The sequence below is a fragment of the Amblyraja radiata genome, chromosome 1 (genome assembly GCF_010909765.2).
Source record: "Amblyraja radiata isolate CabotCenter1 chromosome 1, sAmbRad1.1.pri, whole genome shotgun sequence".
In the NCBI taxonomy this organism is placed as follows: Eukaryota; Metazoa; Chordata; class Chondrichthyes; order Rajiformes; family Rajidae; genus Amblyraja; species Amblyraja radiata.
This window is the reverse complement of record NC_045956.1, coordinates 48,378,029-48,522,207: the sequence shown is the minus strand read 5'-3', so window position 1 is coordinate 48,522,207 and position 144,179 is coordinate 48,378,029. Positions and strand designations below refer to the sequence as shown.

At 42.3% G+C, this 144,179-nt stretch overlaps 4 protein-coding genes across 5 annotated transcripts; 3 read left to right on the top strand and 1 right to left on the bottom strand.

The window, feature by feature from the left end:
* Window positions 1-31,348: 31,348 nt before the first annotated feature.
* Window positions 31,349-59,117, top strand: igfbp7 (insulin like growth factor binding protein 7). Its single transcript, XM_033021429.1, has 5 exons — window positions 31,349-31,932; window positions 49,661-49,770; window positions 53,394-53,510; window positions 55,906-56,014; window positions 58,468-59,117. Exons 1-5 carry the CDS (start codon window positions 31,491-31,493, stop codon window positions 58,476-58,478), a joined length of 789 nt encoding a protein of 262 aa, XP_032877320.1. The 5' UTR covers window positions 31,349-31,490; the 3' UTR covers window positions 58,479-59,117.
* polr2b (RNA polymerase II subunit B) lies at window positions 58,758-119,238 on the bottom strand. Its single transcript, XM_033021374.1, has 25 exons — window positions 119,059-119,238; window positions 111,439-111,511; window positions 98,821-98,971; window positions 98,624-98,736; window positions 97,952-98,171; window positions 96,560-96,718; window positions 96,221-96,385; window positions 91,515-91,711; window positions 90,175-90,294; window positions 88,911-89,097; window positions 88,033-88,176; window positions 82,568-82,707; window positions 82,199-82,310; window positions 81,842-81,996; window positions 79,330-79,528; window positions 76,462-76,630; window positions 75,926-76,022; window positions 75,729-75,823; window positions 74,425-74,675; window positions 71,711-71,800; window positions 66,058-66,165; window positions 65,864-65,977; window positions 64,440-64,600; window positions 60,457-60,652; window positions 58,758-59,086 (listed from the first exon to the last, which is right to left on the bottom strand). The coding sequence occupies exons 1-25, from the start codon at window positions 119,081-119,083 to the stop codon at window positions 58,997-58,999; spliced, it is 3,531 nt and encodes a 1,176-aa protein (XP_032877265.1). The 5' UTR covers window positions 119,084-119,238; the 3' UTR covers window positions 58,758-58,996.
* A 4,830-nt stretch (window positions 119,239-124,068) lies between these two features.
* On the top strand, window positions 124,069-131,269 carry thap1 (THAP domain containing 1). 2 transcript variants are annotated; one of them, XM_033021459.1, is made up of 3 exons: window positions 124,069-124,206; window positions 127,099-127,300; window positions 130,825-131,269. In XM_033021459.1, exons 1-3 carry the CDS (start codon window positions 124,136-124,138, stop codon window positions 131,158-131,160), a joined length of 609 nt encoding a protein of 202 aa, XP_032877350.1. In that variant the 5' UTR covers window positions 124,069-124,135; the 3' UTR covers window positions 131,161-131,269. The 2 variants fall into 2 exon arrangements, with proteins under 2 accessions (XP_032877350.1, XP_032877360.1); XM_033021469.1 differs by having other exon boundaries at window positions 124,071-124,173.
* An 8,350-nt stretch (window positions 131,270-139,619) lies between these two features.
* Window positions 139,620-143,613, top strand: LOC116973400 (transcription factor AP-1-like). Its single transcript, XM_033021415.1, has 3 exons — window positions 139,620-139,913; window positions 140,615-140,668; window positions 141,420-143,613. Exons 1-3 carry the CDS (start codon window positions 139,703-139,705, stop codon window positions 142,031-142,033), a joined length of 879 nt encoding a protein of 292 aa, XP_032877306.1. The 5' UTR covers window positions 139,620-139,702; the 3' UTR covers window positions 142,034-143,613.
* The last annotated feature ends 566 nt before the right edge of the window (window positions 143,614-144,179 follow it).

Here is a 144,179-nt window from a genome sequence, read left to right as displayed (position 1 = left end):
GCTGGAAGTTGACACGGCTAATCCTTGAAATTCTATTTCAAGCAGGGTATAAGGCCACCAAGTTCAAGTGCAGTTTCTTACCACTTCTAGCAGGGTGCAAGGCCACCAAATTCAAGTGCAGTTTCATACCATTTGAAGTAGGGTGCAAAGCCACTAAAGACAGCGAGTCGTGACCTCTCCGTCTTCCATCTTGCAGAGACTGAGCCACACCCACATTTCCGGGTTTTATAACCCCTCCCCCCCCACCGGAAAAGGTGTGGCTTTCATGGAGTGATTGACAGGAGAGAGATTCTCAACATTTAAAAAAAAACTAATAACACTTTTATTTTTCATTGATGGGAAGAATTCTCTGCATCTGCTCAGCGGAGGGGGACTGAGTAAGATGGCCAAAAATCACAGCCGTAAGTGGTAGCGTTTTATCTAAAATCAATATACAGTGCAAACAGGAAGTAAGTGCATTTACGGTAGTGCCTTTTAACTTCAAGCCAAAGCACCCAAGCCACCATTTGCAGTAAGTAGTGCCTTTCAACTTCAAGCCAAAGCAACCAAGCCACCATTTGCAGTAAGTAGTGCCTTTCAACTTCAAGCCAAAGCTCCCAAGCCTCCATTTGCAGTAAGAAGTGCCTTTCAACTTCAAGTCAAAGCTCCCACGCCACCATTTGCAGTAAGTAGTGCCTTTCAACTTCATGCCACCATTTGTAGTAAGTGATGTCTTTCAACTTCAAGCCATTGCACCCGCCACACCCAAGCCATCATTTGCAGTAAGTAGTGCCTTTCAACTTCAAAGCTCCCAAGCCACCATTTGCAGTGATGTATTTCAACTTCAAGCCACACCCAAGCCACCATTTGCAGTAAGTGCTGTCTTTCAACTTCAAACCACACCCAAGCCACCATTAGCAGTAAGAGGCGCCTTTCAACTTCAAGCCAATGCACCCAAGCCACCATTTGCAGTAAGAAATGCCTTTTCTACTTCAAGCCAAAGCAACCAAGCCACCATTTGCAGTCAGTAGTGCCTTTCAACTTCAAGCCAAAGCAACCAAGCCACCATTTGCAGTAAGTAGTGCCTTTCAACTTCAAGTCAATGCTCCCAAGCCACCATTTGCAGTAAGTAGTGCCTTTCAACTTCAAGCCAATGCTCCCAAGCCAATGCTCCCAAGCCACCACTTGCAGTAAGTAGTGCCTTTCAACTTAAAGCCAAAGCTCCCACGCCCCCATGTGTAGTAAGTAATGCATTTTAACTTCAAGCCATTGCACCCAAGCCACCATCTGCAGTAAGTAGTGCCTTTCAACTTCAAGCCAAAGCTCCCACGCCCCCATTTGTAGTAAGTAATGCATTTTAACTTCAAGCCATTGCACCCAAGCCACTATTCGCAGTAATAGTGCCTTTCAACTTCAAGCTAAAGCTCCCAAGCCTCCATCTGCAGCAAGTAGTGCCTTTCAACTTTGTCAAAGCTCCCAAGCTACCATTTGCAGTAAGTAGTGCCTTTCAACTTCAAGCCACACCCAAGCCATCATTTGCAGTAAGTAGTGCCTTTCAACTTCAAAGCTCCCAAGCCACCATTTGCAGTAAGTGGTGTCTTTCAACTTCAAGCCAAAGCAACCAAGCCACCATTCGCAGTAATAGTGCCTTTCAACTTCAAGTCAAAGCAACCAATCCACCATTTGCAGTAACTAGTGCCATTCACCTTCATGCCACCATTTGCAGTAAATGGTGTCTTTCAACTTCAAGCCACACCCAAGCCACCATTGCGGGCTTTCTGGAGTGCTAGTATGAACCATTTTAGAACAAATACTTTTTTTTGCAAGCTTTAGAACCAATAGACTTTTTTTTTGCAAGCTTTAGAACCAATAGACATTTTTTGCAAGCTATAGAACCAATAGACATTTTTTGCAAGCTTTAGAATCAATAGACATTTTTTGCACGCTTTAGAACCAATAGACTTTTTTTGCAAGCTTTAGAACCAATAGACATTTTTTGCATGCTTTAGAACCAATAGACATTTTTTGGCAAGCATTTTAGAAGCAATAGACATTTTTTGGCAAGCTTTAGAACCAATAGACTTTTTTGTTGTTGCAAGCTTTAGAACCAATAGTCATTTTTTTGCAAGCTTTAGAACCAATAGACATTTTTTGCAAGCTTTAGAACCAATAGACATTTTTTTTGGCAAGCTTTAGAACCAATAGACATTTTTTTTGCAAGCTTTAGAACCAATAGTCATTTCTTTTGCCAGCTTTAGAACCAATAGACATTTTTTTGCCAGCTTTAGAACCTATAGACATTTTTTTGCCAGCTTTAGAACCTATAGACATTTTTTTGCAAGCTTTAGAACCAATAGACATATTTTTGCAAGCTTTAGAACCAATAGACATATTTTTGCAAGCTTTAGAACAAATAGACATATTTTTGCAAGCTTTAGAACCAATAGAGACATATTTTTGCAAGCTTTAGAACCAATAGACATATTTTTGCAAGCTTTAGAACCAATAGACATATTTTTACAAGCTTAGAACCAATAGAGACATTTGTTTTGCAAGCTTTAGAACCAATAGAGACACTTTTTGCAAGCTTTAGAACCAATAGAGACACTTTTTGCAAATTTTAGAACCAATAGAGACACTTTTTGCAAGCTTTAGAACCAATAGAGACACTTTTTGCAAGCTTTAGAACCAATGGACATTTTCTTGCAAGCTTTAGAAACAATGGACTTTTTTTGCAAGCTTTAGAACCAATAGACACTTTTTTTGCAAGATTTAGAACCAATAGACACATTCTGGAAGCATTTTAGAACCACTAAGGGCACTTACATTTGAGTAGATATGTGTTCGGTGTTATTCACAGCTCAGAGAGACGTGACCCTCTGCCTTCCTCCATCTTGAAGAGAATGTGTGGTGTAAAAGGACTTGCTCGACACACAAAGTCTTTTACTAAGTATCTTTATTAAAGGCACTACACACATTATGCCCTAGCTGTCCGTGGTCATCACTGGAACTAGAGAGCGAGCTGGAGGTGGGGAAGCTACAATTATACAGGAGACAATGGGGAGTGGTTAGTAGTGGTGAGGTCACTATGTTAAAGGAGCATGCACTGATCTACATCCTTCCTCTTGGAAACAAAAGCGACCATGGCTCATACGCTAGAATCAGACCATAAGCAGGGAACAGTTAGACAAACATGATACAGACTACTCGCACACTCCGTACCGGACAAGCGGCTTGACCAACCGCCCAGAGCGGGTGCGCAACCCGCCTTCCCCTTCAACCGCAGGAGCTGCAGGTACGGGAGCAGGAACAGAGATGGGAGATCCGGGTGAAGAGCGCCCAGGGGAAGGAGGAGAAGGGGGGGGCGAAACAGGTACACCTGCAGGTGAGGCAGGAGAAGGAGGCTGGTGTGTGCGGGGCACAGAGAGCTGAGAGGGCAGTGTCCGGGGCATGCGAGGAGTGACAGGGGCAGGAGGAGTTTCGGGCAGTGGGGAAGAGATCGGCGGCGAAAACGGGTCTGCGGGGGACGGAGCAGGCTCGTTGACAAGCAGCAGGTGCTGGCGTGTCCGACGGTACACGGTGCCCTCGTAATCAACCAGGTATGACCGGGGAGAGTCAGCATTGCCAACGACAACGGCCAGCCGGTGATGACCGGAGGTGGACTTCATCCGGACAACCTGGCCTGGGAACAGACGGGGAAGGAGATGGGATGATTTGTCAAAGGAGCGCTTCTGGATGACCTGCTTCTCGATGATGCGCTCCGTGACAGCGGCAGGGCTGCGGACCGCGGGCTTTAGGGATTGTTGAGAGACCGGGAGAGGGGGTCGAGTGGTGCGGGGCATGAGGCGCTGGGCAGGCGAACCGCGTGCGGGGTCCCGGGAAATGTTGCGGAGGTTGAGGAGGGCAAGGTAGAAGTCCGAATGAGCAAGTCGACAATGTTCCAGCAGCTCCTTGGCGCTGCGGACAGCGCGCTCTGCAAGGCCATTGCTTTGCGGGTACTCGGGGCTGCTGGTGATGTGGCGAAAGTTCCATTGGGTGGCGAAGGCGCCGAACTCCGCACTGGTAAACTGGCTGCCGTTGTCGGATTGGAGAGTCACCGGGGAACCAAAGGTCGAAAAGTGGCGGCGAAGCTTCCCGATGATGGCAGCAGACGTGAGGGACGGCAGCTGGTCCACCTCGAACCAGCTGGAGTAGGAGTCCACCAGGACCAGGAAGTGTTTGCCACGCCATTCGAATATGTCAGTGGCGACAGCCATCCACGGCAACTCGGGAGCCGGCTGCTGCATGAGAGGTTGGCGCTGTTGATGGGGCCGGAGACTGTTGCAGGCAGCACAGGCGGAGACCCTGTCCCGGATGTCCTGAACCATGCCAGGCCAGTAAAACTGGGCTTGGGCCTGGGACAAAGTGGCTTCCACGCCGGGGTGGCCGTTGTGGGCGGTTTGAAAGTAATGATCCCGCAGCGCGGCCGGCACCACGACCTTGTGACCCTTCACCTCCACGCCGTTGTGCAGCACCAATTCGTCCCGAACCAGGAAGTAGGGCACGGCACCAGCCGGTAGGGAAGATCGTCGGTCAGGCCAGCCACGGCGGATGACGCCCTCAAGCTGTTGCAGGGCAGGATCAGCGGCAGTGTGTTTGACCAGGGACTGCATCTGCCAAGAGGGAACAATGTTAACGTTCAGTACCATCAGGTCAGACGATTCGTATGGATGGCGGGCAACGGAAGGGAGCGGCGCACGGGACAATGAGTCGGCCACGAACATTTCCTTGCCCTTGCGGTACACAATTTCGAACGTGAAACGTTGGAGCTGCAGCATCATTCGCTGCAAACGTGAAGAGGCCGCGTGGATAGGCTTGTTCAAGATAGAGACCAGCGGCTGGTGGTCAGTTTCAATGGTGAAGGAGTTGCCCAGAATGTAGTCCTTGAATTTGGAGCATGCGAGCACCACGGCAAGGAGCTCCTTCTCGATCTGAGCGTAGCGCTGCTCAGCAGGGGTCATGGTGCGAAAGGCGTAGGAAACAGGCAGCTGCCGATTGTCATAGAGCTGCAGGCAGGCGGCACCGAGGCCGAACCGAGATGCATCGCAGGTGAGGACGATTGGCCTGTTCAGTTCAAAGTACTTTAAAGTCGGGGTGCGTGCGAGCTTGGACTTCAGGGCCACGAAGGCCGACTGGTGGTGCGGGAGCCAGACCCAGGCATTGTCCTTCTTGGTCAGCTCCCTCAGGGGGGCACTCAGTTCGCTGAGGTCGGGTATGAACTTCCCCAGGTAGTTGACCATGCCCAGAAAGCGCTGCAGGCCGGGCACGTCGGTGGTAGCGGGCATTTCGGTGACCGCTGCCGTCTTCTGGGGGTCTGGCTTTAGTCCCCCGGCCGTGAAAACGTGACCTACGTAAGTGACTTCCTGAACGCGGAACCGACACTTCTTCGGGTTAAGTTTGAGATTGATCTCACGAGCCCTGTCCAGGACTTTGCGGAGGTGCAGGTCGTGCTCAGCGACGTCCCTCCCGTACACCAGGATGTCATCCACAATGATAGCGCACGGCAACCCGGCAAACAGCTGTTCCATGGTCCGCTGGAAAACCTCGCTTGCTGAGTTGATCCCAAAGGGCATGCGGAGAAAACGGAACCTGCCAAAAGGTGTGCTAAAGGTAGTCAGGAAGGAGGAACGTTCATCCAGAGGGATCTGCCAAAAGGAGCTCTTGGCATCTAGGACCGAGAAGACTGTGGCCGGACCGACCTGTGCAGCGACGTCCTCCACCGTCCGCATGGGGTAGTGCGGGCGTTGGATAGCAAAGTTCAGGTCTTTTGGGTTGATGCAGATCCTGATCTCGCTCGCATCCTTCTTGGCAGCGACGACCATGGTGGAGACCCACAGGGTGGGTGCGCTCACCTCCTTGAGGATGCCTGTGGCCACCATGTCACGCAGTGTGGACACCACGCGGCCCTTCATGGCAAAAGACACCCGGTGGGCCGGTCTAACTACCGGGTTGACCCCCGGGTCAACAACGATTTTGTAGGCACAGGGCAGTTTGCCCAGAACGTCATCAAAACGGTTGGGATACTCGTTCAAGGGGTCCATGGGAGCCTGCACCAGGTGGATGTCGCGGTGGAAAGAGACCAAACCAAAGTCCTGGCATGCACGGGCGCCCAGCAGGGTGACGTTTTCAGATTCCAGCAGGAGAAAAGTGAGGGGCCGAGAGGTCTCGAGAACTGTACAGATAACCGTGGCCTTCCCCACGGCGACCAGAATACCTCCCCCATAGGCATGAAGGCGGGAGTCATCGGGAGTCACCCTCTCCCCCGAGCTTATCTGCTTGAAGAGGCTAACAGACATAACATTGGCAAAAGCACCAGTATCGACCTTCGCATGGAAGGAGTGTCCATTGACAGTAACATGCACGGAAGGATCTGTTATCAATGCAGGTGCACCCAAAAACGAAAACACAGTTGAATCACCATGGGAGGAACTCGTATCAGAATCAGGGAGTTCAAGCTGGTACTGGGAACCAGGCGCGCTATCACAGTCCGCAAGGTTGTTTAGACTCCTTCTAGGAGCAGGGACAGGTTTCCCACGCGATCGACAAGCTGCAGAAAAATGGTTCAGCTTCCCGCAGGAATTACAAGTTTTACCCTGCGCTGGGCAAACGTTGAACTGGTGTGAAGAGAAATTACAATTGGGGCAACGACGAGGGGTGACCTTAGCGGGTGCAGAGGGGGTGAACCGGCGTGGCGGGCTATTGATCCGCCGGCGGCCAGCGGTACCGGTGAAATTGATGTCCTGGGACACCGGTTGAGATACGGAGCCAACAGCAGAGGCCATGCGAGCGGAATGCATGGCATCCTTTAGCGATAAATCAGGCTTCATCAGGAGCTCTGATCATTTCGTCCGGTGTAATCGCTTCAAGGCGGCACCGCCGAGCCATATGTCGCAAAGAGGCAATGAAAGCGTCAATGTGCTCACCTGGAACCTGACGCCTTGTGAAGAACTTGAAACGCTCAATGATGTTATTGGTGGGTATATCGCATAGGGCAGTGAATTTGGCTATGAGACATACCGGGTCGTAGCGGTCTTCCGGAGGGGCGAACTCGAACGATGCATAATGTTCCATTGCCTCCGGACCAGCCAGGTTGAGGAGTAGGTGAGCCTGTACCGCAGGAGTGGCACCAGGATGAGCGATCGCGATGTAGTGTTCATAGTCGCGCTGGAAGACAGTCCAGCGGTGCACGATGTCCGCGTCAAAAACGAGCTTGTCGGGACGACGACACGAGTTAGCCATAGTAAAATGTTGAGGTGGGGACACAACTGGGATAAATAAATAATAAAATAAAGCCGATTAACAGGAGACGCAAGTCTACCGCGCTGACACCATGTAAAAGGTCTTGCTCGACACACAAAGTCTTTTACTAAGTATCTTTATTAAAGGCACTACACACATTATGCCCTAGCTGTCCGTGGTCATCACTGGAACTAGAGAGCGAGCTGGAGGTGGGGAAGCTACAATTATACAGGAGACAATGGGGAGTGGTTAGTAGTGGTGAGGTCACTATGTTAAAGGAGCATGCACTGATCTACATGTGGCACACCACTTCCTGGTGTTATAGTCCCTCTTCCCTGCCGCCAGCGGGGGCAGCAGAGAGAATGGAGAATTTTGTAAAAACAATAATATCTCTGTCATTTTTAATCGACGGGAAAAATCCTCGGCACACATGCGGTGGAGGGGGGCTCTGAGCGAGGTGGCCAAAAATGACGGCCGTAGGTGGCGGCGTTCTCTCGAAAATCGCAAGATGGCCAAAACCGGTCAAGAACAGACTTTTAGTAATATAGATGATAAAATGTGTTAAAAAAACAGTAAATTTCATATGATATTAAGCTAAAAAATTGGTAACAGTAGTGGGCATTATCTGTATTTTTCATTTAATGAAATTTGAAAATTATTTTAAAAAACAAAATGGCTGCTATGAGTTGGAATGTTAGATACATGTAATTTTCTGTTATTTATATTTGGTTACAGTAATGTGTATATTTTTTGCCTTTGTGTCTAAAGGTTTTTCACCTGATAAAGACCAAAACTGGTAAAGACTAAAACTGCTAAAAAACTGCTAAAGACTAATCTGCCAAAATAAAAGGAGGAGAAAATAAAAAAGGTGGAAAAGAAGTGTTTGGTCTGAGTGAATCCAGTTCATCATTTCGGGGTAGATAAATCAAATCCCTTTCAAGCGGGGAATCTGCAAAAACATTAGAAGACTTGACAGTGAAAAACCGTTGTGACCAGGAGATCTGGAAACCTGGAAAAGAGACAGATAAGTCAAGATAAATCATGGCTGATGAAGTTACTGGAAAGTCAGCTGAGCAGCTCAAGGTGGAGAGGACAACAGCAAAACGGGCATTCTCTCGCCTTGTTAACAGCATCATTAGGAACCATAAAGTAAACTCTGAAGAGGAGCTCAGGAACAATTTCAACAAACTCATGCAGGAGGCCGAAAAAGTCATGGAAGCCAATGCCGATGTGGAGGCTGGACTCATTGCAGAGCTGGAGGCGGAGCTGGACGCAGATGAGGAAACTGTGTTAACTGAACAGCAAAAAGCCGACCTGGCAAAGACTGCAAAGGAGTGTGAGTCGAAACTAAAAGAGGTCAAAGGGCTCATCCAGGACACTCTATGGGCAAACTTTGGAAATGTTGAATTATCCACCTCACTACAGACAGCAGATGGTGCATGTGAACTTGCTGCTGCCACCGCACCATCAAATAGCAACCAAGAAGCATATGAATTCATGCTTAACCACCTGCAGGAACTGGTAGAGACTGCAAAGGAGACGTACAGTCGGTGGCAACGTTGGGTCCCTCTGGATGAGCAAGAGAGCTTCCAGAAACACCTAAGAACACTCGAGCTTCTCGTTCCCAAGCTGGTTTCCAGGAAGGCTGACTTCATAGAGGCAAGAATAAAGAAGGACGCTGAAGGATTAGCACAAGCGGCGAATGCTTTCAATTATCCTTCACCAGCCATCAGACTGAGGCCCACAGCCCTTCCTAAGTTTACTGGAAACAAGCGTGACTTTTATAGATGGAGGAAGGATTGGGAAGCACTGCAAAAGCAAGGTGAACCCACTGGATCAAATGAGGTGAAGAAGGTTCAATTGCTGGACAGTCTGGAGGACAAAATTACAAGAGACCTCCGCCTCACAAGTTATAATACTGCAGATGATATCTTTCGTGTCCTTGAGAACCGGTTTGGAAATCAAACAGCTATTGCTATTGAGATAGTGGAGGAGCTTCAGAGAATCCCACCTGTCAGAGGACATCAGCCACGTAAAATAGTGGAATTAATTCAAGCTGTGGAAAAGGCGCTTAAGGACTTGAGCGATCTCGGAGACACAGGCGCTATTAAAAATCCACTGATGACAAAATCAATTGAAACCAAGCTTCCAGAAACTCTCAAGAAGGAATGGCTGGTTTATGTAGCTGACAAGAGGAATGCTGTGGCACCAGAGAAACGGTTTGACAGTCTCTTGTCATTTCTCAAAGAGCAGGAGAGCATATACGAACAGCTCGAGCAACTGAGGGACGAGGAGCCGAGTAGAAAGGAAACTCGGACTGAACCAAGACATGCCAGAACCAATTCTACCAAGTCAGGAAATGACCACACAAGTTGTGTAGTCTGTGGTGACGTAAAGCATAAAAGAAAGCTGTACTTCTGCAAGCAGTTTCGAGGGCTAAAGCTGACCGAGAAAAGAGCTGCAGTAAAGAAGTTGGGAGCATGCAAAAAGTGTCTTGAAGTTCATGATGATGGTTCATACTGCAAACCTGCATATCTGTGTAAAAATCAAATCTGCAAGGATGAACAGACTCCTGAGCATCATTTTTTATCTGTGCCCCAATTATGAGATGAGGAAAAGCAGTGTGGATCAGAGAAGGAGTAAATTTGGTCCAGAGGAAGATAAAGGCAAGAAGAAATATACAGTGGACCAAGAGGAGTTTTTCAGCAAACTTCCACCAGAGTTGGCAAAACAATGCCGAGATGTGTTCTCCAACACTGCATCAAGAGCCTTCAACACTGCAAAGCATCAGCCAAGCCTCCTAAAGGAAGGTGGACTGCAAGAGCATCCAGTGATTATGATGCTTCTGGAGGTCATAGCAAATGCTGGACAAAAGGTTGGGACATTGACTTGGCTTCAGATACCAACTACATAACTCACAAGGCTGCGAGTAGACTGAACCTTAGGAGTGAAGACATCACGCTTATCGTCCATGGAGTTGGGGGGATGAAGGTCCACGTAGAGACAATGCGCTACCTTCTAAAGATCCGAGTGAAGACTCCCAAGGGCACACTCAAGTTAGTTTGTTATGGATTGGACAGCATTGCAGATGTTCACAAACATGTGACACCACAGCTGCTGCAAAAGTTCTTTCCAGACGTCCCACTTGAGGAACTTGTGAGACCAAAAGAGATACATTTGCTCATAAGCCATAGATCAGGTCAGCTAGCGCCTCAGAGGATTAGAACTGTGGGAGATCTCATTCTGTGGGATGGACCACTGGGAAAGACTGTTGGAGGTTGTCATCCTGAGCTGTTTGAGAAGTTTACCATGTCAGCCCACATGTCCAAAACACACTTCGCAAGATCAATGAGAGCAGCTGCTTTAAAGTATGAGGAGCTCACTGCCCCAGTCCCTGAGGAACTTTCACCAAACGGACAGGTCGCCGTCAAAGTCCAGAAGTCACGTACATCAACCGCCAATCGGGACTTCTTGGATTGGTGGAAGTGGGATAGCATTGGAGCAGCATGCGAGCCAAAGTGCGGGGGTTGCCGCTGTGGAAACTGCCAGCCAAGCGGAAAAGAAATGACTCTTGCTGAAGAGAGAGAGTTCGAAGTGGTAAGGGAAGGCCTCACCTACGTAACAGGAGACCGTCACAGTAAAGACCCACATTGGCATGCTAGCTATCCTTGGTTTGAAGACCCAGCTTCTCTACCAAATAATAAAAGGACAGTGGAAGCCACATTTCTCAGGACGGAGAGGCAGCTATCCAGAGAACCTGAATGGAAAAGTGCCTACACAGCTCAGGTGCACGACATGGTAGACCGAAAGGCTACAATCAAATTGTCCGAAGACATGATTGCAAACTGGAAGGGACCAGTGTGGTATGTGAGTCACCTTATTGCTCCAAACCCCCACTCTGTCACAACCCCAGTGAGACTAGTGTGGAACAGCAGCCAAAAGTGCAATGGTGTCAGCTTAAATGATTTGCTGATGAAAGGTCCAGACGTCCTCAACCAAATTCGCGCCGTCCTCCTCAGATTCAGAGGCGGAATCTATGCTGCTCTGGGAGACATAAAGAAGATGTTTAACTCAGTCTGGTTGGAGGACCGTGAAGTACACTTACACAGATTCCTCTGGCGAGATTCCGAGGACGAGGAGCTGGGAGAGTATGCTATCACAAGAGTGAACATCGGAGACAAACCTGCGGGGTGCATTGCACAGTTGGCAATGCGTGAGACTGCTAATCTTCCTTCTTTTACCCACCTCAAGGATGAGCAGCAAGTACTCCAGAATGACAGCTATGTTGACGACATCCTCACATCTCACAACAGCCTCGAACAGTTGATAATCATCACAGCAAATGTGGAACAAATCCTAAAAGCTGGTGGGTTTGAGCTCAAGCCTTGGGTTCTGTCTGGCCAAAGTGGGAGCAAGGAGGACAGTGATGCTTTAAAGAAAAGCAAAACAAAGACCATGATCCTACCAAACCAAATGCATGATGATGATAACAAGGCACTTGGTCTGGGCTACATTGTTGAAGAGGACATGCTCCACGTTATGGTGGGAATCAATTTCTCCAAGAGAAAGAAAAAGATGCGGTTTGGTCAAGGCCTTCTACAAGAGCAAATCAAAACTCAGACGCCAAATCCCCTAACAAGAAGAGAGCTTCTCTGCCAGATAGCAGGGCTATATGACCCCATCGGCATAGTGGCCCCTGTTAAGCAAAAGGGAGCGATTCTAGTACGCAGAGCTTTCCAAGAAGCAAAAGAGGGAAGCTGTTCGGTCAGAGACACATGGGACATAGCACTCTCAGATGGACTCAGGGAGGATGCAATTAAGCTCTTTGAAGCGTACGTACAACTTGGAAAAGTCAAGTTCGTCAGGGCACTGACTCCCTCTTGCTCCGCAACTGAACCCTTGGGAATCACCTTTTCTGATGGAAGTGAGCACACCTACGGGGCGGTGATGTACCTGAGATGGGATTCAGACCATGGCCCAATTGTCAGACTTGTGGAATCCAAGGCCAAGTTAACTCCCTTGGACCACAGAGGAGACGCTGTTAAAGCAGAGATGTGCGGAGCAGTGTTCGCCTCACGCTTAAAGAGGTATTTTGAGCTACACAGTCAAATTCAAGTGGAGAAGTGGTATCATCTTGTGGATAGCCAAACAATCCTTGGTGCAATACAGCGAGAAAGCTAGGGATTTCAGACATTCTTCGCCAATCGGATTGGAGAGATTCAAACAAGCACCAACATTCAGGACTGGCGGTGGATTCCTGGCCCACAAAACATCGCTGATGTGATCACCAGAGGTGCCAGCCCTCAAGACCTTGATCAGTATTCGGAGTGGCAAAATGGACCGAAGTTCCTGGTGTTGCCTATGAGTGAGTGGCCAATAAAATCAGCTAAAGAACTGGCTGCCACTGCCAGAGAGAACATCAACAAGTTACAGAAGAAAGCTTTTGTTGCAGCACTATCAAGAGCCAAAGTAGAGAACCAAGAACCGGAACCAACAAGCCCAAAGAGACCACCTGCAGGGTCAGCTATTCAGAACCTTGTTGATCTCAAGCGGTTCAGCATTCTAACACGACTGATCAAGACAGTCGCATGGATTTGGAGAGCAGCGAAGAGGTTTCTTGGCAAGAACAAAGCCCTAAACAATCCAAATTGGGAGGCCATCTCTTTGACAGGAGTCATTACAATAAGAGAACAAGAAAATGCTCTAAAAGACATTTTTTGTGCTGCGCAATTGGGCACAACTTTCCCAAGCACCACAACAGTTCGACTGGTAGCCTATAAAGACCAAGTTCAAACCTAGACTTCAAAGTTTGACTTTAAAGCGTCGATCTCCCAAGTGGTTCCATTGGAAGATCGAGTGGGAGGTGTCAAGTCAAACTGAAATGAAAGAACAGGTGCAGAGAAATGCTACATTGAAATCACGAGACAGTGATTAAAGTGGGCGGAAACCCAGCCTGCCGAGTTCTGCCCGGGGATCAAAAGGGCACACAGCACCAGAAGCCAGGGAAGAAGACAGAAGAGACTTGCGGGCGGCAAAACTTGAACAGTAAATCAAAAGGACTGTCTGAAAAGACTGTCGCGATAGCCAGAACAGGCAAGCAGGACTGATTTTCTACAGACCCGATTGGCAGCCGGTAAGGACTGAACTCTAAATGAACTGAGCCAAAGACTACAGCCCCAGAGACTCTGTTTAACCCTTTAATATCTGAGAAACTTGTCTGGCTAACGTGTTGATTGAGAAAGTTTGAAATATTGGTGGTGTTTGTTAACCAAGATGACAGGGTGATGATAGTGTTTGTTGTCTATGTAAAGTGCATCCTGCTTCATTGTGGGGTTAAGGGCTAATGTGAGCTAATTTCTAATGCTTATATGCTATGTGTGGTGTTAGTTTAAATAATTGCATTTTAAAAAATATGATAAAATGTGTTAAAAAACAGTAAAGATTCATATGATATTAAGCTAAAAAATTGGTAACAGTAGTGGGCATTATCTGTATTTTTCATTTAATGAAATGTGAAAATTATTTTTAAAAACAAAATGGCTGCTATGAGTTGGAATGTTAGATACATGTAATTTTCTGTTATTTATATTTGGTTACAGTAATGTGTATATTTTTTGCCTTTGTGTCTAAAGGTTTTTCACCTGATAAAGACCAAAACTGGTAAAGACTAAAACTGCTAAAAACTGCTAAAGACTAATCTGCCAAAATAAAAGGAGGAGAAAATAAAAAAGGTGGAAAAGAAGTGTTTGGTCTGAGTGAATCCAGTTCATCATTTCGGGGTAGATAAATCAAATCCCTTTCAAGCGGGTAATCTGCAAAAACATTAGAAGACTTGACATGCATCTTGGAGGCCGAAGGTTAGGTTGTTAGCCAAGAAAGATAGACTTTGTTATCCCTCAGTACAGCAACATCAAGAATGATGTTGTTGTACTGAGGGATAGCCAAGTCTATCCCTCATTGCTAGCAGCTGATGGGAAGCGGCTGTAAAGTGGGAAGCGGCAGTAAAAGGACAGCGCTGGTGGGTGGGGGGGGGGGGGTTCCCTTGGGGTGGGGGGGTCCCTTGATCCCTTGTTCGCGCTGAAACAGAAGTAAGCTCCACCGCCCGCTGTGATGTTATCCATCACCCGCTGACTCACTCCGCTCTATGATCTTTGCTCTTGAGCTGGTCCCCTCACTGTTCAGATGGAGAGCACTGCCAGAGGTGAGCGGGCCGGCAGAAGGCGCTGAGATGGCAGTCGGTCCCGCTGTTCGGTGATGGCGGCCACTCAAAGCCATGCGAGCTGCTTCCCTCCCCGGCCACAATGCGGTGGCTCCGCGCCCGGAGCGCCGCGGCATCGGTGAGTGAGTGTTACTGGCATGAACCCCGACCCTCTCCTTCTCAACGCTCCTGCCCTCCCTGGCTAGACTCCCCACACGCTGTGAAAGGAACTCTCCCACCAATTGGACCCTTGAACTAGTTTTGTCATTCAATAAGATGACAACTGATTCATGTTGTTCCGTCGCGCTCCCATTTTTCCCACCATCTTTCCACCTGCCGTCACCCTCCACCCCCCACCCATTCAGTAATTCAAAAAGAAGGAGATTTGGAAGCCTTGGGCAAATTGAATTGTTACTTTATTTATTTTTACGGAGAGAACAATCTGCGCATGCGCGGTTTAAGATTTTTTTTAAAGTCGACTGACTGTCATATTACTCACGACTCGTGACTCATTTATAATTATTTATTTATATTTCTATGAAAATTGTTCCCAATTGGGCCCAGCACCTCCTAAGGCCGGCCCTGTCTCCTCCAGTCAGAATGAGGCTAAATGCAAATTGGAGGAACAGCATTTCATATTTCGCTTGGGCAGCTTACAGCCCAGTGGTATGAATATTGATTTCCCTCATTTCAAGTAACCCCGGCATTCCCTCTCTGTCTATCCCTCCTCCACCCACGTCACACCAGCTGCTCGTTTTCACCCAACGAACAGCGAACAATGGTCTGTTTCCTTTATCATCGTATTTTTGCATTCATTGTTCTTTATCTCTCTACAATACATCATCATCTATATCTTTCATTTCCCTTACCAGTCTGTCGGAGAGTCTCGACCCGAAACATCACCCATTTCTTCTCTCCAGAGACGCTGAGTTACTCCAGCTTTTTGTGTCTATCGTCGCCCTTCTTCAGACTGATCCGGTGTATTGACCGAAAACGAACGATGTGACAGTACCGGCGACTTAATGAATGAAATGGAGACATGCGGAATTAAATGGACTTGCAATAACTGGGGAGGTGGGGTTTTATCGAAAAGTGACCACATGAAATCGGTGGAAGGAAACGGGCAGGCGAGGTTTCGGGTCAGGCACCTTCTTCAGACTCCATGACCTGCTGAGTTCTTCCAGCTGTCAAATGGAGACATGGGGGACCACAGATGCTGAGCGAAACACAAAGTGTTGGAGCAACTCGATGGGCCGAATGGCCTAATTCTGCCCCTATGACATGAACTCTCGAAGTGTCGAAGTAAGCCAGCGGTTCAGGCAGCATCTGCGGAGGGAATGGATAGGCAACGTTTCGGATCGGGTCCCTTCTTTTCGTGCCAAATCAACGTCTGTCCATTCCCTCTGCTGATGCTGCCTGAGTTACTCCAGCGCTGTGCGAGTTCCTCCAACACTGTGTGTGAGTTTTATGATCATGATTCCAGCATCTGCAGTTTCTTGTCTCTACATAAACTAGGCCTCAGCAACTCTGAGTGTACTAACTGGGAGATTATGTTGCTGCTGCCAAAACAACAGTTGGCAATGTATGCTGGGTAGATGTCACATTGCGTGGGAAACGAGGTCTCCAGGAAGACAGACGCAAAGTGCTGGAGTAACTCCGCGGGACAGGCAGCATCTCTGGACATTTATAAAGTATTACATTTTGGAACACAAGGAACTACAGAAGCTGGTTTAGGAAAAAAAAACAAAGTGCTGGAGTAACTCAACGTGTCAGGCAGTATCTGTGGAGAACATGGACAAGTGACGTTTCGGGTGAAAGAAGGGTCTAAAATTTGAAGAAGGGTCCCGACCCGAAACGTCACCTATCCAAGTTCTCCGGAGATGACTAATCTTCAACATTTCACTTCTGGCACTCAAGCCAAACCCACGGTAGACTCACGAGTCACTACGGTAAACTCACGGGCTACTACGTTCTTACAATGAGTTTAAAAGTTCAATATTTTCACTTCAAGAGTAAATTTGACTTATGGAAATCTTTCATCATGTTGAAAAATTTTCACGAGTTAACAAGTTTCCCGTGTACCTGCCGTTAGCGTTACGAGTCGCTAAGTTACGTCCACGAGTTCCGACGTTCCCGCTACGTTAATTCTACATGATTACCACGAGTTTGATTTGTTTTAAACTCGGGATCACTCGTGGGTGGACTCGCACCGTGAGACAGGGGTTTTACTGCAGCTTTTTGTGTCTACCTCATGGAGACCTTTGAACTATCTTTAATAGGACTTTATTGGACTTAAGCTTGCACTAAATTATATACCCTTTACCTGTATCTGTACTCGGTGGACGCTTGATTGTAATCATTTATATTATTTTCGTTAACTGGATAGCATGCTACAAAAAAAACTTTTCACTGTACCTTGGTACATGTGACAATAATAAACTAAACTAAACTAAGGTTCAGTAGACTTATCAGTCAGAGTATTGAGTGTAGAAGTTGGAAGGTCACGTTACAGTTGTATAAGACATTGGAAGGGCTGCATTTAGAGTATTGCGTTCAGTTCTGGGAACCATGTTATAGAAAAGATGTTGTTAAGCTGGAAAGGGTACAGAAAGGATACAACGAGGATGTTGCCAGGGCTAGAGTGTCTGAGCTATAGAGAGAGCTTGAGTAGACTGTAGACGCTATTCCTTGGAGCGCAGAAGGATGAGGGGTGATTTTATTAAGGTGTATAAAATCATGAGAGGAATAGATCAGGTAGATGCGCAATCTCTGCGCCCAGAGTAAGTGAATCAAGGACCAGAGGACATAGGTTTAGAAACATAGAAACATAGAAAACAGGTGCAGGATTAGGCCATTTGGCCCTTCGAGCCAGCACCACCATTCATTGTTATCATGGCTGATCATCCATGATCAGTAACCTGTGCCTGCCTTCGCCCCAAGAGCTCTATCTAACTCTCTTTTAAATTCATCCAGTGAATTGGCCTCTACCACCTTCTGTGGCAGAGAATGCCACAAATTCACACCTCTCTGCGTGAAAACTTTTTTTTCATCTAAGTTTTAAATGTCCTCCCATTTATTCTTAGACTGTGGCCCCTGGTTCTGGACTCCCCCAACATTGGGAACATTTTTCCTGCATCTAGCTTGTCCAGTCTTTTTATAATTTTATATGTTTCTATAAGATGCCCTCTCATCCTTCTAAGGTCCAGTGAATACAAGCCCAGTCTTTCCAATCTTTACTCATATGACAGTCTCGCCATCCTGGGGATTAACCTCGCAAACCTACACTGCACTGCCTCAATAATAAGGATTTCCTTCCTCAAGTTAGGAGACCAAAACTGCACACAATATTCCAGATGTGGTCTCACCAGGGCCCTAGACAACTGCAGAGGACCTCTTTACTCCTATACTGAAATCCTCTCATTATGAAGGCCAACATGCCATTAGCTTTCTTCACTTAAGGTGAAGGGGAACGGGAAAAGATTTAATTGGAATCTGAGGGGTAACTTTTTCACACAAACGGTAGTGGGTGTATGGAACAAGCTGCTGGAGGAGGTAGTTGAGGCAGGGACTATCTCAACATTTAAGACACAGTTAGACAGGTACATGGATAGGACACGTTTGTTGGGGCCAAATCCAGGCAGGTGAGACTAGTGTAGCTGGGATATGTTGGCCTGTGTGGGCAATTTGGGTTGAAGGGCCTGTTTCCACATTGTATCATTCTCGGCTCTATTTTTATTTATTTTTTTGAAAATATTTTTTATTGGAGATAGGTACATAACCTATTTACATCATTACAGTCTTACATTTTTAAATTGATAATATTGTCAATTATTATTACATTGTCTCCAATACTTTTTGCCTTTTTTTTTTTTTTTAAACTAGATAGAACTAAAGAGATAGATGAAGTAAAGAAAGAAAAGAAAGAGAAGAAAAACAAAAAAAAAAAAAAAAAGGAAAAAGGTAGTTAAAGAAGAATGGAAACATTTATTAAAATAAAAAAGACTTCATTCGAGATATATTCGTACATTTCAGAGTATAGTATTTCATCCATTCTTTAGCCCGCGTGCTAGTCAGGTTCCTGTGCTGAACTATTCTGACCCTTTAAGTAATCAATAAAAGGAGACCATGTTCCAACGAATAATTCCTGTTTGTCCAACAGGGAAAATCTGATTCTTTCCACGTTTAAGGTCTCCGTCATTTCTATAATCCACATTTTGATTGTGGGGGCCGTAGGGCCTTTCCAAAATTTTAGAATTAATTTTTTTCCTGTTATTAAACTATAATCAATAAAGTTTCTTTGTGTTGTTCTAAGTGTTTGATTTAATTCTAATATTCCGAGTATTATTAATTTTGGATCTGGGTCCAATTGTGTGCTGGTTACTTTAGATATTATACTAAAAATATTTACCCAGAATTTTTTAATTTTTATACAGTTTGCAAACATATGAGATAATGTAGCTTCTAAATGTTGACATTTATCACATATAGGTGAGATATGTTGAAAAATTTTATGTAGTTTTGTTTTTGAATAATGTAACCTATGTATTACTTTAAATTGTATTAGAGAATGTCTGGCGTTTAGTGAACACTGATGTATGTGTTGCAAACTTTCTTCCCAAGTATCTTTCGTTATTACTTGATTTAATTATTTTTCCCATGTTTGTCTGTGTAAGTCCGTCGAAGGAATGTCACTGTCTAATAAGATATTATATATATAAGATATTAATTTTTCTGTATTAGGATGTTTGTTCCAACATTCATCAAGAATTTCTGAATTTCTAATTCGAAAATTTTGGGAGTTCGATTTTACATAATCTCTAAGTTGAAGATATCTGAAATAATCATTTCCTCGAAGTCCATAAGTCTGTTGCAACTCCTGAAATGTCAGAAAAGTGCCTTCCTTGTAAAGTTGTCCCATATTTTTAATTCCATAATTCTTCCATTGTGTAAAACCCCCGTCCAACCATGAAGGCTTAAACAAAGGATTATTCACAATTGGAAGAAAAAGTGATAAATTATCTAATTTTAATGTCTTTTTTAATTGTTTCCAAATTCGTATAGCACTAAATATTATAGGGTTTTCCCTATAAATTTTTTTGTTTAATTTAGATGTAGCAAATAATATCGAACCGATATCAAAAGGTAAACAATCTTCCTTTTCCATTTTTAACCAGTCTGGTTGATGATCTATTTCTTCCAACCAGAAATTCATATTTTTAATATTAACTGCCCAGAAATAAAACAAAAAATTGGGTAAAACCAGGCCTCCATTTATTTTTGATTTACACAAGTGTCTTTTGTTTATCCTATGATTCTTATAATCCCAGATAAAATCATTAACAATAGAGTCCAATTTTTTTTTAAAGTTTTTTGCCAGATATATCGGAATTGTCTGAAAAAGGTATAATATTTGCGGTAAAAAAATCATTTTTATGGCATTGATTTTGCCAACCATTGAGATAGGAAGTGTTTTCCAGTATTGAATATTCTTATGTAGTTTGTTCAGTAATGGGGGAAAATTTGCTTTAAATAATGATGTATATATCTTAGTTACATAAATACCTAGATATTTAAATTTTTCATTTACTATTTTAAATGGAAATTGTTGTATTATCTGTTTGTTATGTTCCCTTATTGGCATAATTTCACTTTTATTCCAATTTATTCTGTATCCTGAAAGTGAACCAAATTGGGTTATTAGCTTTAATAAGTTTGGAATACTAATTTCTGGTTTTGTAATGTGAATTAATACATCATCTGCGTATAGAGAAATTTTATTCACTGTGTCCTTTGTGTTATACCCATGTATTTCCGGTTGCCCCCTAACTCTTTCTGCCAGTGGCTCAATAGCAAGCGCAAATAATAATGGAGATAATGGGCATCCTTGTCTACAACCTCTAGATAGGCTAAATTTAGATGACAACCTTTGGTTTGTAAATATTCTAGCCGTGGGATTTGTATATAACAGTTTTATCCATGTACAGAATTTCTCCCCTAGCTGCATATTTTCCATCACCGAAAATAAATAAGGCCATTCGACCTGATCAAATGCTTTTTCAGCGTCAAGTGAAATTATTGCTAGATCTTCATTAATAATTCTCTTGGAATATATAATATTAAATAATCTTCTTAGATTATAATATGAGTACCGTTTCTGAATAAAGCCTGTTTGGTCAGGGTGTATTAATTTATTCATCACTGTACTTAATCTATGCGCTAGTATTTTAGTTAAAATTTTCTGATCTGTATTTAAAAGTGCAATTGCTCTGTATGATCCCGGGTCTTCCGGATCTTTATCAGCTTTAGGAATAAGTGTTATTATAGATTCATTTAAAGTGTCTGGAAGTTTCTGTTGAGTATATATATACTCATACAGTCTTTGTAAACGTGGGCTAAGCAAATCATAAATTTTTTTATAAAATTCGGAGCCTAAACCATCTGGTCCTACTGCTTTACCATTTTTTAAAGAGCCAATAGACTCCTCAATATCCTTTATCGTAATCTCCCTTTCTAATAATTCTCTATCGTTTGAATCTAAACCTTTTAAATTACATTTTATTAAAAAATCTGCTATTCCTTCTGATTGTGCTACGGTTTTAGTTGAATAAAGGTTATGATAGTATTGGAGAAATCTATCATTTATGTCCTTGGGCATTTTTAATAATTCTCCTGTCTCTGTTCTAATTTTATGAATTGTTTTTTCCACTTCCATTTTTCGTAACTGACATGCTAATAATTTTTGTGGTTTGTTTCCAAATTCAAAATGTAATTGTTTGGTTTTTTGATAAAGTTTTATTACTTGTTCTGAATACATTTTATTTAATTTATATTTCAATACAGCAATTTTATTATGTTTTAACGTAGATGGCATTCTCGCATTTTCTATATCTAGTTGCTTGATTTCACTTTCCAATGTTTGTTGCTTAATCCTGTTCTCTTTATTATAAAATGCTTGAGCAGAAATTAATGTACCTCGAACATACGCTTTAAACGTTTCCCACATAAGAGAAGTAGGTGTGTCAGGGTTGTCATTTACCTCAAAAAATATTTGAATCTGTTTAATAATATATTCCTGGCATGATCTTTCGTTCAAAATTTGTGGGTTAAATCTCCAATATGCTTGTTTCTCGGACATTCCATTTAATTTAATCATGAATGTTACAGGTGCGTGATCTGAGATTATAATGTTATGGTATTTTGAATTATAAATAAATGGGATAAACGTAGAGTCAACTAAAAAATAATCTATTCTTGAGTATGTTTTGTGTACTGGTGAGTAAAATGAATATTCCCGTCCAGTTGGGTTTTCTATTCTCCAGACATCCTTAATATTAGTGGTATTAATAAATGAATTTAGAAATACACTTGATTGAGATTTTACTTTTTTTTGCCTTGATGATCTATCTAAGTATGAATCTAATGTACAATTGAAGTCTCCTCCAATTATTAATTTATATTGTGTAAATTCAGGAATTTTATTAAATGTTTTATTAAAACTTGGGGTTATCAAAATTAGGCCCATAAACATTAAGAAGAATCACTTTTTCTCCATTTAACTCTCCAACTAATATAATATATCTACCATCAATATCCACTATTGTTGAAGAGTTCTTAAAAGGTATTCCTTTACGAATTAGTATTGCAACTCCTCTGGACTTATGGGAAAAGGAGGAATGATATGATTCAGCGATCCACTTAGCTTTAAGTCTATGTTGAGATTCCTTTTTAAGGTGTGTTTCTTGAAGAAATATTATATCTGTTTTGATTAAATTTAGATGTGCCAAAACTTTACCTCTCTTAATTGGTTCATTGATTCCCTTGACATTCCAACTACAAAATGTTATTCCCTGACCCCCTCTTGTCATATTAACATCTTGCATATTGTTTCTAAGGTGGCCTATAACCGAGCAGAAGGTACAACACATAGAACCTGACCCTGCTCCCGAACCTCAAATAGATGAATTTAAAATCATATACATCGCTCTTCCGAACACATCTCCTTGTATTAGTCTTATTTTTCCATTCAAACATTAAGTTATAAAAATATTTAAAGTGAAAAAAGTGATAGAGTTGGTTAGTATAGGGTGAAAGAAAAAGAACTACATCTACAATTAGTGTAGTTAGTGATAGCCACACTAACGTGGCTAGAATTCTAAAGACTTCCGTAGCCTTTGTAAAAAAAAAAACTTTTTCACACAAACGGTAGTGGGTGTATGGAACAAGCTGCTGGAGGAGGTAGTTGAGGCAGGGACTATCTCAACATTTAAGACACAGTTAGACAGGTACATGGATAGGACACGTTTGTTGGGGCCAAATCCAGGCAGGTGAGACTAGTGTAGCTGGGACATGTTGGCCTGTGTGGGCAATTTGGGTTGAAGGGCCTGTTTCCACATTGTATCATTCTCGGCTCTATGACTAATACCAGGATGGGGCAGATTGTATTATTAGGAAAGGCTGGACAGGCTGTGTGTGTATCTACTAGGGTTTAGAAGAACGGGAGGTGATTGAATGAAACGTATATGATCCTGAAGAGTCGTGACAGGGTAAATGTGGAGGATTGGTCCTTTGTGGAACAATCTCGAATTAAGTGTTACATGTTTAAAAATAAGTGTCAACCACAGACAAAAGATAGAACATAGAACAGTACAGCACAGGAATCTAGCTAGACACAAATAGCTGGAGTAACTCAGCGGGTCAGGCAGCATCTCGGGAGAAAAGGAATTTAGAAGGATGAGAGGATATCTTCTAGAAACATATAAAATTCTTAAAGGATTGGACAGGCTAGATGCAGGAAAAATGTTTCCGATGTTGGGGGAGTCCAGAACCAGGGGTCACAGTTTAAGAATAAGGGGTAGGCCATTTAAGACTGAGATGAGGAGAAACTTCTTCACCCAGAGAGTTGTGAATCTGTGGAATTCTCTGCTAGAGAAGGCAGTGGAGGCCAATTCACAGGATGTTTACAAGAGAGAGTTAGATTTAGCTCTTAGGGGTACGAAATCAAGGGATATGGGGGGAAAAGCAGGAACGGGTTATTGATTTTAGATGATCAGCCATCATATTGAATGGCGGTGCTGACTTGAAGGGCCGAATGGCCAACTCCTGCACCTATGTTTCTATGTTTTGGGCCAAAACACTTCTTCAAACTGAGAATCGGGGAGAGGGAAAAGAGAGATAAGAAAAGGAACATAGAACAAATGAATGCAATGCATGTAAAAGGCTAAATCAAAGCCAAATAAAGAAAAGGCAGAGCCCACAATGGTCCATTGTTGGCTGTGGAGAAGGTGATAACGTGTGATACAATCAGTGAAATGCAGGCAGTGAAACTAGTAAGACAACTAGGATGGAGGAGGGGCGGAGAGAGAGGGGAAGCCAGGATTACTTGAAGTTAGAGAAATCAATATTCATGCAGCAGGGTTGTAAGCTGTCTGAGCGAAATACGAGGTGCTGTTCCTCCAAACACAAATTGGAGCAACAGCAGCTCATATTTTGCCTTTGTTGCCTTATGGCAAAGCTTTGTAAGAAAACCACAGGACTCACTTAAGCTTTTTAGGGCGCTGCTGTGGGTTCAAGAAAATTGAACTGATGTGCGAGGGTTAAAAATATTCCTCCTCCACCATCAAAAAGGTGACCCTGTCCTCCCCATTCCAAATCTGATCAATCTAGAGCAATATAAAGGGAGATTCTAGGTTTCTTCGCTAGCTATGTTTTTCCCCTTACAACCAGGGAACTGTCGGCATATCACAGCTAGTGGAGGGAACAACAGCTGTGTCATTGTGTCCAGTTTTGGGCTGATTATTTTAGGAAGGAAACTAATGCCATAAATAGATAATTGAAGAGATTTTCTAAATCTATCCCACGGATAAAAGCGTTGTATGAGAAAGTCCCCCCAGGCCCCCCTTTCATCATATGAGATAAGTGGAATATTAACTCCTCCCTCACCAACACCAGCACCCACCCATGTAGAATATTAACTCCACCCTCACCCCACCCCATAGTCCATGAAGCCTTGTCTGAAGAAGGGTCCCGACCCAAAACGTCATCTATCCACGTTCCCCAGAGATGCTGCCTGACCTGCTGAGTTACTCCAGCACTTTGTGTCCTTTTTGTGTAAACAAGCACCTGCAGTTCCTTGCTTCTACATGAAGCCTTGGCTGCAGATGCTTAATTATCCCTATTTCGCATGACACATGATAGACACAGCCTCCCCTAGATGTGCACAGTCCTGTGGTTTCTTCAGTTGCGTGCAATGCAAATGCTGGTTATTTGCCAAGTCCAAACTCTTTTGAAGGAATGAGAAGGCTACCAGTGTGCTCTTTGGAAATAAATCATGTTGTTTGAGTGTACTTGCTCTGATTGCCTTTCAGTTAATAATCTTCCTTCCCCCGCTTCACTCTGTGCCAAGAGGTTGGACATTCCATCGCAGTTCAGTCTGCTTGTCTGAACATCGAATAGGCCATTCAAACATGCAGTCATTATTGCTGGAGCTATGCTTCTGTTCAAACAGAAGAGATTCCAGTATTAGTAGTACCAAACCACTCCCTGTCAGCTTACAGCAATTCTGCTATCCGTTTAGCTAATGTAAGAAACTGCAGATGCTGGTTTCTAGCGAGGATAGACACAAAATGCAAGAGTAACTCAGCGGGTCAGGCAGCATCTGTGGAAGAAAAGGATGAGTGACGTTTCGGGTAGTGACCGTCTGAAGAAGGGCCCTGACCTATAATGTCATCCATCCTTTTTCTTCAGAGATACAGCCTGACCCACTGAGTTACTCCAGTATTTTGTGTCTACCTTATGGAGACCTTTGAACTATCTCTAATCAGACTTTCTGTCTATCATCACTTTAATTTAGAGATACAGCATGGAAACAGGCCCTTCGGCCCACCGAGTCCGTGCCGACCAATATCACCCATACATTAGTTCTATCCTACACTCGATGGGCAATTACAGAAGCCAATTAACCTGCAAACCTACAGGTCTTTCGAATGTGGGAGGAAATCGGACCACCCAGAGAAAACCCATGCAGTCACAGGAAGAACCTGCTAACTCCATACAGACAGCACCCATAGTCAGGATTGAATCTGGTGCTGTAACGTAAGGCAGCATCTCTACTGCTGCATCACTGTGCTGCCCGAAGTTGTCCCCCATTATTCTCTTAATGTTCATCAAATCATGGGTTCATTGGCAATGCGTTGTTAGGAATCTTAAACTGACGAGTTTAAACAATTTGGAATAAAAATATATACCATCAGTAAAGATGGCCACTACATCACCAGTTCGTACCACCTGACACACTAAGAAAGGACATTTGTCATCTTTACCTGGTTTGGCATGTAAGTGACTCTGAAACCATGTCATAGTGATGTAATCTTAGATGCCCATTTGAAATGGTCCAGCAAGAATCTTAGTTAAAGGAGTGGGTGCTAACTGTGGATTTGTGGGTGCTAACTGTGGATTAGTGGGTGCTAACTGTGGATTAGTGGGTGCTAACTGTGGATTAGTGGGTGCTAACTGTGGATTAGTGGGTGCTAACTGTGGATTAGTGGGTGCTAACTGTGGATTTGTGGGTGCTAACTGTGGATTAGTGGGTGCTAACTGTGGATTAGTGGGTGCGAACTGTGGATTTGCCACGACAGTCACATCCCGTGAACGAATTAGAAAATTAAAGAGCAAAATAATGCAGGTAGTGCTTCTGGGGGCATAAGAGTAACACTATGTCCTTGTGGGCAGTTTTAGAGATGTGCGTACCATTTCAACAATACCTATGGCAGCAGTCCAACATGACAGTCAATGGGCCTCACCCACTTTCAACTTCAGGCTACATTTGTTGCTGAACTGCAAAGCTAAAAGTTGCATATACAGTAAACCCTCGCAACAACGGACCTCGAAACAACGGATTTTAGTTATAGCGGAAATCCTTTGCACCACCTCCCCATTTCTGCCAGTTACTTAATGAGCTGACACGACATGACAAACTTCCGGATGTGGGAGCGGGGAGAGTGAGCAACATGAAAGTGGCGTGGATACCGGACCCGTCCCTGGAGCACCGCATGTGGGGTCGGGGGCTCTGCGGTACCCCAGCCTGCAAATTCCCACTTATTTAACCCCCCCTCACCCCCAACATGGAGTTTCTTCCCACCTGGCCTTGGGTTAAACTTTACCCCCTCTCACTCGGTTATTGCAGGCAACAAGCCATCCCTCCATGGTCTGTTATTGAGAGGGTTTACTATACATTAGTTCAGGTCTTTTTTTGTAACTTTCACCCAAGTGCCAGCGGGATAGTATTTAGGGAATTGGTATGCTCCTCCTGCTGGTATGTAATGTCAGGAAAACTTCCAGTGATCCTGTGGACCCCACCTGTGGAAAATGCCCTCATCTGCAGCTCCTGATGGATCGCCTCAGGAGCATTTGGGAAATGGGCGGCTTCACAGATAGGAGTTATAATGAGGTGGTCGCACGTAAGGTGGAGGCAGAAAGTAGATGGGTGATCACCAGGAAAAGGAAAGGGAGTAAGCAGAGAGTGCAGGAATGTTCTATGGCCATTCCCCTCAAGAACAAATGTACCCTTTTGGATACAATTGGGATGACCATTCAGAGGCCATTAGCAGCAGCAGTCAGGTCTATGGCACCAGGCTAACTTTGAGGTACAGCAGGGAAGGGCCCCGGTGATAGGAGACTCAATAGGAGGGGGGGGGGCAGACAGGAGATTCTGTGGCTGCAAACACTACTCCAGGATGATGTGTTGACACCTTGGTGACATGGTATAGGATAGCTCTGAGCAGTTGCAGAGGGTGAGGGTGAGGGTGAGCAGCCAGATGTCATTGTCCACATTAGCACAAATGACAATGTTGCCTGGGTTTCAACAACTAAGTTACAGAGATAGGTTGAATAAGTTAGGTCTTTATTCTCTGGAGCGCAGAAGGTTAAGGGGGGACTTGATAGAGGTCTTTAAAATGATGAGAGGGATAGACAGAGTTGATGTGATCAAGCTTTTCCCTTTGAGAATAGGGAAGATTCAAACAAGAGGACATGACTTCAGAATTAAGGGACAGAAGTTTAGGGGTAACATGAGGGGGAACTTCTTTACTCAGAGAGTGGTAGCGGTGTGGAATGAGCTTCCAGTGGAAGTGGTGGCGGCAGGTTCGTTGGTATCATTTTAAAATAAATTGGATAGGCATATGGTTGAGAAGGGAATGAAGGGTTATGGTATGAGTGCAGGCAGGTGGGACTAAGGGAAAAAAGTTGTTTGGCATGGACTTGTAGGTCCGAGATGGCCTGTTTCCGTGCTGTAATTGTTGTATGGTTGTTGTTGTTGTAGGTAAGAAAAGGGACGAGGTCCTGCAGAGGGAATGTACGACGTTAGGTAAAAGGTTAAAAAGCAGGACCTCAAGGGTGGTAATCTCAGGATTACTCCCAGAGCCAAGTGGTAGCACTAGGGGGATAGGACAGATGCATTTGTGGCTGACTAGTTGGTACAGGATGCAAAGAGTCAGATTTTTGGACCACTGTTATTTCTTCAGGTGACATGCACAAGATGGAAGGGTTGCACCTGAACTGGAGGGGACCAATGTCCCGAAAGGCAGATTTGCAAGTGCTACTCAGCAGGATTTAAACATAATCCAATGCAGTAGTCAGGCAGGTGAGAGATTGGAAGTTAATACAGCAGGTAATGACAACAAGTTCCGTAGATAGGCCAGGCAGTGCAGGCAGGACTTAGACAGGGTGCAATATGTCAAGTGTATTCAAGAAAGTTGCCTCAGGCAATACGCAGAGGATCCTACAAGGGAGAGGCCAAAGCATGACCTCATCTTAGGGAATTGGATAGAGCAAGTGACTGAAGCATCAGTAGATGAACACTTTAGGACTAGAAACCACAATTATAGAGTCATAGAGTCAGTGTGAAAGCAGGCCCAATGGCCCAACTTGCCCACGCTGACCAACATGCACATTATACACCAGTCCCACCTGGCTGCATTTTGTCCAGATCCCTCTAAACCTATCCTATCTATATGTACCTGTCTAAATGTTTCTTAAACATTATGATAGTACCTGCCTCATCTACCTCCTCCGGCAGCTCATTTCATAACCTACCACCCTTGGTGTAAAAAAGTTGCCCTTCAGGTTCCCATTAAATCTTTCCCCTCTCACCTTAAACCTATGTCCTCTGGTTCTCGATTCCCCTTGTCTGGGTGAAACACTGTGTGCATCTACACTATCAATTCTTCTCCTGATCTTCTACATCTCTATAAGACTATTTGCTTTTAAATAGTTATGGATAGGGATGGGGCTGGTCCACAAGTAAAAATTCTAAAAAGGAGCAAGGCCAACTTTGATGGTATTAGACATGAATTTTCAAAAGTTGATTGTTTGTGGGAAAAGGAACATCCGGAAAGTGGAATTATTTTAAAATTCTGATAGTGAGATTTCAAGGTGTGCATTTTTGTGTTGGAGTGAAGGGCGAGGCATGTAAAAGTAAGGAACTCTGAATGACATAGCAAAAGGATTTGAGTATAGGAGCAGGGAGGTTCTACTGCAGTTGTACAGGGTCTTGGTGAGACCACACCTGGAGTATTGCGTACAGTTTTGGTCTCCTAATCTGAGGAAAGACATTCTTGCCATAAAGGGAGTACAGAGAAGGTTCACCAGACTGATTACTGGGATGTCAGGACTTTCATATGAAGAAAGGCTGGATAGACTCGGCTTGTACTCGCTAGAATTTAGAAGATTGAAGGGGGACCTTATAGAAACTTACAAAATTCTTAAGGGGTTGGACAGGCTAGATGCAGGAAGATTGTTCCCAATGTTGGGGAAGTCCAGAACAAGGAGTCACAGTTTAAGGATAAGGGGGAAATCTTTTAGGACCGAGATGAGAAAAACATTTTTCACACAGAGTGGTGAATCTGTGGAATTCTCTGCCACAGAAGGTAGTTGAGGCCAGTTCATTGGCTATATTTAAGAGGGAGTTAGATGTGGCCCTTGTGGCTAAAGGGATCAGGGGGTATGGAGAAAAGGCAGGTACAGGATACTGAGTTGGATAATCAGCCATGATCATATTGAATGGCGGTGCAGGCTCGAAGGGCCGAATGGCCTACTCCTGCACCTATTTTCTATGGTTCTATGAGAGAAATTGAAGCTCCAGTCAGAAAGAAAACGTGATTAATAGGAACCTGAGGGGCAACATTTGACAGAAAGGGTGGTGGGTATATGGAACAAACTGCCACAGGTAGTTATTGAGACCGCTACAATAACAATATTTAAAATACAATTTGACAGGTGAATGGATAGGAACGACAAGCAAATGGGACTCGTTTTATTAAGGCATATTGGTCGGCATGACTTAGGATGACTTAGGCCGAAGGGACTGTTTCCATTCTGCATGAGTCTATATTTCTATCCCATTGAACTTGTTTCATCTCCCAAAATCCTATGGTAATTTCCTACAGTGACCAGTAACCAGGATCTGTTGGGGGGTGGGGGTGATGGGGGTGGGCAAGGGGAGGGGGAATGGGTGAGAGGTATAATGGGCAAGGGGAGGAGGGGGGGTGGGGGGGAAAGAGGTAGAGTGGCAGAAAATTCCAAGTGTGTGGGAGTGCGGACCAGAAAATGGATGAAAACCTTTAGTGGACCCATCCCATTCAGTTCTCCGAAACCCACAAAAAGAACCCTACTTACTGGGAGAAGTTTCCAGCACCTCCGTTAAGAACCATACGTTAGGTCTCCAAACTGGCATGTCCCAACAGAAAGCAACAAGTAAAGGGCCTTGAAATGAACACATAAACAAGTTAATAGGGAAGTTAAAAAGATGCCTTCCCAGAGGAATAAAGTAGACGAGTTATACAAAAGTTGTACTGAACTTTGGTTAGACCACATGGACTAATGTTGTTAATAATTCCATTCATCGTGTGTTAAAAGGCATAGAGAGTCATGGAGTCAAAAGTATGGAAACAGACCCTTCGGCCCAACTTGCCCATGTTGACCAAGAAGCCTCATCTATACTAGTCCCACCTGCCCACATTTGGCCCATATACCTCTAAGCCTTTCCTATCCATATACATGTCCAGATGTCTTTAAAATGTTGTTATAGTATCTCCCTCAACTACCTCCTCTGGCAACTCATTCCATATACCCACCACCCTGGTGAGAAAACTGCCCCAAGGGGGTCCTACTAAATTTTTCTCCTCTCACCTTTGACCTATGTCTTCTGATTCTTGATTCCCCCACTCTGAGTTTTAAAAATTCAATGTATCTACCCTTTCTATTCCCCTCATGATCTTATACACCTCTATAGGATCGCCCTTCATCCTCCTGCACTCCAAGGAATAAAGTCCCAGCTTGCTCAACCTCTCCTTGTAGATCAGGTCCTCAAGTCCTGGCCGCATCCTCATGAATCTTCTCTGCACTCTTTCCAGCTGAACAACATAGTTTCTATATCAGGGTGACCAAAACAACACAATACTCCAAATGTGTCCTCAGCAAATGTGCTGGAGTAACGCAGCGGGTCAGGCAGCGTCTCTGGAGAAAAAGGACGGGTGACCTTTCGGGTCGGAACCGCTTTGGGTTTGAAGAAGGATTCCGATCCGACAGGTCACCCGTCCTTTATCCCCAGAGATGCTGCCTGACCCGCTGAGTTACTCCAGTGCTTTGTGTCTAAATTGCAATTTAGCATTTGTGAGATGCTCTCAATTGTATTTTGATTTGGTTCAGCTTGTATTAAACACAGTTTAGACTGCATGGGAGTTCAGTTATTTATAATTTGGCTTCCAGTTCATGTTCAGTTTTTATGAACAATTTATTTTTTGTGACGTAGTTTATTTTGATATATCTTGTGTTAGCATGAGTTCAGATTTGTGATTTATTTCCTAGTCTCTGCGAATTGTTTTGTTTCTGTTAGTTCTGGTTCAGCTTCATTTAGCTTGTGCTAGCGTGAGGAGGTTATCTTTTTTTTTTAGTGGGGACTTGAGTTTGAGATGGTTATGCTGGGTGGAGCCTGCGTTGCTGTATAAGGGGGCACGGGTCTCACAGGCTCAAGTTATTCGCGATGCTTCGTGCGATGATGGGCGTCCAGTTACTGGGTGGGTTTCTCCTGCTGTGCCTCTCGGCCAGCGCCGAGCAGAAGGCGGGTTCGGCTCAGTGTCCTCCCTGCGTGTTGTCCGAATGCCCGGCTCTGCCGCCCGGGGGCTGCCCGCTGGGTGAAGCGCCCAGTCAGTGCCGCTGCTGCACCGTGTGCGCCGCCGGCCAGGGAGAGCGTTGCGGCGGCCGCGACTACCAGTACGGTCGCTGCGCCCAGGGCTATGAGTGCGACCGCTCAGGCAGCAAGCGGAGGGGCCGGGGGCGATGCGTCTGCAAATCCCCCGAGCAGGTGTGCGGCAGCGACGGCATCACCTACAGCAACGGCTGCGAGCTGAAAGCCGCGGCTCGGCGAGCGGAGGAGCAGGGAGGCAGCCCGCTGACCAGGGGCCACAAAGGAGCTTGCGAGAGAGGTGAGGGGCGCGGTACTAGGGTGGAATGGGAGAGGGAGGGAATGGGAAAGGGGGGGAGGGAATGACAGTGGGAGGGAAGGAGGGGATGGGAGAGGGAAGGAATGGGAAAGGGGATGGGGAGAGGATGTGGGATGGAGGAGGGAGAGGATAGCAGAGGGAAATTCTATGCATCTACCCTTTCTATTCCCCTCGATCTTATCCACCTCTATAAGATTACCCTTCGTCCTCCTTTCACTCCAAGGAATAAAGTCCCAGCTTGCTCAACCTCTGCGTTTTGATCAGGTCCTCAAGTCCTAACAACATCTTCGTAAATCTTCTCTGCACTCTTTCCAGCTGAACATCTTTTCTATATCAGGGTGACCAAAACTGAACAGGGTTGGATGATCAGCCATGATCATATTGAATGAGGGTGCAGGCTCGAAGGGCCGAATGGCCTACTCCTGCACCTATTTTCTATGTTTCTAACACAATACTCAAATGTGTCCTCACCAATGTTTTGAACAGCTGTCAACTTCTAGACTCGATATCCTGACTGATGAAGGCCAATGTGCCGAAAGCCTTATTGACCACCCTATCTACATGTGATGACACTCCAATCCACCTGCTCTGCAACTCTCTATGCTTATTCTGATGAACTAAGGATTAGTACTTGTTATTGAAATTTCACTTTACCTCTGGTTACCAGAGTTCAGTTTTACCATTACCACAGTGAGTTCAATTTATCTGTATTAATTCTAGTTCAATTTGTCAAAATTGCCACATGTGTCGGAAGGAACTGCAGATGTTGGGATAGGATAGAGAGGGAATGGAAGTAGGGGAGGGAAATGGGGGAGAAAGGGAATGTGGGAGGGAGAAAGGGAATGGGAGATGGAGAAAAAGAATAGGTGACATTTCGGGTTGGAACCTTCAGAACCGAAATCACCTATTCCTTTTCAACAGAAACGCTGCCTGACCCGTTGAGTTACCCTAGCATTTTGTGTCTGTCTTTGGTCTAAACCAGCATCTGCAGTTCTTTCCAACATCCATTGATTCCTTCTTATCTACCCTGCAACCTGAAATGCTGTGGTATGTGAAATCGTGTATTTTAAGTGCCTGTCCCACTTTGCAATTTTTTTGGCGACTGCGGAGTGTCAGTGACTGACGCCCATAAAACCGTCAAGTTGCACAACATACACGCTGACTTCTGCTGCCCTGCGGGTGACGCCCAGTTAGGGATTTGTTAAGGTTAGGGTTTGGGCTAGGGTTATGGCTGGGGTTAGCGTTACGGCTAGGGTTAGGGTTAGGAACCACAGATGGGCTGTAAAATATTCTTCCTTCAATGCATGGATTTTCAATGTTAATATATTAAAATTAATACAATAAAATAAATTGTGCAAGTGAAAAGATGTCTGAGACGTTCAGTTTTATTCACAGATGTATTGGTCCGCTTCCAGATCCAATCACCGTCTCTAACTTTTCACAGGGATGGATTCAGTAGGGGTAGACTGAACTCCCCTCTCTCCTCACCCCTTCTTCCCCCCTCCCGCCCCCATCCCTCCTTCTCCACCCTCCCTTACCCTTCTCCCCTCCCCTTCTTCCCTCCCCCTCTCTTTCACTTCTCCCCGCTCCACTCTTCCCCACCTTCTCCACTCTCCCCCCCCCCCCCTTACATCCCCCTCTCCCTCCCTTCTCCCATTCTCCAACCCCCCCCCCCCCCACTACTTTCCCTGACGCCCCCCCCCATTTGTGGACCCAGCCTGCGACCTGCGATCCCCCCGCACACTATCCCACACACGCTAGGTGCAGACTCGGTGGGCCAAAGGGCACTGTATCTCTGAACTAAATGTGACATGGGCCCCAGGGCTTGGACTCGAACCCCCGATGTTTTGCATGGAAACTAAACTGTTGGCCACGAATTGTCCCAGAGGCCGATCTCTCTTCCAATGGTCTCTACAAACCCCCAGAGGCAGCGGGCTTTTCAACTGGGTACAGGCAATGCTGTCAATGTACCAGTGCCACCCACCTGCTCCGGCCACTGAGTCTAAATACCCACCACCCATTTTGAAGCAAGGTGAAGGGGGGGGGGGGGGGGGGGGGGTTGTTCCCAAAGTCGGCATTTATCCCATACTAAATGTTGCTAAAACAGATGATGTGACCTTTGTGCAGTACTAGTAGTGGGATCTAGTTGTCACAGGCTGGGTCCACAAATGGGGGGCGTCGATGGAAGTGGCGGTGGGAGAAGGGGGTGTGAGGGGAGGGGAGGGGAGGGAGAAGAGTGGAGCGGGGAGAAGGGAGGAAGAGGAGGAACGGAAGAAGGGGAGAGGGGCAGGGAGAAGGGTAGGGTGGGGAGTGGAGAAGGAGGGATGGGGGTGGGAGGGGGGGATGGATTCACTCACTGAATCCATCCCTGTTAATAGTTAGAGATGGTGATTGGATCTGGAAGCAGACCAATACATCTGTAAATAAAACTGAACGACTCGGACATCTTTTCATTTGCACAATTGATTTTATTGTATTAATTTCAATATATTAATGTTTGAAAACCATGCATTGAAGGAAGAATATCTTACAACCATCTGTGGTCCCTAACCCTAACTGGGTGCCACCCGCAGGACAGCATACGTCAGCGTGTGACACGGCGCACAACATGATGAGACACCCAGATGTTGCCCCAGGATTTTGAACATTCCAAAATCCTGGGGTGGCAGGGAGACACCGTGCGTCACCCACGAGTCACTACATGCGTCACCACACGTCACGACCCGACCACGACGCGACAACCTCTTTTCAGGCTGTCGCCTAAAATGTCGCCCAAGTGGGACAGGGTCTTTAGTGCATAGAATAATTACTCCCTAAATTAAAGTATTTCCAATGAGATGGACTAACAGAGAGACGTAAGAAAGCAAACTCAAGTTCATTGTTATAAGCGTAGTGAGCTGTAGAATAAGGCAGTGTCATTTTATTTATTGAAGCATTTAATATAAAATCACCAAATTATTGTTATATTTACAGAAGACAAATAGAATCAGAATTTTTGTAATATTAAGCATACATTTTCGAAAAGATATTTAAACTTAGGAAACAGAACAAATATTTACTGGAATTATATCAGGTTTGACAGACATAGTTGTGCATGAAAATCAGCGGTTGTAGTTTCAGCCTTCATTATAGAGATGCCAATAATAAACAGATATCAATGCACAGTCATGGTAAATGGAAGAGACATCATAAACTGTTGAGGATAAAGTTCCCAAAGTATAATTTGAGGAACAGAAAATCATCTTATTTAACATTCTTTTTTCAGCTAAAATAAATTGTTAGTCCATCATTCATCCCACACATTGCCTACTAGTTATGTTCAGCTACATAATCACGACATCACTTACAAAGTAATCTATTATGGTAGAACAGTGGCACGGAGCTGCTGCCTCACAGTGCCAGGTACCCAGGTTTCCGACGTCCGATTTAGTTGAATTTATTTAGTTTAGAGAGACAGCATGGAAACAGGCCCTTTGGCCCACCGCGTCTGTGCCAACCAAAGATCACCCGAACACTAGTTCTATCCTATACATTAGGGACAATTTACAGAAGCCAATTGACCTACCAACCTGTGTGTCTTTGGAATATGGGAGGAAAGCGATGCACCCAGAGAAAACCCACACGGTCACAGGGAGAATGTACAAACTCCATTCAGACAGCACCCGTTCACCCAGGCTCGCAGCAGGGTCTCTGGTGTTGTAGGGCAGCAACTCTACTTCTGAACCACTATGCTGCCAGGCTGTCTGTGTGTAGTTTGCACATTCTCTCTGTGACCATTTGAGTTTCCGCCTGGCACTCCTGTTTCCTCCTGCATCATACAGATGTGGCTTAGAACAAGAAGGTTTTCGGCCAGAAACGTTGCCTATTTCCTTCGCTCCATAGATGCTGCTGCACCTGCTGAGTTTCTCCAGCATTTTTGTGTACCGTGGCTTAGAACACTATTTGGCCACCCTAAACTGCCCCTAGTTTGTGGATGAGAGGTAGAATCTGTATGGCAGTGAAGCGAATAGAGGGAGAAATTGGGATTACTAGCATTAATATAAATGGATGTTTGATGGTTGGCATGGAGTCGATGGGTCAAAGCGCCTGTTTACGTGACAAATGGCTCCAGGTGTAAAGCCTTTCAAAGTTGTGATAATTGGCTTGGTTATGTGCATTTGTTTGTTTTTACAGTTAATTAAAAAAAATTTTTTTAATGGTTGTAAACCAGTAATTGTAATTTGTGAAAGACTGTTTCCATTGAAAGGATAAATTGTTGACAAAAGGGAAGTTATTCAGTATTATCTCCAAATGATTGAAGCCTGAGATTAGGGCCGTTTGCTCACATAAAGAGAATAGTTTTTTTCCCCCACACAGGTGGCTTTCAAAACAGAGGTTGTTTAAAAGGGATTCAATAGAATATTTTAAAAGGAAGAAGATGAAATTGTATGGTAACAAGATAATGGCAATGGATGGATAACTTTAAAGTGCAAGTACTAACTCAGGACAATGGGCAACATTTCTCTGTTGAATTTTGTGCTATGAATTCTACATCTGCTAGAATAACAGCTGAGACACATTGTGCACTTAAAGAACTTTTCCACATACTTGACATAATTCAGTTAGTTTGTACATGTTCAGAACAGTATATGCAGGATCTATTTTTGAATGTCATACATTGCATCCAAATGAATTATGGTCAGTGCATCAATCATCTGATTTCCATAAATTGCGAATCTTTTGGAAAGGGATTTATAAATCCAAAAGAAGAACTATATTGGTAATCATTGATTACACAAGACTCACTTTACCACTGGTATATTGACAGAAAAATGTAACAATCCTGGCCAAAGTAGTACCGATGTTGATGGCAACACAAAGAACATTGCTCATAATGAAACTGTATATTATCTTTCATTCTTTAGTTTCTGCTCCACATCTCTCAGCCCATGTTTAATTTAAATGATACTGTAATGGTTCTTAGCACTAACATGGTATCTTCCAGACTGTGCAAGAGTTTTATAGCTGGATGTAGAACTCTTGGGATGAGATTTTCATCAGCTCAAACTTATATTCCAAACAGCTTGCTGGTATACAGAGCCAACCTTGGAATGTGTTAAATCTCTAGAATTCTACCCCAGAGGCCATGCAGGCTTGATCAATGGATGTATTTAATGAGCTTGATACATTTTTGAAAGGAATTTTGTAGCATTGAGTGCAATAGGGAACTAGCACAGAACATTAAAGAATGAAGTGCTGGAGGAACTCTCACAGTGAACGCTCAGTCTATTTCCCCGCGTAGAGGATTCAAAGACTAAAGGGCATATGTGAGGTAAGATATCAAAGAGGGGCCCCGGGGGCAACATTTTCACATGGAGGGTAATTCCTATCTGAATGAGATGCCAGAGGAAACAAAGAAATTTAGAAAAATAGGTGCAGGAGTAGGCCATTTGGTCCTTCAAACCAGCACTGCCATTCGATATAATCATAGTTGATCATCTAAAATCAGTACCCCATTCCTGCTTTTTTTCCCATATCCCTTGATTCTGTAAACCCTAAGAGCTAAATCTAACTCTCTCTTGAAAACATCCAGCGAATTGGCCTCCACTGCCTTCTGTGGTAGATAATTCCACAGATTCACAACTCTCTGAGTGAAAAAATGTTTCCTCATCCTAAATGGCCTACCCCTTATTCTTAAACTGTGACCCCTGGTTCTGGACTCCCCCAACAGCGGGAACATTTTTTCTGCATCTAGCCTGTCCAATCCTCTAAGAATTTTATGTTTCTATCAGATCCCTCTCATCCTTCTAAATTCCAGTGAATACAAGCCCAGTCGACCCATTCTTTCATCATATGTCAGTCTCATCATTCCGGGGTATAGCAATAATGTCCTTCCTCAAATTCAGAGACCAAAATCACCGTTCTCATTAAATGTCACATCTCCAAGTTTGTAGATGACACAAAGCTGCGTGGCAGTGTGAGCTGCGATGAGGATGCAATGAGGCTGCAGGGTGACTTGGCTAGGTCGGGTGAGTGGGCAGATGCAAGGCAGATGCAGTATAATGTGGATAAATGTGAGGTTATCCATTTTGGTGGCAAGAACAAGAAGGCAGATTATTGTCTGAATGGTGTCAGATTAGGAAAAGGGGAGGTGCAACGAGACTTGGCTGTGCTTGTATGTCAGTCACTGAAAGTAAGCATGCAGGTACAGCAGGCAGTGAAGAAAGCTAATGGCATGTTGGCCTTCATTTCGATTGGATTTGAGTTTAGGAGCAAGGAGGTCCTACTGCAGTTGTACAGGGCCCTGGTGGGAGTGCATCTGGAGTATTGTGTGCAATTTTGGTTTCCTGATTTGAGGAAGGACATTATTGCTATTGAGGGAGTGCAGTGTAGATTCCCGGGATGGCGGGGCTGACATACGATGAAAGAATGGGTCAACTGGGCTTGTATTCACTGGAATTTAGAAGGATGCGAGGGATTCTTATAGAAACATATAAAATTCTTAAAGATTGGACAGGCTAGATGCAGGAAAAATGTTCCTGATGTTGGGGAGTCCAGAACCAGGGGTTACAGTTTAAGAATAAGGGGTAGGCCATTTAGGACTGAGATGAGGAAAAACCTCTTCATCCAGAGAGGTGTGAATCTGTGGAATTCTCTGCCACAGAAGGCAGTGGAGGCAAATTCGCTGGATGTTTTCAAGAGAGAGTTAGATTTATCTCTTGGGGATAAAGGAATCGAGGGATATGGGGGGAAAAGCAGGAACGGGGTACTGATTTTAGATGATCAGCCATGATCATATTGAATGGCGGTGCCAGCTCAAAGGGCCGAATGGCCTGCTAATCCTGCACCTATGTTTCTATGTTTTAGGTTGAGACCCTTCTTTAGACTGGCTCCTACTGACATTGATTGAAGGACAAATATTGATTAGTCCACATCGAGGCCTCAATTTTTTTTCTTCTTCAAGTGCGCTACCCTTGAAATGGACGAAAAGGCCTGAGTTTCATAACTTGTGCAATGGACAGTATCCCCTGGGAGTGCAAAGCACCTTCAACAAAACACAAAATTAGTTTAGTGAACCCAAGAAAGAAATTATTCTGAAGAAGGGTCTCGACCCGAAACGTCATCCATTCCTTCTCTCCAGAGATGCAGCCTGTCCCACTGAGTTACTCCAGCATTTTGTGTCTATTTCTGGTTTAAGCCAGCATCTGCAGTTCCTTCCTACCCAAAATTAGTTTAGTTTATTGTCACATGTACTGAAGTACAGTGAAAAGCTTTTTGTTTGGTCAGCGGAAAGACTATACATGATTACAATCAAGGCATCCCCAGTATACAGAAACAGGATAAAGGGAATAACATTTATTGTTCGATAAAGTCCAATTAAAGATAGTCAGAGGATCTCCAATGAGGTAGATAGTAACTCAGGGCCGCTCTCTGGTTGGTGATAGGATGGCTCAGTTGCCTAATAACAGCTGGGAAGAAACTATCCGTGAATCTGGAAATATTAGCTAATCAATGAAAGGGGACATGAAGCAACAACTTTCTGACCCAGAGACAAGAGCAGAGGCCCTTAGAGATCCAAGCATGACACCTGCAAGTATTTTTATGGACTGGGCTCCAACTGAGAAGGAGAATCAATTCCACAATCTAAAACTTGTGACCTCCCATAGAGATGATGGGTGGATATTATTCCTTACCTAGGGGCTAATGGAGGAGAGATGCTATCTTTTTAATGACAATAGATCAATTTTGATTGCAGGCAACTGTTCCAAAGTGATTCTTGATTGATTTTCATTCTAAGGGTAGGTCATTTGATCGCCATCAAATGGAAATTTGCAATTTGCAAACGGGTTCTGTCTGTGCTATTATTTTACCTTGTGAATTTTAAAGTTTTGCTGAGATCCCCAAGCAAACCAGGTGACATTTCATTCACAGTCACTATTTCTACAAGAGCCCAAGGGATGGAAAATCTGTAGCATTCCATTCTCCTTCAGTCATTAATGTGACAGCAAGAAGACAGCGCTTGTGAATTATGTCGAGGGAGCTTCTGTGGGGCATTGTGAAGTGCAGAGCAGAGATGCCCCACATGATAGGGAGAGTAGCAAGGGTATTAGACCTCAGTATCAAGAGGAACTAAATATGCCAGCATATCTTCACAGCAAAAGGGGAGCCTTGATGACAGTCTGAAAATGAGTAAATTAGAAATAATTTTCAATCCCATGATTGAACTGTACAGGGGTAGTTATGGATCTTTGGCATTGAAGGAGGTGACTTGGGTTAACCCCTGATATGTGGTGGGAAGACGACTATATTGCAATACAAGCAAAGGCAGCTGGTGTTTTTGAATCTTTTGCTTTAAAAAAAAAAAAATGTACATAAACAGTTAATGGAAGATTTTTGTTGGACTAAACAATTCAGGTCTGTTCTTGTTTGCAATAAGATTAACATTCCAAATTCAAGCACATTTTGTCCCATTCTAGATGAAGAAAAGCTTAGATATGCGTTGTTTTTCATAGCCAGTGAAGTAAGTTAAAGGGCAGCCACTGTTGCAAGAAGTGCATCAATGAACTTGTGCTCAACAAGTTCTCAGACTGCGAGAAATAATAGTTCAGTGATGTTGAATCGGGAATAAATGTTGGTTTATTCTGCTTTCATGCTTCAAGTTAGTTCTGCTGTTCTTCAAGTTAGTGCAATTAAACTTTTAATGTATACTCGAGGAGAATGTTTTGGGCGCAGATTAATATCTCAACAAAAGTTTGTACTTCTTAAAATGCAGCATGCTCTTGTACTGTGCTGGAGTGCCAGACTAAACTGTGTTCACGTCTCTGGAGTGGAATTTGAACTCACAATTTTCTGATTTGAGAAAAAAGAATGCTGAGATGTAGCTAATCCAAATTAAAACTCACTCCTGTTGCTAATCTGCATGTCCAATTATGCAGTAAAGAAAGGCTTTGTTTATTTTAAGTATTTTCCTTTACGCAGTCTAACATTCAGAAATTAAGTACCACAGACTTTAGAATTCCTGAAACACGTGCCAAATACTGAAAATACTCAGCTGGTCTTGACCCGAAATGTCGCCTATTCCTTCGCTCCATGGATGCTGCCTCACCTGCTGTGATTCTCCAGCATTTTTGTCTACCTTAGAATAGGAAAAGGTCCCTTGGCTTCTCATGTCTCTGTCATTAATTGAGATCGTGTTGATCTGTGACTTGCGTACCTGTTATATCTTTGGTAAGCTAAAATCAGTCTCAGATTTAACATTTACACTTGCCTTAGAATCATTTGGCATTCACGGGTAGGAGTACTTCTGCATGCTCTGCATTTTGAAGCACTTTCCAGCTTCACTCTTGAAAGATCTGGTCTTAACGCATAAGTTACGTACCGTGGTATCAAGAGTTTCCAGCTAATGCATGTTTTTCACTGCCATGAATGCCATTTCATCTGCTCTCACTGGAGTGTTACTAAGGACAGGACATTGCTTTTTAAGACAATGCCTAAGAAACTAGAGCTGTGTAGTGAAACCTAAGAGATTTAATAAAATTCTAAAAACACTCAGTAGTTTCATAAATTTATGTTATAGGAGCAGAATGAAGCCATTCAGCCCATGAAGTTTACTCCACCATTCAATCATTTTGATCGATCTTTTTCTCCCATCCCCATTCTCCTGCCTTCTCCTCATAACCCCCGACACCTGTATTAATAAAGAATCTGTCATTCTCCGCCGTACAAATATCCATTGACTTGGTTTCCACGGCTGCCTGTGGCAATGAATTCCACAGATTCACCACCCTCTGACTAAAGAAATTCCTCCTCATCTCCTTTCTAACGATACGTCATTTTATTCTGAGGCTATGGCCTCTGGTGTCAGACTCTCCCACTAGTGGAAACATCACTCTGCAGTTCATAATGGTCAGGCAGCATCTGTAAAAATAGACCATTTCAAATGGACCCACTACCACCATCTCGGGACATCCATGAGTAATCATTAAAATCCCTCCATAGCTAAAGAACGAATAAGTTGAGGATAGGGTTGCCAACTGTCCCGTATTAGCCGGGACATCCCGTATATTGGGCTAAATTGGTTTGTCCCATATGGGACCGTATTTGACCGCTACTACTCGGGTTGAGGGGACTGTTGGGTCAGAGCGCCGTGTCCAGCCCCACCTCACCCATCCCGACATAGTGCAGCCCATGGAGTGCAGCAGCAGCACCTCGACAGTTGGTCGACAGCCCAGCCAGCTGTCCGACCTTCGGACCTTCGGACCGTCACTTACCGCCGACACTATCACCCCCTCCTTCTCATGGCCAATCATCGGTTCATGAGTTGGATAGGGTGCCGGACTTTGGCAGCCGTCAGGGCCAAAACTCCTCAGCTGGCCCTTTGTGTGCATTGTGTGTAGTCCAACACCTGGGCCAATTCATCATTCACCCAGCCACGGCCGAGCCTGTCAACGAATTGCCGTCGGGAATTTGTCCCTTATTTTGACCTTTTGTCCCTTATTTGAGAGTGAGAAAGTTGGTAACTCTAGCCACAACCAACTCTCTCATGAATACATCCAGCGAATTGGCCACCACTGCCTTCATACTTCAGACTGAGAATGTACAAACTCCACACAGACAGCATCCATACTCAGGATCGAACCTGGGTCTCTGGCATTTTAAGGCAGCAGCTCTACTGCTACGCCACTATGCTGCCCTGCTCTGGTCTCGACTTTGATCTCTGATCACACATGACAAACAGGAGAGCACAACAGTCGGCACCAGCAGCCATATATGGCTTGTGTAAACAATTATTTTACATTAGATGTTTAAGCCAGAGAACTGTATTAGCTGTTGTAGAGGATCACTACAATAGCAACTTCTTGTTTATGAGTTATTACATGGTCTGAAGTTACATGCTCCTAATGGCCCAGTTGCATGTTGGAAAAGGTTCTATTTCCCAATGAGTATTAACAGTCTGTGTGGACACGGTTCAGAGTTGTTCATAGCCAATGTTTAGAGACAGGACAATTGTCCAACCAAGTACACGCCGACTGTTGATCACCCGTTCACATTAGTTCTATGTTAACCTACTTTCTCATCCACTCCTAACATATTAGAGTCAATTTACAGAGGCCAGTTAACATACTAACCTGCACTACTTTGGGATGTGGGGGGGAAACGGGGCACCTAGAGTAATATAGCATGGAAACAGACCCTTATTTCCAACTTGCCCATGCCAACCATACCCATCTACACTAGTCCCACCTACCCCTGTTTGGCCCATATCCATCTAAACTTTTCCTATCCATATGACTGTTCAAATGTATTTTAAATGTTATTAGAGTACGTGCCTCTGTCAACTCGTACCTATCCCAACTACATCCTCAGATAACTTGTTCCATATACCCACCCATGTATTGTGTGAAAATGTTGCTCCTCGGGTTCCTATTAAATCTTTCCCCTCTCACCTTAAACCCATGTCTTTTGGTTCTTGATTCCCCTACTCTGGGTTAAAATACTCTGTGCATTCACCCTATCTATTCCCCTCATGATTTTATACACTTGGAGGAAATCCAAACAGTCTTAGTAAGAATTTATAATCTCGGGTGCTGTCTGTGTTTACACAGACAGCACCCGAGTTCAGGATCGAATCTGGGTCTCTGGCATTGTGAGGTAGCTACTCTACCAGCTGCGCCACTGTGCTGCCCAAATGCTGTTCCAAGATGGGGAACCTGGGTCTTGGAATGAACGTTTGTTTGTGGGTTCCAGTTATGGTCAACTTCTTGCAGCTCACTAAGCCAAGCGAGAAATCATGATGAACAACATCAACTTGGTGACCAGACCAACTTCTAGTCAGCGATCCACTATTTCCCATTCCAGACAACAATGGCTTGAACTACCAAGTATTGGCCACTTGTAAGATCGGAGAGAATGGGAGAGATGGTAAAATACCCCCTCTGTGGAAAAGGGCAGGAAACGGCATGAATATGTTTTAAAATACTCCCCAATAGCATTCATATTTCATGTGGTGAATCTGTGGCAAAATTTGTTATTTAATGAAAAGCAGGAAACATTCCTAGTCACAACATCATTGTGCCCCTAGCAAATGTTTGCTTAACCAATGTAGCTTGTTTAGCCCATCGACTTGACAAATAATTATTTTAATTTAAAATTTCATAAGTACGATCATGCACTTACATGTGCAGAATGTACTATGGCAGGATTCCTGAGTTGAATTCCAGACATGAAGTGACACTAACTGCTGTTCACGTCAAAGCACGGTTCAACTGAGTGGGGAGCTGCGGTAAAATTGGAAATAAATGTAGAATAAGGAGAACATTTTGATTGCACCTTTTCACTCCGAGAGAGGTGGGTGTGTGGCATGAGCTGCCAGAGGAGGTAGTTGAGGCAAGTACAATAACAATATTTAAAATAGAAGGATATGGGCCAAATACTGGTAAATGGGACTATCTTAGATAGGGCATCATGGTCAGCATGGATGAGTTGGGCCAAAGGGCCTATTTCCATACTCTCTTGATTCTACGCAAGAATATGGTTGTGATTGGTGAAGTGTAATCCACCTGCAGTCCACATTAGTTCTAAAACCAGTATCCCAGCCATAATCAGCTACTCATCAGAAGGTAAGATTCAGAGCTCTTCGCTGGCATTGTTGTTTGCAATTCCTTGGATAAAGCAGCAGTCGGTGCCTGAACACAGAACTTCAGCATCCAGGTTTGGGTTAATGTGGCAGGAAACATCTATGCCACAAAAGTACTTGAAAATTACATTAGAAAGGAGATGAGGAGCAATTTATTTGGTCGGAACGTGGTGAATTTGTGAAATTCATCGCCACAGAAGGCTGTGGAGGCCAAGTCAATGAATATTTTTAAGGCTGAGACTGATAGATTCTTGATTGGTACGGGTGTCGGGGAAGGCAGGAGAATCGATTTGAGACAGAAACATAGATCAGCCATGATTGAATGGCAGATTAGACTTGATAGGCCAAATGGCCTAATTCTGCTAAATTAAGAAACTTATGAACCCTCCATTGTTAATGCCTTGAAGGCCAACAGTGATCATAGAATCAGTCACATTAAATACTGTCGGAATGAGAGCAAATCATAGAACAAAGTAGTTCACCTCCTTACACTCAAATTTCCAAGGTGCCACAGAGTCCACTTGAGTAACAGCCCACCCACCACCCTTGATCAGTCAGAGGATAGCAGGCACAATGTAACATCACCTAATGCAAATACCTCCCTCCCCTCCCCAACTCCCAATGTCACATATTATCTTAATGTCAACGCATATTCCTTCGTTATTGCTGGATTGAAATCAGACAACTCATCATAAACTAGCAATATTGTGGAAGGGTCTAGATGAAGTAAAATTGTTCAGTGAAGTAACATTGTTCAAGAAGAAGTAACATGAAGTTAATATGAAGTAACTGTTCAAGAAGATGGTCTAACGTCTACTTTTGAAGAGAGTCGACGCCTCGAAAAAAAATTACAACTTTTTTTTTTTCAGGCAATTCTGATATTTGAACTTCCACGGTAAAGATTATTGGTCTTATAATTGCATGGTCACTTTCATTAAATGTTATAAATTCTACCAAAGTGGTTTATAATTAAAACATGAACATAATACTGGTCACTTTTAAATGTGTGACCAGTATTATGTTCATGTTTTAACTTTTAAAAGACTATATTATTCAAAAACTAAAATAAATAAACTCTTCCCTAATGTCTCACCCATCTGTGATAAATGTCTGTGTCAAGAAGCTACCATAGCGCATTCTTTTGTTTTTTGTACAAAAATACAAAAATTCTGGAATGAAATATTTGACATCTTTACAAAATTAATTAAAATAAAACTGGTACCAAAACCAGAATGGATTATTTTTGGAATATCGGATGGTAACCCTGAACTAAACGTGTTTCAGAAGAATTTACTCAATTACGGGCTAATAATGGGAAAAAAGCTCACACTTAAATTCTGGAAAAATGCGCCTACACCAACAATAAAAATGTGGATATCAAATATGTTTGAAACACTACATCTGGAAGAGATGAGATTCCTCTTAGCAGGCAAAGCAGGCCACTTCCAAAAGACGTGATATACGTTTTTGGAACTATTACAAGCATAAGGTGCAATAGCAATCTAAAAAATTAATAAATAAATAAATAAAATGTACCAGGATCTGGCAATGGGGGGTAAAAAAAAACAAAACAACAAAAACAGACTTGGTTGGTAGTCCCCTTTCTGCGGAGTTTAATGTTATAATAGAGCGATTGTTTCTCCTTTCTTTTTCCTTCTTTTCTAGGGTCTACTTTCTTTCTTTACTTCCTTCTCTAACTTCTTTTCTGAGGGGCTTTCTTTTCTCAACACTCTCTTGCACCTTCACGACTCTTGCGCACTTTCTTTACTTCCTTTACTTCTATCTTTTTCTTAAAGCTCAAAAAATGAAGCGGTACAAAAAATGTATTAAGACATATGTGTTGTGTAGTATTGTAACTTACCGTACTTCTAGTAAAAAATTAAAATTAAAAATTAAAAAAATAAAAAAACTTTAAAATAGAATCCACGTGAGAAATTACTGCTCAAAGAGCAGTGTGTTCATAAGCTAATGTTAACTTTATGTTGGATCACTCAACTTGTTTTTAAATCACCTTAAAACTATGCAGCAGCATGTCTCATCTTATTAAAAGTCCACGTGCAGTGACATGTCAGGCTAGTTTTGTTCAATGGTTGAACTCTATTAATTTTTTGCTGAGCCTGACCTAACAGCAGAAGCGGCCGTTAACCATTGGTTCTTGTATAGTACGGTTAAGCACTGGATTAATTATAGCACAGCCGAGTGAACGGATTACCCTCCTGAAAGGTTTTGCTGCTTTTGTTGAACTGTCCCATAGTCGGTATTCTGCTCCATTATGAATAAGTGTTTTCACAGTGGCTGGGATTTTTCTAACTCTCGTGCATAGTTTTCGCACTGTTGACTCCAGTTGCTGGGTTGCATACATTGAAAGTAATGGACCAACAGATTGAGAAATAGGCCATGCTTAGCACCATTGCTGCTCTCTGGATAAATTCCAAGGGCCAGAACATTTATAGTATGTCACTTTAAAATGTATACTTAGCGCCTAAAGCTCTCATATTTTACATGCATGTATCCTGTGACAGGAATAGGCTTCTATGAACCTACCTGGTGAGATTAAAGAGTACATGTAGTCTGAGCCTTTGACAGGAACTTTTAGCTATAAATTACTGATGGGTGGCACAGCTGGATCCAGCATCAGCGCCAGACATCTTGGTTCAAATCTGACCTCCTTTGCTGTCTGTGGAGTTTGCAAATTCTCCTTTCAATGGCATAAATATCCCGAGTGCTCTATTTCCTCCCACATCCCAAAGATGTAGGTTGATAGGGTAATTATCCATTGTAAATTTCTCCCAGTGTATAGATGAGTAGTTAAAACAATGAGGTTGAAAGGAACATGGGGAAAGTAATTGGAGAACAATTAGTGAAGGAATGGGATCGCTCTGTGAATTGGCATGGTTCCTTTCAACTCATTAGAAAACATGGCAGTACAAAGATTATCGAGACCCAATTCCTATTCACCCATTAATTAAACTTTAACTCCCCCTCCTATTCCCACACTGACCTTTCTGTCCTGGGCCTCCTCCATTGTCAGAGTGAGGCCCAGCGCAAATTGAAGGAACAGCACCTCCTATTTCGCTCGGGTAGCTTACACCCCAACGGTATGAACATTGACTTCTCTAAGTTCAAGTAGCCCTTACTTTCCCTCTTTCTCCATCACCTCCCCTCCCCTGTTCTCCCACCAGTCTTACTGTGTCTGACTAGATTTTATCTCTATACTGCACTCCTGACATCAATGTGAAGATGGGTCTCGACCCGAAACGTCATCCATTCCTTCTCTCCAGAGATGCTGCCTGTCCTGCTGAGTTACTCCAGCATTTTTTTGTCTATCTTCGAATTAAACTTTGGCTACGGATTCTTTAACAGGCTTTTAATCTCTCAACACATATTTAGTCAAGAGTCTAGTGTTTTATTGTCATGTGTCCTTGATAGAACAATGAAGGACACATGACTACCTCCCCCAGGTCTCTATTTTTGGCATCCTCTTTGAAATGTCATAATGAGGCCAGTGCATTTGCAGATTCCATTTGTTCATCTCCATAACTTCTTCAACCCTTATGACTTTTCCACAATCTGGCTATCTGAAATATTCAAAATTCCAATTATTTAACATCTGACCCGTAAGATGATGTTTCCCATGCTCCCTTGAAACACACTGGGGCCCCACTTTCCACAATTTCCTGCTGAGTTACTCCAGCACTTTGTGTCTATCTTTGGTCTGAAACAACAAGTGTTCTTCTTATGCTCCCACCTGCCTGCATGTTAAAATATTCAAATATACTGGTCAAATTACATGCGGCTCTCTAATTGTAACTTCCACATGAGTGTTTCATCTATAGCGGAGTTAACCTATGAAAACTACCAGATCTCATGAGGAGAAGCTGGTAATGCACTGTAGACACGTTTTGTTCTAAATGCGACAATTGTGCATCCTACTGCTCCATTGCATTTCTATCTCGGTCTCCTCTTTCCTACCAGCATCCCAAAACTTTCAGGTTGAGGAATTCCATTTGAGACATTTTTAGAAGCAAGTGCCAGCCTTCTGAAAGATTGCAACAGTTTCCCTCTTTAATCCACAACCCCAATGTAGAGTTCTCAACTTGGCCATACAGGCTTGGTATCCTGGCGTTGTTGCAGCAAATGTGGTGTCCTCCACCGCCACTCCATCGCCAATGGGAAATGATCTTCATTTAGCAGCATCTTGTTACGCGTTTGTATTTGTGGAGAGTTGTGTTGTATAGCAAGGCAGGTGACCTATGTTGATTGCTCTTTGGACAAGGCCATGTGCTTTGCATACCCAACCACAGAATCCTGGAATAGTCTTTCTCCGGGAACAGTCACCGTGTTCTGAACTCTGACATGGGTGTTGTAACTCGACTACTGAGGTTTGGGTGACCTTGGTCCTGGGGTGCAATTGGCGTAGGTCCAAGAGCTTCCATTAGTCCTGAAGGTCTGGGATGTTTGTGAGAAGTGAGTCGCAGCATAATGACGAGAAAGATTGGAAAAAAAGTGTCAGACAGAGACACAAGAAACTGCAGATACTGGAATCTTGAGCAAAACACATCTCCAGTAGCGGGAACGGGCTTGTGATGTTTTGAGTCAGGACCCTTATTCAGGGCAAGAATACAGTTTTGCTTGGCGTTGGTTTTCACTAAGATAGGTTCTGTTGGGGACTTTACGTTACTTTAGACTTTAGAGATACAGTTTGGAAATAGGCCCTTCGGCCCACTAAGTCCACGGCAACCAGCCATCACCCCGTAAACTAGCACTATCCTACACACTGGGGGCAATTTCCAATTTTACCAAAGCCAATTAACCTACAATTCTGTACATCTTTAGTGTGTGGGAGGAAACCGGAGCACCCAGAGAAAACCCATGTGGTCACAGGGAGAACGTACAAACTCCGTACAGACAGCACCTGTAGCCAGGATCGAACACTGGTCTCTGGTGCTGTCAGGCAGCAACTCTACTGCTGCACCACTGTGCCGATCCTTTGATAAGGATCATGGGCTGGATACCATCATCAGAGCAATGCTACTCCTTTTGAATAAATGACATCAACATAGGATTCAAATAGAAATTATTTTTCTTTAATAGCTCCAGTTATTGTGACACAACCTCAGGAGATTTGGAATGTCAGTGGATCACAAGTTTACCTCAGCTGTGAAGTTATCGGAGTACCCACCCCCGTACTTACCTGGAACAAGGTTAGCAAATATCAAACTGTTTTATTTACTTCACAAAGTTCATTAACATACATTAAGTTTCTCATTGTTTCAGAATTGCATTGAGCATTTTGATGATATTAATTGAATTTCTTCATGATTGAATGAATCATTTTATGAATTAGAATCTATATATATTAATACTTAACATGTTAAAATAAAATACGACCTTCAGTTGTCTGTGCTTCAATTTAGAGCTGTGGCATGTCAGTAACAACATCAATTCAGTACAGTCATGAGACTATCTACGCATGGATCATACAGTAAGACTATTCATCTCACTATATCTGTGTCATAGAGTCATACAGCATGGAAACAAGCCCTTTGGCCCAACACATCCATGCCAACAAGATGTCTCATCTAAGCTAGTCCCATTTTGCCTGTTTATCCCATGGAACTCAAACTTTCCTATCCATATACATTTCCAAATGTTTTTTAAATCTTGTTATTGAACCTATCGCGACAACTTCCTCTGGCAGCTTGTTCCATATACCCGCCACCATCTGCATGAAAAAGGTCGCCCTTCAGGTTCCTATTAAATCTTTCCCCTCTGACCATAGCTCCTAATTCCCCTATCCTGGGTAAAAGACCCATTCAAAATTATTGTAAGTTGAAAGATTTTCACTCACTTCCTCAACTGAACAAATATTATGTACTGATTTTACCCAAAAACCTTCAGAATTCAAATCAAAATATTCTGCCAGACATTTCTGCTTCAATAGAAACATGGAAACCAGGAAGAGGTTACTCAGTCATTTAAGCCTATTTCATCATTTATTTTTACTGCATGACTAGTCTGTACATGAACTGCAGTTTACCTTTTTCCCCTTTAATACCCTATTCTAACAGAAATATATATTGTTGGCAGTCACCGTTAATCTAGCATCTACTACGTAGTGAAAGGTTATTTTATGATCTCACCTGGAACTGCCCGAGTCTAACTTTAAGACTATATGCACCCTTGTTAGAGAAAATCAGAAAAAAAGTAGGCTAATCATGCCTCTGTCTGCTTCATTATTCAACAGAGTTATAGCTCATCATTCACTTCAATTCCCTGTTCCCAACTTCTCCCCATATCACTGCATACACAAGCCATTGAGAAATAGATTCACCTCTTTCTTCCATTTAATGACTTAGCCTCTACTGCCGTCTGTGGTGGAGAATTGAACAGGTTCCACCAAGCTGTGGGTGAATAACTTTCTCCTCGCCGATGTAAACGAGGTCACATAGGGAGCACTGAATGCAATGCATGAGGTCAGAAGAAGTGCATGTAAGTCCTGGTTCGGGAGTCTCCAGCTGTTGGGAACATCTTGCCTATATATAGTCTGTCCAGGAACTGCAGATGTTGGTTTACACTAAGGATAGACCCAAAATACTGGAGTAACTCAATGGGACAGGCAGCATCTCTGAAGAGAAGGATTGGGTGATATTTTGGGTCGAGACCCTTTAGTTTAGAGATACAGCATGGAAACAGATCCTTCGGCCCACCGAGTCCCAACCAACCAGTGATCCCTGCACATTCACACTATATATGCACACTAGGGACAATTTTCACATAGCAAGTAGCCAATCAACCTCACAAACCTGTACGTCTTTGGAATGTGGGAGGAAACCGAAGATAGAAACATAGAAAATAGGTGCAGGAGTAGGCCATTCGGCCCTTCGAGCCTGCACCACCATTCAATATGATCATGGCTGATCATCCAACTCAGTATCCTGTACCTGCCTTTTCTCCATACCCCCTGATCCCTTTAGCCACAAGGGCCACATCTAACTCCCTCTTAAATATAGCCAATGAACTGGCCTCAACTACCTTCTATGGCAGAGAATTCCACAGATTCACCACTCTGTGTGAAAAATGTTTTTCTCATCTCGGTCCTAAAAGATTTCCCCCTTATCCTTAAACTGTGACTCCTTGTTCTGGACTTCCCCAACATCGGGAACAATCTTCCTGCATCTAGCCTGTCCAACCCCTTAAGAATTTTGTAAGTTTCTATAAGATCCCCCCTCAATCTTCTAAATTCTAGCGAGTACAATCCGAGTCTATCCAGTTTTTCTTCATATGAAAGTCCTGACATCCCAGGAATCAGTCTGGTGAACCTTCTCTGTACTCCCTTTATGGCAAGAATGTCTTTCCTCAGATTAGGAGACCAAAACTGTACGCAATACTCCAGGTGTGGTCTCACCAAGACCCTGTACAACTGCAGTAGAACCTCCCTGCTCTTATACTCAAATCCTTTTGCTATGAATGCTAACATGTCATTTACTTTCTTCACTGCCTGCTGCACCTGCATGCCTACTTTCAATGACTGGTGTACCATGACACCCAGGTCTCGTTGCATCTCCCCTTTTCCTAATCGGCCACCATTCAGACAAATAAAGATCATGGAGAAAAATCACGTAATCGCGGGGAGAACGTACAAATTCCATACAGACAGCGCCCGGAGTCTGGATCGAACCCGCATCTCTGGCGCTGCAATCGCTGTAAGGCTAACTCTACTGCGCCACCCTTCTTCAGATCTCTCCAAATATGCTGCCTGTCCTGCTGAATTATTCCAACATTTTGTGTCTATCTATAGTCAGTTTAGTTTTCATAGAATTTTGTGGATTTTTATGAGATTTTCTTTTATTTTTCTTTACAACAGTGAATAACCAACCACACAAACCCAGTTTTTCCTCAAATGCATGTCATGCCATTTCAGGAATCAGTCTAGGAATATTTTTTTGCACTCCCTCTATGTCAAGGACATTCCACTCTGATGTAGATATCAAAACTGCTCACATTACTATCACCAAAGCCTTGGACAACTGCAGCAAGATACTTTTGCTCCTATAGTCTAATCCTCTTTCTAGTGTACCATTTGCCTTTCTGCTTATTGCTGCAACTACGCTTTATTTGTGTGCAAGGCCACTCAGCTCTTGTTACACATTTACTTTTACTAATATCTTGCCGTTCAGATAATGGCATGTCTTTCAGGGTTCTTATAAACCAAAGCTTTGTATATTTACATTTAGAGGAAGCAACTTCCCTGTACTAACTTTATCAAAGCTTTTTATCAGACCTGGTTCTCAGAGCTACTGTAGCAACCGGAACAAATCTATTTTATTATTGTTTAAATGTTGATTAGATACGCACCTCCCTTCACCCAACAACCTTTTGAACTCAATGGAATGTAAGCCAAGTTTATGTAGTCTAACTTTGGCATTCTGAGCCTTGGGAACATTGTGATGACCTTGGGAATAATCTGGTGAAATATTGAAATAGCTACTTGAAGGTCAATATCTCTCTTCTGAGCTCTAGTGGCCAAAACTGTACGTGCTACTTCATCAGGATTTGCAAAACCCCCCAAACAAATGAAACTTCATTTCCTTGATTTTGTATTTCCGAATCCTTGAGAGGAAAATCAATAGTCCTTTTCAATTACGTTGTATGAATCTTTGACTATATTACCCACTTGGGATATCTCAGAATATTCCATATCTACAGAGCCTTCTCCCAACTGAGCACAAAGAATATTCTCCAGGTTGTGCAGTCCATGCATCTAAAATCCTATTTTTCTATCAGGATAAATGATTTGCCTATTTTGCTGGATTTCAAACGATAGGTAATGAAAACCAAGACTGGCGTGGAAAAGGTCGAGTTATTGCCTGGTGACCGTGACAACCTTGCCATCCAGACTCGAGGTGGGCCGGAGAAGCACGAGGTGACAGGATGGGTGTTGGTAAGCTTTCAATCCAGTTGTGAGATTTTTAGTGTAAGTTATATAAATAAGCTTTATAAAAGCAAGTGTTAAAACATTTATTTTGCATTTTAGTGTATCTTATACACTAACCAATCTTCAACCTGTCCGGTCTACCACAGGATATATCCTTTCAAACTATTTATTTGGGCTATCCTAAGGTTGGGATCAGTGTTCAATACAGTATGTTCTTCCTTTATTTACCACCAGGGGCATTTATTTATCACCAATGGCAGCCCCGCCAACAGTCTGTCATTTAAAAAATGTTTTAGTGTGTATTAAAAGTTTGTGTAAATGTTCTCCGGTTTGTTTTATGTGGGGGGAGGGGGGAGGGGGAAACTTTTTTTCAGTTTCTTACCTTGCCGGAGATTCGATTGTTTTCCGGGTTGCATCTCCGGTCGCTCTGCGGTTTACTATCGATGGAGCTGGAGGCCTCCTCAGCCTGACTTGAGCCCCACCGCGGGGCATGGACTTAAGCTGATCCGTTGCCTAGGATTGCTCCAACCGCGGTCTGCGAACTTACCATCAAGAGCTCGCAGTCTTGAGAAAGGCCGAGTTGGTAAGCTCCAACGACGCAGAGGCTCGGCCAGCCCCGACCCGGGGGAGCTGACATCCCGCCTGATGCAGGAGCTGATCGCCCTGATGCGGTGCCCAAATGCTGCCGGCTACAGGAGTCAAGATCGTCCTGTCAACTGAGGGCTCGAGTACACCCGACCGTGGGAGAGCATAGAAGGGAAGATATTCGCCTTTCATCACAGTGAGGAATGTGGAGGGGTCACTGTGGTGGATGTTTTTGTTAAAATGTATTTTGAGTGTTCCATTGCTTTTTGTTTGTATGACTGACTTGGCAAATGAAATTCATTGTATGTTGCAAAACATACTTGGCTAATAAAGTATTATTGTGATTGTGATTGATTTAATAACATGGATACCAATGAAGTAAAACTTTTTCAGCTCCACTGCAGAGGTGAAGAAATGTTTTTTTTCTCTGATCATCCAAGTCCAGAATTTGTGTGTAATGAAAATACAAATTTCTAAAGAACAAATTAACCAAAATGGAAATTAAGTGTATACCGCATCACCACAGTAGCATTTGCTTTCCCCACACTAACTTGTGACAGATTCTCCAATTGTGGCTGCATATTTTGTGTCTTACCGTGGTTAGCTTTGTGCTTAATTCTGTCTTCGAAACGGTGAAAAAGCAGGGTTGAAAAAACCCCATGCAGTCTTCTCTAAAGAAACTTTAATGTTACCACTTCAGTTCGCATTTAGCTTGCAGCAGACAGTGGCTTTTACATATCTATGTTTAAAAAAACCCACAATAGAATCCTCTATTCAAGGAAAAAGCAAAAGTTTCTTCTTCATATCTATTCAGCAAATGTAATTTTCTCTTAACTTTATATGTTAATTTTATCTAAGAGTGTAAATAAAGTTGAACTGCAACATGTTGCTGCCTTGTTACAAATTTGTAACTTGTATATCATAAAATGCAACTCAAATATTTGAACAAAGGATTAAAAAATGCAAAATATTCTAGATTAAATCACCCAAACCTAAGTACTAAAAGCCATGTCCCACGGTACAAGTTCATTCCAAGAGCTCTCCCGAGTTTGCCCTGATTCAAACTCGGAGATTTACAGTAATGGCCACACGTCGGTACTCGGGGATCTCGTGGACATTTTTCAACATGTTGAAAAATCTTCACGAGTCTTCCCGTGCTTACCTGCAGTTAGCGAGTCTTCCCGAGTACCTGCAGTTAGCGTTACGAGCCGCTAAGAGACGTCCCCGAGCTCCGACGTGCCCGCTACATTCATTCTCCATGCGTACCACGAGTTTGATTTTTTTTAAACCCTGGAGAGCTCTTGGAATGTACTCGTAACGTGGGACAGAGCTTTAACGGTATTACATTTGCAAACCCTCTGAGGCAGATTTTTATCTTGGTTCAGTGATTTAATTGTTAGGTTCATTAATTTCCAATTTCCATTTTTTAATAAGTCAATAGTTCATAAGTCATAGCAGTATTAGGCTATTCAGCCCATCAAGTCTACTCCACCATTCAATCATGACTGGTTTATCTTTCCCTCTCAACCCGAGTCTCCTGCCCTTTCCCCCCATAACCCTTGACTAACCAAGAATCTGTTAATCTCCACATTAAAAACACCTAATTACTTGGCCTCCACATCCATCTGTGACAATGAATTCCACTAATTCACCACCCTCTGACTAAATAAATTCCTCATCTTCTTTCATTCTAAGGCGGTGTCTCTGGTCCTAGACTTGCCCACTATGGAAACATCTATGGTTTTTACACATATAGACCATACAAATGACACACATCTTTAAGGTATAATGGTCTTCTTCCTCTTTATTTATTTAGATATCTCCACTCACTCAAGGGGATGCAGGAGAGTATGAATGTTATGCATCAAACACCAAGGGAGAAGCTGCAGCTACTGGAAATATACATGTGGTTGATAAACTAAAAAGTAAGTGCAGCGATTTGTATAAGTAACATAGACATATCACATGTTACTAGTTTGCTTTCAAGATAACAGTATAACGGTACTATGGTGGTTTTTGATAGTTGTACTTCTTCTTTTTTTTAATTAATTGTTCATAGATATGCTAGACAGTTCTTTTTTCCAGGTCAGAAATATCAAATACTAGAGGGAGCAGCTTTAAGGTGAGTGGGACAACGTTTAAAGATGTGCAGGGCATTTTTTATACAGAGGGTGGTGAGTGCCTAGAATGCATTGCTGGGGATGGTGTTGGAGGCAGATACAATGGTGGCATTTAAGAGACTTTGGATAGGCCTAGGGATCTACAGGAAATAGAGGGAGGGATATGGATTATGTGCAGGCAGAGATAGGGTGGTCTTGGCATCATGTTCAGTACATTGTGGACAGGGGAGGCTGTTCCTGTGCTGCACTGTTCCTTGTTCTATGTTTATGCATAAGATCGAGAAAATGAAGAGAATTACATTTTTTCATATTTGATTTTAAATGTATTACACAGGCTTTTATTGCTGAAAACTTGGGAAAACAAATTACATAGTAGGGCTGTCGTTCCCATGCTTTACTCATTGCTGAATTAACAAGTTATTTGTTCTCTGGGGGGGTTTGAGTGCTGAAGTTGGGGAAGGGAGATGATAAAGGAAATTAGCAGAATGACGCATTAAAGAAAGTCTTTGGAGAAAATACACAATCAGACAAAAAAGGTCAAAGATCAAAATCTTGATTAAATGGCATTTGAAAAGACAGCTGAAGTGGAGGGCAACTATGACAAGAAAAATAATGATTGTATGAAGTTAATCAGAGACCAGATTGTTGGATTACACTGTAGGATTAGATGTTAGAGATTGAGTGAGAAGGGGGAATGCCAGGCTGTATTACATGATTTTATCATGAGAATCTTCAATAGGCATCAGTAGTTTGAGGACAATGCTGGACAGTTAGATATGATGGGTGCAAGATAGGACGGGAGAGTGGTTTAACATGCAATGAGATTTCCAGAATGGAAGTTAGCCTGAAGGGAGAGATAAAACACCTCATTGAATGGTGCCAAAACAAACTCTTGCTCGTGTCAACAAGACCAAGGAAGTAATGAGAACAAACTCGATTTGAGTTTGATATTTCACCTTTTCAAGATTGTAATGACAGCTTAGCTACGTCTGGAGAACAAGTCCATACTCTTTTGTTGTATTTAAGGCTTGCAACCAAAGTGGCTGATGATTGGTCTCTGTGGCAATGGGGACCTCGGCAGGAAGCTCCAATGAATCACACACTTGGTACTTCTGGCTGAACTTGGTTGCAAATGCTTCACTTTAGTCTTCAGCATTTACATGCTGGGTTCATCCACTGATGATATTTGTACTTTTCTATTATTTTTATGGGTACAGGATAGGCCAGTATATGAATATAGTACATGAATCATGCGAGGGCAGGACAAGCTGGAAAGCAAAACGTATTGGCCAAAACTGAGTTAATGACTGCTGCGATCAAAGAAAACCTACAATGACAGCAGGATTTCAAAATGACCAACATCGCAAGATGGGGATGGGTTTGGGTGGTTGGTAGAGTCAGAGAACTAGTATGGGGTAGGGATGAAGAGAACGGGAAAGCAAGGGTTACTTGAAGTTAGTGAAGTTAATATTCAAACTGCTGGTTTGTAAGATGCCCAAGCAAAATATGAGGTGCTGTTACTCCAATTTGCGTTGGGCCTAACTCTGACAGTGGAGGTGGTCCAGGGCAGAAAGGTGAGTATGGGATTGGGAGGAGGAGTTAAAGTATTTAGCAACCGGGAGATCACGTAGGTCTAGGCAGACCGAGCTGAGGTGTTATTAATTTTTTCACCAGGTCATGCACCAACATGATATCAGTTTCTTCAACATCGCTAGGTTCAAAGCTTTAAACTCCACTGCAAATAGCATTTTGAACTATTGTGGTTTGCTTTCAAGGGTAATTAAATTCTAGTGATCATTGCAGCTCAAATCCCATCAATACATAACACTAAAGATAGATAACCCAGGATTGCGGTGAGGTGGGTGGCCTTGGAACTGGTGAATAAAGTCCGCTATTATTTGGAAATGTAGATTTTATAGAATAGTTCTTCCAAATGTTTTTTTCTTGTAGGCTGGTGATACTCATTCACTGTTGTGCTTGCTCCCTTTCCTGGCTCTTTGTTTCAAATTGAATTTAAAGTTGCATTAAGTCAGCAACAGCCATGTCAGATAAGCCAGCACCGTGTGATTCCTGAGGAAGCATTATGCTTATAACAAAGACTGCACATTGTTGCGGGAATTATATTTTGATACAGCAGATGCTAACTAATACCGATGGATGGTTATTCGAATGATCCACTGAAAAAAATCTACAATAGAGAATGGACTCAATTATGTGGAAATAATTTTGTCCTTTAACTCTCATGTTTTGTTTTGCAGAGAAACCGTGAGTTAAAATGAAGAATTAACAACAGACTGAACCATGAGCACAACTACCTGCAGGGAATTCTGTGAATGTGCAGAATCTGGTGGTGTTTCTTTTCAATATATTACAAATTAAGTGTTACTGGGATCTTTCTCTTTCTTGTATACTGTATTAATTCAGTGATTTGTGGTCTTATGTATCTTTTATATTTACTCTGCTTGCAATTAAATACTATAAATCAATAAGAGGAACAGAGCATTGTGTAATCAAAATGCAAAGATATGAAATAAAGTTTATAAATAGCTTAAAATACAACATTTTATTTGTTTTCACAACAAAACCAACTTACAACATTGGCAAAAAATAAATTTACCATTGAGAACATACAAATAAAAGGCACAGAGCAAGTGTGGTTGAAATTCCAGACCGTAAGTAATACCCTTTCTGTACCGTCTGGTGCACCCTGTCCTGCAGATAATTTTGCCAGTCACATTTTACTTCAGCATTTTGTCACAGTTCGACTGTGTGAAGATCATATTTAGTTTATGAAATCATCATTCGTGGTGCAATACTCATTGACATCAACTCCTGGAAGAGAAGTTTGCAGGCATAGGGCAACCGTACCAATGAAATCTGCAAATCAAATACCAAGACAAAAAAAAAATCAAGATCAAGGAACTGCAGATGCTGGTCTACCAAGGAAAGACACAAAATGCTAGAGTAACTCAGTGGGTCAAGCAGAATACCTGGAGAACATGGATGGATAATGTTTCAGGTCAGGACCCTTAACCATTAACATTACTGACATTCCTAACTGTCTATTGCCTATCATTTAAAATCATATTTGTAAATGAATTCTTTCTCAACGTATTTGGTCACTTTTGAGAAAACGGAGCCACGTTCTTCACCCAAACCTAGTCTTATAAACTACAACTATATTGTAATCTTTATGAAGGGATAAATAATTAAGGTGGATGAATTCCAATCTAGCAGGCTGTTTTGCCCCAAACAATGTTAAACTTCTGCAGTGATGTTGAAGCTGCACTCATCCATGCAAGTCAAGAGTTTTCATCCACCTTTGTGATGTGCCATGCAGGTGATGGGAAGTTTTTGAATGTCAGGAGATGAATTACTTGCCCGCAGAAATCCAGTTTCTGACTTGTGGTTGTAGTCACAGTATTCATGTGGCCAGTGCAGCTGAATTTCTGATCAATGGTGACCTCTCCCATCTAGAATGTTGATGGGACCATAATAATGCCATTGTGCAAAGGATACCCTTTCTTTAATTGGACTTTATCTTTCTTTATTTCAATGTTATATCTGTGTATTAAATGTTGCACCCTTTGTCCTTTATCTGGGCACGTCTTGATTGTATTCATGTAAAGTCTTCTTTGTCTGAATAGTACGCATGCAAAAGCTTTTCACTGTATCCCAGTACAATTGACATTAATAAACTATACTAAAAATGGTTAGGTGGTCTTTTATTGGAGATGGATATTACAATTGTAATCAAACAAAAAATCTAGACATGCTGGAAATCAAATAATAACAGGAAATGTAAGAAACATTCCACTGGTCAAGCAGCATCTGTGGAATGTTAACCAGCTAAAAAAGGTCAATGAACTGTCGTTTAGTCAGATCTCTCCAGAAACTAAAGTGGGAGAATTTAAACAGCTTTTGGAATGGGCTTTTGGAATGGAGATTTCCAACAGCTTTCCTCTACTGAATGTAAAAGTTTGAAACGGGAGGTTATTCATGCATTCTGTATTAGATTATTGCTTTTCTTTGTGTATGATCTGTCTTTTATACAGGGGGAAATACTTCAACTCGGATGGTAATTCAACACAAATGCTGAATGTGCTGTATGTCCACATAGCATACTCATTCCACAAATCAAAAGATATTTCACTTCAACCAACACAACTTAAGAGAGTACAAGTGGTTAAACTGCAACATATTTGTCCGATCTTCAGAAAAATCACTAAGTAGAGTTTGACACACACCTGAGTTTTGTTACGGCATCCTCTGCATTCGTAAGTGTGTGTTCTAGTATTGGCAATTGCCATGAGTCCGCATAGGTTGCATACATGCACCTGATATGGATCAGAAACCTCAAACAGCCTCTCTTTCAAAAACTGGGCTGCACCGTGAGCAATCTGACAATCTCGTTCCATCTCCCCAAAACGTAGACCACCGTCGCTGAAAGGAAAATCAAATCAAACATCAAACTTTACTGCTGGGAGTCAAAGGCTTGAAAAAAGGTTTGTAAATGAAAGTAATTTGTCTTTCTGAAAGTTTTCCCAAATCCTGCTTGAACTACTCATCCAGATACCTGCCCCATCCCAACACACTTATGTACAATGGTCTTAGGTGATAGAAATGGAGCCATGCCTGGACTTCAACATGATTATCACTCTTTCAGGACATTAAGCATTTATTCCATCCACTCTTAATACATGAAAACATTATTTTCATATTTTTTAAATTCACAATTATGAACATGAAGCATTAACCATCTACAAGATCATTGACCATGGGTATTTTGAAGTTATCTCTCAAACCCTTATTCTTTCTCATCCAGGATAATGTCTGCAAAGCATGGAATAACTATGACCTAAACCACACCATGCAACAAGTAAATATATTTGTTTATCCATTATTTATGGAAAAAAAATACTGGAATTACCCAACAGAATTTTGTGAGAAACTTGACCGATTCATGGTATTTAAGCATTAAAAATGAAAACATATTCAATTATACTGGACACAAAGTGCTGGAGTAACTTAGTAGGTCAGGTAGCATCTCTGGAAAAAAAGGATAGGTGCCGTTTCGGTTTGGGTCCTTTCTTCCGACCTTCATATCTGAAGCAGGATCCTGACCCAAAATGTCATCTATCCATGTTTTCCAGAGATGCTGCCTAACCCACTGAGTTGCTCCAGCACTTTTTCTATTATTATTAGCCAGCATCTGCAATTCCATGTATCCTCAATAATACTCGGCCAGTTACATCTTCACCATTACTGCGGAAATTGTCTCAAGAACTTGCAGATAAATTTAAGAATTTAAAACAATTTAAATTGAAAAAGGTTTTGATATCCAAAAGATCATGTAGCAAGGAATTCATATCTATATTACTAAAAGTCTGTTCTTGACCGGTTTTGGCCATCTGTGCTGCGATTTTCGAGAGAACGCTGCCACCTACGGCCGTCATTTTTGGCCACCTCGCTCAGAGCCCCCCTCCACCGCATGTGTGCCGAGGATTTTTCCCGTCGATTAATAATGACACCGAGTGTGACTGAGGAGTGAATGAATAATGCGATGTAAAGCGCCTTGACTATTAGAAAGGCGCTATATAAATCCCATCCATTATTATTATTATTATTATTAAAGCATTAAAAACTATTAATTTTGCAAAACAAATGTCTCTATTGGTTCTAAGCTTGTAAAAATATGTCTATTGGTTCTAAAGCTTGCAAAAATATGTCTATTGGTTCTAAAGCTTGCAAAGGTATGTCTCTATTGGTGCTAAAGCTTGCAAAAAAAATGTATATTGGTTCTAAAGCTTGCAAAAAAAATGTCTATTGTTTCTAAAGCTTGCAAAAAAAATGTCTATTGGTTCTAAAGCTTGCAAAAAATGTCTATTGGTTCTAAAGCTTGCAAAAAAAATGACTATTGGTTCTAAAGCTTGCAAAAAAAAAAGTCTATTGGTTCTAAAATGGTTCATACTAGCGCTCCAGAAAGCCCGCAATGGTGACTTGGGTGTGGCTTGGTTGAAAGACACCACTTACTGCAAATGGTGGCATGAAGGTGAAAGACACTACTTACTGCAAATGGTGGATTGGTTGCTTTGACTTGGTTGAAAGGCACTACTTCATGCAAATGATGGCTTGGGTGTGGCTTGAAGTTGAAAAGCACTACTTACTGCAAATGGGGGGAGTGGGTGCATTGGCTTGATGTTGAAAGGTACTACTTACTGCAAATGGTGGCATGAAGTTGAAAGACACTACTTACTGCAAATGGTGGCTTGGGTGCTTTGGCTTGCAGTTGAAAGGCAGTACTTACTGCAAATGGTGGCTTGGGTGCAATGGCTTGAAGTTGAAAGGCATTACTTACTGCAAATGGTGGAATGAAGTTGAAAGGCACTACTTACTGCAAATGGTGGCTTGGGTGCTTTGGCATGAAGTTGAAAGGCACTATTTACTGCAAATGGTGGCTTGGTTGCTTTGTCTTGAAGTTGAAAGACACCACTTACTGCAAATGGTGGCTTGGGAGCTTTGAAGTTGAAAGGCACTATCACTGCAAATGGTGGCTTGGTTGCTTTGTCTTGAAGTTGAAAGACACCACTTACTGCAAACGATGGCTTGGGTGTGGCTTGAAGTTGAAAGGCACTACTTACTGCAAATGATGGCTTGGGTGCAATGGCTTGAAGTTGAAAGACACCACTTACTGCCAATGGTGGCTTGGGTGTGGCTTGAAGTTGAAAGGCACTACTTACTGCAAATGGTGGCTTGGGTGCTTTGGCTTGAAGTTGAAAGGCACTACTTACTGCAAATGGTGGCTTGGGTGTGGCTTGAAGTTGAATGGCACTACTTACTGCAGATGGTGGCTAGGGTGCAATGGCTTGAAGTTGAAAGGCACTACTTACTGCAAATGGGGGTGTGGGAGCTTTGGCTTGAAGTTGAAAGGCACTACTTACTGCAAATGGTGGCTTGGTGCATTGGCTTTAAGTTGAAAGGCACTACTTACTGCAAATGGTGGCTTGGGTGCATTGGCTTGAAGTTGAAAGGCACTACTTACTGCAAGTGGTGGCTTGGGAGCTTTGGTTTGAAGTTGAGAGGCACCTCTTACTGCTAATGGTGGCTTGGGTGTGGTTTGAAGTTGAAAGCCACTACTTACTGCAAATGGTGGCTTGGGTGCTTTGGCCTGAAGTTGAAAGGCACTACTGTAAATGCACTTACTTCCTGTTTGCACTGTATATTGATTTTAGATAAAACGCTTCCACTTACGGCTGTGATTTTTGGCCATCTTACTCAGTCCCCCTCCGCTGAGCAGATGCAGAGAATTCTTCCCATCAATGAAAAATAAAAGTGTTATTAGTTTTTTTTTTAATGTTGAGAATCTCTCTCCTGTCAATCACTCCATGAAAGCCACACCTTTTCCGGTGGGGGGGGGAGGGGTTATAAAACCCGGAAATGTGGGTGTGGCTCAGTCTCTGCAAGATGGAGGAGGGAGAGGTCACGACTCGCTGTCTTTAGTGGCTTTGCACCCTACTTCAAATGGTATGAAACTGCACTTGAATTTGGTGTCCTTGCACCCTGCTAGAAGTGGTAAGAAACTGCACTTGAATTTGGTGGCCTTATACCCTGCTTGAAATAGAATTTCAAGGATTAGCCGTGAGTCAACTACCAGCCCACCAGCCGTGAGTGAGTTGCCAGCACAACAGGCTTGATTGACTGAGACGCCAGCCCAAGAATCCATTTGGCGCACAATTTGCATACTAGCCCTCTGGAAACCAGTCCCTTCAGCCCACAACACCATACTAGCGCTCCAGAAACCCCCCCCCCCCCCCCCCAACTGGCCACCAATATTAGAATTGGTGGAGAGGTGGAATATTGCGTTGGATGACCAGCCCTCCTGTGTGATGCTTGGACCCAACGGGTCCCACTTAGTCTAGTAAGATCATAAATAGCAGATGGTCCATGTGACATTACACTGGAGTATTACTCAAAACGGCTACAAGACGGCGAGAAGAGGAGAGAAGAGACAGTAACCCTAAGATTTTTTCCTCCACCACAGTGAGGAGGTGCTTGGAGGATACACTGTGGTGGATGTTAATTTGTGTTTATTGTTGTTTTTTATTGTATGTATGACTGCAGGCACGAAATTTCGTTCAGACCATAAGGTCTGAATGACAATAAAGGTATTCAATCAATTCAATCAATCAACTTCAAAAACAAGTGAAATACATGCCTAGTTTCAGCTTACCGAGATCTACCCTCCATAGGTTGTCTATTAAGGATCTGAACAGGTCCTCGTGCACGTGAATGAATTTTGTCATCCACCATATGTTTCAGACGTTGGTAGTAAGTGGGACCAATAAAGATCTGTGATGTGAGTTTACGCCCTGTAAATCCATTGTATAAAACCTAAAATGAGAGGGAATATGTTATTAAATGTAAACATTTTGCTTTAGTGCAAACAAAGGCAGCTGGGCACTCTCGTTTCCTCCCAAGTCCCAATGATGTGTGGGTTTGTAGATTAATTGGCCTCTGTAAATTGCCCCTAGTCTGTCGGCAGTGGATGGAGAAAGTGGGATAACATAGGACTGTGTGAACAGGTAATCGATTGTCGGTGTGGACTCGGTGGGCTGAAGCGCCTGATCCATGCCGTATCTCTAAACTAAACTAAAGATGTTGAACATGCTACCTAGAATATGGAGGATTATCAAATAGCTTTCAAAAGATCTTTCTACTGGGAATATCACCTAATTTGTGTGCCCCATGTGACTAAAATATTGATGAATCCATTCCCAAAGCAAGTCTTTTGCATTAAAAAAAATCTAGTATGGCATATTTAAATGTTTTTAATGAAAGTACTCAATCGTAATTTATTTCATATTAAGGACAAGAAAGAGTTGATTAATTTGATTAATCATAGATATCCTAACGGGAAGTTGGCGTTGGAAATTAGCGGTTAGATTTAAATGGAATCTTTAATTCAGTCTGAAAGGCTGAATTAAGGATTAACTTCTGTCCATAAATTTGGAGTTGAAACAGTCAGTGAGGAAATTAGGTGGGGGTCTTTGACAAATTAGGATACCAATCTTATTTTTGTGTTATACATATTCAGAAAGTGATGCTGCAGCATGCCTAGAACATCAAGCCACAGAGCTTAGAGCTACATTTGTAGCTGAGTGCATCTTGGACTGATTTATCCAAGAGACCTGTTAAAAATAAAAAGGCACAGTCAAAAATCTCAGATTTGTGTGGTGCTGCAAGAGCTGCATGTCTTTTGTTCTGTGACCTTTTAAGAAAACTTCTACTTGGTATTGTTGATTTGTTTTGGACTGCACTGGACTGATTCAAAATATCTTCATTTAAATTTTGACCAAAACCTGTCATGGAAACTTCATCAACTGCCAACAATAGACAAAAGAGACGGAGTAAATGTTGATTTAGAGGATGTCAAGTTTCAAATAAAAACACTCGTTTCCTAGAGGCCTCTTGTCAGGCTGTTTTAGTCTGTGCTCAGAAGCTGACAGAAGAAAGGCAAATTCATCTCACAATACTCAAATTATGTGACCAGAGGGTTCTGACAATGTTTGTATTATTATACAGCTATCATTAAAAACTTGTGCCAGGTTGTACAAATTATTTTCCGTGTGCATATATACACAAAGAGACAATTACCTCATTGCCTCGGAGGTGGTACCCATAGTCTGATAATAGGTTAGAAATCTTCTGCACATTAACAGCATCATTGAAAGGTGTTGCATCACCAATTTCACCCTTATTTGCTGATACCTAAAAGCATATCAAATGAATGAGTGTAAACAATTGTATTTTTATTAAAACAGTTAATTTCTGATCGTCTTTAAACATACCTTCCCTTGCAGACACTCAATCAAGTGACCAATTGTCATTCGAGAAGGAATGGCATGTGGATTGATTATAATATCTGGGGTGATACCTTCGCAGGTGAATGGCATATCCTAAAATGAAACAATAACTGAAGCATTAGTAACTTATTGATGGGGAGGAATGGTTGAAAGCATTGCAGGCACAAGCGACAGCAGATGCTGGAACCTTGAGCAAAACCAAGTGCAGAAGGAACTCAGCACACAAGGACGCATCTGGGGAGGGAAACGGACAGACAACAGTTCATTTCAGGGACCTTTCTTCAGACGGATTCAAAGGAGCATTGGTCTGAAGAAGGGTCCCAATCCGAAATGCAACTGTCCACTTCTCTCCACAGATGCTGTTTGACCTACTGAGTTCAACACCTATTCTTTAAAATAAATGGTATACAGCAGAGTGTTACAAGATGCTTCATAAGAAAGATATCAACCAAAATCTGACATAATACTACAGGATATATTAAGGCAAAAGTCTTAAACGTAAAAAGGTACAACCTACATTCTAGTTGCAATGGAAGTAAAGTATATGTCGAACTAATCTTAGCCCCAAACTTCATGATTGCTGCCCACTCTAGCTCCACAGTTCCAATAAGTTTCTATAACTGCTTGGCTCCCAACGCATTGCAAGTAAGCCACTGCTACCCTTCTGTAAGACACTTGGTCAAAGTTGCCAGGAGATTAAGCCCAACCCATAAACCAGCTTAAAGGTCTTTTGACGGTGTTATATTCCGGACGGCAGAATGAATAACAACTTACACGCAGGTTGCCTGGATCACGAGAGAGAGAGGTTTATTAACCAACATTCCCTGCTTATATTGAACACCAACTCATTAACATAGACATGAATATGTATGAATACATTACACTGCTCTCCTTTTTTTAAGTATTAAATCTAAGTACTCAGTTACAATTTTGTTGTTGTGATACTTGATTTAAACCAGTATTTATGAAATCTTAAATGATAAACACAATATATTTATTTTACATATCTACACATTTACGTTTTACTTATACAGTGAGTTACTTAACTTACAAACCTAATCTGACTACTGGTTTACGGATCGTGCCTGATCGTCTAACAGTAACAGGTGTAAGTGGTGACTCAACTGTAGGCTAGTTTGGCTCTACTTTAGTACCCTGACTTTGAACAGAGGAATCTGTTTCTTTGTCTGTACTAACTGAGCTTTGTGTTTCAATCACAGTGGTCTCTTCCAACTCACTTTCAGATAAATACTCAGGGATTAGGACTTCATGCTCAGTTTTTGGTTCATCTTTGGCTGGAATCATTTGATCAACATGAACACTTTTGATCCTATCTCCAACTTCACCTATGTATCTTTTTGTTCCACACACTTCCACTATTTTCCCAACATCCCATTTGTCTCGACTGGGCGTTGGGAGGACTGAGAACACGAACCTGCTCATCTGGCTTGAAGTACCTCTCCTTTTTGTGGGAGTCAAAATGGCATTTTTGACTTAACTGTTTTTTGCTCAGCTCTCAAGGCCAGATTGGGTTGAACTAGACTTAGGCATATTCTTAGCATTCTCTTCATCAACAGTTCTGCAGGTGAGTAACCTGTTGTTATGTGGTTCTGTACTTCAGCAAGAAACTAGCGAAATGATGTTTCATGAGAGCATCTTTGACAATTCTAAGACCTTTCCGCCGCCCCGTTGGAGGCTGGATGGTATGGGGGAACATGTGTGTGTTTTACACCATTCCGCTGCATGAACTCTTTGACCTTTCTGAACGAAACTGAGGCCTGTTATCAGAAACAAATTCTTCCGGTAAACCATGGCATGCAAAAATTGATCTCAACTCATCTATGGTACACTCAGTCGTGCTTGACCCCATATGTTTAACTTCAATCCATTTGGAATGACTATCTACTAGCACCAGAAAATGATCATTACCCTTTCCACAAAAATCTACATGAACTCTCTGAAAAGGTCTACTTGGCCATGACCAGGGTTGCAGTGGTGTTTTTGGTGGTTTACTCCAGCAATTTTGGCAGACACTACATTTGCTCACCAGTGACTCGATGTCACTGTCAATACCAGGCCAATACACAAAACTTCTGGCAATTGACTTCATGTTTACTATGCCAGGATGTTCGGCATGAAGTTCATTCATAATTTTGTTTCTCAAAGACTCTGGTACAACCACTTTGTAACCCCACTTAATGCATCCCTGCTCACATGATAATTCTTGGCGTCGATTATGGAAAGGCTTCAGCACAGAGTTCAGAACTGAGTTCAATCCACTATCGATTTCAGTCCAACCATTCAATGTTTGTTCATAGATCCTCTTCAGCAGTGTCTTTCTCTGTTTCTGCTGCAATTTCTGTTGCAGTCACTGGTAAGTCTTCACCTGCAACTTGCAGTGTGTAGATTGAGTTCTCACTTCCCACCTCGTACAGATCTTGCGAGGTTGGTAACGGATATGGTTCGTCATCAACGGCGTGGTTGATTGTGACTTTGTAGTCACTGCATAGTCGAACAGTTTTGTTGGCCTTGGGAACGGCCATAATTGCCGTTGCCCTGTTACTCTGGTCTGTCTTTACGAGTACGCCATTCCGCTCTAACCTGTCGAGTTTTTCCTCCACTTGTTGCTTTAGTGCATATGGTACAGGTCTTGGTCGACAATACGCAGGTTTCACATCTTGCTTAAGTTGAATGTGTGCAGAGTACCCCGTTATTCAAGTGTAACTGTCAGCAGAAATGTTTGCATGTTTGCTTATGATGTTTTCAAGACGTGATTTGGACAAATTGACGCTGAAAATGTTCTTCCAGTCAAATTCTATTCTACTCAGCCAATCCTTTCCAAGGAGGGTTGGTTTATTTCTGTAGCTGGCTACTATAATGGGCAGTGTTACTGACTGAGCATTATACTGAACTTTACAGTTCATTTGTCCACGTCTCCAAAACTTCGCCCGAGTAGGTTCTCAGCTTGACCTTACTTTCAAACCATGGCATCTGTGGGAACTTTGTTTCGTACAGGTCTCTGCTCATGACCGAACAATCTGCTGCCGTGTCAATGCACATATCGATTAACTGTTCATTTATCATTACTTTAGTTCAAAAATCCTTGCCTTGACTGGTTGTAGGCTTATCGATGTTGGTTGCATAAATGGTGTACAACCCAAGTTCATTTCCATCTGGGTTCATCAAGTTATGAACTCCTTTCTGGTGTTGTCACTTGTTTCCTGCAGATCGTTGGTTTCCTGTTTTAAGCTTGGCCCTACATGCTGAGGCGATATGGCCTTTCTTCTGGCAGTTATAGCACTTGGCCATTTTGAACTGACAAAATTGGGATGAGTGATTACCATTGCAATGATAACTGGCTGAACTCAGCTCCCCGCCATACTTTGGTTTTGGTTTAGCGCCTCTTGGTTTGGCCATAGGCACTGCCTTCTGATTGTAAACGGCCACTGCAGTCCTTGGTGGACGAAACTTTCAAGCATTCTTTGATGCCATCTCCATTGTGGTAGCAATCTTGCACGCTTTCTCGAATGTAAGATCTGGAGTGTTCATGAGTTTGGACTGAATTCTTTCATCCACTAGACCACAAACAAATCTGTCGCGTAGTGACAGGTTCCAAAGTTACAGTGCAAAGTTAAGATTTTCAAGGCAACAATGTACTCATTGATTGTCTCATTCTGCTTCTGGTTTCTAGTACCAAATTTATAACTTTCTGCAATTTCCAGAGGCTTTGGGTTGAAGTGCTCCTCCATAACTTCTTCATAATGTCATTGAATGGCATTAATTCACGAGTGTGTCATACACTTCAGGACCGATCTCCGTGAGCAGAATCGCTTTCATGCGTTCGCAAACTACTTTATTTGTTTCAGTCACTATCTCTCCTTCACCACTAATCTCCATTATGTTGTTTGCCGTGAAAAACATGTTTGCCCTCTCCATATAGCTGAATGGCTCTCCTCGTCAAAAGTGCCAAGGTTTCCGATGTAGCCCGTGGACGCTGCCATCATGTCGTTCTCTTTTTTTTTTAAATGTCCGTTCAAAACCCCGATTTCCTGTCTGTTCTGGTGTAACAATTCACCTAAAACATAGCTGTACAAACGCTATTCAGCTTGAAGAACTCGACAAAAAAAATCTTATACAATCCCAAGGATGTTGTGACAAACTCTCGACGATTTGTCCAGCTGCCGTTTTAAACTACAGTCCCCTGCATAGAAGGATCTGCGGCCTATCGTGTCCATCTCGCAAACAACTGCGACACAACTCCGTATTTACTGTTTAAAATGTTAAACAATACTGCATGTTGCCAAACAGTCCTGCACTGTATTTAAAGGATGAGTTTACAAACTCTATCCCATCCTCGTCGCCAATTTTGTTACCTTCTGGACGGCAGAATGAATAACAACTTACAGGAGGTTGCCTGGATCACGAGAGAGATTTATTACCCAACATTCCTTGCTTATATTGAACACAAACTCATTAACATATACATGAATATGTATGAATACATTACAGACGGTTTGTATCATTGGAAGGTACTTTCATTATTTTGCATCTGCAGACAGTTTAATTTTTTCAATAAATTAATTAAAATATTATAACCATAATGAAATCACACAAGAGCTATTAATTAATAATGCACACATTGAAATAAGGAAAATAAATCAAAAGGGTGGCATGGTGGCGCAACGGTAGAATTGCTGCCTTAGAGCGCCAGAGACCCGGGTTCAATCCTGACTACAGGTTCCATCTACGGAGTTTGTACTTTACCCGTGACCTGCGTTGGGTATCTCAGAGATCTTCGGTTTCCTCCCACACTCCAAAGGCATACAAGTTTGTAGGTTAATTGGCTTGGTTTAATTGTAAATTGTCCTTTGTGTGTGTAGGATAGTGTTAGTGTGCAGGGATTGCTGGTCAGGGTGAACTCTGGGGCCCAAGGGTCTGTTTCTACTGTATCTCTTAACTTATAAACACCTACCTTTTGATGGTCAGTAATCCATTAAAAATGCATAGCTATGACTGCTGTGGTCGGGTAGCCTGATACAAAGTGCATCAGGCCCCCTCAGTTCAGCAATTTACCAACTTTTCCCAGACCCAGTCATGAGTTTAACTCCAGGACAAAAGATTAGTCAGCATATTTAGACTTCCATGTTGCACTGTTCTGAAATGGAAACCTAAATGGAACATGCTGATGAGGATACTGTGGCAAGCCATCAGCACCCTCCTGTTCAAAATATTGCCAAAGTACAATTAAGCAAATGAACTATAGGTAATAAAATCACATGTGCTCACTGGTCAAAGGTAGAAGACAATCTAATTAAACATTTCTATTAATAGTGAAACAAAAAACTTGATTCTAAAACAGATGATAAGAGAATATATTTCTGAAGAAGGGTCTGAAGAAGGGTTTCGGCCCGAAACGTCGCCTATTTCCTTCGCTCCATAGATGCTGCTGCACCCGCTGAGTTTCTCCAGCAATTTTGTGTACCTTATTTCTTTAATTACTGCCTGGCTTGCAGAACAGTTCCAACAATTCCACTTTTATTTTAATAATCCCAGAGTCTGCTGTTCAAATTTTGGCACTCAACTATATGCCCAACATTTCAGATCCATTTTCTGAACCCATACCACATGAATACCTCACCTCTTGTCTGTACTGGATACCACATGTACCCTTCTGGCCATGGCGACTGGCAAATTTATCTCCAATTTGTGGAATTCGGACTGACCGCACCTGCACACAAAGAGCATGGGGATTATGCATGACTAATAAAGTGAGAAGTGATATAATTGTCTTTTCAATTTTTTCTGCTTGTACCTTAATGGAAAGGGCAAAATAGTGCAATATCTGCCAAAATTATATCAATGGTTATACAAACCAAAATTACACTGATTGATCCAATTTCAGTTTTCCAAGTCCTTTCTCAAGTACCCAAATATATATTTTATTCCCCTAAATTTAAAAGCACCGTTTCATATTTTATAACATTAAGAAACCGTTTAATTTAGTGAGAATGTGGCATGTTTTAGACACATTGAGATGGTGAAAACAGCCATTCCATTTGAACCACATCAGTTTACATAAAGAAGGTACTCAAACAATACCTCTAGACTGGATATTCCATGATTTTGACTCATCAGTGAAATAGTGGCACTAAATATCGCAGCCGGAATGGAGTACCACTTGATGCAGTATATTCTATACACAATACACATTGCAGCTACTGTATGGCAATGTATATTTAAAAAGGTGAAAAGGATGCTGGCTGGCATACATTTTCTTTATTTTTTTGAAGATCTATTAATACAGCAATTGGAGATATTTTATTATCAATTCCTTCCACCATCAGTGGTCAAAGTATGTGACAATTCAAATGAATAGTTATCAAGATGTTGATGCTTGAGAGTTACAATGTAAGCAATTGTCAAGAGGTGACTAAACTCAGTCTTGATGGAGATGATCAGTGCCTTGCAGCTGTCTGATGCAATGTAACTTACAATTTACTAGTGTGAATCTATGTAGGACATGAAAATAGGGAATTATAAAAATGAGCCAACACTGTGCAATCAACTGAATAGTTAATACTCTGACCATACGATGGATGGAAGAACACAAATGAAATATCCAAGGACATTTGGGTCTAAGACTTAGGGAACTGAAGGAACTGCGCAAACATGTCCTCGATTGAAATAACTGGTCCCCTGTTCCCCTTCACCAGAGGCTTAAATAAAAAACCAAGAATGCTGGAAATAGCATCTTTAGAAAGAGAAACATAACTGACATCACATGTCAAAGACTATGATCTGAAACATTAATTGTTTCTCGTTCCACAGATGCTGCCCGACAAGTTGAGTGTTTGAAGCATTTTGTTTTTGTTTCAGATTTCCAATACCTGCAATATATTAATTTTCATTCACTATTGATTTAAGGGCTCCAGGGTGAAATTTTTACTGAAATATTATTTGATGTCACAGGTGGTCATTTTCCACTTTGGAATTTTGTTTCTAACCATGTTTGGTCCAGAGTTGTAATGTATTTAGTGGACCTGTCCGAATCAGGCATCAGCGGACAGCTATGTGCTGACGGGCAACCATTACTTCTCTAATTGGGAATAGATCGATATGGCTGTTTACATAGGTTTCATTCCTCTTGCTATTTGTAAGAAAGTCATAGGATGTCAATTTCCTACACAGATAGGAGAATGATCAATATTCATGTCAAATTCATTACGCCGTATCATAGCTACTTTTTTTAGGTTGAAGTTCAACATATTTAACCAATTTTTAAGCACCGATCAGTACAAATGTTTTCTAAAAATCTCTTCAGCATTAAAACGCAAAACAAATTTGCCTTGAGTAAAAACCCCATTAAAACATGTGCTGACATCTTTCTCTGTATGTCAGAAACAAGTTGCAACAGTGTTACAGGTAGTGCCAAGACACATTCTTATTTCATTTTGTAAGCTGTTGTGAAGGGAAGATACTGCTGATTTTGAGAAACCTTCAATTTTCCCTTTACTTCACATTTGATTTATATACATTTGTGGTGAGAAATTCAAAGTCAGCACGAATCTTTTCAAAGGCAAGTTGCTGACAAAATCAAAACTTTGCCAAGATCTAATAATGTGTAAAGATTCAAATCGTCCTCCATGAGGGTTCATAATTCAATCTCACAATGAACACCCCATCAAAAGTGCTCAACTCAGAAATCCTATTGGATCATAGGCTCCATTACTCAGTCTAATTGTGGGGTTGTCATAACAGCTTGGATATTATTGCTTGGTTCTTTATTGCATATTATCAGGATGAGAACACACTTTGAGTTACATTAAGTGAATTTTCATCCATGTTTGAACTTTGCTGCAATTTGTAGAACTTGTTGGGAATGTTTCACATTCTTTCACATTATGCAATTTTTTCTTGTTTAAATATTATGTCCTCAAATTTCTAGAGTTGATCATGGCCTTCAATTTGAGAATCAAGTATGCTACTACAAAATCAATTACATTATATTTGACATCTTTAAAAATAAAATCTTTGGTAGATCTTTTGCAAGCTTTAGAAGTTGAAAACTTCACTTTTTTTCTCTTTAAAAACAAACTGGGCTTCTTCACCATCCTCAACACAGATCTGAAAAGCCTCTTGAACTGGGCCAAACATACCAAAGAAATGGATGTTCGCTAATTAGAATCTCGGGTGCAACACTGATAGATAACGACACCAGAGAAAGGCAGACCATTAGAAATACAAATTTAGACTGGGGAACACTTTAGAAGACATCTGTGCACCACCATTATTCCACACTTCACAAAATACTTTAAAAAAAGAAATAAAAGCAGATGTATTATGATTCATTACCCTAATTTTGCAAAATTTGTATCCCTCCTGGTTTAACGTCACCATGACCTGGTCCACAATGCCAGTCTCACTTGTCCGCAAGAAGGTGCTGCAGTCTCGTTTTGTGTACCGCCGGTTTGTGCTGTCAAGCTCATCATCATTTTCCGGCAATGTTACAGTTTTACCAATGATCACATCGTCGCCCGACACCCTTACACCAGGTGCTATTAATCCATCTTCATCCAGTTTCTCATAAATAGCATGCCTCATACCTATAACGATAAAGGATACATCACAACAAGAGTAATAACTAATTTTAGCTAAACTTGACTGGCCAAACACGTCAGGAATATATTAAAAACTCACTTGTATAACATCCAACTTCATTTTCCACAGCAGTTTTAGTAATGAAAGTTATAAAGTAAGCCAAACCTATTTCTAAAGATATCAACGGATATATTTGTGATAAAAAATGATCAAAGTTTTGTTCATTCAGAAGCACCATACAAGATGCTAGTTTTATCTTACGTAGGATCTGATTGTTAAGTGAAATTAACTTTTGAAAAATCTGCCCTTCAAGGAATGGATGCAGAACAATTAAAAACTTTCAATCATCTCAATAATAGTTTTTTTTAAAATTAAAAACAGTCCAAACAAATACTGCTTATTTGCAGAATAGTTCTTGTTGATCTCTGCAAAATTTTGATCGAAGCAGTGACAAGATAAACAGTTGAAAAAGTATGGGTGCATCCTTTGTTCGATTGGTACAGAATGAGATAAATCTAACTGTTACAAATAGGGAAAAAAATGAAACATACTCAAACAATTTTTCATTTGTTCACTGCATATTTTTTCAAGCAGATTTTCTACTAACTAGCTATCTCTGCTAGCATAGCATGCACGTGTACATTTAGGTTAGGACAGAAACAGACTGAAATGCCGCACTTTTGTGTTTCATTGCTCACACGTGCATGAGAGGCTTAGGGATGTCACCAGTAGTGACAAGATACTTGATGCCACGAGTACCTACGACTAGCACCACGACCTACCTACGACCTCCTACGACCATGCTGTGAGTATGAGTCAAGGGAAAACTCGGCAGAGGTTGGGAATTAGGTCATGAAAGTGGCCCTTAAAGAAGATTTTTAAGTAAACTAGTATAACCCCCAGACTTAGAGAAAAGGGTCTTATAGAAATGAAAATGTCACAATATCTTAATGAAGTTGTTAATCAAATCTGCACAACAATCCCAAACATTAAAATGTGAATAGACAACATTTTACAATTCAGATCTAGATTGACAATTAAAATGAATTCTGGCTCACCCTGGCAAGTTTCTCGTGTAGGCCTCTCAAATACCTCCTCCTGATCAAAACCTTTTTTGGATTCTTGCTCTTTATATGAACGGTAGAACACAGACCTAACAGGAGACAAATGTACTTATTCAGAAAACAAAAAACATAGGAAAAAATGGTTTAAATAGTCTAAAAATTAAAGGCTTACACACAAATGTCCAACACACCTGAAATAGCCTCTGTCCACTGCAGACCGATTCATGATGACAGAATCTTCTTGATTATAACCAGTGTACGAAGCAATTGCTACTATAGAGTTTATACCTGAAATACACAGAATATGAAAGTTTCCCCAAGATTCAAAATAACCTCCAGTTATTTTTCAAACCTTAGAATAAATGTTAAAGTTCACTTCAGTGCTTGACTAGGGAACTCATGCAAGTGAAACATATGTAATAGAAAGTAACATGAGATTTTAAACACATTAGGTTTAAAGTGAAATGTTGCCAAATAGTCTTGATAAAGACGATGAATGCTTTCAAGATAATTCTCAGTATGAAAAGATTACACAACATATAACTACTAACCATCAGCCAGGAAAGATTGAACATCAAAGGACTTTATATTTCCACAACCCTAATAGTATTCAAATATGTTATCAGGTTCAACACAATGGAGAGATCGGGATTGAATACAAAGATGCCATCTACAGTGATTCCATATACCTGCAACATTTAGAATGTTTATTTTATTTGTCACTCACCAGCTGGCAGCTCCCTGAATCGCAGGTACTCCATGGAACGTGTTGTAACAAGGGGTTTTTGTGGGTAGTACAGTACATGTGCTAGAGTGTCCATTCGCACATGAAAGTTGGTAATATAAACTCCCATAGCTTGTTTACCCATAGCAGATTGATACGTATTTCTGGGAGACTTGAACAATGGAAAGATAAATGTAAACAGGCTGGAAACTTACATAAATCAATATTCATATGATTAGCTACTTTCACTAGAAACTTGACAGAATCTATATACATATAAAAGTCTCATCATATGTGTCCGTCTGTACGTTTTGTATCTTCCTCTAAACGCTACGCGCTATCGCTTAAAATTTTACATATTCTGACTCACATTTTTACTGTCCACACTGTACTCAGGTTCACTTAAGATTTCATCTTATATTTCACGTTATTCGTGATTAAAGTATTTAAAAAAGCCAAAAAACGCATCTCACAGAGAGTCTTTTTCCAGCAACTTCAAATAATTGTGTCAATGCCACTCACAATGCACCAATGACAATTAGTTCTCAAGCTGCCGAGTGCCACAATGACATCACAATGGGATGTTGTCAACGGTAACTCAAGTGATGGTCCCACAATCTTGGAGTTTGGACACAAGGCAGGGGAGTGGGGAGGGCCGATCGGTGGGGGGGGGGGGAATCTCCCTGCCGGTTTGCTCATGGGCCTGGATAACAGGCCCATTCGCAGGTCCTCCCCTCCCGCTCCTGCCTCCCCCCCCCCCCCCCTCCCTCTCCTGACCCCCCCCCCCCCCAAACCGCCCACCCTCCCCCACATTGTGACTGGCTCCGGGGAGGCGCCTGTTTCCGGGGGGAGCACGTCTCGGGGGGGAGCGCTGACGCCGCCCCCCACCCACCCCGCGGTGGGGACGGGGAGCAACGGGTCCCACTTGGTCTAGTATATATTAAAACATTCTATTCAACTTAACTACAACAAATGATAATGCAACTAGAACTGATATAAAGCTATTTATGATAAACAACATTTCTTCTAACTTCCAAAGACAGCGAAAAACAAAAGATAGACACAAAATGTTGGAGTAACTCAGCGGGACAGGCAGCATCTCTGGAGAGAAAAAATGGGTGACGCTTTGGGTCGAGACCTGGGTCAGTCAGAAGAAGGGTCTCGACCCAAAACTGAGTTACTCCAGCATTTTGTGTCTATCTTTAGTTTAAACCAGCATCTGCAGTTCCTTCATACACAGTGAATGGAAGTGGTTATTTTGAAGGGATGGATGGTTGGTTCAAAAGGATAGAGAACTTGGAAACAATGTTTTGGTGGTGTTGGGAGGGGGGGGGGGCACAAATAAAGTGAATGAACTTGCAGCTTAAAAGTTGCTGCGGTAGTAAGGAAGGGAAATCAAATGTTAGCATTCATTTTGAGAGGACTAGAATTTAAAAGCAGGGATGTAATGCTGAAGCTGGAGAAAGCATTAGACAGATGACATTGGGAGTATTGTGAGCAATATTGGGCCCCATATCTAAGGAGAGACCAGAGAAGGTTAATGAGAATGATCCCAGGAACGATAGTGTTAATATATGATGAATGTTTGACAGCTCTTGGTCCCTACTCGCTGCAGATTAGAAGGATGTGGGGACCCCACATTAGAAACTTACTGAATAAAGTAAGGCTGGGATAGAGTGGGAGAATCTGGGACTAGAGGGCATTTTTAAAGCGGAGATTGACAGGTTCTTGATTAGCAGGGGTGTCAAAGGTTATGGGGAGAAGGAAGGAGAATGGGGTTGAGAGGGAAAGATAGATTGAATGGGCTGAGTAGACTCAATGGGCCAAATGGCCTAATTCTGCTCCTATGTCTTATGAACATTAAAAAAAAGTGTTCCTAAGGAAAAATATTTATTTAATCATACATTGGAAAGGTTGGAGGTGCTCTAGTGCATGACTAAGTCCTGAAGTCAAAAGACATCTGTACAACTCCTAGAGGGTAGCCTGAGAAACTGTGGCAAGTAGGTCAGACTGCATCATGAACAGGTGCAACCTTTTTAGATTAGGGAACCCAAATTAAAAAGGTGGAAAAATAGCTAATAAATTATACAATGTTTTCCCCCTACAAATCATGTATTATCCAACTCTACATGGATCACGAGATGTGAATAGGCATTCCCTCAATGCCACCCAGTGGTCAAAGTGTGCAAATATCTAAAGGTCACCATGCACATTTTGCACGAGCTAACACAAAATGAAATTTAATTTTGGAAACGTACATCTCATCAATAATAGCAAACTACAACGAGTTTTGTCGGTAAAATTGTTATTGTTAAAATGGAAACATCTCAAATCCTAAAGTTATCGTTGTGTATTAAAATTAGTAGAGAGAATCGCAAGAACATAAACCAAACACCAACATGTGTATTCTGGAAAAGAAAAACATGAGAAAATAATCAAATGTTGCTTAACTGTTAAGTAAGTCTTCTATAGATAACCTCATTTATGGAGGTAGGTTAATGCAGCAAACTCACCATCAAATTATGATGAGGTTTTCAAGAGCCAAAATAAATTTTAGAATCAGCCCAGTTAGGAATAAAGAGAATAGACAGAGCTTGTTAGCCCAAATGTAAACTGACATGTGAAATGAATTACCAGTGAAAGCGAGTGAATCAAATTGTAAAGTTGGGTTCCAGAGGTAATAAATGTGATGTGGAAAGAGATCAAGAGCATAGAGCAGCTTTTACTAACATACAACAACTTGTATTATTTGTTACCATTGAAATGCTCTTACATTCATTAAGAAATTATGACAACATGCTCCTGGTTGAAAATCAATTGCCATGGTGTCAGTTATATTTTTCAACCTAAAGCTCATTTTGGATTACTCACCTGGTTATGATCAGGGAATGGAATAATCGATGCACAAACACCAAGTATCATTGATGGATGAATCTCACAATGTGTATATGTTGAACAGTAAGCAACACCTTTTTCCTGCAGATCATCAGGAGTCATAGCCAACATCACAGTCTCCTCTTCCAGCGTATCAATATACTCCACCACACCACTTGCCACAAGGTCCTGCCAACTGAGGTTGGAAATCAACATGGTCAATTCTTTCAACCAATTATTGGGTTATAAATCTGTCAAACACTACCGCAAATGAAATAAACTTTCCCAAGTCTAAAAAGAAACATTTATGTAATTATTTTACGACACAATCACATTGCAGCAATTTTAGTAGTTTCTGCACAGGGACATCTGATGAACACTGATGTGGTAATAAACTGCAAGGAGAACTTCTCTGCACCCTCTGTCTAATGGGTGGAATCTTTTAATCATTAAAGAATGAATCTGTTCAAATTCTTACCCTAAAGATGACACGTTTAACAGTGCACTGCAGAGTATAGCACTGGTGTGTCAATTTGGAGTTTTGCAATTTCTCTGAAGCAAGCCTTAAAACTATAATGGAAGCAAGCCTTAAAACTATGAATGAAGGAAGAATGGCAGGGACCAACAGTAGATGCAATTTTGAGCAAGACACCTTACCGTTTATTAAACATTAGTATGCCCAAGGATAATTATTTTCCTTTAAAGGTGGACAAGCTGTTATTCTAGATACTCTTAATATAGTCTTACTCTTAATATATGGCATCAGGTTTGAGGCACTGTAAATCCTGTAGCTCCAGACTTCCGCCCAGTTGCACTTACCCCCATCATCACCAAGTGCTTCGAGAGGCTGGTCCTGGCACACCTCAAAAGCTGCCTACCCCCCACACTGGATCCCTATCAGTTTGCCTACCGCAAGAACAGGAGTACGGAGGATGCCATCTCAACGGCACTTCACTCCGTCCTCTCCCACCTCGACAACAGAGACACTTACGTAAGAATGCTGTTCATCGATTACAGCTCAGCATTCAACACCATTATACCATCTAAACTGATCACCAAACTCGGTAACATGGGCATCGATCCCTCCCTCTGCAACTGGATACTGGACTTTCTAACCAACAGACCAGTCTGTTAGGTTAGACAAGCACACCTCTTCAACCCTCACCCTGAACACCGGCGTTCCACAGGGCTGTGTGCTGAGCCCCCTCCTCTACTCCCTCTTCACCTATGACTGCACACCTGTACATGGTACTAACACCATCATCAAGTATGCAGATGATACAACGGTGATTGGCCTCATCAGCAACAACGATGAGTCGGCCTACAGGGAGGAGGTCCAGCACTTAGCAGCATGGTGCGCTGACAACAACCTGGCCCTTAACTCCAAGAAGACCAAGGAGCTAATTGTAGACTTCAGGAAGTCCAGGGGCGGCACGCACACCCCCATCCACATTAACGGGACGGAGGTGGAACGTGTTTCTAGCTTCAGGTTCCTGGGTGTTAACATCTCAGATGACCTCTCTTGGACCCACAATACCTCAACTCTGATCAAGAAGGCTCACCAGCGTCTCTTCTTCCTGAGGAGACTGAAGAAGGTCCATCTGTCTCCTCAGATCCTGGTGAACTTCTACCGCTGCACCATCGAGAGCATCCTTACCAACTGTATCACAGTATGGTATGGCAACTGCTCTGTCTCCGACCGGAAGGCATTGCAGAGGGTGGTAAAAATTGCCCAACGCATCACCGGTTCCTCGCTCCCCTCCATTGAGTCTGTCCAAAGCAAGCGTTGTCTGCGGAGGGCGCTCAGCATCGCCAAGGACTGCTCTCACCCCAACCATGGACTGTTTACCCTCCTACCATCCGGGAGGCGCTACAGGTCTCTCCGTTGCCGGACCAGCAGGTCCAGGAACAGCTTCTTCCCGGCGGCTGTCACTCTACTCAACAACGTACCTCGGTGACTGCCAATCACCCCCCCCCCCCCCCCGGACACTCCTCCCACAGGAAAAACACTATGTCTGTATATATGCTAATGTAAATATTTATTCAAATCATATGCTATGTCGCTCTTCCAGGGAGATGCTAAATGCATTTCGTTGTCTCTGTACTGTACACGGACAATGACAATTAAAGTTGAATCTGAATCTGAAAACTAAATTCTGACAAACCTAATTCAATGTAGCTTGAAAATAATTTTGATGATGCATTTGTTTAAGTTTAAATATATATTTTTTCATTTTTCTGCCCTTTTTTTTAGTACTCCTGAACACTGGTCCTGCTGTTTGACCCAACTTAGTTTTTAAAAACTACACACTTTTTGGGTAACCTAGATATAGGAAAGATATGTTCATGTTGCACAATCCAGGGGTCTCAAGCATGATTGTCACTGAATAAATGAATTGCTCTAATCAAATGGGAAATCCTTGCTTAACAAACTGTTGGAATGGTAAGCGGAAAGTCGACGAACAGTGTTATTTGTGTATTCATATGAATGCTGTTTTCCATTACATACCTGTAATTGTTATATTCTCGTTCTTTCAGCTGATCAATGTGCCTTTTCTTCAGCAGCAGTTTCTGTTTCTCCACAATCAAAAGTGGTCGACAAATTCTACCCGCATCTGTATAAATCCGAATTTCACGTTCACGTATATCTCTCACCATGGATACCTTAGGGAAAACACGTCTGTTGTTAAATTAAATGACAACCTCTCACTATGTTCTAAATAGTAACATTATATTAACTGCATAGCATGTTAACAATGTAAAGGGGTAGCAACTTTGATTTTGGCATGAGAGGCTAAACAGCCTCCATCATACAATTAACATGATGGAATTACATTGAGTTGAGATAGATATTCATTCGCATTACCTCAGATACAATGATGTCCATCTGACGCCTAAGTTTCCTTAGTGTAGTCATTAACTGGTCAGGATCTTTATGTATTCCAACCCAACAACCATTGACAAAAATCTTTGTAGCACTGAGGGAAAGAAGTAAGAAGTTTTAATTTATGGGTCTAGCATTAGTCGTGTTTTCCAAAAATATTGACGGCAACTATCGTGTCAATAAAATACATGCAGATTCCTATACAAATCAGTGTAGGATGTCAAGTCTTTGCACAGCTAAGCATGTCCTTGCTTACAATTCTATGTAACATTTACATTTCAATTATTTAGGGAAAATAGTTGCTTCTGTAGTTATTTTATTTCTAAGTGACAGTCTGTTACTTTCACTTACTCTGCAATAGCTGCAGGAGAGATTTCTTCAAGATTTTCCATACTCCACTCCTCCAAGAATTCCAAAATAGGCGAGGGCTGAGACCCAACAGAAATGTAAGCCATCAAAGCTAGATTTTTCACAAGCCCAACAGCATGACCCTGGAACAGGATATGAAAAATGTTAATTTCGAACTTCAAACTGTGCACATCCATCATTTGACTCAAACACAAGGGTAACTAGTTCAGAAAAAGATTTACATGCAACTCAAAAACACAAGGACAAACTACCAGATATCCACATTAAATTTTCAATGTAAAGCTTAATTAACAAACCTATAACTTTATTACCCACCTTCTCCATGAGACACAGGTTAGGACAATGCACATGATAATCAAATATTCCTTTATTGTACATTAGTATGCAATGTGTCACACTGCACTGATTACAACTCAATTCCAGGAATCGCTGGCTGCTGTCAACACACTTACTCAAGTTAAATGTGGAGCGCCTTTTGCGATGGCTCTCCACATTCTGGAGTCCAGCAGTATAGTCTGCCCTCAGGCAGTGATGTGCAGAGTCCCAGTCTCCAAACACTTCGGACAAACTTGGAACAGAGCTTTGGCTGCAAAGCAATGAACTGGTAGCCAAGAAAACTGCCTGTGATATAATTTCTGAAGGTCAAAGATAGAACCATTAAGATTGTAAATAATTAGGGCAGCACAGTGGTGTAGTAGTAACGCTGTAGCCTTACAATGCCAGAGACCCAGATTCGATCCTGAATATGGGTGATGGCTGTGCAGAGTTTGTAACTTCTCCCTGTGACCATGCTCCAGTTTTCTCCCACATTCCAAACACATGCAGGCTTATAGATTAATTGGCTTCTGAAAATTGCCCCTAATGTGTAGGATAGAACTAGTATATGGGTGATTGCTGGTCAGCGTGGAGTCGGTGGGTCGAAGGGCCTGTTTCCGCACTATACCACTAAACAATTTTTTTAAAAGTTTTATACTCCAAAAATAGATCAACCTAAAAAAACGATATTTATCTTCCTCTTTGACTCCAAAGCACAAGGCCACCAACCCCACTTAAATCCATGAGGCCTTGAATCCTGCCCTACAGCAATTCTCTAGCATAACTCAAAGAAAGTCAAGATGGCAGCAGATAGAGGAAAGTAATATAAGTAGATGAAACGCATCGCTCGACAACAAATCCCCAAACTTACTTACTGCCAATGTCTTCACACAATCACTGTGACAAAACATTCCTTGTTTCATCAGCTTTATGTTAAGAAATCTCTTAATCCATCTCAGCACTCAGTGGCAATCATAAACAACCTTAATGCAATCAATGTTTAAGAAGGAACTGCAGATGCTGGAAAATCGAAGGTAAAAAATGCTGGAGAAACTCAGTGGGTGAGGCAGCATCTATGGAGCGAAGGAAATAGGCAACGTTTCGAGTCAAGACCCTTCTTCAGACCTTTACATTTATAATCTTGTTTTGTGCGACTTCCTTTCAAATCTAATATCAAATAAAATCATATTAGTCATTATTTGCAATATCCTGCTCTCCACTAATTATTATGTATAGAGTGGCCTGGTCTCATTCCAAAATATTATGCTCCAGAATGTTACACCAATTCTGGAAATATATGGGCTTCATTACGTTTCAGATGTCCTTCAAACACCATGAAAATTAAAACCTCCCGTTATTGTTTTTGCTATGCTCTTCTTGCTACACTGCATCACCACTAATTACAGTGCCCTCCATAATGTTTGGGACAGACCCATCATTTATTTATTTGCCTCTGTACTCTACAATTTAAGATTTGTAATAGAAAAAGTATCATGTGGTTAAAGTGCACAATGTCAGATTTTAATTAAGGCAATTTTTTATGCATTTTAGTTTCACCATATAGAAATTACAGCAGTGTTTATACAAAGTCCCTCCATTTCAGGGCACCATAATGTTTGGGACACAGCAATGTCATGTAAATGAAAGTAGTCATGTTTAGTATTTTGTTGCATATCCTTTGCATGCAATGACTGCTTAAAGACTGCGATTCATGGACATCACCAGTTGCTGGGTGTCTTTTCTGGTGATGCTCTGCCAGGCCTGTATTGCAGCCATCTTTAGCTTATGCTTGTTTTGGGGGCTAGTCCCCTTCAGTTTTCTCCTCAGCATATAAAAGGCATGCTCAATTGGGTTCAGATTGGGTGATTGACATAGCCACTCAAGAATTGACAATGTTTTAGCTTTGAAAGACTCCTTTGTTGCTTTGGGATCATTGCCTTGCTGTAGAATGAACCGCCGGCCAATGAGTTTTGAGGCATTTGTTTGAACTTGAGCAGAGAGGATGTGTCTATACACTTTAGAATTCATTATGTTAATACCATCAGCAGATGTATATATCAATGAAGATAAGTGAGGCTGTACCTTCAGCAGCCATACATGCCCAGGCCATAACACCCCCACCACTGTGTTTCACAGATGAGTTGGTATTCTTTGGACCTTGGGCAGTTCCTTCTCGCCTCCATACTTTGCTTTTTCCATCACTCTGATATAATCTTCGTCCCATCTGTCCACAAGACCTTTTTCCAGAACTGTGGTTGCTCTTTTAAGTACTTGGCAAACTGTAAACTGGCCATCCTATTTTGCGGCTAACCAGCGGTTTGCAACTTGCAGTGTATCCTCTGTATTTCTGTTCATGAAGTCTTCTGCAGACAATGGCCATTGACACATCCACACCTGACTCCTTTTCCTTTATTCTAAAGAGAATTCTTCTGTCATCAGCTGTGGAGGTCTTCCTTGGCCTGCCAGTCCCTTTGCGATTAGTAAGCTCCTCAGTGCTCTTTTTCTTATTAATGATGTTCCAAACTGTTGATTTTGGTAAGCCTAAAGTCTGGCTGATGTCTCTTACAGTTTTTTTTCTTATTTCTCAGTCTCATAATGGCTTATTTGACTTTCATTGGCATAACTTTGGTCCTCATGTTGATAAACAGCAATAAAAGTTTCCAAAGGTGATGGAAAGACTGGAGGAAAGACTAGGTGCTGAGAGCTCTCTTATACCTGCATTAAGGAGGCATTTGACACACCTGAGCAATTACAAACACCTGTGAAGCCATGAGTCCCAAACATTATGGTGCCCTGCAATGGGGACGATGTATAAACACAGCTGTAATTTCTACATGGTGAAACCAAAATGTATAAAAATACCCTTTAATAAAATCTGACAATGTGCACTTTAACCACATGTGATTTTTTTCTATTACAAATCTCAAATTGTGGAGTACAGTGGCAAATAAATAAATGATGGGTCTTTGTCCCAAACATAATGGAGGTCACTGTATCCCACGGACACTGTTTTTCAGGTGACACCCACACAGGTCCTGAAAGCTCTGAGGCAGGTGAACCCCCACAAGGCTGTGGGACCAGATGGCGTCCCTCCTAAAGTTCTGAAGGCCTGTGCAGAACAACTCACTGGAGTGTATGTAGACATCTTCAATCTGTCTTTACACCAAGCAGTGGTCCCCTGTATTTTTAAATTTTCCACCATTGTACCAGTTCCAAAAAAAACAAACCCATCCACCCTGAATGACTTCAGGCCAGTGGCACTCACGCCAGTTGCCATGAAGTGTCTAGAAATACTGGTTCTCACACACATCAATCACATGGTCCCGGGCACGATCGACCCCCTCCAGTTCGCCTACCGCCCCAACCGCTCAGTGGACGATGCAGTGGCCATTGCTCTACACCACATCCTGCAACACCTGGACAGCAGAGGAACATACGTCAGAACGCTGTTCCTGGATTATAGTTCGGCTTTTAACACCATTCGCCCGGGCAGGCTGACTGAGAAGCTGACAGACCTCGGCGTCCCGACTCCCACCTGCAACTGGATCTTGGATTTCCTGACTGAAAGACCACAGGTGGTGAGGATGGGAAGGAGGGTGTCTGCAGAGCTCACCGTCAGCACAGGGTCACCACAAGGCTGCTGTCTCAGCCCCAAACGTTTCACCCTGTACACACACGACTGTGTCTCCACCCAGGAAAATACCATCATTATTAAGTATGCGGATGATACCACCATCCTGGGCCTCATCAAGGGGGGGGACGAGTCGGGCTACAGGAGTCTGGTGAACGACATTCTTGCCTATGGTGAGGTGAACGACCTAAGCCTCAACACAGACAAGACAAGACAAGAGAAATAATAATGGACCAGAAAAAATCCACCCCCCCTGCAGCCCCTCATCATCAAGGGGACTGTGGTGGAGAGGGCTGACAGCTACAGATACCTGGGATTACAAGTAACATCAGATCTGAACTGGACTTTGAACACTGCAGCCACAGTGAAAAAAGCCCAGCAGAGACTACTTCATCAGGCTGCTCAGAAAAGCTGGTCTACACTGTCGCCCTCTCACCCAGGTCTACAAAGGACTGATAGAGAGCATCCTCACCACAGGCATCACGGTGTGGTATGGAAACACCACACAGACAGAGAGGAAGGCTCTGCAAAGAGTCATAAAGACTGCAGAGAGGATTATCAGAACAGAACTCCCCTCCATGGACACAATCTACACACAGCGCTGTCAAAAAAGAGCAGAGAGAATCATCAGAGACACACTACATCCAGCTCACTCCCTGCTCAAACACAAAAACTGCACATACAACCTCAGGCACAGACGAGCGGACAGCATCGCCACAAAAAGAACATGCTTTTTTAAGAGCTTCTTCCCTGCCACAGTGAGACTCTTGGCCAAAACAAAATGAACTGATGTCCTGACCTACCTCATAGTATATCATATTATATTGTCTCCTGGGCCTGTGCAATTTACAATGCAATCAACACTTTTATATAGGGTTTGTGCAAATTACAATGCTCTCACTTTCCCCTTTATATAGGGTTTTAGGCACTTTCTCTTTTTTTATTTCTAGAGAAGCATGTTTTTATAGATTATGTGTCTTTCTGTGTCTTTTTAATTTGACTTGACTCTCTGAACAACCGCACAAGAGTTCCTATGTGTGTAAGCACAAATAGCAAATAAAGTTTTTGACCTTTGACCTTTGTAGTCAATACTCCTACCAGTTCTGCATTGTGCTTTCTTTAGTTCCATATAGGGCTTCTACTGGCGGAGCATTTCACTGAAATTAGTTTTATCATTGTTTCTGTGTAATATGCAAATAGTACTTCTTCTCTTTTGGTTAAAAGTGCAATTGTCTGGCAAATTTAGGTCACTGTTCCCCCAACTTGGTCTCTGTAGTGAGCATTGTATCAGTCATATAATACCCATTACAGTTAAATTAATAATTCATTTGATATGTCATTCACATTTGTGCGCGTCCTCTTTAAGAGATGTCCTTACTGTGCTCATATGCCCTCTTGTACCTCTCAGACACGTTTTCACTCAACACAAAGACAATGGATATACAACAATCAGGGGGGGGGGAAATGTTTTTTGGGTAATGACAGGAAAACTCAAGCTTACCTCTGGTGTTTCAGCAGGGCAGATCATACCCCACAGAGTATTATGGAGCTGTCTAGGTTTTGCTAATTTTCCATCTCTTCCGATTGGAGAGTTAAGACGACGAAGATGAGACAAGGTTGAAGCGAAGGTCAAACGGTTCAACACCTATCAATCAAATATTCAAATAATTAAATTGAGATTGTATTCTAGCAATCTGCATAACTTGTGAAGTTTTGAGACTTGTACATTTACTATATCTTCAGAAAGTGTTCTGGTTGTGAGAGGAAGATCATTACTGGTTGTCGGTATATCCAAAAACAAAGCCAAAATCCAGGGAAGCCCTATTAATGATAAAATCAATTGTGATTGCTGCCATCCATGGCTGACATTGAAAACTGCCATCTTCAATTGTGGGTACAAGGTAATTCTGTTTTCATATATCTGGAAAATATACAAATGTGACTAATCTGAGGGGCATGGTTCATTGAGAGATTAGGAAAATCCTCCCATAATCTAGCCAATAAACTTTGGTACGACTAACATCACCATTATCACATAAAGCAGTAATTTCCGGAACTCTGCATTAATTATCAAATTTAACTATCTACCAATTATTTTGGTGCTTTCTTTCATCAGTTGTAGACGCCTACTTTAGTTGCATATTATTCTCAATGACCAAGGAGGAGATAAAGCTTTGGAATCAGTTCCAAGAGATCTGTAAAAGAGGAAGTGGGCTGATATATACAAACTCAGATACTGAAACTCAACATTCTTAAGAAGTACTACAATCTTTCGCAAGTCACATAGGAAGCAGAGATTAGCTTCTCCTGAAACACTCTCTGAAGAATAATTATACCCGCCATACAAAAAAATGTTTGTTTCACTGAAAAGGATTTTACCTGCGAGACACCAGCTCTGGCTTGATGAGCCTTCTTTTGATCTCCCCAATTTCCTGTCGCAAGTGAATATTTCAGTCCATCAGAAATAATCCGTGTTTTGATTGCTAATTCCAGGTTGAAATCTTTCCCTCTGTCGATGAACTTCTGGGAGTATATCCGAACTTCTTTCAGTAGGTTCTTAAACATTCTGAAGAAGACAATACATTTATAACAAAAGATTACCTCACAGCTACACACAAAAAATAATAATTTAATCCCCCCAAACAGGCGAGTTTGTTTTGGGCGATAGTCAAAAGGCTAGAAATTTAAAACAAGAACTCGACCCTTCTTGTGTGTGCACATCCACTTCCAATTCTTATGTCAGTGGAACCAGGGATGAGGAATCCGTGATCAATTTGCTTGCAGTAGATCTATTTGTCATTCAAGTATTTACATGACCTTAATTATAACTTTTGTACCACAGAAAACCTGATAGTTCATTTTTCACAAATATTGGTTGGTGTAAAGATAGGAGATGGATGATTTGACAATATAGTCCATAAGCCAGGAGGACATAAGAGCAGGCCAATTGCTACCTCGAGCCTGTTCCTTCATTCAATATCGTGGTTGAATCAATCTGCCCTCAGCACACTCACCCATTCTCTCCTCACACCTCTTAACTTTCTGGTAGTTTAAAATGTCAGCTGCCACCTTGAATATAGTCATATTTATTAGAACTGCATGTCCAGCTCTCTCGTGTACAGAATTCTAAAGATTTATACATCTCTCACAAAAACTCCTCTTAAACGAGTGACCCATTATTCTTAAATGTTGTTGTCTTCTTCCAGATACCATTTCAGAGCCACATCCTGTCAGTATTCATCCCAATAAATCCCACTTAAAATTTTACATTTCAATAAGATCTTTCAATCTTCTATATTCCCATGAGTGCACGCATAACCAGCTCAACTTTTCTGTTAATGTCAAGCTCTTCATCCCATGAATTAACCTAATGAACAATTTCACCCAACAAGCAGTCAACCTGCAGTAAAACTAGTCTCTGAATTGATATATTGCTTGTAGCTTTTAAACAAACATGGAAATAACAAGGACACGTCTGCAGATGCTTTCGGCATGTTTGAAGAATGTTTGAATTTGGCTCTCCTTCACTCTGTTGCCAAACAAAAAATATGGGGACAAAGATAAAAATATAGGACACCGTTTCTGGCTTAATTGTGGGAAACAAAATTAATAGGGCTACACATTACTGCAAATCTTTCCTTACCCTCTGAAGAGGAAAGCAAGCAGTGGTCCTGCCAGATCCAGTCTTTTGTTGCCATAGTGATCTCTGTCATCCAATTCTCTTCGACCTAAAGCAGCTAACAGCAATCGATGCACTATGTAACTGAATCAAAGAAAACTTGTATTAGTTTTGAAACACTGGGCCTCCAAGTTACTAATTACCAAACATTATTAGGACACTTAAAATGCAATGTAAATGGCACATCCCATTTTGCAAAAAGTTAAATTTATATAAAATGTGCAAAAAGAAAAGAGGCAACCTATTTGCCAGAATTCCTGCATTTACATGAATTGTTTTCTTGAATAAATAATTGCATTGCTGAAAAGAGTACCAAACTAAGCTATTCAACGTAAAAGCACATCTGGCTAGCATCTGTGGTCAGAGGGAAACAGAATTAATGCTTCAGACAATCCTTTTATCAGAACCAGAAAAGTGAACTGTGGTTTTTTTTCTTTAACAGTTCTGATGACGGGGCACCAACCTGAACATTAATGCTGTTTTTCTCTTAGAGACTGCCCAATCTCCCAAATAACCATAGCTCTGCTTTTATTTCAGATTGCTAGAATCTGCATATATTTTTCAATTAAAAGTACAACTGCATGTCTTGAGCATCTTTTATAACTTCAGCCCGGGCATTCAATGACCCTCACTATCAATATCGTCACTGACCAGAAACACAAGTAGACCAGTCACATAAATACCCTAACCGGAAGAGGTCAGAGACAAAGCATCCTGCAGTGATCGATTCGACTCTTGACACCCGAAGACCTCTCCATCACACAACTCACAGAACCAGGATGCAATACTTGCCTGGATGAGCGCAACACCAAACTTTCGATGCTAGTACAAAGGATCCTGCCTGACAAACATAACTTCAAAAATCATTCCATCCTCCATACTAGCTGCACCTTATACCATTTACAAAACATACTTCATTGGCACAGGGTTTAAATCCTGGAGCTCTTTCCCTAATAGCACTGTTCGATCCTCACCATACGGGTTGTAGTGATTCAAGGTGGTGGCTCACCAATTACATGAGCAATTAGGGATGGATAATACAGCCTTGCTCATATTGCCCTGATCCCAAAAATGAATATTAAAAAAACGTATCTGAAGTATACTAGAAATGTACCTTCTCTATTGATATATCAGATATCGGTTGCAACACACCCACAACCTGCAGATCCATGTAAACCATTAACGCTGAGCAATACAACTGAATAATACTTATGAACCACTCACTTATCTAGTAATCATTTTAGCAAAAGACTAAAACATTTTTTTTAAACTCGCACTAATTCTCATGTGGTTAAGAAACATACCCCAAGAAATAAGCTTTTTTGGTCTCACAAAAATCACTGACTCCAACGTGTGGAAGCACTTCTTTCTGCAGAATTTCTTTTGCATATTTAATTCTCTTCTCTTTTGTTACACCAGGTTTTGCACCTCTTGAACCGATGAAATTTAAAGCAACATTTTGTTCCTGGATAACAAATGCTTCATCCAGAGAAGGTTTCACCTGGAATAAAAACTCTAGAATTATAATTGTCTGCAGGGAAAAAGAACACAAACTATATATGCCTGGTTAATATATTTACTTAAATAAATAGAGCTAGACCCGCGTTAAAACCAGTTTATTATCTTTCACTCTTGACCATTCATTGACGAAAGGAGTATTTCTCCTCTGTTTTTCCCATGAAGGTAAGGGAACTTGGGACAATTAATGGAGATGTCTGGACAGTCCATATTGCAGTTGAGATGACAATAGACAATAGGTGCAGGAGTAGGCCACGGCCCTTCAAGCCAGCACCGCCATTCAATGTGATCATGGCTGATCATCCACAACCAGTTCCTGCCTTCTCCCCATATCACCTGACTTTGCTATCTTCAAAAGCCCTATCTAGCTCCCTCTTGAAAGTTTCCAGAGAACCGGCCTCCGCCGCCCTCTGAGGCAGAGAATTCCACAGACTCACAACTCTTTGTGCAAAAAAGTGTTTCCTCATCTCCGTTCTAAACTGCTTACCCCTTATTCTTAAACTGTGGCCCCTGGTTCTGGACTCCCCCAACATCGGGAACATGTTTCCTGCCCCTAGCGTGTCCAAACCCTTAATAATCTTATATGTTTCTATAAGATCCCCTCTCATCCTTCTAAATTCCAGAGTATACAAGCCCAGCCACTCCATTCTCTCAGCATATGACAGTCCCGCCATCAAGGGATTAACATTGTGAACCTATTCTGCACTCCCTCAATAGCAAGAATGTCCTTCCTCAAATTTGGAGACCAAAACTGCACACAATACTCCAGGTGTGGTCTCATTAGAGCCCCGTACAACTGCAAAAGGACCTCTTTGTTCCTATACTCAACTCCTCTTGTTATGAAGGCCAACATTCCATTCGCTTTCTTCACTGCCTTCTGTACCTGCATGCTTACTTTAATTGACTGATGAACAAGTACCCCCAGATCCCGTTGTACTTCCCCTTTTCCCAACATGACACCATTTAGATAGTAATCTTCCTTCCTATTTTTGCTACCAAAGTGGATAACCTCACATTTATCCACATTAAACTGCCTGCCATGCATCTGCCCACTCACGCAACCTGCCCAAGTCACCTTGCATTCTCAAAGCATCCTCCTCACAGTTCACACTGCCACCCAGCTTTGTTTCATCTGCAAATTTGCTAATGTTACTTGAAATCCCTTCATCTAAATCATTAATATATATTGTAAATTGCTGCGGTCGCAGCACCGAGCCTTACGGTACCCTACTAGTCACTGCCTGCCATTCTGAAAGGGACCCGTTAATCCCTACTCTTTTCCTGTCTGCCAACCAATTTTCTATCCATGTCAGCACTCTACCCCCAATACCATGTGCCCTAATTTTGCCCACTAATCTCCTATGTGGGACCTTATTAAATGCTTTCTGAGAGTCCAGGTACGCTACATCCACTGGCTCTCTCTTGTCCATTTTCCTAGTTACATCCTCAAAAAAGTCCAGAAGATTAGTCAAGCAGGATTTCCCCTTTGTAAATCCATGCTGACTCAGACCAATCCTGTTACTGCTATCCAAATGTGCTGCTATTTCATCTTTTATGATTGACTCCAGCATCTTCCCCACCACCGATGTCAGGCTAACTGGTCTATAATTCCCTGTTTTCTCACTCCCGCCTTTCTTAAAAAGTGGGATAACATTAGATGGTACTGAAAACCCTGGGGCATATGAAGATTGATAAATCTCCTGGACCGGATAGAGGTATATGAATCATCATAAGGTGCCAAGTGCCAAATGACTTGAGGGTTGCTAATGATGCATTTATTAAAGGGCTGCAAGGAAAAGCCTGGGAACTATAAACCAGTAAGCCTAACATCTGTGGTAGGTAAGCTATTGAAGAAGACATCCAGTATAGTTTGCTACATGAGAGATGGTGTTTTACGAATTTGCATGAGTTTCTTGATGTAGTAGCCAAAAAGGTTAATGTGGGCAAAGCGGTGGATGTCATCTATATGGACTTTAGCAAGGCTGCTCTGGAAGGTTAAATTACCCAGGATCCAGGGAGAGCTAGCTAACGGGATACTGAACTGGCTTCATGGAAGACGCAGGTTGTGGTCGTGGAAGGGAAAGGTTGGGCAGGTTAGGACTATTTCTTGCAGCACAGGAGGCTGATGGGTGACCTTACAGGTGTAAAAAAAAGGAGAATCAATAGGGCCTTTTACCCATGGTGGGGAAATCAAAAACCAGAGGACAGAAGGCAAGATTTAATAGGATCCTGCGGGTGCAATTTTCTCACTGAGGATAGTGGGTATATGGAAAGAGCTGCCAGAGGAGGTGGTTGGGGCGGTACTATAATAGCATTTAAAAGACATTTGAACAGGCACATGATAGGAAGTCAAGAGGGATATAGGACAAATGCAGATAAATGGGACTAACGTAGATGGGGCATCTTGTCAAACATAGACGAGTTGAGCCAACGGGCCTTTTTCCATGCTGCATGACTCTAAACTTTATTTATCATGAAAAAATGTGGTCTGAAGAGACAGCTGACCATTGGTTGATGCAGAATTGGATTGAGACTATTACATAGTTATTTTCTTCTTCTTTTTTTAATTAAAGGGAAAAGGGAAATTTTCTTCAAAATATAGGTCTAATACATTGAAAACAAACCCTAACAGCTGTGGACAAGTAAAATGGAACAAGAACTTAAATTAAATCTTTCACTATTCAAAAATATTAGAATACATTTGTACAGTTCTTCTAAAATCAAAGGTGTCGGAGTCGCTCTATAGAAGTGTTACGAGGAGAAAACAAACAAGCTGGGTAGAGTAAGATATTAATGGGGTGACTAAAGCTTGGTCAGAATTAGATTTCTAAGGAAAATGTTAAAACTCTTGTGCAAGATCGACAGATTCAGTGATGAAATTACAGAGAGTTGGTCCATAATGACTGAGCACATGGAAGCACAAATCTGTGAGATGGAACATCAAAAGTACTTGGGGGAGCTATATAGCTGCAGTAAGTTTCACATTAAGGGCGAATCCACAATTAAATTTAAATACAAAGAAATTTAAATCGATGATGCTGGAGATCAGCAGCCAGGTTATGCAGCAGTTGTACAAAGGTTTACACCTCTTTGATTTGAGGAAATAAAAATAGGACTATTCCAAGATGGAGGATATATGACATACAAGAGAATCTAAGGTGGACATATTTCAGTGAATGCTAAAGTACTGCAACAGAATAAAGATCAAAACATTGTGCATTTGCAAATTTGAACAGGTATTTAATTTCACGGCAAGTAAACGGGAGAGCATCAGACTAAAATTTCAGAAAAGTGAGTGCTTTAGTAAGACATTGATAATAACCTTTTCAGTAATATAGTCCACAAAATGAAATTAAACATACAAAGGTAAGATCAAGGGAGTGCCTGATGCCTTTGAATACGAGCAAGATAGTTTACTTAATGGGAAAAAAATAGGAAGGACAGGAAAATATTGAAATCAGAGGCAAACAAAATGTTTATTCAAACACTCAGTGCAGAGGCTGATAAGAGTATCTAATGGTGGGACAAGAAAGAATGATGAAATAAGTAAGACTTCGCAGCTCCATTGAGTGGAGTTTGCACATTTTCTCCACGTGCAAGGATGTGCTGGCAGGTTAACTTACTTCTAGTTAGGTAGGTGGCAAAATAATCCAACAGGAACTGATGGGCATGCAAGAGAAAACATATTACAGAACTGCAGCAAAATGAGGGTAATGGGACTGATGTGATTGGGAACCAGCATGAACCCAATAGGCCAAATACCTTCCTTCCACATTAGGTAGTTCTGCTATAACACAAGGTTGCGCTCCAAAGAAACCTCGTGTGATAGAAAAGTGTATGACAATTAAGTCGGGGCGGAGTTAAGGGCCTGTCCCACTATGGGGACCTAATTTGCGAGTTTAGGAGAGTGTGCGCTCGACTCAAACTTGTAGCATGGTAGCAGATAGTGGTTTCTGATTGCTGCAGGGAGGCAGTATTGTCAATTTCCAAAGTAATTTTTTAGTGGCTCTCTCATTGTTGAAATTGCAAAATAACCAATTTGGTCTGACTAATGCAAATAGTGTCCCCTACTTCATCACTTGTGTTATATTCAAAATGTTATGGAGACACACTTTATAGCAGAACCACTTGCAGTAATAAATAAGGCGACCTACTTGGATGCAATAGTGGCAGAAGAGTATTTATTCTTACAGAGGGAGTTAATTCTTTCAATAACAGATTTATCATGATTCCTCAATGTGGAACCCAGCATAAATATTGGAAAAATATTAAAATTAGTAATAGAAGAAAACATGGCATCACAGCCTACATACAAATTATTATCCACAAGTTCAGATTTTAATGGATAACTACAACACACTGACAGAAAATTAGTTTAACATTTTAAAACTGGAAACTAATGAAAGGGGGGAAAAAAGCATCCTTAGCAGGGTATTAAAATGAATTACAAGAGAATCTAGTTTTAAAAATTGAATTCTACATTCAAACTCACCATTTCCATCATTTCTGGATCATCAAAGTCATAAATAATGTGTTCCAGAATGTCTCTATCAGACACAAATCCTAAAGCTCGAAACACAATAATTATGGGAATTTCTTGTCGGATGTATGGTAGAGTGGCAACTATTCTTTGGCCTATTGCACTTTTTCTTACACCCTGAAGAGAAAACAAGGTAAAATTAAGGGCAGAAGAAAGTAAACTTTATTGCAAACACATTCAAAATTAAATAAAAGCAGAGATGCTGGAATTCAGAAAGTCTCCCAGCATTCTCAAAATCAAGATAAGTGCTCAAAGAAAATTAAAGTTGCATATAGCGAATGCAGGTCCTACTTGTCCTCCTCTTGCTAGCATGCTGACCCAGATGGTACTCGTGGGACGAGATGAATTCTCTAGACAGGACCGACATTCCCCCGTGTATGCATATTTGGAGTCTTTCTTTGCAAACACATACACTGTATTTGTTGCCATCTTTTCTTGTGCAATCAAAACCTAGAAAAATTTCAAAAGAGAACATAGAACAGTATAGAACAGCAACATGCCCGTCGGTCCACTACTTCTGCCCAACCATCATGCAATTCTAAACTACCAACTACCTGCACTTGTTTGTGTCTGTCTAATTCTCGCCTGTGAGGCATCTGTCGAAATGCCACTTACACGTTGCTATGGTATCTCTTTCTACCACATCTCCTGGCAGCACGTTTCTGGTACCTACCATTGAGTTAAAAAAAAAAATGGCCTGCCCAACTCCTGACATTTTGAACTTATGCCTTCAGTATTTGATATTTTATCCTGGGAAGAAAATGTTTTCCACCCTATCTATACCTCACTTTATCTTATATACCTGTCAGGTTTCTCCCCCCGTCTCTAATGCTTCAGTGAAAACTGCAAGCTATTCCAACTTCTTATCGCTAAAGCACTAATGCAGACAACATCCTCTGTCTGCAGCATTTCAAAGCCTCCACATCCCCCCTATAGTGCCACAAGCAGAAATGCGCACAATACCCCAATTGTGGCCTAACCAATGTTTAGTACAGTTTGCAAACTTTTATAATCAATGTTCTGCTGTCCTCATTACCAATCAACAAAAAATGCTATGGTACCCTATGAGTCTGTTTATTGCAAGTTACTTTGAAGTGAACCTTATCTTAGTTTAGTTCAGTTTAGAGATACAGCATGGAAACAGGCCCTTCATCCAACTGAGTCCGCGCTGACCAGCGATCACCCTATCACTAGTTTGATCATAGGCACAAGTGACAATTTACAGAAGCCAATTAACCTACAAACTGGCACATATTTGGAATGTGGGACAAAATTGGAGCACCCGGAGAAAACCCGTGTGGTCACAGGGAGAAGGTACAAACTCCATACAGACAACACTCGGCGTCAGGACTGAACCTGGGTATCTGGCACTGTAAGGTAACTATCACTGCGCCTCTGTGCCGCCCTAACATTCTTTCCATAAATAACATTAATTAGACATCTGTGTGCTTCCTGGTCCTCAACTGGTTTTGCAAGGAATATATGATTATTCAATAATCAAAACATTGTTTCACGTTCTTTCCAAAGAGCCCTGCAATTAGTTTTCCAATGAGAACTCATGTAGATCATATTAACCTAACTAACAAAAGCTGAACCATTAAAAGTCTGAATACAATTTAATCAAAAGGCAATTTTGAGATGCTTTCTACTTTAAATATTTAGGCCACATGGCACATTGTGTACCTTTTCTGATCCATTGATGATGAAATAACCACCAGGGTCCAGTGGGCATTCATTGAGCTCACAGAGATCACGATCTGTTAAACCACTTAGAAGACAATAAGTGGACCGAAGCATTATAGGAATCTTCCCAATAAAGGTTTTCTGATGTTGTGTTTGCAGTTGCTCCTCTCCCTCCTTAATCACTGTTTTCGTAATATCTACATAGAGAGGAGCTGAATACCTGTAACACAATGAAATGCAACATTGCAAACGCCTACATTCAAATAGAAAGTGTTGGCTAGTTTAGTGTAGGGATACAGCATGGGAACAGGCAAACATGTCCACGCTGCTCAGCAATCACCCATGCATTTCATCTATCCTTCATACTAGACATTGGGGATCATGACAGAAGCCTCCTTGTGGCGATCCCTGGAAGTGACGACGCGATGCACTCTGTGACGCGTCGGGCGACAATTCTGTCAACATGTTGGATGTCGACAGAAGCCAAAAGCGAGCTACATCATCTGATACACAAGCGAACAAACTAGAGACATTTTACAGAAGCAAAATATTCCACAAACCTGCACATATTTGGAATGTGGCAGGAAAACGAATGCGGCGTTATAAGGCAGCAACACTACCGTTGCAAAATAAAGTTAACTTTGGCTCCACCATTCCTACAAGGAAACTTACGTAAGATTTCGTAGTCTTGCTTCATTTGGCATCATTGGAGATGGTGCCCCATCCCTTTCCCAATGAGTTGGTTTGGATAAATAAATTTGTTCAAACTTTAGTAAGAACCTAGGCTGGAACAGAATACAACCATGTAAAACCAACATACAATTCAAAAGGGAACAGAATGTTCTGGAGAGGTAGGTGAGGATTTTTACCGGTTCTTCCACTTCTCCGGTTGTATGTTGAGCTTCAGCTTGGAGATCTATTGGAGGAGCATCTTCCACAATTCTCTGCACTGACATTTGTATAAATTCATCAAACGAGTCCAATTGCTGCCGAACCAAACCTTTTTCATCAAAATAGGAGCTGAGAAACAAATATTCAAATTAATTGAAGGAAATATATCATGTTCAAAAGATTAAGAAGCATAGGGTGAACAGTGACTTGGTAGTTTGGATTCAGGATTAGATTATCCATAGAAGACAGAGGGTTAGAGAGAGATGGCAGTTATTCTGACTAGTGGTCTATGACCAGCAGTGTTCTGTGAGGATCGGTGTTGGGACTTCTGTTGCTTGTGATACAACATGATATATGATATACAAGTTCGAGATATGGGTTGAGAATGGCAGATGGAGTTTAATCCGAGCAAGTCTGAAGTGCTGCACTTTGGGAGATCAAATTCAAAGTATACAGTTAATGGCAGGACACTTAACAACAGTCCAAGTCCAAATTAGCAACACAAGCAGTTAGAGTGGCCAATTGTATATTTGTATACAGTGGTACATTGTATACTTGCCTTCATCAGTGGGGGAAGCGAGTATAAGAATAAGAAAGATAAGACACAAAATGCTGGAATAACTCAGCGGGTCAGGCAGCATCCCTGGAGAGCAATGATAGGCAACATTTCAGGTCGGAAATCTTTCTTCAGACCTTAAGACTCAGACCTTAAGAACCTCCAGACTCAGGAACAGCTTCATTCCCAGAGCTATAGCGGCTCTGAACCGGCCCTGCTGAGTGCCCCCCACCCCCCATGGATGGTCACGTCGCACAGACACATCTGCACTTTAGAAGAAGGGTTTCGGCCCGAAACTTCGCCTATTTCCATCGCTTCATAGATGCTGCTGCACCCGCTGAGTTTCCCCAGCAATTTTGTGTACCTGCACTTTAGTCTGTTTGAATTGTTTTGACTATTTTACTGTTGTAATGTTCTTTTTATGTTCTCGGGGTGTCTAAATCTAAATTTTATTAGTTATTTAAGTTATCGGATGGAAGCTGCATACCAAATCTCGTTGTGCTTATGTGCAATGACAATAAAATATATTATTATTATTATAATAAGAGTAACAGTCATATTATGGATTTAAGGGCTAGATGCATTTGGAGTATTGTGTGCAGTTCTGGTCACCCTATTACAGGAAGGATGTGAGGGATTTGGAAAGGGAACATAAGAGGTTCACTAGAATGCTGTATGCATTAGAAGGTATTAGCTAAAAAAGGAGAGGATGGACAAAAATGGATTGTTTTCTCTGAAGCGTTGGAGGTGTATTTATGAGGGGTATTGCTTGGGAAGCCAGTCAAAACCTTTTCCACAAGATGGACGTGTCAAATACTGGAGGGCACCGCTTTGTTTGAAGGAACTATACACGACAAGTTAGTGCCCCAATAGTGGTGTTTAAGAGGCTTTTAGATAGGGGTAGTAGCAATTAACTAGAAAGATTGCTGGATCTAGCAGTTCTCACATTGCTTTAACTGGCAGGCTTTCCAAGGACCAAGAAATTCATCCAGTTGAGGTTAAATTTAATTTGAAGATTAAATGCAAGACATAGTTTAATTTCAACATTTAAATAACAATCTGTCCTTTGTGAGGTTAGAAAGCCACACCCCATCTTTCCTCCTTTCAATTTGGAAGAATATGCAACTCCAAACAATTTTTTATTCATTCCCATTTTCTCTTGACTTCAAGATTTTTACTTCCAAGCTCACAAATCAATCTATGTGTGTAGCAATGTTACAACATTTTGAGATTTTAAAAATCAAGTCTGCAATTTATCCCATCAGATAAAGCATAAAAAGAAGTTTAATTTGACACCTAATTCACTTTCATATCTTCAGTATTAAAAAAGTTATGGCCATTTTCATACTCGGAAATTAGCATCTTGTTCCCTATTGTTTTTCCATTGACTTAACTCAAAAGCTGTGATCTATGACAGTCAAAAGCCCATAACTTTCTTAAAAATTAAGAGAACTGAATGAAATTTTCAGTTATTATAGATTGAAGCATTCTGAAACAAATATGAAACAATCTTACTTGGATGACCTGATATTAAAGCATATAATTAATTAGTTACCTAATTGTAGCTAATTACAAAATTCAATTTCTAGATCTAAACATCTATCAATTTCTTAAGAAAAGGTTAACATTTTAAAATAGCCTAAGTGTCCAAATAACATTCACACAAGAATTCACAATATAACATGATTTTTAAATCTCATTGTCATGAATTTATAGGCCAAATGGAAGGAATTTAGTGTTTAATTCCCATAAATTAATGGCCATTTTAATCATCTTGCGAGTAGGATTTTGTGGAACACGATCATTTGGAACGCTGCGGTTGCGATGAATTTAAACCCCATATCGGCAGGAAAAATACTACCGGGTCATATGGGTCCTAAGTCACCTTTTCGCAACGTAAAATTTTGATTAAAGGCATCCTAAGAAGCACGTTTATATATAAAATAAACGGCTTTCCTTTACCTGTCCCGTACGTGAAGTCCGTCCCCGTTATCGGTGTTGACGGCTTTAGAAGTTGATTTTTAAATTACTCATGCTATTAAAATATCCAGTGCAGTTTAAAAAAAAACGTAATAAAACCGATGTTGGAGTGATTATTCTTCAGCAGCTAAACAGCCTGACAAAAATCGATTTCAAAAGGCTGGGAAAAAAAGGCACTTTAATCCCGCCCCCCTCTCAAAGGCGCCAAAGTCGCACACACGGGCAGCGACAGAACTGCAGCGCCGCTGAAGGTAAGTTTTGTAACATGCCTAGTGTCATCAGGAGGAGGAGCCATCTTGGGGAACGGATGCTAGCCAGCAGCCGTCCGTTTTAATTCGCTTGTTTTAAAGTTTTTAGTGAGTCCTGTTTTTTGTCCGTAGGGGATATGGACTTTTTAATGTGGGGGGTAGGGGTTAATTTTACTTCTAGGTCCCTACCTGGTCGGTGAGGCAGCTTTTTCTCCGGGCTGCCCGTCGACCCGTCCTCGTGGCCTACCAGCGGGCTTGGAGCGCCGTTTCCTGGCGGGGACCGCCCAGCACCTCGGCCTCGGTGGCGGCACAGCGCTGGAGCGCTATCGCGGAGCGGGCGATGCCTTGCCTGGGTCACCGCGCTGGATCGACGCGCTGGAGCTCTGGTGAGCTGAGTTCAACACCTCCGGGCTGCGGGTCTGCGGAGCGGGCGGCGCCGACTCTAACATCGGGAGCCTGGGAGCTCCAAACCGGCGCGGCCTTGTCGGCTTCGGAAGCCACGGTCTCCAGCTAGATAGCGGCCGTTCCAGGTGGCCCAGCCGCTGAGAGGACTCTCCCGACGCCGGGGCAACAGCACCCGGTGAGAACGGCCAGGAACATCGGGCCTCCGTAGAGGCAATTGCGGTGGCCTCAATAGGCCTGACTTTGGGGTGAACTTGGGGTGGGGACTGGACATTGTGCCTTCCCCCACAGTGGTATCCATTGTGGGGGGGTGATTTTTTGTCTGTAAGGTAATCCTGTTAAGTCTTTGTCCAAGATGGCTGCCGTGAAGGGAGAGTGGACGCTGGCGCGCTTTAGCTGCCGCTGCTCTCTCTTCACATTGTGTTTTTGATTTTTGTTTTTGGACTGAATTCTGTTTTTAATTTGTGTTTCTGTGATGTCTTTAATATTTATTTTATTCTGATTATATGTTTATATTTCCTGTTAACCTATGTAAGGTGTCCTTGAGATGTCTGAAAGGCGCCCAATAAATAACCATATAACCATATAACAATTACAGCACGGAAACAGGCCATCTCGACCCTTCTAGTCCGTGCCGAACACGTATTCTCCCCTAGTCCCATACACCTGCGTTCAGACCATAACCCTCCATTCCTTTCCCGTCCATATAACTATCCAATTTATTTTTAAATGATAAAAACGAACCTGCCTCCACCACCTTCACTGGAAGCTCATTCCACACAGCTACCACTCTCTGAGTAAAGAAATTCAGATGTTACCCCTAAACTTCTGTCCCTTAATTCTCAAGTCATGTCCCCTTGTTTGAATCTTCCCTACTCTCAGTGGGATAAGCTTATCCACGTCAACTCTGTCTATCCCTCTCATCATTTTAAAGACCTCTATCAAGTCCCCCCTTAACCTTCTGCGCTCCAAAGAATAAAGCCCTAACTTGCTCAACCTTTCTCTGTAACTTAGTTGCTGAAACCCAGGCAACATTCTAGTAAATCTCCTCTGTACTCTCTCTATTTTGTTGACATCCTTCCTATAATTAGGCGACCAAAATTGTACACCATACTCCAAAATTGGCCTCACCAATGCCTTGTACAATTTTAACATTACATCCCAACTTCTATACTCAATGCTCTGATTTATAAAGGCCAGCACACCAAAAGCTTTCTTTACCACCCTATCTACATGAGATTCCACTTTCAGGGAACTGTGCACAGTTATTCCCAGATCCCTCTGTTCACCTGCATTCTTCAATTCCCTACCATTTACCATGTACGTCCTATTTTGATTTGTCCTGCCAAGATGTAGCACCTCACACTTATCAGCATTAAACTCCATCTGCCATCTTTCAGCCCACTCTTCCAACTGGCATAAATCTCTCTGTAGACTTTGAAAATCTACTTCATTATCCACAACCCCACCTATCTTAGTATCATCTGCATACTTACTAATCCAATTTACCACACCATCATCCAGATCATTGATGTATATGACAAACAACAGTGGAACCAACACAGATCCCTGTGGCACCCCACTAGTCACTGGCCTCCAACCTGACAAACAACCATCCACCATTACTCTCTGGCATCTCCCATTCAGCCACTGTTGAATCCATCTTGCTACTCCACCATTAATACCCAACCATTGAACCTTCTTAACCAACCTTCCGTGAGGAACCTTGTCAAAGGCCTTACTGAAGTCCATATATACAACATCCACTGCTTTACCCTCATCAATTTCCCGAGTAACCTCTTCAAAAAATTCAAGAAGATTAGTCAAACATGACCTTCCAGGCACAAATCCATGTTGACTGTTCCTAATCAGACCCTGTTTATCCAGATGCTTATATATATTATCTCTTAAGTATCCTTTCCATTAATTTGCCCACCACTGACGTCAAACTAACAGGTCTATAATTGCTAGGTTTACTCTTAGACCCCTTTTTAAACAATGGAACAACATGCGCAGTACGCCAATCCTCCGGCACTATTCCCGTTTCTAATGACATTTGAAATATTTCTGTCATAGCCCCTGCTATTTCTACACTAACTTCCCTCAATGTCCTAGGGAATATCCTGTCCGGACCTGGAGACTTATCCACTTTTATATTTCTCAAAAGTGTCAGTACTTCCTCTTCTTTGATCCTCATAGTTCCCTTAGCTACTCTACTTGTTTCCCTTACCTCACATAATTCAATATCCTTCTCCTTGGTGAATACCGAAGAAAATAAATTGTTCAATATCTCCCCCATCTCTTTTGGCTCTGCAGATAGCTGTCCACTCTGACTCTCTAATGGACCAACTTTATCCCTCGTTATCCTTTTGCTATTAATATAGCTGTAGAAACCCTTTGGATTTACTTTCACCTTACTTGCCAAAGCAACCTCATATCTTCTTTTAGATTTTCTAATTTCTTTCTTAAGATTCTTTTTACATTCTTTATACTCCTCAAGCACCTCATTTACTCCATGCTGCCTATAATTATTGTAGATCTCTCTCTTTTTCCGAACCAAGTGTCTAATTTCCCTTGAAAACCATGGCTCTTTCCAATTTTTACTATTTCCTTTCACCTGAACAGGGACATAAAGATTCTGTACTCTTAAAATTTCACCTTTAAATGTCCTCCATTTCTCTTCCACATCTTTCCCATAAAACAAACTGTCCCAATTTACTCCTTTTAAATCCTTTCACATCTCCTCAAAATTAGCCTTTCTCCAATCAAAAATCTCAACCCTAGGTCCAGTTCTGACCCTCTCCATAATTATATTGAAACTAATGGTATTGTGATCACTGGTCCCGAACTGTTCCCCAACGCATACCTCTGCCACCTGACCCGTCTCATTTCCTAACAGGAGGTCCAGCACCGCCCCTTCTCTAGTAATTATTATTATTATTATTAATGTGTGGAAGAAAAATTAATATCCTTCCTTATTTACTTTTGATTGGGATTGAACAAGGTAACGAAAGGGTATTATTGGAGGTGACAATTGGAAATCTCTTGCTTGACCAGGTGCAGAAGAAGTTTGTGGGAATCGGCAAAGTAAGATTAGACATATTACCTCCCGTCTGGGAATGTGTTGAAGGGTGGATGGTAAATGTAAACATGAAATAGTAGAGCAGATAATGAAGCTTGTTTACTCTTCTGTGAGGAGTTACAGTAGATCACCCGCACCCCCTACCACTTGTGGCATAGAAATGTTACTGTAAATGGGAGGCTTATGATTGGCTCGGACAGGGGATGGTGGCGTGGGCCACCTGAAAGGTGAGATAGAAATGTGAAGACGCCCTTGTATTGTGTTTGACTTGTATTCACCATCTGTTGTTGAATAAAATTAACATAAGCGAAAAGTATGTTATGATTAATGAAATAATTGGTACCCAAGTAGTAGATAGTATATTTTCGTATAGTTGCATCTAACGTTGTTTACTGCACAGTATAACTGTCGGCTAATTCTGCTGTGAAGTCAGAGAACTGATGAGCAATTTTCTGCCGCCATCTCTCCATGATATCATGCAATAAAGTCTCTTGAAGCAAACCTGCAAAGTCTGTAACTTTTCGTTTTTCCTTTTATTTCCCTCTAAATTAATTTCTTCCACACTATGTTAACAGTAAAAATTCTAGATTTACTGTGGACCCTGTTAAATTGCAAACGTTAAAAACAATCTTCAAATTGTAATATAACAGGAATTTCCAAAGTAACATAAATACAAAGGAAAGTCAGTGAACAACTTTCATTTTCCTATATTTCACACATCTTAAAATGCCGAAATGCCGTTGAAAGACAGAAAATGCTGGAGTAACTCAGCGGGACAGGCAGCATCTCTGGAAGGGAAACAAGAGATATAGACGGTAATATGGAGTGATAAAGAACAATGAATTAAAGATATGCAAAAAAGTAATGATGATAAAGGATCTGTTTGTAGGGTAAAAATGAGAAGCTAGTGTGACTTGGGTGGGGGAGGGATAGAGAGAAATTGGGAATGGGGATAGTCTTTGCAGGAAACAGGGTGGGAAGAGGTGTAGTCGAGATAGTTGTGGGAGTCAGTGGGTGTGTAATAGACGTCAATCAATAGTCTATTTCCTGTGATGTAGACGATGAGATCAAGAAAGGGGAGGGAGGTTCGGGGATGGGCGAAGTAAATTTGAGTGCAGGTTGAAACTTGGTGATGAAGTCCATGCGTTTTGCATGGGTGCAGGAGGTAGCACCGATGCAGTCATCAATGGAACGGAGATAGATCACGAGGATAGGGTCAGTGTACGCCTAGAATAGGGATTGTTCAACGTACCCTACAAAGAGGCAAACATAGCTGAGGCCCATGCGGGTGCTCATAGCTACTCCTTGGATTTGGAGGAAGTGGGAGGAGTCAAAGGAGAAGTTGTTGAGGGCGAGGACCAGCTCCGCTAGGCGGAATAGTGTTAGTAGAGGGAAATTGGATGGTTCTGTGGTTGAGGAAGAAACGGAGGGCTTTAAGGCCTTCCTGGTTGGGGGGGATAGAGGTGTAGAGTGACTGAATGTCCATAGAGTTAGGATGAGGGAGTGGGTGCTCGGAAAGCGGAAGTCATTAAAGAGACGAAGGGCATGTGAGGTATCTTGGACATAGGTCTGGAGAGATTGGCCAGGGGGGGGGGGGGGGGGGATAGATGGAGTAGAGGTACATGGAGATCATTTCCGTGGAACAGGAGCAAGCAGAAACAATGGGTCTGGCAGGGCAGTTGTTTGTGGATTTTGGGGAGAAGGTAAAGGCGGGCTGTGCGGGGCTGAGAAACGATAAAGTTGGATGCTGTGGAAGGCAGATAGCCAGAAGTGATGAAATCAGTAATGGTGTTTGAGATTAAGGCCTGGTGCTCATTTGTGGGATCATGGCCAAAGGATAAGTAAGAGGATGTGTCTGGGAGTTGTTGCCTGACCTCAGCCCAGTAGAGGTCAGCGTGCCAGACTACCATGGCACCTCCCTTGTCGGCGGGTTTGATTATAATGTCAGGGTTGCTGCAGAGTGAGTGGAGGGCTGTATGTTCAGAGGGGATGAGGTTGGAGTAGGTAAAGGTAGTGGAAAAGGTGAGACGGTTGATGTCACACCAGCAGTTAGAAATTAAGAGGTCTAAAGAGGGTAGAAGGCCGTTCTGGGGAGTCCAAGAGGATGGAGCCCAAAATACAATTTTGTAGATGGCAGCAGATTTAACTTGAGGCAATATTGGTGATAATCATTCTATTGTAGAAGAGCGCGTAAGACTCATCCTCAATAATTCTGTGCTGATTTTGGCCACAAGTTAGAGAGCTGAGTATCCAAGCCAAATCACTCCATGTAGCTGCCTAACAGAGCTAACTATGAATTGTATGATTAGTTCCCATAGCAGTAAAAGCATCAGTGTAAAGCTGCTCAGGGTAAAGGACAACTTGGTAGTTTATAATTTCAGCAAATGTGAGCAGTTTACTACAGTACTAGTCAGGGCTGTGGAGTCAGAGTCGGAGCAATTTTGTGCTGCTGGTGTCGGAGTGGGTAAAAAGTTCCGACTCTGACCTCAACATAAATTTCAGAGACTTGTAAATCGGACTGTTAAACATACCGCACACTTTATTTCCACCCGAGAGAATGAGAAATCACATTGGTGCTGCCATCTGGCGGCAGAACGACGAGAAACAAAATGTAAACAAATCTCAACAGCAGCTAATTTCCCTCCACCTGCTACTGAGTGCACGTTTGGATAATTTCTGAATTCTAAAGGTAAATTTAGACATTAATTTATGGGAAAATATATTATAAACGAATACAGATTATGAATTTTCATGATTTATTGCAAAGAATCAGTGATGATTAATTCCTTCTCAACAGCAGTAAACACTAGTCTTGGCAAAACGTCAAAGAATATGGTAATTTTTTGTCATTACAAACCATAATTTCCAGTTTCAGTGGGATGCTTCACAATATTCTAGGTTAAAAGGTTTGTAGGGGGTTGGGTAATGAAGGAAAAGGTTAGGGCTCATTTAAGTAAAAGTATAGTAAACACCAGCTAACCTAAACTAACGGGGGGCTGCATTTCCTTGACCTCTCCCCTTTAACCTAATCTAAACTAACAAGGGTGCAGGCTGCGTCCCCTTGACCCCCCGAATCCCATAAAACACGTTCCCTCAATTTATTTAATTATTACTATTGTATAGAGACTACTAAAGTGAGTTAGTCAAGGTAAGTAAAGTATGTCAGTTCTTCTGCCGGTATTTACTATACTTTAACCCCGTATTTTGTGATATATAAAAGATGTTAATAATTCCATTTCAGGCACTATTCATTCACTGATGTCATTAATTCTTTTCTTTTTCAGGAAAAAAATTTGAGTTAATTCAAAATTTCCCAAGTTAACAAGTTTGAAATCTAAAGCCCCTTTCTCAATGACAAAGAAAGGTCCAACCAGATCTGCTGTTTTGGAATGTTTTACAATTACTACAGATGAAAAACATTGTGTGTGTCAGCATATGATAGAAGATGATGATGGTGAAAGATTGAGTGAAGCAAAACTCAGTTGTTTTTCTGGCTCTGATACAAATGCTCCAACAAGAGCTTCAAATTTGAAAATACTTGGAGCGTTTCCACCCTAAAATTGTAGACGTTGTAAATGAGATACAAGAACCAATAAAAATCTTTCAACTACATTAAAGTCTGCAAAAAACAAGTCTCCTGAGGGACAACTCAGACAAGCATCACTTACAAAGTTCATTACTGCAGACAAAGTAACCATAACAATGACCACAGAAATGTTTAACACCTTATCGAACTTGTTATAAGAAATGGTGTAACCTTAACTTTATTTTCACAACCAGCCTTTCTAGGCCTAAATGGAGAAATGGCTAAGAAACTAGGATTTTCTCTGGCAAGGGAGAGTATCTGAAAACTTATACTTGAAGAAGCCAAGAATGAAAAGGAAAAGCTTCGAAAAACTCTTAAGGGGAGGTTCATGTTCATTAAAATGGATGCCACCACTAATCACAGTTATTTTGCCATCAATGCTAGATTTGTTGATGAAAACAATAAAATAGTAACTCGGACATTAGGCCAAGGCACATCATGAGAGCATTTATCTCCAGAACTTAGTGGAAGAAATTTTGAAAGATTTTGAAATTAAGAAAGACCAGATTCTATGCATCGTCACTGTGATAATGCTTCAAATATGCTAAGCACAATAGAAAAGATTATTAAAGTTGAAGAAGAAAAAGTCACAACTGAAAGGGAGATCTCACTGGGGCAGCACAAATATGATGGTTAAGCGTTGGCTTGACCTAAAACCCTTTCTCGAAGACATTGATAATCCCAGTGTCTTACTGACTAAAAGTCAATGGAGGTTGGTATCACAATTAGCTTTGCTTGCTCATCCCTTATTCCTTCACCAAAATGCTGCAAGATACAAGATACATTTATTTGCCACATGTGCCAGTTGGCACAGTGAAATGTGATCACCATACAGCCATATAATAAAATAAAGAACACAACACACGATAGAGTTCAACATAAAACAACCCCACAGCAGAATCAAAAGTTTCCCACTGTGAGGAAAGGCACCAAAGTCAGTCATCTTCCTCTGATGTTGCCGCTACGGGCAGCTCGCTGCTCAGGCCCGCTCGCCGGGATGTTTGCACTCCGACGTCGGAACGGGAGGCCAACCTCAGCGGCTTGGACCTCCAAATCGGCCGCTTCCCACCGGAGTCCGCAGCTCCCGACGTCCCCAGGCCGCGCCGGGCGGAGATTCAACGCTGGCGGCCCTCGGCAAAGGGCCCCAGGTACTCCGCGATGACGGTCAGCGCCGCCCGCGCTAGGAGCTCCGTGAACCACAGCCCCGCGATGTTGGAGCAGCGGGCCCAACACTCCGGAGCTTCAAACGGTGATCCTGGAAGGCATCGCCTGCTCCACAGTGAATCCAGCGCCGCGCCACCGCTGCCGAAGCTCTGGTCTGGTCCCCGGTAGGAAAGGCCAATCCATATGGTAGGCCTCGAGGTGGGGGGGGCGAGGACGCGACTCAGAGAAATAGTCGCATGCTCGCCAGGAACCGACTGGGAAGCGGTTTTCCCCTTACCCCTCCCCCATATAGAAAAACTAAAGAATCCCCAAACAAAACTATTTAGACAAACTTTAATAAAAAAAGATAGGAAAAAACAGACAGGCTGTAGGCAGAAGCAGAGGATTTAACTCCTGGTACATTCCTATGGGAGTAGAACAAATTAATATTTCACCTATCCAAAGCTGAAGGAATTGTATTGTCAATGAAGAAAAGAGAGGGTCTGCTACTTGAAAATCAGATCTTGTTAGCTGCTGCCTACGTAGATCCAATGAACCGAATATTGTTAAGTGAAGATCAAATTGCTAAAGTAAAAGACTCTGTGATGGTGCAGTTCGGATAAAAGGGCTACTACCTGAAAAGTCAGAACCACAAAATGACGATGGGAGTACCAAATCCGTCTCATCCTCTCCAAATGATGGTCAGATTTTGCACAATATTTAGATAAAATTGAACAGTCGAGAGCAGAGCGCTCCCGTTTAAACATACGAAAGCAGCCTTTTGATGTTAATCTAACGGAAATTAAGCAAGATTTTCTTGGTGGTTTAAAAGAAGTAGAGAAATATCTAAACTTACAGTACAAGAAGCCATCCCTGCCTATCCAGAAATAGTAAAATTTGCAGCTATGATAGTAACAGCATACCACCTACTCAGGTCAGCGGGGAGAGACTGTTCTCCGCACTGAAAATAATTAAATCAGATTTAAGGGCTTCAATGTAAGAGGATCTGGCAGAAGCCATTCTGTTCCCAAGGACAAGTTATTAATAAATTTTAAGTATGTACTTTTGTAGCTATGTTACCTATGCATTTAGTTTTAATTTCTATTGCACGATAATCTTTTTTTGCCATAACTTAGCTCATACCTGTGGCCTTAATTTAATACATTTTGGAGTAATGCTTTTATAATTTTTATTTAATTCAATGGAATTTTAATATTGTCATAGTCCTTTATGTAATTTTTTTTCCTTTTAGCATAATGAATAATGTTTTTTTTTATGACAACTAAAAAAACATAAACAGTTTAAAAAAAGCCACAATAGCATAGCTACAACCATTAGACTGGGTTTAGGACATGGGTTTGAAAGGTAGCCTATTGATTCATGTAGTTCTTAAGAAATGGCATCTTGTGTAATGTCATCATAGCAGATTTTGAATTATTATACCTAGGGGTCGGGGTTAGAGTCGGAGTCGGGGTCGGACATACAAGAAACGAAGGAGTCGGTGTCGGGTGTTTTGGGTATCGACTCCACAGCCCTGGTACTAATGCATTTATTTTATCTCTGTTTCTTTTGATAAAGTTAAAATGCCCATATCTTTACCTGATAACAATCCAGCATGCCTCCTGCCACAAATCAGGCGTAATTTCATCATCATCCTCATCATATTGTGTATCTAGAAATCGGGTAAAAACAATCAGTAAGATTCGAGGAACCATTCTCTATCAATACAGAAAGTAATCGGTGAAAGTTGCTGGTGTGGGCAACTTGGGCCTAAGGGCCTGTTTCCACACTGTATCACTCTATGACTATCATTTGGTACAGTATTTTAAAGTACTCAATCTACTAAAAGTAAAATAAACACAGATAGAAATCATAAATCAATGTCTAGCACAATTCTCATAGGTAGCATATGGATCAGTGGCAAACACAAATGTTACATTTTGCTACTTCTGTGATATAGGAGAAAAAGCAAGTTACAGTGGGTGAAAGATGAGAAATATATTTAAAATGAAGAAATAAAAGAGATTGATGAGCTGGAGGGGTGGGGTTTAACAAAAGAGGGGAGAAGTAAGAGCGTGGGGTGGAAGAGCTAGTGTTCTTCTGGTTCTACAGCAAATTGGTCAGAACATTGCATAAAAAAAGAATGCATTACATTAAATTATCGATATATTCTTTTCATGGTATTTACCACCTTCCTTCGAGAATCAGAATTTAATTACTCTCTGCACTCATGCATTCAGGTTATCCCAGGTAAACCAAGCAAATATTATATCCAAAGATAGGCACAAAAAGCTGGAGTAACTCAGCAGGACAAGCAGCATCTCTGGAGAGAAGGAATGGGTGACGTTTCGGTTCAAGACCCTTCTTCAGTCTGAAGATAGGTATCGGCCCGAAACGTCACCCATTCCTTCTCTCCCGAAATGCTGCCTGTCCCGCTGAGTTACTCCAGCTTTTTGTGTCTATCTTCGGTTTATGCATCTACAGTTCCTTCCTACACAAATATCACACCTCTTCTCAATGGCTATACCAATTCCTCTCACAAAGCTACCTGAAACCTGAGAAATGATTTGGATAGACGATAGTTTGTTTAAGAAAGAACTGCAGATGCTGGAAAAATCGAAGGTAGACAAAAATGTTGGAGAAACTCAGCGGGTGAGGCTGGAGGAGGCCCAGGACAGAAAGGTCAGATACGGAATGGGAGGGGGAGTTGAAGTGCTGAGCCACCAGAAGGTCAGGTTGGTTAATGCAAACTATGCGGAGGTGTTGGGCGAAGCGATCGCCAAGCTTGCGCTTGGTCTCACCGATGTAGAGCAGTTGCCACCTAGAGCAGTGGATGCAATAGATGAGGTTGGAGGAGGTTCAGGTAAACCTCTGCCTCACCTGGAAAGACGGCTTGGGTCCTTGGATGGAGTTGAGGGGGGGGGGGGGGGGTGTAAAGTGACAAATGTAGCATTTCCTGCGGTTGCAAGTGATAGTACCAGGGGAGGGGGTAGCTTGGGTGGGAAGGGACGAATTGACCAGGGAATTACGGAGGGAGCGGTCTGCGGAAAGCCGAAAGGGGAGGAGATGTGAAGATGTGGCAGTGGTGGGATCCCGCTGGAGGTGGAGAAAATGTCGGAGGATTATCTGTTGTATGTGACGGCTGATAGGGTGGAAGGTGAGGACAAGGGGAACTCTGTTCTTGTTACCAGTGGGGGTATGGGGAGTAAGAACGGAGCTACGGGATATAGAAGAGACCCTGGTGAGAGCCTCACCTATAGTCGAAGTGGGGAACCCCCGTTCCCATAAGAATGAGGACATCTCCGATGCCCTGGTTTGGAACACCTCATCCTGGGTGCAGATGCGGCGTAGACGGGGGAATTGGGAGTAGGGGATAGAGTCCTTACAGGAAGCAGGGTGGGAAGGATAGAGGATAGAGTGATTTTCTAAAAAATGAGCATCACAATGGACCTACTTTCAGACAGGTGCAATCACTGGATTAATGATTTTGAGTTCACTGTATCTAATAGAACCTGGCAGCAAGAAAGGATTGTTCAGTTCAATTACTCAGGAACAAGCAATATCTTCACAGGTGTGCAGAGAAAAATGTTCCCTCAGAAGCATTCACTTTCAAGTTGGTACGAGTAGAGCGTAACACCTTCAATTTTTGGAGTTTATAGCTAGTTCATGCTCATTGGGATATGATTTGGAGAGATAAACTATAGATTGCCTCCCTCGGGAGAGTGGATCATTTGGCAAGGATACACACCGTTAGAGATATATAGCAGGGGTTACGAGTAGCCAACTCTGTGGGCCTAAGTATTTTTATCCAGATACTGTTCTGACCAGGACACAAAGTGCTGGAATATCTTACCGGGTCAGGCAGCATCTCTAGAGAATATAAATAGATGCCGTTTCGGATCATGACATTTCTTCAGACTGTGGGGCTGAAGAAGGATTCCGACCCGAAACGGCGCCTATCCATGTCTACCAGAGATGCTGACTGACCTGCTAAGTCACTCCAGCACTTTGTGTCCTTTTGTATAAACCTGCATCTGCAGTTCCTTGTTTCTACTATTCTGATTAATATTTTCAAATGACGGTGGTAGGGCAAGGGCAGCTGTCCACAGTACCCAAGTTGGACGTGGCTCCAAAGATTACAAAGCAGGCAAGAAAATCAAAGAGAGCCTCTGAGCGACAGGAATGAGAGAAGCCCTATTTTAGTGGTGTCATAACAACAACATCTTACACAATGTCATCACAACCAAGGAACTAATCATTGACTTCAGCAGTGAAGAGAGTTAGCAGTTTCAAATTCCTGGACTTTGCCATCTCGGTCAACCTGTCCTGGGCAAAGCTCATAGATGTAATTGTGAAGAAGGCATGCTCGTGCCTCTACTTCCTTAGATCTTTAAGGAGAATCAGCATGTCACCGAATATTCTAACAAACTTTTACAGGTGCACTGTACTTTGTATCTCAACTGGTTGCGTCATAGCCTAGAATGGCAATGCCCATGCATAGGACGCAAGAGGCTGCGGAGTGGTGAACACAGCCATAATGGAAACAGCCCACCTCAGCATCTACATGAGACGTTGCCTCAAGAAGGCATCTACTGAGCATTTCCAGCATTCTCTGCCTTTATTTCATATTTCCAGCCTCTGCAGTTATTTTACTTTCAACACAAAAAGGTTATTGAGCATTATTCCACAAATTTCACAATGGATCCTATTAAAGACCCAAGAGACTGCAAATGCTGAAATCTTGAGCAAAAAAATGAAATACTGGACAAACTCAGCTGGTCAGGTAGCATCTATGGAGGAAAATGGCCAGATAGCATTTTGGTGAGCCTCTCAATGAAGAAATGTTTCAACTTGAAATGTCATCTGTCATGATGTTCTCCTTCAGCACTTTGTTGACGTTTTGGTCAAAAATCAAAGTGCTGAAGAAACTCTTTGGGTCAGGCAGCATCTGTAAAGGGGAATCTTTCTTTAACCTAGGAGTACTCTTAACTCTATGTCAGGAGGTCCTGGCTCAAGTATCACCCCATAGTCTTGAACATGTAAATCTAGACTGATGCTCCAGTAGCAAGGGACTGTTATTACATTTAAGATATACCTTTTCACATTACAAGTTCAAATAAGTTTATGCCTGCTATCTGGGGACTCAAAATAAAACTCAGTGTTGTTTTTGTAAAAAAAAAGTTATTCCCATTGTCTAGGCCAATTCACAAATTATTGGAATATAATTAGGCCATTCGTCCCATTGAGTCTACTCCACCATGATCTCTGCCTCATAATCCCATTTTCCTGCAACTTCTCATAACCCTTGACACCCATTCTAATCAATAAGTTGTCTATCTCTGCCTTACAAATATATGACACAGCCCTCTGTGGCAATGAGTTCCACAGATCACCTGCCTTTTAACTAAAGAAGGTCCTCCTCACCAAAAGAGTGCCCTTTAAGTCTGAGGCTATGACCTCTGGTCCTAGACTCTTCCAGCAGTGGAAACATCCTTTCCACATCCAATCTATCTATGCCTTTGATTATTCTGTAAGTTTCAATGAGGTCCCCTCTCAAGCAAGTAGAGGCCCAGTGCTGTCAAACGCTCATATGCTAATCCACTCATTCCTGGAATCATTCTTGTAAACCTCCTCTGAACCCTCTCCAGAGCCAGCACATCCTTCCTCAGATATGGGACCCACATTTGCTCACAGAACTCCAAATGCAGCCTGCCCAGTGCCTTATAGAGCATCAGCATTACAAACCAGTTTTTGTATTCCAGTCCTCTTGATATAAATGATAGCATTGAATTTGCCTTCCTTACTACAGATTCAACTTGCAAATTAACTTTTTGGGAATCCTGCACCAGCACTCCCAAGTCTCTTTGTACCTCCGATTTCTGGATTCTCTCTCCATTTAGAAAGTAATCTATGCCTTTATTCTTATTAAGTTCATAAATTCATTTATTGTCACATACACCAATTGGTGTAGTGAAATTCACTGGCCAGGTCAGTCATACAATTTGTCATATTATAGAAACATAGAAACATAGAAATTAGGTGCAGGAGTAGGCCATTCGGCCCTTCGAGCCTGCACCGCCATTCAATATGATCATGGCTGATCATCCAACTCAGTATCCCATACCTGCCTTCTCTCCATACCCCCTGATCCCTTTAGCCACAAGGGCCACATCTAACTCCCTCTTAAATATAGCCAATGAACTGGCCTCGACTACCCTCTGTGGCAGAGAGTTCCAGAGATTCACCACTCTCTGTGTGAAAAAAGTTCTTCTCATCTCGGTTTTAAAGGATTTCCCCCTTATCCTTAAGCTGTGACCCCTTGTCCTGGACTTCCCCAACATCGGGAGCAATCTTCCTGCATCTAGCCTGTCCAACCCCTTAAGAATTTTGTAAGTTTCTATAAGATCCCCTCTCAATCTCCTAAATTCTAGAGAGTATAAACCAAGTCTATCCAGTCTTTCTTCATAAGACAGTCCTGACATCCCAGGAATCAGTCTGGTGAACCTTCTCTGCACTCCCTCTATGGCAATAATGTCCTTCCTCAGATTTGGAGACCAAAACTGTACGCAATACTCCAGGTGTGGTCTCACCAAGACCCTGTACAACTGCAGTAGAACCTCCCTGCTCCTATACTCAAATCCTTTTGCTATGAAAGCTAACATACCATTCGCTTTCTTCACTGCCTGCTGCACCTGCATGCCTACTTTCAATGACTGGTGTACCATGACACCCAGGTCTCGCTGCATCTCCCCTTTTCCTAGTCGGCCACCATTTAGATAATAGTCTGCTTTCCTGTTTTTGCCACCAAAATGGATAACCTCACATTTATCCACATTATACTGCATCTGCCAAACATTTGCCCACTCACCCAGCCTATCCAAGTCACCTTGCAGTCTCCTAGCATCCTCCTCACAGCTAACACTGCCCCCCACCTTAGTGTCATCCGCAAACTTGGAGATATTGCCTTCAATTTCCTCATCCAGATCATTAATATGTATTGTAAATAGCTGGGGTCCCAGCACTGAGCCTTGCGGTACCCCACTAGTCACTGCCTGCCATTGTGAAAAGGACCCGTTTACTCCTACTCTTTGCTTCCTGTTTGCCAGCCAGTTCTCTATCCACATCAATACTGAACCCCCAATGCCGTGTGCTTTAAGTTTGTATACTAATCTCTTATGTGGGACCTTGTCGAAAGCCTTCTGGAAGTCCAGATACACCACATCCACTGGTTCTCCCCTATCCACGTTACTAGTTACATCCTCGAAAAATTCTATAAGATTCGTCAGACATGATTTACCTTTTGTAAATCCATGCTGACTTTGTCCAATGATTTCACCACTTTCCAAATGTGCTGCTATCCCATCTTTAATAACTGACTCTAGCAGTTTCCCCACTACCGATGTTAGACTAACTGGTCTGTAATTCCCCGTTTTCTCTCTCCCTCCCTTCTTAAAAAGTTGGGTTACGTTTGCTACCCACCAATCCTCAGGAACTACTCCAGAATCTAAAGAGTTTTGAAAGATTATTACTAATGCATCCACTATTTCTGGAGCTACTTCCTTAAGTACTCTGGGATGCAGCCTATCTGGCCCCGGGGATTTATCGGCCTTTAATCCATTCAATTTACCCAACACCACTTCTCGGCTAACCTGGATTTCACTCAATTCCTCCAACTCCTTTGACCCGTGGTCCCCTGCTATTTCCGGCAGATTATTTATGTCTTCCTTAGTGAAGACGGAACCAAAGTAGTTATTCAATTGGTCCGCCATATCCTTGTTCCCCATGATCAACTCACCTGTTTCTGACTGCAAGGGACCTACATTTGTTTTAACTAATCTCTTTCTTTTCACATATCTATAAAAACTTTTGCAGTCAGTTTTTATGTTCCCTGCCAGCTTTCTTTCATAATCTATTTTCCCTTTCCTAATTAAGCCCTTTGTCCTCCTCTGCTGGTCTCTGAATTTCTCCCAGTATGCTGCTTTTTCTGGCTAATTTGTACGCATCATCCTTCGCTTTGATACTATCCCTGATTTCCCTTGTTATCCACGGATGCACTACCTTCCCTGATTTATTCTTTTGCCAAACTGGGATGAACAATTTTTGTAGTTCATCCATGCAGTCTTTAAATGTCTTCCATTGCATATCCACCGTCAACCCTTTTAGAATTAATTGCCAGTCAATCTTGGCCAATTCACGTCTCATACCCTCAAAGTTACCTTTCTTTAAGTTCAGAACCATTGTTTCTGAATTAACAATGTATACACACTATATACACAGTATACAATATACAGTCATACAATATTACCAAAATGCTTGACTGATACACTGAATTTCATCTGCCACTTCTCTGCCCACTATCCTAATCTGTCTAAGTCCTTCTGCAGAGTCCTTGGTTCCTCACTGCCCGCCCCTCCACCTATCTTAGCATCATCTGAAATTTGGCCACAAAGCCTTCAAATCCTTATCCAAATCATTGATACACAACGTGAAGAGAAGCAGCCCCAGCACCGACCTTGTGGAACTCCACTAGTCACTGGCAGCCAACCTGAAAAAAGCGTCTTATACCGCAACTCTTTGCCTTCTGCCATTCCTTTTAATACCATGGGCTCTCATCTTCCCTAGCAGCCTGACGTGCGCACCTTATCGAAGGCCTTCTGAGAATCTAGGTAAACAACATCTACAGCCTCCCATTTGTCTGTCGTGCTATTAACTTCCTCAAGGAACTCGTCAGGTAAGATCTTCGCTTCAAAAAACCATGTTGACTTCTCCAAATGTTCAATCAACATCGCCCAACGAAGGTTACTTTATCATCACAATAATGCTGCGGGACAGCTTGTTGTAACTAACACAAGTTGGTTGCCTCTTCCTCCATTTGACTTTGAATGCATTTCAGTGACTGTGAAACGATTTGGAAGCTTCTAAATAGGATGTTAAAATGCAGAGCAAGTGCAATTCTTCATCTTTTCCAAAGACAAACATTGTTTATGTGGGTCAGTGAACACTAAACCTGGGGATAGGGACTCCCAGCTTGTGTTTGCATGCTGAGTTGCCATTGATAGCGCCAGCTCTTTGGCCTGTGCCCGTCTCTGCTAGAGTGAGGCCTCGGCTGCGCCGCTCACCCCTGCTGGTGCCCGGGACGCCGGTCGCTGCGCCATGTTGTATTGTTTATTGCCGCGCATAATGCAGCCGCGGAATAAGATGTTCAAATGCAACACTTACCCTCGGCCTCGTCTGGATCGTACATGTTGATATCGCGGTGTTAGTTTGCCCGAAATCAGCCGGAAAGCGGCCGTAAACGACCGACGGCGCTCACTCAACTAGACTCGACTCGACGCGTGGCGCAGTTTCAATCCGCCAGCAGCGCCTCGGCCCGCCGGCTCTGCTCGACAACGCGCATGTGCAGTGGCCTCCACCTGCATGTCCGGCGTAATGAAGCATGAAGTCTGCAGAGGGGTGTAGGTTTATTATTGTCACGTGTACCGAGGTACAGTGGGGAAAACGTTGCTTCGCATGCTATCGAATCAGATCTGTTAATACTATACATGAATACAAGCAAGTCAAGTTAATTGCGGGCGGATATAAACACAAAATGATGGAGTAACTCAGCGGGACCGGCAGCTTCTCTGGAGAAGACGTTTTGTGTCGAGACCCTCCTTCAGTAGTAGAGTTGCTGCCTTACAGAACCAGAGACCCGGGTTTGATCCTGACTACGGATGCTGCCTGTACGGAGTTTGTACGTTCTCCCTGTAACCGCGTGGGTTTTCTCCGGGTGGTCCAGTTTCCTCCCACATCCCAAAGACCTAGAGGTTTTATTTTATTTAATTTTAATTTAATTTTATTATTTATTTCGAACAGAATAAAAGAGTAAAAAGCACGTGTGAAACAGCATACAAAAAACAAAACAATAATATTTATAAGTGTCATAAACAATCGTATGTGTCCGAAAAGGAGCAGGAAGAAGCCAAAGCTTATTAATTCCCACCCCTTATTCAACTGCTTGGAATTATCTTATACAAATTTAGCAGCTATATGTACACCATATGCAGGTTAATTGGCTCTGGTAAAAATTGTGTGTAGGATAGTGCTAGTCGGTGCAGACTTGGTGGGCCGAAGAGCCTGTTTCTGTGCAGTATCTCTAAGAACCTCCACCAATTTAAAGCACTTTGGTCAACAAGAGTTGTTTTTTAAATGTAAAATAGAAATTGATTTGACTAAAGTCAAAAGTAAAGTCCATAGACTTTGTCCATGTATCTGATGCAATACAATGCTGATCACTATATATTTCACTCGGTATCTTCCCCTTTTGCTGTACCTATTGTAGAGTCAGAGTCATACAGCAAGGAAACAGGTCCTTGGCCCAACTCATCCATGCTGACTGAGATGCCCCATCTAAGATAGTCCCATTTGCCCACGTTTGACCCATATCACTTAATCTTTCCTATGCATGTACCTCTCTTCAACAGATGCAGGAATTTTGAGCAAAAGACAAAGAGCTGGAGGAACTCAGCGGGTCCGGCAGCATCTGTGGAAGAACTGGACAGATGATGCTTTGGGTCAGGACCCTTCTTCGGATCCAAAACATCGTCTGTCCCTTCCCTCCACAGATACCGCCTGACCTGCTGAGTTCCTATAGTACTTTATATCAGTGCCTGTGATATATTATGCACATGGATGATCGGAGTGTTCAGTGTCTGAAATAATAGTTAAATTATACTTTATTGTCACAAGTAGATTTTAGGCAACTGAAGATACCAATCCATGAGGCAACAGTGCAAGAATATGAGGATGAGGTACAAGGTTACCTATAATGTTATTGCTGACTCTATCTTTTAATTGTAGAAAGAAGAAACTGCAGAAGCTGGCTTATGTAAAAGGACACAAAGTGCTGGAGTAACTCAGGTGGTCAGGCAGTGTCTTATCTCCCCTCCCCTACAATCAGAAAATAATTTTAGGTAACCTCTAACAACTCCACCCCTATTTCTCACCTCCCCATGGCTTCACTCTTCAATCTGTCTGTTTTACACCTTCTGCTTTTGAACTCTGTCCTTTGTTCCAATTATCTGCCTAATCTCCTTTCTTCCAACTTTCTTACCTCCCCGCCCCCCCCCCCCATATCAGTCTGAAGAAGTGTTCCGACCCGAAACGTCACCTATACATTTTCTCCAGAGATGCTGCCTGACCCGCTGAGTTACTCCAGCACTTTGTGTCCATCTTTGAGCTAAAATCCTGCTCCCCACATTTAGAAGATAGGACAAATTATAATACATTTCTTAAAGGATGTGCCCTATGGTGCAGAATAATCTTCAATATAAAACATAACCTTCAAAGCATTTTTGATATCATTACAACATCCTAACACAGAAATGATTCTTTTATCAGGATTGATTGAAAAGATTAGAGCCTTTCAGTTCAAGTCACCCAGTCTCCAGAGATGCTTCCTGACCTGCTGTTATTCGAGTTTTTGTGGTCTACCCAGTCTTGTTACTCTAGGTGTAGCGCTCCAGATCTGCCGACTGTTGTCCGTGGGACTCGAGAGGCTGGTGGGGGGTGGGGGGGTGGGGGGGGGGGTGAATAAACTGCAGTTTTTTCATTGTTGTCATGGAGTGATTTCCTCTTACAACAAGCTTATGATGTAGAGGAAATCCCGTTCTGTCATCCGTTTGCGGGTTTTTTCCAACACGTTGCTGGTCTAGTGAATCGTTGGATTTGAAAGTCGGGGCTTAAATTCAAGGCCTTCAAAATCACGGATAGCAAGTTCAGGACAAAGCCAAAGGTATATAGGACGTAGACAAAAGTGCTGGAGAAACTCAGCGGGTGCGGCAGCATCTATGGAGCGAAGGAAATAAGCAACGTTTTGGGCCGAAACCCTTCTTCAGACCCGGAAACTTCTTCGGCCCGAAACGTTGGCTATTTCCTTTGCTCCATAGATGCTGCCGCACCCGCTGAGTTTCTCCAGCACTTTTGTCTACCTTCGATTTTCCAGCATCTGCAGTTCCTTCTTAAACAGGTATATAGGACGTTTATTTAACATCTTATCTAGTTTTTGGTGTTATTTAATTTTAATCTGATGATGCAAAATAAGTTAATTAGGCCCCGATATCAGCAACATGATTATCCGTATTGTGTAATTGTCTATCCATGATCACTATTTTCACGCTAAATATATGACTAAAAACTTCCACAGTACACACAGATTAGATTGTGACCGCCGCCATGTTAAACATCTGTATGTATGTCTGTGTAAAACGGCCCTTGTGACAAGGCTTGTCCTCGATCACAGCTTTTGAGTTAAGTCAATAGAAAACTATAGGGAACAAGATGCTAATTTCCTAGTGTGAAAATGACCATAACTTTTTTAATACTTGTAAATAAGCAAACTGTACAATCTGGAGTTCAAGATCATCTTTAATCAGTATCCATAGTATAGCAGGTTGTTAGTTCATCGTTACCGTTTCCAAGACTGACCAGTATTGGGGGGTTGCACGTAAGGTCACTGGGTCATAGGGCTTGACGCACGGAGCCGCTCAATCTATCTGGAGGACATCCGTAACTTCCGGTATATGTTATTAATGCAAGAAACGCGTACTTTCCTACCTGTTAAAAAACGCCAAAATGTTGAATTTTTGCGCTGTAAAAAATTGTGGAAGTCGGGGTAAGTGTGAGAGACATTTACCCAACTTCAGAATTCCAAAAGTGAAGCGAAATTAAGGTAAAGAGAAGCGAGAGCTGAAGGGGCAACAGCAGCTAAAGTGCTTGGCGAACATTGGCCGTGTAGATATCGGAATTGAAAATATTGGGAATTATCGCGTTTGCTCACTGCATTTCATAAACAGTAAGGCATTATTTGTGGTTTTTCTTGATTCCTTTGGTATCTAAAAAGTCTCAGAAGTGATAAATCTGGCTGTAAATTTTTCTTCAGAGGCGTTTTCTTTTTGTATGTAAAAACCCACTTGAGAACCCTGGGCGATTTTAAAATTTTACAGCCAGATTTATCACTTCTGAAACTTTTTAGATTTGATTTGATTCAATTTATTGTCATTGCACTTTTCAGTACAACGAAATGGTTTAGCCTGCAGTCATAACATAGAATAAATAACAAACACTCAACACAGTTTAAGTCCCAAAGTCATTGTCTCTTCCCTCCTTGCTCTCCCTCTGCGCTGAGGCAATCCAAGCCTCCGATGTTGTGACCCCGCCGGGTGATGGTAGGTAAGCCCCGCGGCTGAATCTGTGCTCCGCAAACGGGCCGGTTCAAACTCCGCGGCCCGGGGCGGTCGAAGCTGCCGAAGCTGCCGTCCGCCAGTCCAGCGGACGCAGCTGTAGTTGCGGGAGCTCCAGAAAACAGAACTCGAGCTCCCGATGATGTCGTCCACTGGCCCGCGGCCGAGCCTCCGAGGCTCCAAAGTCGGGTCGGAAGTTGGGTCATACCGCAACCACAGCCCCGAAGTTGGTAAGTCCTGGCTCTGACTCCGCCAAAGGAATCAAGAAAAAAAACAAATAATGCCTTAGTTGATGAAATGCAGTGAGCCAAGCACTCTGGCTGTTGTTATCCCTTCAGCTCTCGCTTCTATCTACCGTAATTTCTTCTCACTTTTTGAATTCTGAAGTAGGCGAAATGTCTCTCACGCTTATCCCGATTTCCATAATTATTTACAGCACAAAAATTGACAATTTCGGCGGGTTTTAACGGGCCCGCTACGCTGGAAACAATGGTGAGTGCTTACCTGCAGTTCATCGCGTGTACTCCACTTGGCGTAGCGTAGCAACAGTACTGGTCATGGGTCGTGACCCGACTGCCATGAAACCTCCCTATAGGAAGTGGGTGTTAGTATGAATCATGCAGTACGGTGGGGTTAGTTCTACTATGATTGGTTCACATGCAATAACTGAAGATATGAAAGTGAATTAGGTAAATATCAAAGGTTTATTTTATGCTTTATCTGGTGGGTTAAATGACAGGCTTGATCTCAAAATGTTGTAACATTCCTACTAGGTGTCATCTTCCTTTGCATCGCATTCCTTTGACTGGTTTGCCTTCAAGACATCACTCTACCTACCAGTTCAACACTGAAGAAGGGTCTCGAAACATCACCTATTCCTTTTCTCCAGAGATGCTGTCTGACCCGCTGAGTTACTCCAGCATTTTGTGTCCATATCTTCGGTGCAAAGCAGCCTCTGCAGCTCCTCAGTGCAGGAGGGAGCTCCTCCCGGCAGGTGACGTCACGGACAGCGCCCAGCCAATGGGCGACGTGGACGGGGGCAGGTGGTGGCGGTCGCTGGCCGGCTGCTCGGTGTCATGGTGTTGTCTTGCTCCGCTTACGGCTGCAAGAACCGGTATGACAAGGATCGCGGCACTTCCTTCCACAGGTAGGCAGGCAGCGGGCCCTGGCTAGTGGGTTCTGTGGAGGGAGCGAGTTTGCTGCGGCTTTGTGCCCGCAGAGCCTCGGCCGGCGTTCCAGAAGCCTTGCGCTGGCTGGCGGGCGGGCTAGGCCGCTCCTTGAGCGCAGGGAGGGAGGGAGCTGAACGAGCCGGGTTGTGGGCGATCGAGAGGTGAGGTGGGAAGAGTTGGGCAGGGGAGGAAACTCGGAAGAAGAGGTGAGGCGGGCAAGGGTTTGCAAGAGAGCGGGATGGGGTGGGTGACGGTCTCAGCAATAGTCAGGAAGAGAGTGTGTATGGCTGGATGGGGGTAGACACAAAATGTTGGAGTAACTCAGCGGGGAGAGAAGCATAGGCGAGGGCCTCGGGGCGGTGGAAAGGGACCTACAATGTTGAATGAGGATGAAATGAGAAAAAAAAGACTAGTGGTCTCTAAGTAAAACAAAACTAGGTGGGGGTGTGGGGGGGGGGGGGGATTAGAATGTGTTGAACTGCAGAACTTCCATAATGTTAAGTGTAGGAAGGAACTGCAGATGCTGGTTTAAACCGAAGAAAGACAAAAAAACACTGAAGTAACTCAGCGGGTCAGACAGCATCCCAAAGAGAAATTGGGATGGCTTCCACTATAAACCCACTGACTCCCATGGCTATCTGGACTACACTTCTTCCCACCCTGCTTCCTGTAAGGACTCCACCCCCTACTCCCAATTCGTCCGCCTACGCCGCATCTGCTCCCAGGATGAGGTGTTCTACACCAGGGCATCTGAAATGTCCTAATTCTTCAGGGAACGGGGGTTCCCCTCCTCCACCATAGATGAGGCTCGCACCAGGGTCTCCTCCATACCCCGCAACACTGCTCTCTCTCCCCATCCCCGCACTCGCAACAAGGGCAAAGTCCCCCTAGTCCTCACCTTTCACCCCACCAGCCGTCACATACAACAAATAAACCGCCGTCATTTTCGCCACCTCCAACGTGACCCCACCACTCGCCACATCTTCCCATCTCCCCCCATGTCTGCCTTCCGCAAAGACCGCTCCCTCCGCAACTCCCTTGTCAATTCTTCCCTTCCCTCCCGTACCACCCCCTCCCCGGGCACTTTCCGTTGCAACCGCAAGAAATGCAACACCTGTCCCTTTACCTCCCCCCTCGACTCCATTCAAGGACCCAAGCAGTCGTTCCAGGTGCGACAGAGGTTCACCTGTATCTCCTCCAACCTCATCGGAGGTTGGGCGATCGTTTCGCCGAACACCTCCACTCGGTCCGCAAGAACCTACCTGACCTCCCGGTGGCTCAGCACTTCAACTCCCCCTCCCACTCCGAATCCGACCTCTCTGTCCTGGGTCTCCTCCATGGCCAGAGTGAGCAACACCGGAAATTGGAGGAACAGCACCTTGGGGAGTCTGCAGCCTGCGGGCTTGAACATTGAATTCTCCCAATTTTGTTAACCCTTGCTGTCTCCTCCCCTTCCTTAGCCCTCGGGCTGTCTCCTCCCATCCCCCAGCCCTCGGGCTCCTCCTCCTCCTTTTTCCTTCCTTCTCCCCGCCACCCCCTATCAGTCTGAAGAAGGGTTTCGGCCCGAAACGTTGCCTATTTCCTTCGCTCCATAGATGCTGCTGCACCCGCTGAGTTTCTCCAGCTTTTTTGTGTACATCCCAAAGAGAAATCCATTTTCTCCAGAGATGATGTCTGACTGCTGTTATTTCAGCTTTTTTCTGTCTATTTTCCAAAATGTTAATATCGCAGATTTCTGTTATGGGCAGTATTTTATGTTTATTCATAATTCTAATGCTTTTAAACAGTTTTCTTTCCTTTTCTGGTCACTGACTAATTTCTTGCTATGCTTTGTGATGAATCTTCACAAGGGTTGTAGATGTTGATAGGCCTGTGTTTATAATCTAATGTACAATGAGGAAATCCCCAAATCCTAGAATTGTAATGAGACAGCCCTAATAATGATGGCAATTTACATTTTGTCCTGTCTGACAAGATGGTACCTGAGCTAATCCTTCCAACCAGTAAGGTAAATTAATATATTGAAGGCTCTATAAATTCCTGAACTCTGGTGACGTGCCACGTGAAAAATAAATAGAAAACATTCATACTTAGAGTAATGGTAGACTAGTTTAACAAAGCTACAGCCGTGTGGAGTCTTTGGAAAGGGTGCAAAGGAGGTTTACCAGAATGATACCTGGAATAGGGGGGATGTCTGAAGAAGGGTCTTGACCCGAAACGTCACCCATTCCTTCTCACCAGTGATGCTCCCTGTCCCGCTGAGTTACTCCAACATTTTGTGTCTATCCTGGATTAAGGGGTATTAGCTACATGGAGAAGTTGGACAGACTCTGGAATGCTGGAGGTTTCGGGGAGACCTGATAGAATTATGAGAGGCGTAGATAGGCTAGACAGAATCTCTTCTCAGGATGGAAAAATCAAATGCTAGAGGGCATAGCTTTAAGGTGAAAGGGGCAAAGTTTAAAGGAGATGTGCAGAACAAGTTTTTTTACACACGGTGATGACTGCCGGGGGTTGTTGGTTGAAGCATATAAAAGACTTGGATAGGCATATAGATATGCAGGGAATGGAGGGATATGGGTTATGTGCAGGTAGATAGGTGATGGTCTTGGAATCATGTTCAGCGCAGACATTGTGAGCCAAAGTGCTCTTGTACTGCACTCTTCTATGTTCTACTAATAACTGGAATAGACATAATGTGCTTTGTAAATTTGCATCATTTGGACTCTTGCCTGCATTTTGATGTCATCGGGAAAGCATGAGTATGTCTGGAAGAATGGTGTCAATCCAACTGGAAATACCCAATTTTATTGTTAAATGTCCAAGTGCAGCTCTTCTCTCTAATAGTATTTTTAAAACCTGATTTGAAGGTTTCCTCTGAAGCGACCAGAGCTCTGTAAGAAGTGGTTGGCTGCAGTAAGGAGAAGGAATTTTATACCCACCAAAAACAGCAATTTGTGCTCAGAACATTTCACTCTGGACTGTTTTAGAAAGAACTGTAACAATAAAATACTGGAAGAAAATGCCGTGCCATCCATATTCTGTTTTACCCGACCAAATCAACAACCAAAGGTAACTTTTGTGTTACTCATTTACAATGCATAAGCATCACAGTTATACATAAGTATATTAATGTGCCTAATTCAAAATACAACCCGATCATTTCAATTGAATAGTTAAGATACTATTCTGTTATTCAATAGCATCTTTGGAGAGAGTACACCTTGATTGATTGTCAGTCATGTGTGGGCGAGGAAGAGTTCATTTTCATTTTGAAGTATGTTAGTTTTTTAGATTTACAGTGAACATCTCTTTAGCATTGCAGTGTTACACTGCACTGGGAAACAAGTAGCCTTGTTCTCCAGGTGTTTAAGAAAGAACTGCAGATGCTGGTAAATCGAAGATAGACACAAAATGCTGGAGTAACTCAGCAGGTGAGGCAGCATCTATGGAGAGAAGGGAAATTGAGTATTAAGGTTCAAAGGATTCAAAGGTCTTTTATTGTCATGTGATATGCGAATTACCATACAGTAATATGTATGTAACATATGTATGGTGATTCGCATATCACTGTACCTTAATTGGTACACGTAACAATAAAAGACCTTTGAAACCTTTGAAACTTAATACTCATACCAACGGGTTGTAGGCTGCCCAGGGGAGATATCAGGTGCTGTTCCTCCAATTTGCCCCATTCTGACAGTGGAGGAGGGAAGTGTGAAGAAGGGTCTTGACCCGAAACGCCACCAATTCCTTCTCTCCATTGATGCTGCATCACCGGCTGAGTTACTCCAGTATTTTGTGTCTACCTTGTTCTCCAGGTAATTGGGTAACTAGCTAGAACTTGTTAATTGATATAAGGTAACACCTGGAAATATAAAACTGATCCCAATTACAGGAACAGTGCTTTTATTAAGCAGTGTTCTGAGTGGCAGCACCAATGTGTGGACTTGGGAAAGCAAGGGGCTCCAGTGAGGTAAGAGCAACAATTGGAGTTTAATATTCTGACATTAAATACAAAAATGAATTTCACTCGACCTCGGTACATGTGACATGAAGTACCATTAAACCATTGAATGGTGCAGCAGCTGATGGAAACCACTAAGATAAGTGTCTGCCGCTTAAAAATCTTTGGATTTCCAGCTTCTGGATGAGAGAAGAGACTGCAGGATAGATGAGGAAATTAAGTTCACAGCATCATCGTGCAGGCGGCACGATGATCAAGAATAATTTCTTGATTAGTACGGTTGTCAGGGGTTATGGGGAGAAGGCAGGAGAATGGGGTTGAGAGGGAAAGATAGATCAGCCACGATTGAATGGTGGAGTAGACTTGATGGGCCAAATGGCCTAATTCCGCTCCTATCACATGACAATTATGGTATGTTAATTTTCATAGCAAAAGGATTTGAGTATAGGAGCAGGGAGGTTCTACTGCAGTTGTACAGGGTCTTGGTGAGACCACACCTGGAGTATTGCGTACAGTTTTGGTCTCCAAATCTGAGGAAGAACATTATTGCCATAGAGGGAGTGCAGAGAAGGTTCACCAGACTGATTCCTGGGATGTCAGGACTTTCATATGAAGAAAGACTGATTAGACTCGGTTTATACTCGCTAGAATTTAGGAGATTGAGGGGGGATCTTATAGAAACTTACAAAATTCTTAAGGGGTTGGACAGGCTAGATGCAGGAAGATTGTTCCCGATGTTGGGGAAGTCCAGGACAAGGGGTCACAGCTTAAGGATAAGGGGGAAACACTTTAAGACCGAGATGAGAAAAACATTTTTCACACAGAGAGTGGTGAATCTCTGGAACTCTCTGCCACAGAGGGTAGTTGAGGCCAGTTCATTGGCTATATTTAAGAGGGAGTTAGATGTGGCCCTTGTGGCTAAAGAGATCAGGGGGTATGGAGAGAAGGCAGGTATGGGATACTGAGTTGGATGATCAGCCATGATCATATTGAATGGCCTACTCCTGTACCTATTTTCTATGTATCTATGACATTGTGAGGCCGAACAAGTTGGGAGAGATTCTTTCTCTAGCCCCAATGAGCTGTTCTTAATGATTAGGGGTGCATATGCAACACAATGCTAAATTGTCCCCTATTACCATTTATACTCCCTACGTTCCCTGCACCTTTACTTTAACCCATGGGTTCAGATCCTATATTCTCCTCTGATAAAAAATCAATAGACTAGGCATGTAGTGAGGATTGTTCATAGCACGAGCAAGACCGCAATAATGACCAGATTGAGTCCTAATCTGCAGAATATTTGGAATGGATTTGAATTCTCTTTGATTTGATTATAGCTCAAAGAATCTGTTTACATTTTGGCTCAAGTAGTTTGCTTTTCTGGAGTTATAATGTATCTGTCACATATTAATCCATCAGATAATTGGTTGAATATATTATAATTTAAATAACCATCCATTTCTGTGTATTTGGGCAAATCTGCAAAAGAAGCACTTCAAGCTTTTTTTTTTTCCTAATGTTGACAACCAGGTAACATTTATCGAAGTTTGTTTCGTCATTGCAATATTTGGGGTTTATTATTGTATGTCTAGCAATAAAGAATCAATGTAGATGCATTTTCTATCAATATAGAAGGAAATGTTCTGTAATGCAAGACTGCTTACAAACTAACGGTAATTTATTTATAACTAACGATATACACATCTGGTAGATGTCTCAATCCGAACAATTAGACACAATTGATGGAAAAACTGTGCATAGTAATTTATAAATCTTATATTTGGGGCACATGCTTTAACCATAGGGAATTCTTACCCCTGTGAGGTGAAATGAGAATTAAAGAACTAGGGGAAAACACAAAGCTGTTTATTTACCTGCTCCATTCAAGCCTGATGTGGTATTTTTGTTTTAAATACATCAACACTTCTTACTATTGGTTTCCTGTAACATGATATAGCCAGGATCTTAAATGTGCTGCCCAAATATCAAGAGAATCCCTTTATAACCTGTGTGATTCCTGCTAATTCTGTATCTGTCACCAATCTGGTTTATGAGAGAAATTGGCATTCTTTTAAATCCTAATTGCTACAATGGATAAAGATTTGTGAATGATGGGTGCTGAATCTTTTCTTAGGAAAGCATAAATTTGCAAATTTTTGATGCCTGGGTTTGTGGTTTTCTGCATCGGTTTGGTCATTGTATTGAATAGAAGCACCACATGACCCCATTGGAGTTTTATTAAAGTCAAATTTTGTTTTACTTAACATAATTAAAAGCAGAAAATAATATTTTCTGTATTAAATCAGCAGCTCAGGCAATATCTGTGGAAAGAGAAACAGTTATTGATTCAAGTCTGAAATCCTTCAATTCTGAATTGATCTCAAAATCTTTGGCTTTCTATCAAATTATCTCAAATTTCATTGTTAAATGAAACTTAACAATGAACCTTTCTTTTTGTCAGAGTGCATATTATATGATGTGCACTATTTGCATTTTAAATCTTACTGAAATTATACTTTAGAAATGTTGGATTAGATGAATGATTGTGGGTTCTAGGAATGACTTTGTTACAGCTTGTTAACTCTATTGAAATTGTATATTCTGAACTATTCATCACTTTTGATAGAAGTTAGAAACGGCATTACCAAGAGACCAACCTCAGGCAACAGAGGAAATTATGGAGGGATCCAAATTGAATCAAAAGCATGGACTCCTAACTGTTTTTGACCATAGCTATAGTGTTCGAGATGCGTGCTTACAAAAGAAAAAGATTCAGCAGTTGGAGGAACAAAATGAGAAACTAAAGACGAAACTGAGATTCTTACAGCAGAAATCTCGCCGCCAAGAACAACGATTACAAAGAATGAAGAAGCTATTACAGGAACTTAATTCACGAAAGATGTTACCACATAAAACCTGTGTGCTGTTAAATAACACTTTGTATGAATTAATTAAACTTTAAATGTAATTTGTTTACCAGTATCACATTTGTTATATAATGTAGAATCATAGCTGAGTATCTTTTACTACCCTTGATGGTAGGGTTTAAAATAAAAAAATCCTCAAGGTTGGCTCTGGGGCAATTATTGTTTATAATAATAATAATAATAATAATAATAATAATAATAATATCTTTTATTGTCATTGCACGTCAGTGCAATGAGATTTAGTGTGCAGCTCCACTGATGTACAAGAAAGGTAAATAAATACAATACATAAATAAGCAAGCTAAATTGATTGACGTGACCATCTGAGGGAGACTGTCCAAAGGGGGTGGGTGGGGGGGCACTTATTAGGGCCGGTTTATAGCTCTTGGGATAAAACTGTTCCTGAGTCTGGAGGTTCGGGCGTAGAAGGCCTTGTAAGGACTTATAATGTGCAAATAAAAATAGCTTATTAAATTTATCGATGCATTATGGAGGTGGTGAATTGCAGATATCAGAACATGTAGACTAATAACAGAAATAGCGTGCTACCAAAATTCTAATATGGCCTAGAAGCAATATGATGAGATTGCTGAAGTATTAGAAAGATCTCATCAATCTTGGGTTACAGAGGATGACTTATTTTCACATTGAGTGGTAGCAATAAATATAAACTTCTGTGTACAGAGCGAAAATACATATACCATAAGGTTTTTCAGGCTCTAAATCAGTTCCACCTGGGGTTAAGGTTCTGATCATACTGTAGCAGAGGAGAACTTGCTCACAGTGCCAAAGACCTGCCTTTGATCCTGACCTCGGGTGTTGTCTGAGTGGAGTATGCACATTCTCCCTGTGGGTTTCCCCAGTTTCCTCCACATCCCCAATATGCTTGAGTTTGTACATTAATTAAGTGGCCTCTGTAAATTGCGCCTAGTGTGTAGAGAGTGGGTGTGAAAGTGGGATAACATCGATGGTAGGTGTGGACTTGTTGGGCTGAAGGGCCTGTTTCCATTCTGTATCTCAACATTTTAATTGTACTAGTTTTTAACCTTTATATTAAATTTGGAATCTTTATCATAATTTATGCTGTGAAACTGGTTTATAATTAGCCATACTAATTTGACAACTTCACCTAATGTAATCTAGGGGAAGAAAAAAAATCCCAGTTTCAAGTTCTGTAACTAAATCCTCATCTTGCCATTTACGGTAGTTAAATATATGCTACAAGTTTCTATTGTTTCAGTATAATTGGTTGTCCAAAATTATAAATGCTATTTGAATAGTAGGCTAACTTTAAAGTTTTGTGACTTGCTATTGCATCCTATTGGTACTTTTTTCCAAGATACAGAACCAAGAATTGCCTTTGCATGCCTTAATAGCCTTATTATTTACATCCAACTTTAACAGTTAAACTTAAATTAACTGCGGTTGAATTTTGCCCTTCACATTAGGTTTATTCCATTGTTTTAGTCATAGAGTGATACAGTGTGGAAACAGGCCCTTCGACCCAACTTGCCCACACCGGCCAACACGTCCCAGCTACACCAGTCCCACCTGCCTGCGTTTGGCTCAAATCCCTCCAAACCTGTCCTGTCCTAACATAGAAACATAGAAAGTAGGTGCGAGAGTAGACCACCAGGTCCGTCGAGCCCGCACCGCCATTCGCTCATGGCTGAACACTAAACAGACACACTTACCTACAAACAGTAGACACAAGACACAGAACACAAGACACTACCCTCCCCTTTATACCGCTATCACCCCTCTCCACCCCAAGAACCGCGTGATCTCCTGGGGGAGGCAAAAAACCGGATAAAAACCCAGGTCCAATTCGGGAAAAAAATCCGGGAAATTCCTCTCCGACCCCAATCCAGGCGATCGACACTTGTCCAGGAGATCACTCAGGTCTTACTATACTAACCATACCTAGGTCCATATCCCTGCCCTCTCCCCGTAGCCCCTTATCCCCTTGGCAGCTAAAAAACCATCTATTTTAGACTTAAATATATTTAACGTTTCTGCTTCCACTGCTCCCTGGGGCAGTGAATTCCATAAATTAACCACCCTCTGGGTGAAGAAGTTCTTCCTCATCTCAGTTCTAAAAGAGCCCCCCCTTATTCTGCGACTATGTCCCCTAGTTCTAGTTTCCCCGATCATTGGGAACATCCTCGGTGCATCCACCCGATCAAGGCCCCTCACGATCTTATATGTTTCAATGAGATCGCCTCTCATTCTTCTAAACTCCAAAGAGTAGAGTTCCAGCCTACTTAACCTTTCCTTATATGTCAATCCCCTCATTGCAGGAATTAATCTTGTAAACCTTCGCTGCACTGCCTCCAGGGCTAGTACATCCTTTCTTAAGTATGGACCCCAGAACTGTACACAGTATTCCAAATGTGGTCTCACTAATACTGTGTACAGCTGCAGCAAGACCTCCGTGTTTTTATACTCAATCCCCCTAGCAATAAAGGCCAAAACTCCATTGGCCTTCCTGATTGCTTGCTGCAAACAGTAGACACAAGACACTTGTCCTGTCCTGTCTAACTGTTTCTTAAATGCTAGGATAGTCCCTGCCTTAACTACATCATCTGGCAGCTCGTTCCATACACCCACTACTCTGTGTAAAAAAGGTTACCTCTCAGATTCCTATTAAATCTTTTCCCCTTCACATTAAACCTATGTCCTCTGGTCCTCGATTCACCTAATCTGGGCAAGAGACTCTGTGCATCTATCTGATCTATTCATGATTTTATCCACCTTTATAAGATCACACCTCATCCTCCTGTGCTCCAAGGAACAGAGTCCCGGCCTACTCAACCTTTTCCAATAGCTCAGGCCCTCTAGTCCTGGCAATATCCTTATGAATCTTCTCTGTACCCTTTCCAGCTTGTGCTGAGGTTCAGTTCACGCGTACCGAGGTACAGTGATAAGCTTTTATTGTGTGCTATCCAATCAGCGGAAAGACAATACATGATTACAATCGAGCCAAGGGTATATAGATACGTACATGTTGAGGGAATAACGTTTAGTGCAAGGTAAATCCAGTAAAGTCCGATCAAAGATAGGCTGAGGGACACCAATGAGGTAGATAGTTCAGAACTGCTCTCTAGTTGTGGTAGGATGATTCAGTTGCCTGATAACAGCTTGGAAGAAACTGCCTGAATCTGGAGGTGTGAGTCTTCTGTACCTTTTGCCTGATGGGAGAGATGAGAAGAGGAAGTGGCCAGGATGCGACTCATCCTTGATTGTGCTGCTGGCCTTGCTGAAGCAGCGTGAAGTTTAAATGGAGTCCATGGAAGGGAGGTTGGTTTGTGTAATGATCTGGGCTGCGTCCACAATTCGCTACAATTTCTTGGTCTTGGATGGAGCTGTTCCCAAACCAAGCTGTGATGCATCCTGATAAAATGCTTTTTATTGCGAATCTGTAGAAGTTGGTGAGAGTTGCCGAACTTCCGAAGCCTTCTAAGGAAGTGCATATATACAACATCGACAGCTCTGCCCATATCAACCGTTTGGTCACATCTTCAAAAACGATCAGATTTGTGAGACACAATCTCACACCTACAAAACCATGCTGACTATCCCTAATCAACCCGTGTCCATCTAAATGCCTCCCCACATCACTTCCTTCCAACACAGCCGCTCCCAACAGGCCGCTCCGCTACATCTAGCCTTACTTTTATTTGCTATTTAATGTAATCATCTAATTTGGATGTCCAGCCAATTCACTCTCTTGTTACTTAGAACTGCCGCTCCTCTCCTGACTTCCGCATTAACGGTTCAAGGCTGTTCCTGGGCGAGTTTTTTTAAAGTTTAGAAAAACAATAATGTACTTTGTATTTAAACTATGTAATAGCACTGATTCTTTGTGTCCTTAAATGTTTTAACAACATTTTCTAATATAGTAGGATGTATATCATCTATCTTTGCACAATCAGCTAACTCACTTGAATATTTCAGCCTCGTAGTTTATTTAAATTATAATCCCATGTATGATCCAAGCCTATGGACAGAATTGCAGAATGTGATTTTGTGTATATTGCTAAGCATCCAAAAAGTACCCATGTAATAAAAATAGTCTGGCTTTAAAAAAAAAAAAAAGTTAAATAAATGTTCTTTATGATCTATGTTTGTAGTAAGAAAGAGAAGCTCTTGGGGTTTGTTGTATTGTATTGTATTCAAATTTATTGTCATTGTCTCAATTAGAGACAACGAAATGAATTTCCCTTTACAGTCAGTATCATAAAAATAAATAAATAATAAATAATAAAACATATTAAAAATAAAATAGAATTTTAAAAAAATTGTTAATTGTAAGGACAGGATACCGGGGGGCTGATTTGGCATGTATTGTTATTTTTGACAAACATTATTCCCTTTCACTATGTCCTTTAATGTAATATCTGGATGAAATATTGCAAGACTTATGAATCATAAGTGAATCCTTAAATTTTGCATGAGCTGGAATGTGTGATTTGCCATTGTTTTGAAAAAGAGTGTTGGTAAAACATTAAGCCAAATCAGGTTAGCTAGCTTTAAACTACTACAGTTTTGCAGGGAATACATTATTTAAAATATTGGTCAAATATTTATAGTCAAATGTATGCAACTGTCGATCTTTAAGCATTTACTTTATGGTAGGCTCATGTGTTCAGATCCTATGCATGTTACAACAGGGTACTTTCCTGTGACCCGTTTGTAACCCGAACAGTTTGTTGGTTGGAAATGCAGCCACTCAGCAATAGATTTAAATAAAAAGCATAGGTTAACCCATGGCAACATGTAATTAAACCAGCATATTTAACTCAGCCATTCATTTGTTGCCATGAACAGAGTTCTCACGCGGCAGAAGATGTCAGCAGCAGCCGGCAAATATATCCCACTGGTCTTCCAAACGCTTGGTTTTAATGTATGAGCTGTAATTAGATCGAGAGTTCAGAACCTGGGGAGGATCTGTAAATCCTAGAAGTCCTTCAAGGTAGAAAAACTTGCCCTCCTTACTCGGTCTGGTCTTTATGACTCTGGACTGACAGCAATGTGGTTCCACTTGCCTGTCCTGTGAAAGGACTTAGTAGAACACTTATTTCAAGACAATTAGGAAATTACATTGAGGAAGGAAATACGTGTCATGCCAGTGATTGCAATATTCATGCATGAATTTAAAAAAATGTAATTGTAGCTAGAGATAATTAAAGTGGGGTCTTATCAAAGGCCTCGCAAGTCCATTGTCTACATTGAACACACTGCCCTCAATAGTTTTGTTACCTCTTAAAAACATTTGTAATTGATCAGACAGAATCTCTCATAATAAAGCCATTCCAACAGTCTGTGATACATCTCTACCTTTCCAAGTTAGATTTTTTTTCAATAATTTCCATTTGACTGTATTCACTTGTTCTATCCCTGCTGCCCTTTTTTGGATAAAGAAACTACACTTGCATACCTCTATTCCTTTAATACCTCATTTGTGGCCAGTGAAGATTTTAAAATTGTCAGAGCCCCAAAAACATCTTCCCAAAGCACCCTGGAATGTATCCACTTCTAATCCTGCTAGGGCATTTAATACATCTTTTATTAATATGAATTTGTTTCTGAATTTCACAGTACCTCTCTTTGAATTCTATAGTTACAATGGCCTTAGAATACTTTCGCTCAGTCCGCCTGGACCTACCTGATTTCCCGGTTACCAAACACTTTAATTCCCCTTCCCATTCCCACGCTGGCCTTTCGGTCTGAGGCCTCCTCCATTGTCAGAGTGAGGCTAAACGCAAATTGTAGGAATACCATCTCAAATTACGCTTGGGCAGCTTACAACCCAGTGGTGTGACTATTGATTTCTCTAACTTCAAGTAACCCATGCATTCCCTCTCCCTCCAATCCTCCCCCATCCAAGTCGCACCAGCTTCTTGTTCTCACCTAGCAAATGGCTAATAATAGCCTGTTTCCTTTATCACCATAACTATTTTGCATATCTTTCATTCATTTGTTCCATATCTCTCTGCATCAATGTTTATCTCTCTGGTTTCCCTTTTCCAGGATCTTGACCCAAAACGTCATCCATTCCTTATCTCCTGAAATGCTGCCTCTTCCGCTAAGTTACTCCAGCACCTTTGTGTCTTCCTTGGTTAGATATTTGCTTTGGTCTGTCGTTTTCACACCTTACATTCACTTTGTACCCTTCCATGTCTCTAGTTTCCCTTTCCCCTCACTCTGTCTGAAGAAGGGTCTCGACCCAAAACGTCACCCATTCCTTCTCTCCAGAGATGCTGCCTGGTCCGCTGAGTTTCTCCAGCATTTTGTGTTTATCTTTGCTTTAATCCAGCATCTACAGTTCCTTCCTACACATCTAGAATGGTAGAAAGGAAATGTAGAATGGTTCATTGTTAGCTGAGGGGGAGGTGACAAGGAGGCATACAAACTGTAAAATTAATCAGAACAGTAGAACTAGTCAGAGAACTAGGGTGGGGGAGGGATAGCGAGAGTAGCGATGAAGAGGTGGAGCCTCGTGGACAGCGCCTCCTGCGAGTGTGGGGACCCAACACAGACAGTGGAGCACGTAGTCAGCAGTTGCCCCAAACACGGGCCACCGAATGGTAAACGAGGTCTGATTGACCTGGACGATGACACATTGGCCTGGCTCGCCTTAACGGAGCTGCAGGTCTAAAATACATACGACAGAAGAAGAAGAGAGAGAGAGAGAGAGGGGAAAGCAAGGGTTACTTGGCGCAGGCTCGGCGATCGTTTCGCTGAACACCTCCGCTCTGTCGAGTGGTGGCGCCATCGAGTGTGGCAGCCTCGCCTGCAGCTGTGCGTTCTTCCATCCTTTTTTTTAGTCTCAAACGTTTTGTTTTGGAGGCCTTTTAGTCTTTTTATGGGGGGGACGAGGGAAACTTGTTTCCAGTCGCTACCTAGTCGAGGATGTGTCTTTCCTCCGAGCCTCATCTTCGCCCCCCCCCTACCATCTGGATTGGTGCAGCCTTTCCTGCCGGAGACCCGGGAAGAGCTTCAGCTTCAGCGGCGGCGCAGCACTTAAGTACCATCGCGGAGCGGGTGATGCCTCACCAGGTCGCCGTGTTAGAAGCTCCGGAGTGCTGGGACTGCCGTGGAGCTGTGGTCTGCGGAGCTTCCAGCCGCGGGCAGCGCTGACTTTAACATCACGGAGCCCTGGGATCTCTCGCCGAGGTCGCCAGTGTTGGAGCTCCGCCCAGCTCGGCCCGTGGTCTTCGGGAGCCACGGACTCCGGTAGGAAGTGGCAGATTCGGAACTCCAAGCTGCTGAGAGTGTTCTTCCGACACCGGTGTTCCATCATCCGGCGAGGGGGCCTGAAACATCGGCCCGCCGTTGCGGCGACTGCAGAGGCCTCAATAGACCCCGACCACAAGAGGAAGAGGACTGAACTTTGTTGCCTTCCTTCACAGTGGGAAACGTTGAAAACTGTGGGGGGATGTTTTTATGTTTAATGTTAAATTCTATAGTGTTGTGTTTATCTTAGTTGTGTGCTGCATGGTAACTCAAATTTCACTGCACCACTTGGTGTGTGTAATAATAAATAATAAATAAATGTCCTTTGTCCTTCAGTCTGCCTAAATCTACCTGAACTACCGGTTGCTAAACACTTTAAATTTACACTACACTGACCTTTCTGTCCTTGGCCTCCTCAATTGCCAGAGTGACGCCCAACGCAAATTGGAGGAACAGCACCTCATATTTCGCTTGGGCACCTTACACCCCAGCGGTATGAACATTGACCTCTCTAACTTCAAGTAGCCCTTGCATTCCCTCTCTCTCCATCCCTCCCCTTTCCCAGTTCTCCGACCGGACCGACTACATTTTATCTGTTTGCTTTGTTGTTGCCTTCTCCCAACTAACAATGATCTGTTCTACATTTTCCTTGATCTCCATTCCCTTTGTCCTGTTTTCACGACTCTGAAGAAGGGCCTCGACCCGAAACGTTACCCATTCCATCTCTCCAGAGATACTTACTGCCTGTCCCGCTGACAGAGTTACTCCAGGGTACACAAAAATGCTGGAGAAACTCAGCGGGTGCAGCAGCATCTATGTAGCGAAGGAAATAGGTGACGTTTCGGGCCGAAACCCTTCTTCAGACTGATGGGGGGTGGGGGGGAGAAGGAAGGGAAAAGGGAGGAGGAGCCCGAGGGCGGGGGGGATGGGAGGAGACAGCTAGAGGGTTAAGGAAGGGGAGGAGACAGCAAGGGCTTGCAAAATTGGGAGAATTCAATGTTCATGTCATCCGGACGCAAGCAACCCAGGCGGAATATGAGGTGCTGTTCCTCCAATTTCCGGTGTTGCTCACTCTGGCAATGGAGGAGACCCAGGAGTTACTCCAGCATTGTGTGTCTATTATATCTGGGCTGTAAACCAGCGTCACCAGTTCCTTCCCACACACACAGCGTCAGCCGGGGGAGCGGGGTCCGGTTGCCGTGGAGATGTCGTGACGTTTCCGCGCGTAATGGGCTCGAGGATGTGCGTCAGCGAGCGGCGTTACGTCACGCCACGTTCCAGTGCGGAGCTCGGCGCTGACCGGCGGCGGCGGCGACGACGGCGAGTTGTTGGCTTGTGATGGCGGCGCCTTTCTACCGCGACCACACGACCAGCACCGGACACCTGGAAGCGGCGCCGATGGACAAGAAGAGCGCGGCGGCGGATCGGCGTCCCCCGTCTCAGGAGCTGAACGGCGGCTCCGTGCTGACGCTGCCGGAGTCGGGTGCCCAGGCCGACAGGCCCGGAAGCAGGCGGGAAGCCGAGGGCCTCGTCCATCCACTGGCGAAAGGTGAGAGCGGCTTCCAGCTCCCGACCGACCGACCGGCCGGCCCGCGCTGTAGACGATGCTTGGTGGCCGGTGCTCAACACTGGGCTCCGAGTATCCGGAGCCACATGCCCGCTGGTGCTTCCTTCCCCTGCTAACAACTCTGCGACCACTCACTCCCCTCCCCTCCCCTCCCCTGCTTTCCATTGCTTCCTCCCCGACACATTCGCGTGTGGCTTGAAGAAGAATTTGATGCAACGGTGAGGATGTGCACGGAAACGATCATTGAGGCTTTAAAGAAAACTGGAGCGATGTGGATCGAAGCAGCAGCAGGTCACCACCGCCAACATATGATTATAACAAAAGTCAAAAAGATCGCAGATGCTGGAAGTCTGGAATGAAAGCACATTTTGGAAACACTCAGTAGATAAATGGTGGTAACTTTTCAAGTCGAAGAGCAGTTTTCGAAGCTTTCAGGACGTCCCATTTATATTTGTTTCCACCCGAGTGATCGTTGCACTTGACTATCCCACGCCATCATGAGATAATTTACTGAACTTACTATTTAAAGAGTTGATGGTGAGGAGCGTGATTTCCTCGCCCCCCTCCCCCCAACTTGTACTCCTTTTTATTTCTAACCTCCACTTTTCTCTCAATTCAAGCGTGCTTTTTTATATAATTAAAATAAGTGTGTATTTTTAAAATATATTTATTACAATTTGCAGGTAGAAGATTCTTGCTTGGAGGCAGAGACGAGATTGAAAATCCGCACCCTTATGGTAAGTCTTCACACTAATGATGCGTTTAAGTGCACAGTACTTTAAAGTGGGAGTTCTAAGGATATGCGAGGTGGTATTTAAGTTTGCAAAATAAAAGGCTGGTGGGTGGAATACCTTTTTTTGCGGATGGGGGTGGGGGTAATTCGGTAGAGAATGGTGATGTCATTGACATGGACATAAAGAGAAAATATATAAAGTATGGTAGAGGAACTTTAGAGGTCCTTATAGAGATATCATTTAACTGATATACTGTATATCAAGGTTATTGAAATATCTGTCTTTATATCTAAGGCAGGAGTTTAAAGTTAGACATTATGTAGCAATTATGATTCACCAATTCAATATTGTGAGATTTAGAATGTGGACAATGCCTTGATGGTCTTGAAAAATAAGTTAACGGATGATATAATTAATAACTTTAAATTATTATTGGATTTGTTTGGGTATGTAGAGATGTATGTTTGAATATGTGCTGTGAATCTTTATAATCCTCTATCACTGGATGCTTAGTCAGTGGTATATTTAAGATTAAAAATGAGAGATTTTTGCAGTCTTGAGACATGCTTATCTCAGGCAATTTGATCTCTTGATAGTGTGAAGGAAAAAATGCAGCTTTTCTATTAATGATAGATGATTAATGTGTCAAATTGTAAGGATTTTTGTAGTTGTGTAGAATGTGGGCTGAATGACTCATCCATGTATTGCTGCTTAAAGTGAGTAATTTGATAACTTGGATTTTCTGTCTTTAAAGCATTGCAGGATTTGACCAAACAGAACCAACATGTGGTCTTGGCGGGAGCCCCATGCTCAGCTCATACCTCCACCGCAATCTATCATGGCAGTCTGCATTTGGCCCAGTCGAAAGCAGATGTCCCTGTCTATACCAACCTTGGCAATTACAATCCAGGCTTGCCCAACACAGGCTCTGAAAGTTATCCCACTGGCCATGTTCCCTATGCAAGCCCAGCATCATTACAACATCATTTATCAGCCTTGGCACAGCTCATGTGTCCAAAATATCAAGAAGAGCCCCAGACAGTACCAGAAGTAGGCCCACTAAGTGAATCTCCACCACTCTCCCCATTAGAAGATGGAGGGCAGCATATCAAAGCTGAAAAGAAGAGACAGAGAAATCGCATTGCAGCATCAAATTGTCGAAGAAGGAAATTAGAGAGAATTGCAAGACTGGAAGATAAAGTAAAGACCCTAAAATCAGAGAACTTTGAGTTAACCTCAACAGCAAGTGTACTACGTGAGCAAGTGGTGCATCTCAAACATAAAGTGATGAATCATGTCAATAATGGATGTCAGGTAGTGCTTGCATCCTCTAGCCTCCTAAAGCCAGAAGAAAACGGCAGCATTTAAAATATCCTGCTTAATATAGCTTGATCAAAAAATTAGTTCTGCGGAGAAGTGCTGAATTGGATGCTCATCTCGACTTTTGTATTTCCAATAAGCTGCTAAACATAATCTGAAGTTATTCTGCAGAAATGCTTTGAGCAGCTACTTCAAATGCTTCATTTTGAAGAAAGAAAATGGAAAGAATATCTGCAGCCCAGTGTACCTCCTGTTGATGATTGTTCTAGTTATACAGGTGTAGTGAAAGGACTGTAACAGTTCACCTATTTTCTGGAAATTTTTCTTTGTGTAAACTTACTTTATTTGCAGTTTAAAAGAAAAGAAGTCACCTTTGAGGAAAGCCTCTTTGCTTACCTTGGAAGGTATCTGCTGAAAATATTTAAATTGAAATAATTAATTTTAATTTCCTTTTCCAAAAAAGTAAAGATAGAAGTAGAAAGCTTAAGTTTGGATTTGGATTTTGTTTTTTTTTAAAGAATAGTTTTGATATACAATTATATTTGTGGAGATCACAAAAGTTTAATCCCATTCAATACACTGGATCAAATGTTTTTAAGTGTGGTAAATATTGCAATGGTTTATTCCTCGCAAAGATTGTCAACTCATTTGTTATACTTTAAAGAGCTTAAAGGAATTAATTTCACATTATTTGCAATTGTTTTGGCTAAATATATTACATGAGTTTGTATTGCTTTTGTAAGTTACTGTATGTTGAACATGCTGATCATTGGTGTTAAAATGGTACATTGCTGGAGAGGATTGCTTAACAGTCTGTGATGGTCAGAGTCCTACCACATTCCTTATAACGTGCATCTTATTTCTAGGTGTTGGATGTGGTTCAATCTCCCCGAGTTGTGGGTTCAAGCTTCAATCACAGCCTTAGTCTGTAATTTAGAAGTCCTGAGGGAATGCTTCAGAGTTTGAGGTGTCTTTGAATTGGCATAACTCTTTCTGCCTTGTGCCTTGACATTTTGTGGACACCTTGCAAATTAGGTGGCATTTTCAGTGTCCCACACAACATTTAAAGTTGATAATCTGGTTATTTATTTCATTTATATTTGTTGAAACATGCTGCAGTCAAATTTCCTGCTTGTTTCGTTTAATTGTGGTGGAACTTTAAAAGCACCCGTGGCTGGCTATAAAGCACAATTAGACATGCCGAAATTGTGAAAGGTGCTATAGAAATACAGCTTCCTTATGGTCTTGGAACTTGTACATCATTGCATTGTGTCCTTTTCTGAAACTTATTATTTAGTTATTTGTTCAATGGTGGTACTTGCTAATTTAATTTTAATGTTAATTAAATGTTTGAATATTACTGTATGTTTACTTGCATTTCCATTGGGATGGGCTGAAGCTCTAGAACAATTTCAATCATTTAAAATTGAGATATTCAACCAGTTCTGAAAATAGTGTTCCTTTTACAAGATAAATCTGTATCAGTTATTTACAAAAACACCATGAAGGCAGGCCATCATTGCTTACTCTGCCCAGGCACTGGGTTTGAAAGGCAAAAAAGAGGCTTATATCTATTTATATTCGAGATAAAACTTTGGTAAATTCAAATAAACAGTTTGTTAACGATTTCACTTTATCCTTGCATTGTTTTATATTTGCTAATATTCATAATTGTGCCAAAGAATAATTGTAAAAATAATGTACTTCTGCACTGATTGTTTGCAAAGGGATCTGTAATTATAAGAAATTTGCACACATACAAGCAAGCATTACCGTTGCATTCCAACTGAAAGTGCCAGGATATTCCCTATACAATCTGTAAACTGGCCTGGTCCAGGAACGCTGAGGCACTGTATAAGGGACAGAGCCACTTTCTGAGGAGGCTCAGCTCTTTCAACGTCTGCAGTAAGATGCTGCAGATGTTCGATCAATCGGTGATGGCCAGTGCAATTTTCTTCGCTGTCATGTGCTGAGTAGCAGGGCGTAGGCCGCAGACGCTAACAGAATTAATAAGCTCATCAGGAAAGCTGGCTCCATTCTGGGGTGGAGTTGCATTCACTGGAGGTGGTCTTGGAGGGGAGGATGCTCCTCAAACGATAAGAGCATCTTGAACAATACAGCTCACCCCCTCTATGACATATTTATCAACCTGTGATGCACCTTCAGCAACAGACTGGTTCCACCAAGATGCAGC

What these genes read in the sequence shown, in the direction of transcription:
- igfbp7 (XM_033021429.1), top strand. Translation starts at nt 31,491, where the DNA reads ATGCTTCGTGCGATGATGGGCGTCCAGTTACTGGGTGGGTTTCTCCTG. An exon ending in CAAAGGAGCTTGCGAGAGAG is followed by an intron (nt 31,933 to 49,660) that starts GTGAGGGGCGCG and finishes TTTCTTTAATAG; the next exon opens with CTCCAGTTATTGTGACACAA. An exon ending in CCGTACTTACCTGGAACAAG is followed by an intron (nt 49,771 to 53,393) that starts GTTAGCAAATAT and finishes TTCAAACGATAG; the next exon opens with GTAATGAAAACCAAGACTGG.
- thap1 (XM_033021459.1), top strand. Translation starts at nt 124,136, where the DNA reads ATGGTGTTGTCTTGCTCCGCTTACGGCTGCAAGAACCGGTATGACAAG. An exon ending in CGCGGCACTTCCTTCCACAG is followed by an intron (nt 124,207 to 127,098) that starts GTAGGCAGGCAG and finishes CCTGATTTGAAG; the next exon opens with GTTTCCTCTGAAGCGACCAG. An exon ending in GACCAAATCAACAACCAAAG is followed by an intron (nt 127,301 to 130,824) that starts GTAACTTTTGTG and finishes CACTTTTGATAG; the next exon opens with AAGTTAGAAACGGCATTACC.
- LOC116973400 (XM_033021415.1), top strand. Translation starts at nt 139,703, where the DNA reads ATGGCGGCGCCTTTCTACCGCGACCACACGACCAGCACCGGACACCTG. An exon ending in CGTCCATCCACTGGCGAAAG is followed by an intron (nt 139,914 to 140,614) that starts GTGAGAGCGGCT and finishes TACAATTTGCAG; the next exon opens with GTAGAAGATTCTTGCTTGGA. An exon ending in TGAAAATCCGCACCCTTATG is followed by an intron (nt 140,669 to 141,419) that starts GTAAGTCTTCAC and finishes CTGTCTTTAAAG; the next exon opens with CATTGCAGGATTTGACCAAA.
- polr2b (XM_033021374.1), bottom strand. Translation starts at nt 119,083, where the DNA reads ATGTACGATCCAGACGAGGCCGAGG. An exon ending in TGCTAGCAAGAGGAGGACAA is followed by an intron (nt 96,386 to 96,559) that starts GTAGGACCTGCA and finishes TTTTCTCTTCAG; the next exon opens with GGTGTAAGAAAAAGTGCAAT. An exon ending in TGGACATCATTGTATCTGAG is followed by an intron (nt 81,997 to 82,198) that starts GTAATGCGAATG and finishes GTTTTCCCTAAG; the next exon opens with GTATCCATGGTGAGAGATAT.